General features: G+C 36.2%; 4 protein-coding genes across 6 annotated transcripts in view; 3 read left to right on the top strand and 1 right to left on the bottom strand.

Annotated features, from left to right (window-relative positions):
• Positions 1–4,440: 4,440 nt before the first annotated feature.
• On the bottom strand, positions 4,441–38,882 carry LOC109076644 (RING finger protein 24-like). 2 transcript variants are annotated; one of them, XM_042717155.1, is made up of 7 exons: positions 38,526–38,882; positions 35,595–35,648; positions 21,522–21,671; positions 15,615–15,657; positions 15,380–15,421; positions 9,692–9,771; positions 4,441–7,987 (listed from the first exon to the last, which is right to left on the bottom strand). In XM_042717155.1, exons 2-7 carry the CDS (start codon positions 35,609–35,611, stop codon positions 7,846–7,848), a joined length of 474 nt encoding a protein of 157 aa, XP_042573089.1. In that variant the 5' UTR covers positions 35,612–35,648; positions 38,526–38,882; the 3' UTR covers positions 4,441–7,845. The 2 variants fall into 2 exon arrangements, with proteins under 2 accessions (XP_042573089.1, XP_042573090.1); XM_042717156.1 differs by lacking the exon at positions 35,595–35,648 and having other exon boundaries at positions 38,526–38,878.
• Positions 38,883–54,815: 15,933 nt separating this feature from the next.
• Positions 54,816–71,703, top strand: LOC109077911 (spermine oxidase-like). Of its 2 annotated transcripts, XM_042717153.1 has the most exons (7): positions 54,822–55,012; positions 58,390–58,624; positions 58,728–58,954; positions 59,709–59,882; positions 65,490–66,189; positions 69,448–69,608; positions 71,523–71,703. In XM_042717153.1, the coding sequence occupies exons 2-7, from the start codon at positions 58,417–58,419 to the stop codon at positions 71,673–71,675; spliced, it is 1,623 nt and encodes a 540-aa protein (XP_042573087.1). In that variant the 5' UTR covers positions 54,822–55,012; positions 58,390–58,416; the 3' UTR covers positions 71,676–71,703. The 2 variants fall into 2 exon arrangements, with proteins under 2 accessions (XP_042573088.1, XP_042573087.1); XM_042717154.1 differs by lacking the exons at positions 69,448–69,608; positions 71,523–71,703 and adding an exon at positions 66,471–67,065 and having other exon boundaries at positions 54,816–55,012.
• Positions 71,704–74,469: 2,766 nt separating this feature from the next.
• Positions 74,470–89,180, top strand: LOC109077914 (atrial natriuretic peptide receptor 1-like). Its single transcript, XM_042716009.1, has 27 exons — positions 74,470–74,762; positions 75,012–75,206; positions 75,300–75,421; positions 75,779–75,868; positions 75,972–76,117; positions 76,584–76,705; positions 76,802–76,948; positions 77,045–77,199; positions 77,360–77,495; positions 77,653–77,744; positions 77,857–77,986; positions 78,766–78,844; positions 79,234–79,333; positions 79,600–79,692; positions 79,851–79,928; positions 80,024–80,128; positions 80,714–80,785; positions 80,874–81,009; positions 81,195–81,347; positions 81,466–81,640; positions 83,814–83,957; positions 86,081–86,204; positions 86,826–86,894; positions 86,984–87,158; positions 88,395–88,493; positions 88,612–88,703; positions 89,113–89,180. The coding sequence occupies exons 1-27, from the start codon at positions 74,756–74,758 to the stop codon at positions 89,158–89,160; spliced, it is 3,084 nt and encodes a 1,027-aa protein (XP_042571943.1). The 5' UTR covers positions 74,470–74,755; the 3' UTR covers positions 89,161–89,180.
• Positions 89,181–102,914: 13,734 nt separating this feature from the next.
• The window catches only part of LOC109066000 (5-hydroxytryptamine receptor 4-like), a 5,892-nt gene continuing 580 nt past the window's right edge, over positions 102,915–108,226 (top strand). Inside the window, exons 1-2 of the mRNA XM_042717152.1 lie at positions 102,915–103,033; positions 106,375–108,226. The exon at positions 106,375–108,226 is cut by the window's right edge and continues 580 nt beyond it. Of these exons, the coding sequence (XP_042573086.1) occupies positions 106,385–107,449 (1,065 nt within the window). The 5' untranslated portion in view covers positions 102,915–103,033; positions 106,375–106,384 and the 3' untranslated portion in view covers positions 107,450–108,226. The remainder of the gene's footprint in view (positions 103,034–106,374) is intronic.

Genomic DNA, 108,226 nt, shown 5'->3' with positions numbered 1-108,226 from the left:
ACCGCGCTGACCAGATGACTTTCAGAGTTCAAAGCTATTTGCAGTATGCTGTGTATGATAGATGCTTTATATTGAATGTGTATCAGAGTCCTATAGAGATGGAAATAATTTAAAGACAGAGTACAGTTTATTTCAACTATTTATTTCTATAAAAAGAGATGTCTATGATGATGGCATGTTTGTGCTAAAGCATTATATATATCATGTTGCCTTTTCAACTGTTCTGCTGTAGATGTTATTAGATTATTAGATCTGAGTGCTCTGGATTACTGCTTGCTGCCTTTCATTTTTAGACTGAGCAACCGTTGCACCATTATTATGATAAAAAAGTAACTGCTAATGTTTATAGTATTAAGCCGTTGATGTTAAATTTTGTTTAATGTCGAGCCTTTTTAAAGAATCTGACATATGTAATGCACTTTTCTTTTAGCACTTCCAGTGCTCTGTGGTGGTTGGTTTCATAAAATTCATGTGCAATTCCTTTTTTCCTAAACTTTGCACCGGAAGACTATCAGCTTTCCATTCCTCACGTGATCAGTCCGTTTAATAGTTTTAGTGTTTTTTTTTTGTTTTTTTTATGAAGCCCTCGCAGTGGTCTTATTTAATGCATAGCATTAACCTGCAATATAAAAATAAATAGCAACATAAATATATAAATATAATGGCTTGGTTATGTAAAAACATTTGATCATGTTTTTATTATTATTTTTATGTTTTTTTTTTTTTTTACTTGATTTGCTTTAAAGTAAGTGGTGAAAGTGACAATGTGCCGGGTAATAGTGTGTGGACTGAGCGCTTTGAATATTAAATTTAATTTGACTAAAAATAGATTAAAAGAGTATTTGACCAACCCAAACCTGGAACTGAATTCATCTGAACAGATTATAATAAACTGACACATATTGAAATTGATTGTAATGTGGGAAGGAAGAAAAAAGGGAACAATCACAGAATGCCACTTTAGCAGAAAACCTGAAGCACTCAGAAAGATAAATATAACTTTTACGTAAGCATAACCATTGTTTTTGTACCACTAACCAGAACTTCTTGAAACAATCAGTTATAGTGGTGTTATTGTTAGGTGCCAGATGTTGTGACAATTCATGTGGAGCTGTAATTGTAACCATCAAAGCAATTACTTATTGTTGAAAAGACGAATCTACAAACAGATTATTTATTAATAGTGGAGTATTATCAGCTTTTTTTTTTTCTTTTTTTTCATTACGTTTTGTAGCCTCGACATGGTGTAAGATAGAAACATCATTTACAATCTTAACAGCCATATTCAGACTCCACATCTAAATGCCTTTCAATTTTATTTTATTTATTTCTGCTACTCTGTCCATGAATATGGCATTCAGTCCTTGATATATATTGCTTTTCCAATCTTCAGCTTTGTGCCGTGATGTTATTTAGCCATGATACTTCTTGGCTTGTCATTACCTCTTTGCTCTCATTTGAATGATTGTATTTTATGCCCACCTGTCTGAACTGCTTTCATGCATTACCTCAAACATCTTCTGGCAACAAGTTGAATTGTGTTGCTTTTTTATACCAACAGATTGCATTGACGTTATTTAAAGAATACCCTGCACATTCTCTGCCTTTGCAAAAAAAGGCAATTCATCACTCGAAGTTAGGTCATATTTATTGGAAAATGTTCATGATTAAACTCTTTTCTTGCTTGTGGGAACATCTGCAGACCTTTTTCCCCTCTTCTTTTTTCATTCCTTGTATTGTTGTGGCCTGCTTATTAACATTCCTTATCGTCTGTTTGACCGGTTATCCCAGTTTGCGAAAAGTTGAGTATAAATGTGTGATGGAATCGTTTACATTCCAAAATCTCATGCCATTTTGTTCCAGGCATATTCTATGAGTTATAATAAAAATCTGATATAAATACTCATACTGTGTGAAGAGATCTTTGTATTACATGCACACCTTTAGATTACGAGAATGACAAAAAAAAAAAAAAAAAAAAAAAAGAATTATATATTTATTTATTTTTGTACCAATTTGTTACAAGTTTCAAACACTTTGTAAATTAAGTCACTCCAAATACAGGAAAAACACAACAATACTTTTAACCAAGATGGAAGCAAGATTAACTAAGCAGTAATTAATAGCAAATTTAGGACAAAGGTAGTTCCTTATTAGGTATTCAATACTAAATAAAAATATCCTCATTGAGAACTATGCTAACTATGATCTGAACCAATATGATTTGCACCATTATTTAAAAGTGAAAAACATATTAACAATTTAAACAACTTAACCCCTAACAAATACTCAAGCATTACCTTATCAGTCCGCAGGAACTAGTACTTATCTGGACCATTATTTTAGACATGTTACTGTTGTGATTGGTAATTAATTGGTCATTCTTTAGTGATTGGTCATAGTTAGCAAGTAGTTCTCAGTGAGGATGTTTTTATTTAGTAATTATTGAATACCTAATAAGGAACTACCCTTGTCATATAATTGCAACTACTTACTGCTTAGTTAATTTTGCTTCCATAGTAGTTAGTGCTATTAAGTTCAGTGTTAATGTAGTACTACCTATTACTTCCTGCATAGTTATTTGTTAACAACAGACCATTATTCTAAAATGTTACCAAAAATGGTAAAATGAATTTTCAACCAGTTGCCTCTGTGAGAAGTATAAATATAGGCTAAATAAAATGGAATGGGAGGTGAAGTGCATCCTCAGGCAGCATCATTAGGGTGCTTTTATTATATTTGGACCAAATCATTGTCAACAAATGTTTCTTATTAAAAACACATTGTGTTTTTGCCGAGGGCTGATCATAGTTTATTGTGCATTGTTGTGTTTACACGTCTGTAGTTGTTCAAATGCAAGTAATTTTCACTTTACACTGATATTATTTTTCAATAAGGCCTACCATTAATTTCATAAACACTAAAAAAAAAAAAAAAAGCATGTCCACCAGAGGTCAGTAGAGCAAGCGAAAAATAACGTGGCTTGTGTATTTCAGTGCGTCTTTTCGAATTGCTTTAGTAAATGATTCCAGGTTTTTAGTTACATATACACCTGGTAGGCTATACACAAGTGTTTATGTGTAAACATTAATTTATCACTCACATCAGGTGTAAGTTTAGTGCCTGTGGAAGTTTTTTTGTGTGTGATACAAATACAAGAGTTTTCAGGAGCAATTTTATCTTAGAAAAGAAACGGATAGCTATATTTATTTGTGTACAATACAGACAAGCTCTTTCTCTCCTGTCGCCTTATCAGCAAAGAATTGTGTTGTGTTTGATAAGCACGTGGTAGCAGGCGAAACACATCGAGAGTTAGCTAACAGTTAGTGGGTCAGTAGGCTGGAGGACAGAGTAAATATGTAAAGAGTAAAGGCTTACTGGCCTTTCAGATAAAGAGTGAACTCGATTTGGTAACTAGATGTTTACATTTTCAGATTAAAATGTGAGGGGTGCACAATGCAAAATGTTGGGTAAGGAGTAGGCCTGTTTCGGGGTTGGGAATATGAGAAGTCTACCAAAAATCGAATTTAATTATTTTCTTACCACCCTATTAAACGCACAAGAAAATGAGAAGGTATAGGCTACTGTACATAAAGCTTATATATGCAGAAAATTACCAGATGTTTGCAGAATGTATATCCTTGACCTTCTTTTACATTTGTGCATTGGAGAGCAAATGAAACAGACGATGTGAGAAGTTGCTGAGAATTTTTAAAATAACACTGAAGATGGAAGAAGCACACATTGTTTATACAGTGACAGATCTGAGACCTTATGTGTGGTGAAATTCATCATTACGAAAGGATAGTCTTCAGAGAGTGTATAGAGCTGAAATAAATTGCTACCAAAATACACCACTCCAGTAGGTTCTTCAGAGAAATGAGTCACAATTCAAGTGAGTCATAATTTTAATTAAAAGTCAAAAATTTTAATCAGTCACAAATTAATGTATGCAAATTGTCCAAAGGGGGAAAAACTAGAAGTGGAGTAAGATGTGATGCCTACTTAAAAAGCCCATAAAGCTTCCTGGGATTTAAATAAGTGCAAGAAAAATTATAAACATGGACGTCCCTGATAGCACACATACTGAACATCACAGAGACATCTATTTGACGTATGCATTTACATCAGCAAGACGTTTGTTTTAGTGTGTTTGCTCATCTGCAATACCTCTATAGGACGTTTCCTATAGACAACAAACATTCTTTATTTCAAAATATGATTTAGAATGTATGTAAAACTGACATCTTGCCACTTTTTTTTTTTTTTCTGATCCAAATGCAGGAACTGGTATTAGTTTCAATATTACTTGATTTAATTTCTTGCTTAGAGGACAACTTAAGTAAAAAACTATCCTACTATCCTCCTACATATTTATTGTAAGGCTGCTCTTGAAGGTTTCTTTTTTTTCAGTTTGAAGAATGAAACAAACATTCTTTATTTCAAAAACTTGGCAACTTTATTTACAATTCAAGTCAGTCACATGCAACATATTTTAATGAATATAACACAAAATTAGCAAAAGGAAGAAAAAAAAGCATCTTTGCATTTTTTATTTTCTTCAAAATGTTGATTAAATATACAAAAATATAGTTTACAAATACTGTACAGAAAATATTCTGCTGCAGAATTCTTACTTTTACAAACATGTTTGTGAGATTCACAAACATTAGCAGTGTTAAAACAAGAAGGGAAGGGGTCATGTTTACATCTGTGAGGTCATAATAGTGAGGGGTGGAGCAAGATTAGGTTATCTCAGAGGCAACAGAGTGCTGTGAGGATTTAAAAGAACATGTCCAATTGTCATGGTGATTCATAATGACTTATGAATGGGATAGTTGATACATTGGCAGTTCAGTTTTGACTGAAATACTAAAAAAATGTTTGAATAACATCATGTGCCTTAGTGACTCTTGACCACATTCTATAAAACGACTACTTTACAACAGAATAATACTGCCAATATCTTCCCAACAGCCTTTTTTGTTTCCAACAATGAAATCTTTACCTAGTCTAAAAAGCCTGTTAGGAACAAACAGAAGTTGCAAAGTTGCAACTGAAATCGTAATTTTGCCTTTTCAAAATACAACTGGTCAACCAGATATGGCACTCGCAGTAATGATCAGTAGAAAACATTAGTTTGAATATATTGAGCAAAAATGTAACCTATCACAGTATAAACACGCTAATTTGACCTCCAGTTTTCTAGATATGTTTTCAAACCAATTGTGGATTTTGAAATAGCTTTTAACAATCTCCACAAAGCCTAAATCTGCATTCGCACTAACGTAGAGCTGTTAGTACTACTGAAATGTTATGGGTTTTAAACATAAGCACACAATAAATAACCGTTTTTTTTTTTGTTTTTTTTTGCGCCATTTCAGTTCTGCCTCAATGGAGAGGCACCAAAACGGAAGAATATGAAAAAGTGCAGTAATGTAATTCTTGATTTTAGACACATTCAACTACTTTCACATTATATTGACACAGTTGAACCACAGCTCTCTATATGCATACATTCGTGATCAGAGTGACACTTTAAGACCTGCTGTGTTACAAACGCCACAGAGATGAAGGAGAGATCCTAATTTAGGACTCAACAATATTTGTCCATGATAAGGAATTACAAGTCTAAAGGAAACCCTCAGTGTTTTACATTTTGTTAAGACAGTACCAGAGTAAACCAAAAAAAAAAAAAAAAAAAAAAGCCAAAAGAAATGTCTTTTCATTTCTCCATATGTGAAAAAATTTACAATAAATTAAAATTAAATACGCTCAACTTAATTCACAATCTGAATCTAGGCTTTCAAAAACACGAAGATACATTGCAGAATGTGGTGGGCAGTTTGCTTGGCAATGAATGGGTAGTAATCCATTCAATCAGCACTTTAAACCAAACCAGTGCTGATTTAGTTTAGGTTTAAATAAAACATTACTTGCTTCAGATAATTCTGCTTGGCATCAAAATAAAGTTGTCATATCTGGCATCGTTTGTGGTGTTGTTTTCAGTCCCTATATGTAATATCATACATATTTCCCTTCTAGAGTGGCTTAGCATGGAGGGCTCAGAGACCCAGCCAGACCCTATGGCAGGTTGGTGGAATGACCCTGCAAAATAGCTGTATAATAGAGCAGGAAAGAGCCAGAGCTTCTATTATATTACAGAGAATAAAGAACGGCCTTTCCTGCTGATTGAATCCACCTGCTGGTCATTGATCTGAATGGCTGAGGATTCTGTGTTGTGCTGGACTTATTTATTGAAAGAAGCTGGAATGATACTACTAACTGTAGACTAGATTGTGTACGCAACTTCAGGTCAATCTTAGTTTGTTTCGGTCTAGTTTGATTTGACTCACTAGTGTGGCATTTCATTTATTAATATTTCTTGGAGACAGATCTGGGGTTTTATGCCAAGTATATTTTCAGAAAGCTATGCAGCACAATATGAGAGCTGGTATGAACACACACAGACACACACACACACACACACACACACACATTGGCTGTTTTGCATAGAGCCACAGCTTCATGTGCAATATGTAATAACTATATCAACAGTACCCGGGATATTTACGCAATAATTCATAAAAAGACAAAAAATACTTTGGGACATTTTGTTCAGTTTAAATTTGGTTAAAACCCCTCATTTGATTTGCAACTATTTCCATTAGTTCTATAACACATCTGCAAAACTCTGCAGATGATGAACAAACTGAAAAAAGACTCTCTGTGGATGGGAAAAATTAAGCCAGAAACCGACTAATACTTTAACTATGAAGACTTTGTGAAAACATAAGGGGTTTAGAGTAAGTGTGGGCCGGCATAATAAGATTTTTCTTTTTTAGAATATCTGCTAAAGTTTAAGTGACAACAATGTGTATCAGACCACTGGTGTTTTTTTTTTGTTTTTTTTTGCCTTAGCCTTTTTGGTTATGTTCAAATTCTCATCGAATACGGCCTTGAACTCAAATGTACTGACGTGTGTTTGTGTGTGTTTAACACAGCCCTCAGTTAAAAAGCATTTCAAATATAAAGACATCCACAGATCAAATACTGCTGGGTCACATCCTGGCCTTAATAAGACAAACTCTGCATTCACATTTGTTTTGGCCACCAGCTAAAGGTCATTGCGAACCGTATCTATTGATACAGCCATTCTACTGACCCTCAATACATAAACACTCACACAAACAAACATATACACACTGGAGAGCTGCTATCCCTTTAATATACAGTATAAATGTAACCCTCTCTAATGAAAATAAAACCAATGGTTTGCTCTGTGGCTCTAAAAAAGTTTGAAATCATAAAATATAAAACAAGATCTTGCTACTATCACAAGCAACTAGATTTGAGTTTTGTGTAAAGTGCTTGAAAAAAAAAAAAACTTTATTTAAAAAAGTTTCTGTTTTTTTTTCTTTTTTAATGTATTTTTAATGTTATTTTATTTTTATTTTTTAGTCCTTGTCTTTTATTTGCATGTTATTTTTTAGTCCTTGTCTTCTATTTGCCTCTCACTGGTGTCCTCAAAAGTGCTTTGGTGTGGAACAGTTACTTTAATCATGGCTTTGCCAAGTAAACTCAATTCTTTGTGTCATTATCCCACAGGGAAAAAAAGCTTAACCCAAATAAGATAGATTGAGTAAATCATATATTATTGTAATTTGGAAAAAAAGAAAAAAAAAATTGTAAAGCCACCAAGGCAGGACATGAACATATATAGGTCACAGGTCACCGTGGCTCCGGGCACAAATCCTGTGCTCTGTTCTTGGATATGATCGTGTACCTATACAGGAGGGAGTGTAAAGGTAGTGGTGGTCACATTTTTAGAAGAAACAGGAGGGGCTACACCAGGTTCTCCACTCCAGGCAGAGGATGCTGCGTTGGGGGCACAGATTCAGACATGCTCTGCTGCTGCGCCAGCTGCAAGACGGGCATGTTGCACAGCGGGCATACCTTCCTCACCTCCAGCCATTTAATAAGGCACTTGAGACAGATACAACAAGGGTTTAGAAGATAAAAGGCCAACTAGATAATAATCTTCCCCAAATTTCTCAGATCACAGAAGAGTATCACACTACAAAGAGACTCTGCTAACCCAAACTACCAATATTGCTCCTGATAGCATGTCTAAAGTGATCTCATGTGATGTCTCAGGGCTGGTTGTGTGTCTTCTCCTCACAGGAAGCCCATGTGGAATGTGAGACTGAATCTCAGGTTAGTCTGAGTGAGATGTTGCTATCTCTGCACTGATGAATAACTCACAGTAAGCACCGTTCTATTTTAGGCCGTGTTGATCCCATCAGGTACACAAACAGATCTATGATACAGAAGTCCCCATTTAACCACTTGCACAGTTGGGATGTAGGAGCAATGAGGGTTCTTTTTAGGTATTTGATCTTTTTTATAATTTGTAAATTATTTATATTCATAGTTTTAATAATATTTTTATTTCACAATTTAATCATACTGATTAAAAAAAAAAAAAAAACTCTTAAACTTCCCTGTATTTCAATAACAACCCATTATAATCAATATGCATCCAAACAACAACAATAATATTTTATCCATTTCAGCATTTTTTTAATAATTATTTTGAAATTTAAATAATTATTTATATTTACAGTTTTAATAAATTTTTGTCTCAATTGACAAAATTAAGAAAAAAACCTACTGTATAAGCCGTTTATAATCAATATGCATCCAAACAACAACAATAATAATAATTTATCCAATTTATCATTTTAATTATTATTTTATAATTTTAATAATCATTTATATTCACAGTTTTAATATTTTTATTTTACTGACATGTTTTCTGTCCTTTATGAATAGTTCAAATCTATTTCGTTTAAGTATAATTTATATCCTCTAAGTATCATGGGATGAAAGTGACAGAGGAATTTTAGGGGGATTTTTCATGGGCGTGTCCTGCCGCTCATATATCATAGTAGAGCGTGACATGCAAATGATATGTATCAAGTGATTTAGTGTCACGACTCACATTATATTATATTTCCATGTAGTTTATTTGGGGCCTAATTTTATTGCACACATTGTGGCCATACTGCATTGATTCTAAAATCACAAACATTTTTATATGAATTAAAATAAAAATAAAAATAAAAATGTATTCATTAAATAATTAACTACTATCATTTTACCAGTTTACCATTTAATATTTGACTTCACTTCAGTGACCCATTTAAGATATAAAGATTGGCTGGATTCCCATAGAAGCAAACTACAATGTTGAAATGTTTAAAAAGAACAGAGAGTCTCCCACCCCACTGATAAAGCATTGCTCTGACATTTACTTTGGCATTTACTCTGAAATACAGCCTGAAATACAGCCCAGTGCAAATGCTTCACAAAGTGGTGAAGAAGATGGGCAAGTCAGACACATTTCAGCTAGATTAATGGCAGAAGAACCCATGCGACACTGCAAATTTGCATTTAATTTAAGGTTTAATTTCAGAATCGGGATTTCTAAAACAATCAGTTTTTTTTTAAGTGTCCAGCACTACCTATCTGCCACTGTTCATCAAACAGGTGGTCCAACCTCAAACTCCAGTGTTATTTTTGGCCCAGCTGGGTCGCTCAAATAAACAGACTGCAAAAAGTGTTTGGTGCTGCTAGCGGTGCAGAAATGTTCCTCTTTTTAGAAAACAACATATGCCAGGGTACTCACTTTCTGTGAAAGGCATGTTTACACGGGCAGATCCCCAACTCATCTTTCTGCTTGAATTCCTCCAAACACACCGCACAAATCTAGGGAGAGAAAACAATACATTCCAGTGAACACACAGATTTAAATATAAACATTTTTGCCATCAAAGATGAAAACTGTTCCATTGAATACACTCAGCAAGTTATTCCAAGAAATGGACAATATCACCTTCAAAGATCAGTGAGACTGGAAGATATGTTGTAATGCAGTATTCATGAGAACTTTATGACAGACATAAGATCGATGTGCCTGAGTACATTTCTTTTAAGGCTTTTCCATCTTAAGCCATGAAATGGACTATACTCAAGAAGTTTCCTTTGTAATCTAACAGTGAAGTGTAGCAGTTGGGGGTGCAGATATGACATTTCGTAAAAAAAAAAAAATGTGGACATCAGTGGAAATGCAGCATTTTCTGACTGCTGCTTAACATGTCTAGACCTAGTGCTGTAGGAGGCAAGTCAAACACTCTGATTAACGATCTGTCTCACATCAGAGAGTGGAATTCTGTGAACATTTGGACTTAATTAAATGCTGATGTAATCTGGAGGTTGGCAAAAGAATCCGGTACTGGCTATTCCACAGAAGACTGAGGGCTAACAACAGCTAGTTCCTTTGATAAAGTAGCTAATAAAATTCAGAGGAATGTATAAGAAAAGGAAAAAAAAATCATGAGAGGAAAAGCCAAATGGCAAGACAGGATGTACTGGGGTAAAGATATTTAACCAGATGCAAACAATGCTAAAAAATTATGAATGTTATGTATTTCCAGAAAGAATAATTTATTCTTTTCCTTCCCCCAAAATTTTAACAACATTGTACTATGGTTATAATCAGGTAACAGTGTAGAACATTTTAAATGTAAATTGTATATTTTAATTAATATATATAAAAATACGATCAACATACATTCAGGCCACAGTACCAACAACATGTGGAATGAAGTTTTTTTCTGTTTTGTGCAAAATAATGTCTTTTTTAATAACTACTGTAAAATGACTACATTTTGTCACAGAAAAGAAAATGACTAATTTTCACCAGCTAAAACCCTTGTGGCATAACTACAGCTTTACTGAAAGGTTTCTAAAATGACAAAAAAAAAAATTAACTAATTCATATATAGTGGTTGTCAGTATAAAGGTAAAAACTTATTTGAGTAATTTGGTATATTAACTATTTCATTTAATAAAATACGTTTTTATAAATAATTATTTTCTTGTTTTTTGTTAAGGTAAATCTGTAAAACATAAAAAAAAAAAATTGTCGCTAAATTCTAACAACCACAGCCACTGTTTTTACAGTATATATTTAGAAATTTCAGAATTACTTACACAGCCTTGACACAATTTTAATTCACAATATAAATATAAGTATATACCTATCCGTTATAATAAAGCAATAAAGTTAAAACTGATATGTTCCATAGCTCACGTAATCCAGGACATCTTCCAGAACTGTGTACAAAGTAAATATTTCATTAACCTTGTTGACGGCAAATAATGGGGCAGGGAAATGCACAACTGTACCAGCTGTAAGAGAACAACGGTGGTTTCGGACAAATGTGTCTGTGCACATGTGTGTCTGTCACAACAGTTATTTTCTGTTCTGTGTGTGTATCATAAAACAAGATATAGTTCAGTAAACAGTCCGAGTGCTTTAGGTGTCATTGACCCTGAGCAGGGGGTGGCTGGTGAATTATCGAGACACAATGCTTCTCTGTTTGAAACAAGCTAGACTGCAAGCACACTTCTCGCAAGAGATTGTCTGCTGAATATACACTGTTGGGTTTTGTGAGGAAAGAATGGCATTAACTGGCCAACAACGGACAGAATGTTTCTTCATAACACTAAACATGTAGCTAAATCCTGCACAAAAATAACAGTGCCTTGCCTTCACTATTGTGCTTTATACTCCAACCAAGGCCAGTCTGGTTATAATAAACCATCCAACAGTGTCATTCTCATTATAGTTAAATAAAAACAGAACTAAGACTAAAACAGAAAAAAGTTACTTGAAATAAAATAATCATTAACCAAAATAAAATTATATATATATATATATATATATATATATATATATATATATATATATAAATAAAGCTTATTTCAGCTAGTTGATGAGGCAAAATTTCTAATTTTTGTTTGTGTGTATTAAGTTAAAGTAAAAAAAAAAAAAGAAGAAATGAAATAAAACTAAAAACTGACAGATATAGCTTTTGTCAATTTATTAACACTGATTCCCATCATAATAGAGAGGCCTAAACAGTCTAAGCAGTGATGGTACTGTATGCTACCGTGGATCATCATGCATTTCTGTTTTATTACCATCATGGGCCTCTTTTTCTGCTGTCTGCTGGGCTTCTGAATTGAAAGACCACCTCTGCAGTTCAAACGTGACTCCCCAGGGTCTTTCTTATCATTTTTTATTGCTCATTCCATTTCATACTGCCGCTCTCGTGTGTTTGATCTCTCACCTAGAGAGCTGAAGCAATGCGGAAGTACAATAAAACACAAACCACAGTTTAATTTCTGACTGTTTCACTGCAGTGGAATTACGCACAATCTTACTCACTGATGCTGTGATATCTATGTCCGTGCTGTTCTCACTGGTTGCCATCTGAGGATCCATATCTTGGCAACCGTCTGGCACATATGTTAGATTTCATCCATGCACAAGCTCTACCGTACAAAGTGTCTGTGTATATAATCACCTTAAAGAAAGGGTACGTAATGTTTCGAGAGCTGAGATTATATTCACTCGCCTGGTGCTGTATCTTATGTAAACTCAATGATGAGATGATAAAGCAGTGTGAGGGTGTATAATTCTGCTTATAGCCAGATCACCTTTCTAACTCATGGAGGTTGACCTTAAAAGTTGAGGCTACATGCTGTGGTCGGACACCTCTTAATTCCTGGATCAAGTGGAGAACAATTCATAGCATTACTTCAGCTAAAAATAAAAATTCGGTCCTCATTTGCTCACCTTCAAGAAGATATTTTACAAGTCAGTGGTGGACAACATTGGATTTGTAAGTCATTCAGATTTGGAACGAAGTTGAGAAAATGATGACAGAATGATATTTTTTGGAGAACTATATTTTATGGTAATATCATAATTTATGATATTTCAGAACCATCTATGTTTCTCGGGGGGAAATGGTAGCTTTGCATGGCTGTGCTGAACATTTGTAACCTCTAACTATGCTAGTGAAAGTCTGAGCACACATACAAGTGCAAACCAGACTTACCGGTACAGGCGAGAGGACTACTGACCCATTTATTTTCAATTCCACGAATGCGCTCTAGAAACCTGTTTGTGGGAATGCGTTGTCTAATAAGTATATGCTTTGGCTTGAAGAATCCCCAAACCAAAAAAAACCAAAAAAAAACAAATATATATATATATATATATATATATATATATATATATTATATATATATATTAATAAAATAAAATAAACAAATAAATAAAAAATAAAAACCCTGCAAAACCATTGCAAGTTGTTTGCAAAAACAAACAAAAATTATTAAACAAAAATAACATGAAACAAACCTGAAAAACTAAAATAACATACTTGAACCTGCTTATCAAATACATTTTTAAGATAATAATAAAAATTATATATATATATATATATATAAATTAATAATTTTGAATAATTTTAAATGTATAATAACGATTAATATTTTTTATAATATATATTAGAAATCACAAAAATAGTTATTATTTAGTTTTATGATTTTATTTAGCTTTATTTTATTTAGTTATATAAATGTCAAAAAAAGTTTAATAATTTTTATATTTAGACATGATTTATGTTTGTGTGTGTGTGTGTATATACACACACATACATATACATACATACATACATACATACACTAAACTAGTAAACAAAAACTAACAGTGCATTTAATGTATGACCACTTTTTTTCTGCACAATTTATGCTGTCATTTTGCAGAAAAACCTTTTTTTTTTTTTTTTATTTGTATATGGTGGAATGGATTTAAATATAGTTAAAAATAGCAGAGAGTACTAAAACATTACTGGTCGCTCAAAGCATAATCAAATCAGCCTGGTTGACAGATAATTTTGCCTAACAAAAAAATGGGAGCACCTGCAAATGCTGTTTAAACTATAAAACATCTTTTGAAAAAAAAAATAATAATAATAAAAAAAGAAAAAAAAAAAGTGTCAGGCTCATGAATGAAAGTGTTTCTTCAAAGCTATTTGTGAAAAAGTCAATATCAAATATAAAACCTTGAGTCTGACAAATAAGTGTCAGAAAGTCCAAAAAAAAATAAAAAAATAAAGTGAAGCTGACATTTGCTTGGCACGTTTTCAGCCACCGAAAGATATGACTAATATAAAATCACGGACAGTGCTGTTAATTCTGATGATACCTCTAGCACTTCTAGTACTAGACAAAAATACAGCTGCTGGGAGAACTTTGTGTATGTCTTTCCAAGATAAAATGTTTCTAACTCTTTTGATTGTGTTGCAGTTGAACAAACATGTATCATGCATACAACTTGCAACTGCTCAAATACAAATGAAAAAAGCCAGATGTGACACATGATGCCAAGTTTTCTAACAAAATATAGCCTAACTCAGTTCAGCACAACACATTGCTGTATTTTTTTTTTTTTTTTTTTTTTAAAGATTGCATTGTATTCATGCACATCCACATATACAGTAGCTGCCTCGACAATGAACTGTTACGAGCTACAGGAAAGGAGTGAAGGGCTATGAGAAATTCCAGGATAATTTGAGGATTCAACAAGAGCTCTGGTGTCCTCACACCTCAATATTGTTGCTAACATTTCATTAGCACTCACATATGAAGTCAGGACACTGGCCTATTAACACGGTCATGTACAAACCATATCGGTGAAGGTTAAACACGTCATAGACTCATGCTATTATTAAACATGGAGAGCGTACAGTACAAATCCTGTAAAAGGTCCTTATGTTCAGAGCAAAGGGTAGCTCAGTTTTAACAGTCTGTATTCTGTAACCACTGAAAGGTAGAATGTAACTGATATTCATGACCAAGTGTAATGTCAGCCAGTGATAAACAACAGTGCTTATCTAAACATTTTACTACAAAATACACAAAATACCAGAATTTTAATTATTAATCACTTCTTTTTTAATTGATTAATTTACTATATAAAACACTGTAATAAAACAGTTCTTAAAAATAAATTAGTCTTTCCATATACTGCAATGATTTGCATATAAAGCAAATCAGTTTAGACATGATTTTTTTTATAGAGTATATTACCTTATTTCTTTTTTACATTGCTTTATTAATTTTTATTACTATATTACTTGTATATACTTATTTTTACTTTCATTAATGATTTTTGCTGTAAGATGTCTTAAGTTTCATGTGCTACATCACAGCACACATCAAATAAAAAAAAAAAAAAAAAAAAAAAAAAAAAAATACATCACCAATATACATCATGTAATCATCTCAGAAAATGAGTATGTATGTATGTATGTATCTATCTATCTATGTATCTATCTATCTATCTATCTATCTATCGATCGATCGATAGATCAATAAAAAAACAAACAAAAAAAAACACAGATCAATCAATCAATCAATCAATCAATAAAAATCCTGGATGAAAAGGAAAACTCACCTCATGCAAGTTTAATTCTTTGACCTTTTCCTTCTGAATAACCTGTAAACAAAAAATAACAGTAAATTATTAAATGCATTTACAGTAAGCAAACTCAGTCTATAACCTAAACATTTGAAATTGCATGAGAAACAAACAGAGATATTCCCTTCCACACCCAAGTTAAATCATACAGTAAATAATGTATATTTATATAACACAGTAGAGAGTTTGAATAGATAAGTCAGCGGCTCACCTGCTTGTATGCATAGAGCTCTTTGTGTGCCTGGTGCCGTAACCTAGACAAAAGAAATCTTTGTTTTAATTCAGAGAGTGACATAACATTTTCAAAAACCTGTGCTGGAGAGACATTGATAATCCCAAATTATATATAAACAAAACCAAGATCATCAAGTTGAACCATGATACTAAATTACAGGCCATTTTAAATGGCAATGGTTTTCACAGGGTTTCATGGGTGTGAAGAATTCATTGTATTTGCATCTGGACCTCATCTGGAGTTTATATATTCCAGCTGTATTTGGTCAACACTTGCCTGGATCTTATATTTCAGTCATAATTTGACAAACTGCAGCCTTCACTACCCATAAGGCATTACTCCAGTCATTCTGAACATTCATAGTATACATTATATCCACCACATTTGAGCTTAATCACACATTTCAACTTTTAAACACATTGACATCCACTTCCTCTTGACATTGGCTGCGTCCAGTTCTAGCAGTGCTGTGAGCTGCCTTAGCATTTTAAATCTCTCTTCAGAGTCTTTTTAGAGTAGTTTGGGTCTTGTATTGTCTCCTCAAGCTTGACCACACTTTAACAGCCTGTCTGAACCAGACTGCCCAGGCACTACCTAATCACTCTGCTGCAATGCTTTACGAAGTGTGACTATCAGACTGGAGCCAGACCCTTAAAAAAGCTATATACAGATACTCTTGGCATGAACTCAAGAAATGGAGGCAGCCAAGCAATGGACAGTCTACATTTAACACTATTTTGATCTTGAGCAAGTGTGTGTGTGTCACAGACAGAGAGAGAGGGAAAGTGAGAGAGGAACCCTGATGGAAAATAACTGGAATGCATCAGGCATGATGGAAGAGTCTCTAGTGTAAGAAAAAGGCTATTTAAAGAAAACCAGCAAATGCCTTACACACTATGTTTAGCCTCTAATTTGTGAACACTTAAATGTTAATGTCTGCAGGGCTGTTAGAACATTAGTATTAGTCCAATAGCTTTATCTTGGCCTTTTTTGAATGTTTGTTTGCTGAATCCCTTTTCATTTAGATATGGCATAATACTTTCAACCAATATTACTTGGTTGCAAAGGAAATGAACACTACATACAATACTGCAGTACCTTACAATCACCTCCTTAGCAAAAAATAACATTGCTGATTAAAGACAATACAGTATACATTCAGAAAAGACTTAGCAAGTGAAGAAAGAGCTGGATAGATATGAGAAACATTGAGACATGTATTGTAAAATTTACCTCCATTACAAGTAAGCTTAACCTCTCGCAGCAGAGTGAGAGGGACCTGTAAAACAGGCAGCACAGTCTAGGAGAGAATCTGACATTCTGAAAGAGACCAGCAGGTAAAGATGCAGATACTCCCTTTGGGGGAATTTATGGGTGAGGATGAGGGATTTATGGGTATTTTAGGACATTTTTTTATGTTTAGACTCATTGGCATGCAGAAACAATCAAACCCAGAAAAGCCCTGGCACTAATGTTGACGTCTAAAGGGCCATATAAATGAATGTGTTTTTAAAAACGCACAACGCAGGGCGGTGGTATGAAAAAACTATTTAAAAAAAATAATTAAAAAAAAATAACTTTTTTTTGTTTGTTTTACCTTAAAGTGATAGTTCACCCAAAAATGAAAATTCTGTTGTTAATTACTCACCCTCATGTTGTTCCAAACCCATAAGACCTTAATTCGTCTTCAGAACACAAATTTATATATTTTTGATGAAATCCAATAGCTTTCTGACCCTACATAGACAAAAATGTAACTAAAATGTTCCCAGACCCAAAAAAAGTATAAGGACAATGTTAAAATAGTCCATGTGACATCAGAGGTTCAACCTTAATTTTACAAAGCTACGAGAGTAATTTTTGTACACAAAGAAAACAAAAATAATGACTTTATTTAACAAATCTTCTTCTCCAAATCCCGTCATCCACCTTTAATGAGAGTACCACAACACATGCTTGTGCATTCCTCTGCATGTAAACAAGGCACAGCACATATTCTCGTAACTTCCTAAAATTACAGTTGAACCACTGACGTCATGAACTATATTACCAATGTCCTTACTATGTTTCTGGGTATGGGAACATTTCAGTTACATTGCTGCCTATGGAGGGTCAGAAAGCTCTTGGATTTCATCAGAAATATCTTGATCTGTGTTCCGAAAATGAACGAAGGTCTTATAGGTTTGGAAAAACATGAAGGTGAGTAATTAATGACTTAATTTTTTTTTTTGAGTGAACTATCCCTTTTACGCAACACATTTTTAGAATGCCATGTCATGCGCAAGACACTGAAAAAAGATGCGGGTGCAATGGTCAAACACATCTGCCTACTGCATGTTTACAAAGGAAAACTATGGAAAATGCAAAAATGTGTTTTGTGTGAATAGCACCTGAAGTCTGTGGTGGCTGGGTAAAAGTAATCATGGACTATTCGTTCTTCAAAGCAAAAATACAATCATAATGTGAAGCAAATGCAAAATAACAAGATATTCATAATCATGGCCACAATCGTACAATGTGTTTTGTTCTAGTTTCTGAGGTCAGTTTGGTCAAGAGAAACTGTCATTTGACAAACTACAGGCAGTCATGATTTTTCACGCACTATTAGGGTAGTGTTATAGTTCATCATGTAGAAAAGCACCTTATGACTGTTTCCCTGCATTGTCAAATAAGCAGCACAGCTATTAACATGTCACAGTGAGTGCTCAATCTCAAACGTGTGTGTGAATTTCATTTTTCTTCCCATGAGGACAACCGCGCCAGACAAACACTCCTACACCCGCCTGTTTTCTTCTCCAAGTGTGTTCGCTATTCACGGGGGCATTTCGCATTTGTGTGTCGGAGCTGGTGCATGGCTGTTATGTGCGGCTGTTTGTTTGCTCTGAATCACAACGTTCTTCACAGGTCCACTTGAGCTCACGACTCTCTCGTCTTTCACGTCATGAATGTCCACAAAGTCGCACGACTACAATTTGATGGTCCTTTGTTCAGTCTCTGATTTTCCGGATAAAATAGCAGTTTAACTAAACAGGTCAAGAGACCAGCTCCAGACCTCAATCATTTAATCTTGACTTTAAAAGGAAAGCATCTTTTACATTGAAATCCCTGCTGAAAAGACCAATTTCAAGCTTGTTTAGCTGGTGGACCAGTATATTCATACCTAGTTAGTTAAGTTTTAGGAGGATTAGTTGAATAATTGACAGAATTTGTATTTTTGCATTAACTAGTCCAGGTGAGTACACCAGCACACAGAAATCCCATGCTGGTCACCAGCATTCAAAACACAGCATATGCTGGTCTTCTCATTAGGGACGTCTCCACCCTGTCAAAAGCAGCTGTTAAATGATGTGAAAAGCTGTGAATAAGCACTCTGCGCTCTGCCCTATTGTTTCAGCAATGCTGAAGGTATGTGTGGAGGTGAAAAATAGCATGCTAAAAATGTAGTGGAAAATGCAGCTGGGTAGAATGGGAGCCTACTATTTTGGTACTTGCTGAATTTGCGATTGTTGACATTTCCATTATCACCTGCTGGTGTAATGTACAGTATAAATTTCAGAGCTGCTTTTCAGATGCACAGTGGCCCTACTAACATATTCCGTGAAATGTTGTACGTGAAAAGCATGCTTGTGCAGTCAACTAAAATAAATACCAGCTATTTTCACATTTTGTTAATTAATGCAATTACGGTAATGCATTTTTAAGTGCGCTTGAAGTGTCCAAATACTTTTTCTGGGGCCACATATTGTTTGTGCATGGGGCATGACAAATGTTTGCGGGTTATTTTAATGAGGAAGTCATGAATATTTGTGAAATAATTACATGCAAGGGAGCCTGCATCTTTAGAAGCCTGGAATCTGGACTAAATACAAACTCTTTTTTTTATAAATGACTTGGTAATCTGGCAGTTTTTCATTTAAGAATCCAGTGTTTTTTTTTTTGTTTTTTTTTTTTTTTTTTTACTTATATGACTAATTTAAGACTATAAAAGGCTACCAAAACAGGTAAACATTTGTAAATGCAGTAAGGGGGAGGCAAAATTAAATAAAACAGAACTAGAATATAATAAATGGGAAAGAACTTACCATCTTCCCCACTGGTTAGGGTGAATTTGGATAAGAGCCGCTGGTTCTCACTGTCTTATGAGATGCTACACAATTGCACATTAAAGCTTCAATATCTCTGCTGCCAGGAATGACCACATGGCAACAGTGCTCAGGACAAATCTGACTAAATGACAACTCATTAGCTCAGTAGCTGAAGGACAAAGAGTTTCTAAAGCTTCATGAAGGGCCAAATATTCCCATTTCTATGTGCATGCTGTAAAAGATCAGTATTCAGTTTTTTTTTTCACTGCCAGGTTCATTCTCACTTCAAAAAAAAAAAAAAAAAAAAAAAAAAAAAAAAAACAGTGTCCTTTAAGTTATGAGGCAGCTGCTGCAAAGTTCACTCAGTCCATAAGGGAAGTTGGTGACACAATGTGGGTTCGACCTTAAGGTCGAAGATGCATCGATTTGTGATTGTGCAACTAAGCTGCTTTGGGTTCAGTTAAAATAAGAAGCTTTATATCCAACTACATTGAAACTACAAGCCAAATCCAAGCAGGTAGCTAGTTTGTAATAGTGATTTTTGTTGTCAATTCAGATTATCAAGTCAGTAGTTTTCTTAGCTTCTCCAAACTGTGCCGTTTGACCTTCTCACTCTTCATGAAAAGCTTTGTTAGTGCATCGTGCATGTACAAAAACTATCAAAAGTAACAATTCCATTTCAGGGACAAGTAATCATGACTTTCTATCAAAATGACATACAATTACCTTGTTGTCTTGACCATCACTTATTTTTATTTTAGAAGCTTAGGACTATATTTAAAAGCTGAACACACCGTGCCTGAAAATGCTGCTCAGGTGTGCCATCAAGACATGGTTTATAGACCAGTTGGTTTAAATGTGTATTTTAAAAGTATAAATGAATAAATGCAAATGACATTAAGGTATGACTCTGTAATTTACAGAGAAGTCTATTTAATTAAATTTTAACAACCAACCATAATTTATTAGACTTATTTGATTTAAAATCCAAAACTAAATCCAAAATTTCAGAGGGAACCCATTCTGAAACTGAACAGCTCTATTAGAACCAAACAACTACAAACTGTGTTAATGTGTAGGATTAGCTTCTCTGTACTTAGCAAAAGTATAAATCAATAAAACTTGCTGATTTATCTCTACTTCTGTATTGGACAGCCACTAACAAGTAAGGTATGGCTCTGAAATTCAGAGTTGGTTCAGTCTTCAAAGTAAGCATGATAAAAGCTGCCTCACATGGTATGAACTCGGTTTGAAGATGAAAGTGAACTTCTCCGCTCCATCACCATCTGTCAGCTCTCCTCTATCCTCTCACAGAAGTCTTTTAAACTCACTTCAATTTTCTATTTTACCTTTGAGCATGGTGCATTATGCAGTTGTCTAGATGAACACCAGTCCACACATTTGTGGCATAATATAAGGCAGTTAGGTATCAGCACATGAGGTCCAGAGATAATTATGTTACTTTTATATTTGTGGTGTGATTGTGACTTTAATGACGCACATTGGTCCTGTTGGCAACACTCTACACCACACATTCCAACTACACCCACTTGTTCATACTGAGTGAATTTCCTTTTTCATCAACTTCCAAACAAATCATGAGGCAAATTACACTTAAATGTGTGTTAGCTGTTTAATTACAACAGTTCCATTTTGTAGCCTGTATGTTTAGGGATTAAATCAAGACTTTCAAACTGTATAATTTACTAAAGAGAATAAATAAGCAAATGTATGGCATTTTGAGGCTTGTTCAAACACATTCTGCTGCCGCACACATAGAAGAGCCAGGTGGTCTTACCGAATCAGGTAACAGCAGAAGAGTAGGCTGAGGATGAAGACGAAAATGGCCGTCCCAAAGACCACAATGTAGATATTGAGGGGAAGGTTCTGGAACCCTATATTCGGCATCCTGAAACTGTAATGCTGTAAATCTGAGCTCATGGATAACCTAGAATGAAAGGGAAGCGACAAAGAAACATCAGTGAGTGATTTATTGATCACAACACTAATGCAAATGCTAGCAGACCACATGCCCGTTAGTGTAGTAATCCATTTAGGCTGTGTCAGCTCAATCTCAAAGGAAAATAATCAACCTGTCTGCCGATGCATGTATAAGCAAATGTTCTTGTTCGTATGACTGTGATTTGATATGTGGCTTGGCTTGAATTCTGAACTGTTTCCACAACAACTGCTTATGTACCCAACAGACCAATGAATAAACTCATTAATGCATTAAATTGTGCATTGGGCAGTGCATGTAATATTCTAGTGGAGAGATTTTGAGAACATTGGTCCTGCAGGAGCCATTAAGCAATACCCACACTGTCTGTTTGTGGGAAATTAGTGTTAACTAATCTACTGAGAGTCTGCACAGCTTTGACTTGGTCCCTTATGAGCATGTTTATATATATATATATATATATATATATATATATTTAACCATAAAACTGTTACCAGAAAGATGAATACATTTTCTTGCCAAAACGTAAATTCAGTAATAGAGTACAGTCACCCCAAAAAGTATTTGTGGACATTTTAGAGTTTCAATTTCAGTGTATTAAAATGTAAAAACACTGCCAGAGCCAAATGTTTAAATAATGATAAAACATGAATTTAACTGCATTAATAAAAACACAAAATAATGAAAGAAGACACTACAGGCAAAACCACTGTTTATTCAGGAACTGATCAAATTTGGGCAATTTTGCTTCCATTACTTGTTTTCTTTGAGACTAGTGAAATTTTCGAAATGTTAATTGTTTATTACAATTTATCTACTTAGATTCCAATTACAACATATCTTTAAAGGCTGTTTTGTCAAAATTAGTTGTTTCTCATGCACTAAGCCAGAAATTTCAACATCAGTAGCACTAACACACCAAATATTCCAGTTCTACTGTATATTTGGAGGATTTTTACATTGGGATTTGATCATATTTATATTATATATATATATATATATATATATATATATATACATATATATATATATATATATATTATATATATATATATGTATATATATATATATATATATATATATATATATATATATATATATATGATATATATATATGATATATATATATATATATATATATAACATTTTATTCCTAAAAACATGGTGATTTTTCCTGGATGATTGATAGTATTTTCTGATTAATGGAGTGATAAAAAGAGTTCCAAAATCCAAGATCTAAAATAAACAATTAAAACAAAAAAACAAATAAAACAACAATTATACAATGACCACATTTAATTCAAAGAAAAAAATTAAGTTCTAGAAAAACATGCAATTATTAACATATTTAATTAGATGACTCATTTGCATACTTGTAAAATTTCAGAAAACATACAAAAACTAATATAAAATAATTGTCTTAACTTACTATGATTAATCAGCCTAGGAGAGTATTGTGATTTCTGTGTTAAAGTCTAGTGTCATGCCTTAAAATGGAAAAGGGTTTCTGTGAGGTTTAGGGGTAAAGTTAGGAGATAAATGCCTTCTATAATAGAAAAAAAGAGTTTCTTTAGAAGTAGCAAACCCCTCCAAATGTTGCTTAATAATGTCTTAATTCATATGATAACATTTTTAGGGTTAGTCTAAAGATTTTTAAGAACAGCAGGAGTCAGTGGAACATCCCAAATGTTTGTGTGTAGGTCTTTGTTTATTTACATGTGTGAGAGTGAGAGTTTTCACTGGACATTCTTTAGGATGTAACACCCCCCGGCACGGGCATGTCTAGACATGCCTTTAGTAGACAAGAGACACGTTAGACGATGTGTGTAAACAAAGGGGGAGGTCGAGAAAAACTGTGATGCAACAGCACATGCAGCTGGGTGTTAGCCATCTTACTTTGTTCTCACAGGCCAACTTGTACTGTCCCTATAAACATCTGACATCCTGGACCTGTCTGAATGTGACGGCCTTTGACACATTCTGAAACGCTCCCACTTTCACCCAGATTCCGACTGACCACCAACAGATTGTTTACTTTGCCTCTCCGTCTCTGCCTGTCCTCCTCTGTCTGTGTCCATTACAGCTTTACCCATGTAAAGCTTTCTGACAGATGAGGGTAAATATCCAAACAGAAAATCAATAACCAGCTGCCTTTACACACACACAGTTATATCAATAACAGCATCCCTCATTCTTACCGGTGCAGCATGTACTTGTAAACCGTAGTATTTTTTGAATAATTTAGAGGTGATAATTCAGAACTGAATCTGTCAGGCTCTGCTGTGGCAAAATACAGTTCACTTTTCTTCTCGTTTCTTTATATTGCTGTACAGCCATTAATCGTCTGAGCTCTTGTGGCCTGGTTTTTGTCACAAAGCCAAAACATACATTCACACTGACATTTCAATGCCCTCAAACACAAAGATGCATGTACTTGGGAAAACTCCTCAAGTTCAGAACATGGAAAAGAATCCGGAGGGACTTAGATAATAAAAGAATGAAGGGGTTGGGCATGGTTTGAAGATTGGGAGAGTCTCCATTGGCTGCTGGCAAGTACTTATCCTCCTTTTCCCCTTAGTGTCAGTGATAATATTAATTTTAATGTCATGTCTGTTCAATGATTACTTGCTTGCAAAATTTGCCACTTTTTAATATTTTAAAATTCAAAATATTTGTGTATTTGCAAAGCTTGAGTTTCGGCAGCCTTTACTCCAGATTTCAGTGTCACATGATCTTTGAGAAATCATTCTGTTATGCTGATTTAGTGCTCAAGAAACATTTCTTACTGTTATCAAAGTTGAACAAAAAGACACATTACCCTGAAAAAAAAAAGAAAAAAGATTCTCAGTATCAGCCCAGGTATTTGTTGCTGATAATATGTGAGCAAAAACATCTTAACTACTTATAATTGGTTTGCCTCCAATTAAATGCAGGGTCAATGTCAGGTTACAGTGAGTTGCTCAGAGACAAGAAGACAAAGTGAGAGATGAATGCATTTGTCACAACATCACTTTCACCCCAGTTAACAGTCGCAGCATTCCAACTGAGATTTGTGTTTATCAACCATAATGAGGGCAAACTGAGTGCACAAAAGCAGTTTTGATAGGTTAAAAAAAATCCAACACAATTATAAAATATATATTGATAAGGAAATTCTGGAGTGATATCAATAACAATTAATCAACAGCTTATTCTGGCTGATATAATAACTGGTGCATTAACTTTTAGGAAATATCATAATAATAAACATAAGATGAAGCATCACACAGATATGTCTTGAATCATTGGAAAGATCTCATCACTGAGACACTAAAATAAATCCAGTAAAACTAAACACATGAGTTAAAATGTTGGGCAGTAATTCCATTTTTAGTATCATTATAATAAACTGAATTTAACTAGTAAGTGCAAATAATATAACTGCTGCTATTTCAGTTACATCTTTGCATTGCAAGTTTTATCTTGTAATTAATAAAAAGTTTAATGACTGAAGTGATATTGCTCTGCAAACTCATTTCTGCCAATATTGTCAGCTCAGTGCAAAATTCTGAGTCCAGTTTTGCTTATGAGTCTGGTCCAGAAACTTTCAAATAAAACTGATATACTGAATATTTTTCCACGTAACAGCAACTATCAATTTTATAACCATTTAACAGATCGTAAACGTGAAGAACCGCAGCACTGATTTATAGCAAAACTGATTACAGTTTATGATTTTATTACACTGGTAGGAAAAAATATTTTGCTTACACATGACATAATAGCAAGAATCCACCTTGGGAGTGTTAGGGATTTTCCCCAAATCTGATCCTGTGATTCTGAGAAGATGTTTCTTAAATGAGCAATAGACATCTTTCCTTCCTGTCTCGTTCTCAATGGACTGCAGTACGATAGTTATGCAACTTTCAAGAATCTTCCCTGTAAAGGGAATGGTGTAAAAGCTTTAGAAACACATGTCAACTTCTCAAAAAGGAGAAGAGGGAAAGCTTGCGAAGTCGCAGCAGGGACACTACAAATGAAAACTCCCCGAGTGTGTACCAGAGTGACAGTTTCACGTACCAGCTTCTGCTAAGCAAGTGAGTCGCAGACACCAAATGTATTCTGGAGCCACTGTCCTGCTGTGGAAGACAACCCAAACCACAAAAGGTGTTTTAAAGTGTCAGTCAGGCCATTGCTGCTACCCAAAATGAAGGGAAGTGAAACTAAACAGGTTCTTTTTCTGATCTTCCATACCACAGGGTGCAATATCTAGTTTCTTCTCACCCCTACTTCCCATAATGTCACCGAACTGACCAGACAAGGTCATTCTGCAGTGCTCGGCTTGCTGTAACGACACTGCCAAATGGTATTTTCACCTCCACTGAGGAGGAAAAGCTTTTCAATAGTGCATTGAGTGCAGAGTAACACTGGAGTGGCCCTTGCTTGTTCAAATCTGTTGCATTTTACAATCCTTAATGTGTTCAGATGGGTTATAAAAAGTGCTTTTGGGCTTAAAAGAGGGATCTGACTAAACAAAGATTAATGTACAGTGAGCCATGTGCACTTAAACAGTAGCACTTTTTGATTTTATTAAAACAAAGCAAAGAAACCTACTCTATAGTGCCCTATTCACATCTACTTTATTTCCTTTTTAATTTCAGAGTCTCAATAGCCCAGCTGGTGCACTTGAAATATAATAAAGCACTTAAAGGATTCATTTTAAGGAAAAAAAATCTATTCCTACAAGAAGATTTACTTACAACACTAGTAAATATCTATGATTGGTGCTTGGAAATGAAATTGCACTGGAGTGAAAGCAAGGCTTAACAATAATCTTAAATCTTGAATAACAGAATATTAGTATCATGAACTTAGCATTTGCATTACATGAAATTAATTATTATTATTTTTTATTTTTTTTACAGAATTTACCCTTAGTTAGCATTCATTTATAAATATACTATTGTCGGTAATTAATTAATGATCATTCATAGTTCGTTAACTGATACAACTTGAAATGTTAAAAAAACATTAGTATATGTAAACATTAACAATGATCAAATAAATGTTGTAGAAATATAACCCTCAAAGGAGCACTTGAAACCCATTTGTAACTGAATAGGGCTTTATCTGTTAATGTATACTGTTGCAGTTTTTGTTGTCTTTCTATGCGCTACCTCTCTCTCTCTCTCTCTCTCTCTCTCTCTCTCTCTCTCTCTCTCTCTATATATATATATATCCATATTATTACATAATAAGATCATAGGGCACAATGTCATATTCCAATTTATGAGCATTAGCTAAGCTGTAATTGCAATCCTAGACCTACTGTGCCCTGGTGTGAACAATGCAAACACTGACAGTATGCCAGACAACAGAGGAAATGCCTGATTAACCACCAAACAATCTTTCCAAGGGAGAACAACCCACCAGCACACTGGGAAAAATGAAGTGCGTGCTGTGCATCACATACACCAAATTCTCCCGTAAGTTAATACATACTTGTGTCAAATACTGTATCTATGTGGTCATAATTGACCTTAGCAGATCACAGTGGGTATTTAGCCAATGCTAAATCTGCATGTCGAGGCTTTCAAAGCACCCATGACATTCATCTGGGCAAAGAGGCAGTGGTTTTAAATAAACTAGCGTTAAGCTACAGTCTTCTGACTTCTGTAAAAAGAGACAAGCTGAGGACGCCTCCAACTTGCAATGTGGCACAAGATTTTGAATTTAGATACTAGAATTTTGAGCACAAAGTTTAGAAACATATTGTGCTGTCAACCCAAGAAACTTTCATTTGAAGGCCTGAATACTACATAACTGAGGCAGTACAAAACTTCAGTAAAGGGAAAATTACTTAACTTCAAATGTCTGGGCCTTTAAACAGAACACTATTATTTAAGGCTGCTAACTGTTATTCAGGTAAGTAACTAACTTTAACTAACTTAACCTGAAAGATACCTTTCAAACTATTACTCCACTATGATGGTAGTTAAACTAAAAGAAAACTGACTGTAGAAGACTATAGTTTACACATTTTGTCCACTATAGCACAGCAGAGCAGAGTAAGATCTGTAACCAGTAGGCCACTCCAACCAAAAGCTGTTATTAATTGCCAAATCTTTAATAGATTTAAATCATGTTTGACCACCGTTGTGTTACTGTCTTCTGGAAAAGTCTTCAATATACACAAAGTTCTGACAATAAAAGCTGGAAATGTCCATTTTTGTTATCTGTAAGAGCAAAAAAAAATCCTTCTGAGGTTAAAAAAGCACCCTGGTATTTCTGGAAAAGAAAATAAGATACTTTCTTTTTCTGTCTTTAGGCCACCAGGACAATTAACCATATACTGTACAGTGTACACTAAGGATATGCAACTTACTTTCTAACATTCAACTTCACTTTCACATTTGCTCATGAGTCATGTCTGACTCTGAAACTCAGCACAGACGCAAAAGGAAGTATTTATCACAGGAATGAGAGCTATAATTACACACTCTGTGTGCAACCCTGATTGCTACAGTGTTTGCATAGAGATGTTGTGAAACTCAGTCAAGCAGACCATCAGCACACACCTTTATGATGACTTCTCTTATGTTGTCTGGCAGCTAAAGACCCATTGGCATACGTTAATGCATAGATATTTCACACATCCACTGAGTGGCCCCAAACAAATTAAATATAAATGACATTAAAATGGACATGCAAACATTATTAAAGATGAAATTTTAAGAGAGCATCAACTTTCATGTCACAACATGACTGATTTGGAACACCCAACACAGGACATCAGAAACATAGCATCTTCATCACTCAAACAAATAGCACACATCACATCACTACACTCACAATGGATGGCAATGGAGTTCATGTTACAAAAATACTGGGTCAAATATTGAGTAAAATATTCCATTTTAATCCATCTTTTAGCAGGGGTTGGGCAAAATAATATGATCACAAATCTGCGATTGTCTTCTATTTATCTTTTCATTGTTAACATTCTCTAGTTTGTATATACTGTATGCTTTGTTAAGCAGTGGTTAGTTACCAGCATTCAGTGAAATCAGTGACTTGTGGAACCTCCAAAAAGGACAAATCATGAGAGCCCGTTTAGCAGAAGCGTCTGTAACCTTAGCAGCCAAATTGCCTTTACAACCACAGTCTTTACATTTATGAATGCATTCAGAAATTATGGCAAGACTTCATAAGTGAAGAAGAATATTGGATGAAAACCAATGTCACAATGAAAGTGAATGAAAGGGACCATCAGAACAAACATTGTGTCTAAACAACACAGAACTACTTTGCAGCAAAGGTGATAGCAAACCTCAATATTCACTTTGAACACCCCGTTTCCACAAGAACTGACCATAAGGGACATCACAAAGCCAACATTCATGAAAGACCCACAACTGCTTAAACTTCAGTCACAGAAACCAATGCTAAAATGCTAAAAGATGGTGTCATGATCATGAAACCTGGAGCTGGAAAGCCAAGACGAACTTCAACATCTGCCCTGGCCAGCTCAATCATATATATATATATATATATATATATATATATATATCAGTACTGAATACAGTGTATTAATTATTGACATTTCTCATTACCTATTTTCCAAATTGTATGCATTTTCCCCCCAGTGCATCTTAAACTTGCGTCATTAAGAAGTTATTATATGTCGTCATGCACTCTTTGCCTCAAAACAAGAGTGTAAATATCATTATAAACTGTTGTCTAGATAGGCAGACATTAAATTACTAGGTTTTAGAACAGAGGCAAAATATATATTTTTTTCTATGACTACATAAAGTGTTTATTCAGCTTTTAATCCCAAGACAGTACACTCCATTCAACTAAAGATAAAAATAACTCTACTACTCATACTGACACCACCCTTTGACCTCTCTACAAAACTTGTGTAACTGCCATAAAAATCAACATGACACACTCATGAAGAGACACCTTGTCTGTAAGTTAAAACTCTTATTTATCCATGGGAACACTATCAAACAGAAAGAAGACTCCTTGCGGAGTACTTCTGGTAATCTTCCATCATAGGGAGGGTAGTTGTTACCCCCCACCATCAAGGGAGGAGCTCAATGTCTCCAGGCAAAACCGTGTTTTTACTGTCAACATGCCCCTACTGAGCAACAAACGTTACTCCCCACCTAACATTGCTAGTTGATCATTCGCTTTTAACAGCCGGTTAGACTCCAAACATGATCGATAGGGCTATATTAGGGACATTAGTTTGGGTAATTAGTTTTCCTCATGTCTGAGTAAACAGGGGCACTGGAAGGCAAAGCAATTTTATGCAATGCACAAGATTCTGCGTTTCTATAAAAAAAAAAAAAAAAAGTACAATCTACTAACCGTTAAAGGCTGGAAAAGGTTTGAATTGCTCAATATCCTACTATTCACTGGAGCCCTTTAAAACAGGAACGTGCTTTGCCAGAAGTTGATTTTTGTTTTCTTTTTTTTATTATTGTCAATATAGATTTTTGTTTCTTTTTCTTAATGTCAGGAAAAAACTGTCTGTCTTTCGCAACAGAGTCCCAAGCCAATTTCCAGCAACTTGTGTCGAGCCCTGCAACAGAACAAAGGCTGCTGTCTGAATCTGAAGTGGAAATTTCCACTGAGCCTTGAGCCCTGGCAATCCCAGTTGCACATTTGAAACTTAATATTACAACAAAACTAGAGGGCCTCCAGCTTTGTAAGGGGAGTGGTGTGGGTTCTGGCAGTGTACATGCCAGGTTTGTGAGAATATGTGGTCACCAGTTTATTATTTCATCTTACATATAGTACCTAACAAGATTTGATGGAACCGTATCTAGTTCAGTAGCAGTAATGGAAACAAACAAACAAACAAACAAACAAACTAGAATGCCCTGAAAATTAACTGATATTACAAAGCTTGCTTTCAAGGCTTCAACTCAGCTGAGAGAATAATAGATAGTATCAGACAATGACTCTGCCAACATCTGCATAAATAAACACTTTTCTTATCAGTGAGATGAGTAAATCTGCTCTTTCACTACTTTTCCTCTAGTCAATCTTAAACGATGGCGCTTCTTTGAAAAATTCTAACTTGTAGAGTCCAAATCAACTTACAAGTTACATTGAAATTTTAGACTCTCAAAAATTATGAACACTACATTTATATGCAGATTAATAATCACATTAATGTGAACATTGCTTGGAAAAGAGAATTTTGTCACAACTGTAACAACATATAAGCATATACACTACCATTCAAAAGTCAGAAATCAGTACGATTTTTTTTTTTTTTTAAAGAAATTCATACTTTTATTTTTAGATTTTACTTTTATATCAGCAAGGACACAATCAAAAAAACTGACAGTAAAAAAATAAAAAAAAATAAAAATGAATCGTGGTTTTCACAAATATTATGCAGCCCAACTGTTTTCAACATAGATAAATAATAATAAGAAATGTTTCTTAAGCACCAAATCAGCATATTAGAATGATTTCTGAAGGATCATGTGACACTAAAGACTGGAGTAATAATGCTGAAAATAAACTTTGACATGACAGGAATAAATTATATTTGTACAAAACCATTTAAATTGTAAAAATATTTGACAATATTAGTTTTTACTTTTACTGTTACTCAACCTAGGTCATCAAAATAGACTTATTTCAAAAACATTTCAATAAAATGGGCTTGATGAACAAATAGTTGTAAATACATTTTGGCAGATCCAAAGCCATATTTATTTAATATATAAATGTGGTCATCCTAATGGATTGTTGGGCTTTCCTGAGCAAATGCAAATCTTGTACATCTACCGCATCTCTGACCCCTGTAAAGTGAAACTTTACCACATTAATAACCACATAATAGGTTTGTGCATGATAAGAAATGAACCTTATAGCAATGCAACTGTCATCGAAGTCATCAAAGAATAGCATTAAAAAATAGTCTCAGCTCGGTGTGTGTGGGCAGTGAGATTAATACACTGTTTTATCCAGGGCAATGGTGTTACTCCTACAGCTAATTAATCCACTTTCAGAAGCTGAGCCGCAAGTGAGGGATTAGAGAGGACAGAGAAAAGGAGCCAAACCCTTATGGAATACAAAAGGAGAAATATTGCCTTTTTGTGTTCCACAAAAGCAAGAATGTCATATGGGTTTGGAACAACATGAGGGTGAGCAAACGACAGAACTCTCATTTCTGGGTGAACGGGAATACACACTGCAGACTAAGCACTGGAAGTGAGAAGATATGATTTATAGGCCCGGGGGATGATGAATACTCCGCATGCTATCAAATAGCTTATCTTGCAATAATTCTCTCCATGTGCTGAGAGTACAAGCTGGCTTGATATTCTGATCTGAGAACAGATCTGCCATCGGTTTTATGAGTGGTTTAATGATCCTAAAAGTACGTAAGAGGGCAAGTGTCCTGTCTTGTGAGCTTAAACAGTAACATGAGATGGTACAAACAAGCTGTAGAAATGACACCAGCAGCTGTTGCCCCTAATTTACCCTCTCAGCCGACATTCCCCACAGGGCCCTCATAAACAACTCTCACTCTGTATTTCTTTTTGCCGGTCTTTCTTGTGGTCTTGTTTCTCATCATCTTTTCATCGTGTGGCCATGTATATACTGTACACAAAATATGCATGCAATAATCCTTTGTTTATATTAGTATTAGACAAGTATCCTTCGTACAGAATCAGTGTTTCTAAAACAACAGTGAATGATTTTCTTTCAATGAGTCTATAAAAACACCAGATTCCGGAAATACCAGAGCAACTGTTCATTAAAGAGACTTACAAGCTGTTGATGCAAGACATTATGAAGGTTAGGGAACTCAGCTGAATGATCAGTCACACAAGGGACAGTTTTATTCTTACAGGATATATGGAGAATTTCTATAACCGCATTTTGGTGATAAATTAACTTTAAAGGAACAGTTCACCCCAAAATTAAAATTTGCAGAAAACCGACTCACCATAAGGCCATTCAAGATGTAAATGAGGTTGTTTCCTCATCTGAACAGATTTGGAGAAATGGTAGCATTGCTAAACCTTACTCACAACCAACAGATCCTCTGCAGTGAATGGGTGCCATCAGAATGAGAGTACTGATAAAAACATCACAATATTCCACACAACTCCAGTTTGTCAATTCATGTCTTGTGAAGCGAAAAGCTGTTTGTTTGTAATAAACAAACTCCTAATCAAGACATTTTAAACTCCAAACCGTTGCTTCTGGCTAAAATACAATTCCTCTATCCATAGCAATGCTTCTCTAGCAATAAGGTTGTCCTGTTAGAATCAAGAGAGAACACAAAGATCAAGCACTGTTTACAAGCAAAAATAGTTCTAAACAAATGTGTCAGTGTATTTGGATGTGAGAGGACTTTCCACTGGAGGAGGCCTTATTATGGATTATGAACTGGTATTTTGGCCAGAAGTGACAGTTAAAATTCGCTGGATTGGAAAAACATTGTAATTGTTTCTTACAAACACAGCTTTTCACATCACAAGACGTCTCCTGAAGTTGTGTGAATTGTTATGAATATTTTTTTTTTTTTTAATCAGCTATTTGGACTCATTCTGATGGCACCCAGTCACTGCAAAGGATCCATTGGTAAGCAAGTGATGCTTAATTTCTCAAAATGATCATGCATAGTTTGTTAACTGAGAATGGAGCAGAATGGAGTATAATATAATATATACAGTAGTCAACATTTGAAGTGGATCAAAACCTTTCATCAAAGTTGTCCTAAAACCAAAATGTGTTCTTGTCTCAGGAAAACTTTGATAAACTTTTTTGATCCATTTCAAATGTTGATTATTGTATATATATATATATATATATATATATATATATATATATATCAATCAACATTTGAAGTGGATCAAAAAAGTTTATCAAAGTTGTGTGTGTGTATATATATATATACAGTGCCCTCCATAAGTATTGGAACAGTAAAGACAAAATTGTTATGTTTGCTGTGGAGTCAAGAAATCTGTAAATATGATTAAAAGATGAATATGAGACAAATTACAAAATATGAGACAAAATGTGAGACACATTTTATTATTGGGTGATTCAACACAAAGATGTTTTACCAGCTAAGAAGATCAGCACTTTTAGAGTTTCATCTCCCTATCTGATGTGAGCATAAGTATTGGAACAGTTGCCTCACAGGTCTTTCTAAGTGTTCAGCTGTGTCCTGTTGCATTAATTCTTCACATATTTAAAGCAAGGAATGTGTCTTATCAGTTATATCCATTGCTTCTCTTATAAGAAAAGAGGAAGTCAATTAGAACTATAGGAAAAACAAAGGGCATGGAGCAACCAAGAGTCTGGAAACTACCGGCGACATCAGCAACCAACGATGACCTGATCGGCTGAGAAAAACAACAGTAGTTGATGACAGACAAATCGTAAAAGCTGTAAAAATTAACCCTAAAATACATGTCTGTAAAATCACCAACAACCTCCAGAAAGCTGGGGTGATGCTCTGTCAATCTACAGTCCGCAGGAGAATCTGAAACAGAATTACAGAAGCTACACATCAAGATGCAAACCTCTGATCAGCACCAAAAGGAGAAAGGCAAGATTCTTAACAAATGTGAGCCAGTAGAGTTTTGGAACTGAGTTGATGAATCGATGAGACAAAGATGAACCTTTATCTAAGTGATTGGAAAGCAAAAGTGTGGAGAAAAATGGGAACTGCAAATGATCCTAAGCATACAACCTCATCTGTAAAGCTTGGTGGGTGGTTTAATGGCATGGGCATGCATGGCTGTCTCTAGAACAGGACCTCTTCATTTTAATGATGACTTAATGTATGATGGCAGTTGCAGAATGAATTTGGAAGGATACAAAATCATCTTAACTACCAATGTTCAAGAAAATGCCACCAAACTCATTAGAAAGCACTTTATATTGGATCAGGACAATGACCCAAAACACCCTGCCAGTTCAGTCAAGGACTTTATCAGGGCAAAGAAATGTAAAGTCTTAGATTGCCCAAATCAATCTCCAGATTTAAATCCGATTGAAGATTAATTTCACCAGCTGAAGGGGAGACTAAAGACAGAAACTCCCCAAAATAAGCAACAGTTGGAATGGGCTGCATTAACCCTCTGGAGTCGATTAACGCGTATACGCGTTTTGGGGTATTTTCTCCTGATAACCCCGAAAAGAACTTAAATTACACTTTCAGTTTTTTGATCGTACAGATAAGTGCAATACATCAACATCGAATCTGTAAAAGGTCTACTTTTTTTTGTATACAGACATAATAACAACAAAACTTTGTGCACTTATAAAATAAAGATAACACACAAGGAGTGGGGAAAAGCATTTCAAAGCATAAGACCAAGAGTCTGGTGATGTCTATGGGTTGCAGACTCACTGCTCTGATTGCATGCAAGGGATCTGCAACTAAATACTAGCCTTTAATCTTTTACATCTGCCTTAAATTTAACTGTTCCAATACTTATGCTCACATCAAATAGTGGGATGAACAACTGCTGTCCTTTTTATTTGGTAAAACATGCATGCGTCAAAAGCCCTAATAATAAAATGTGACATTCTATAGTTTTGTTGCATATTCATCTTTTAATCATATTTTTCTTGTCTTGATTCCACAGCAGAGAAAGCAATTTTGTCTTTACTGTTCCAATATTTATGGTAAGCACTGTGTGTGATATAATACCAATGTAAGATATATCATATATATATATATTATATATATATATATATATATATATATATATATATATATATATAAACTCTACATCAAAATTTACATGTTAGATGGTCTGAGGGTAAGTCAATTGACAGCAAATTTTCTTTTTTTGGGGCAAACCAAACTTTAAAGGACCAGACAACTTGAACTCAACTATCAAATATGTTGTAAAGCATTATATTAAGACTTACACTGGCAGATATATCATCTTTGTGGATTTTAGGCAGGATTCAGAATTCAGGAGCCTGTAAAACATGATGACTAATTCACATCTGTGTCTTTGAAACTTACATAATCTTTTTTTAAAATTTTTTTTACAAAAGGGTATTGAGGGGAACAAACATGCAAATCCAGCTGAAGACGAATTTCCAGTCTTATCAAAAGAAAAAATAATTAGGAATAATTGGAATCAACTACACTTACCACAAATGACCCACGTGTCAAATGTGGCATGTGTAAAACTATTCATAAACATTATCCACAACTCAAAGACAGGCTAGGTTCAAAAGCTCATTTGCATGTTAGAAACCTCAAGGTTATATTAGAAAAACCTGAATTTATATCAATCATAAGCATACAGCATCATACAAGCATATTGTACATTGCATTACAAAGCAGAAACATAAGAAATGACCACTTTTGTTTTAAATGTCAGCATGTTGAAATAAACTAAACACTGCTTTTAACAGTGAGCTGTAGGCAAATGTTTATAGTTTTTGAGCAGAGCTCCACATAAGGTCACACAGTTGACCTCTACACCATAGGGGGCTGTTATTTTCATTGTCTAATACCAGCCAGGATGGCATAAGGCAAACTGACATCTCTGGACATTGTGCACAAAAACAAGTTCCTGATTAGTTCTTATTACGTGCCGTACATGTCATTCAGCCAGCTACACTGAAAAACAGCATGCACAAGCTCGGTGTATTACACCAGAGACCAGACCTGCCTGCTTGATGAAGTGAGGGATGCAATTAAAGTAAATGGAATTTCTTGCCCTGACAAATTAAGAAGAATGATGTGGTTTGTATTTCTTTATAATATAAAGTTTACATGTGCACTTTGCATATTTTGTCAGTTAACCTTAAATGTGCTTTATGCACTAACTATATGTAAATCAGTATTTATGGTATTTAACTGGTAGGCCAAGACCAAAAATGGTTTGTTGGTCTGTTCTGATAGCACATCTAAAGTAAAAAAATAAATAAATAAATAAAAAATAGCTAAATGCAAATAATAACCTGTTATAATTCTGCATAACTATGACAGCAAAGCAGTCGGTGTAACTATGTTTTGACATAAATTCATCTTTTACTTTTTTACTAGATGGTCCCCAAATTAGGCAAACAATGAAATGGAAGTGCCCTCATCCCTTACTAAAACTAAGTTTTAAAAAAGTAAGACCCAAAGTACAGGGTTATCACTGGATAAACCTACCAATGAAAGTATGCTTAAGCATTTTGTCATGCAATATCTCAACTTAAGGCAACTTTAAAACAAGTGTCAGTGTACCATAACTAAACATTCCCCAGCGCTGGCGTTTATAATGAAGCGCACAGATTATTACCATTGTGTTTAACAGAAGCACGTGGTAAACAAACAGCAGGGGTCAGGCCAGCACGCGCCTCGAACATTCTACTCTCGCGCCTCCTTTCATTATCATCATGACGTCGAGAAGTTTGACACCACACGTGAATGAATGAGCATTCAGAGAAAAAAACAACAACAACAACAACAACAAAAAAAACCCTGACGCAGTGGCAGACACCGCAAATAAAGGCGTCAATACTGCTCAAATTCAGAGGTAAACCCGTTTGAGTTCCATTCAATCAGTGAAACCACTGCTGAATACATTAGTTATAGCCTATTTGTATCGGGCTGATAGTAGGCGGAGTTTCTGCTGTCTACAAAGAGTAATGAATGCTCTCTGCTTGTAAACGCAGTAGCATATATGTCTAATTGCAATTAACATGAACATTATACGTCTATTAGCGACATTAAACGCCGTGTCTACAACGGACGCGAGCAACAGCTAAAGTCTGTCTACACTTGACGCGACAAAGCGACCGTTGCAAATCATTTAAACTTTGTGTCAGTTAGTCATAAACCTTACGAGGCATCAGTTTATTGTCAGGGATTTGTTGTGCCGCGCCGCTCTCGTCCGGTGTACACACGGTAGCTCACTAGCCGTTCTGCTATCTAAAACATAATAGAGGAATCTGATTCATTTCAGCGAATCGATTCGTTCGAACAGTTAGTTTCAAAGAATCTTTTAAAAAGGATTCAACCTTCTTTTACGTCATGACGTCTTTGCGTCATCCCAGGGTCCCTGACAGTCGCTTAGGAATGTTACATGCTTCAATAAAGTTTTCTTATTTAAGCACATATTGCTGTTTATTACGTTTTCATTGCATTTTATTATTACTAATAATATTATATTACAGTAATACGGTCCAGGACTTCATAGTAACACACATTTTGTTTAGAATTTAAATCTGCATATAGTATATACATTAAACTAATAATTATCTTATCTGAAAAGTGTATTCATGCCCAAATAAAAATATATTTATTAAAGCCTAGGCTTGTTGCTTGTTGATATGGCAGTCAACAATTTTTAAAAAAAAATATTTCCAGTACATTTTACTACAGTTAATATTTAAGTTATTTGGCTATTAGAGTAACTTTCATAGTTTTCGTCCTATCAGTGAAATCATTGGTTCAATCCAAATCCTCGATTCATTATCCAGGTCGGATTATGAATCGGACATTTTCGAAAGAAGCGGTTCTTGAAGTCGGCGAGATGTCGAATCATAAACCTTACGATTCATTACGATTCATAAAGACCGGATTTTGTGAAACGGTTCAACCGAAACATTACAGAGATCCGACTCACATGAACGATTCCCTCACGATTCGGACACATGTAACCAGCGGGCTAACGAAGTCTACAATGTTAAAAGACGGTTAATGTCTTTTAACCTTCGGTTTAAGGGTCGCACTTTAATCGGTGCACTCGAGAAATAAACTCGGTCAAGGAAGAATGTCTGTTTATGATAGTGCAACCACCACATGATGTATGTATTTATTGCTCATGTGGAGGTGTAGTATTATGGACTTACCAGCCGTTTCTTTGCCACTCCTCCCTCCTGCTCGATCACAAACCCAAACAGATTAAAGAGCTCAAATTCTGTGCTTCCGCGATATAACACACCTTTTACCTTCTAATAACCGACAATAAATAAATCAAATCAAGCCTTTAAATGTGCACAAATCCGTACGCATTATTAACAAATCAATAATCGTATAAACACAAGCATCGCAGGCTGTAAGTTCACTGATGCTCGTAAAACAAAATAATTCGCTCTCCAGATGGCTTGAGAATAGTGAGATGTGCGCGCCCCTGATACGTCTTCATGGGATGGTCGATTAAGATATTTGGTGGTAGATGTGAACTCTGCACGTAGCTCACGACAAGAGCAGGTCCCTCCTCCTTCATCACAGAGAGAGAGAGAGAGAGAGAGAGAGAGAAGGGAGTTGAGTTTGGGCGTGTGGGGAGGGATGCGGATTCTTTCACAAAGGAAAGGGCAGATTCATGCATTCATACGTAGCCCCTTACATTATATCTACATTATATCCTCCAGAGATCCAGCTTTTTTTTTTCTTTCAGTGTAATGTACATTATTTTATATGCTTATATAATATAATATGAAGCACCAGAAACCCTACATAGGAGAAGTGGTTTGGAGAATTATAATATAATATAATATAATATAATATAATATAATATAATATAATATAATATAATATAATATAATATAATAAAACACCTGTAACCTTACATGGGATAAGCGCTTTGAAGAATGATTAAATATAATATTATATAACATCTTTTTCCTTATCTATAAATTACAATTAAAATGTTTTGTGTTTATACACTATATAAACGTTCATATCTGATTAATCTAGTCTTAGAAAGTTTGAATCGGTGTCCAGTGCAAACCGTTTTGGATTGAACCGTCTCTGGAAAGCACAGTGAGTGGGCACACTTGGTTGAGACGTAGTCTGTGCGCGTGTGCCAGTGCATGCCAATGAGGTGCCACTGACAGACACATATTGTACCAGAGCCAACTGGGAATAGCTGCCTGGGGGTGGATCGGGAGACCAGGATGGCAGCGCTTACAAAGCCCTATTGAGGTCGGCACACCGGGCGCTAGACTGGCACTGAATCAAGTGACATGTGGGGGATAAAGAGGGCAAGGAGGCAGGAAGCATTATCCTTCATACAAACCAATGAAGCAGAATGGAGTATTACTCTGAACATTGTATATGGACCTGTAGAATGACAGTTAAAGCGATCTCAAGCTTTGTCAACTACCACAAACATCCTTTTGCCCCCATATTCAATGCTTACTCAAAACAGCTATCATGTGATTAGAGTACACATTAGAGAATACTATGGAAGTCAGTAGGGTCCAGAAACTGTTGCCCACATTCTTCAAAATATCTTCTTTTATGTCCAACAGAACAAAAAAACTCAAAAAGTTTGGAACAACTTGAGGGTGAGTAAATGATAGCAGATTTTTTGGGTAAATTATTTCTTTAAATGTCTTTGTGATCCTATTCATTCACCACAAAATTTGACGTTGATCTTGTTTGACACATGATTTAACATGCCTTATTATATGGCTCTGTGGAATACTTGATTCTGATTGGTCATTTGCGACATTCCGAGGTGTGTTATCCCTCGATAACAACCGGAAAAAGCTGATAAAACAGGCTCTTCCGGGTATACTGAAGTCGGCGCTGTACTCTTGCTAGGAACAGTTTTTCTTGGTGGAAGCTTTGAGTTTGTTTAGCTAATAAAATATTAAAACTCGATTCAAAATGGTGTACAATAATTTAATTATGTCATCTTGGTATTGCGGACTCGCTCTCTCGTTTCATACAAACGCAGCTGCTGCCATTTTGCTATGGATTGTTTTTTTATCTTATTTTATTGCTTAAATTAATGTGATTATAAGATAACTTAAATGTCCGTCTAGTTTGAAATTGCAAATTGCTTAAATCTTTCAATTGCCTTAATTATCTTTGTGGCAGTGTTTTCCTAATTAATGTTCTTGACGCAATCTCTTTTTGTTTAAAGCGCTATATAAATAAAGGTGACTTGACTTGACTAGTAAGCGGGATAATGTACATCCAGCCAGTTGTTATCGCAGAATAACCCCCTTCAGGGTGGTACAAGATCACCCTGTCAGGGGTTATTCTGCGATAACAACCGGCTGGATGTACATTATCCCTTACCTACAGTATTGGTACCATATTCAGTGCTCAAAATCACACATTATATGCTTGTCTTTTAATAATAGATTTAAGGCATATGCAAATATTAGGCTTGGTATTTATGGAGCTCTATCATTTTTTTTTTCAGTGTTTTTCTTCCCATTGAGGTTATTAAAATGTTTTAAATCCATCTAGAAGTAGGTGTTAATTTACATATCCATTCAATAATAAAGCCAGATTTCACATAAGTGCTTATATATGCACTAAATCCCACAAAACCAAGCACTTGGCCATTTTTTTTTACACTTGTGATATGCAGTACATCCCACAGAATAGCAGAGATGCCAGTCAATGAAACTTACAGAAAGAGGATCCATTGTCTCTGGTGAATTTTCTGAATTCTGTGAAAAGCTGGTTTCTGCCATAGGCCTATACACTTGAAGCTAAATTTAGTAAAGAAAGCACTGTGATGAAGGCTTCCTCTTGACTTTTTAATAAAATGGATGTGTAGGTAGTTCTATGAATCTTTTTTGAGCAGCTGAAGAGAGAACAGGAAATTGTCAGACAACAGGGGTACTCTATCCATAGTCTATATCCATGGTCGCCACAGAAGCTGAAATCAGAAGTTCAGTCTTAATCTTAATGCAGGCCTACTTCTAATTTGTATGTGAAGGCTTCTCTCGCCCTCTAGTGCTTGCAGATTGATATTACATTTGGGATTTGCATTGCAGCAGAAAAAAAAAAAAAAAAAAATCAGAAGCCACTGTGTTACATAATAGAATATCTGCCACAACAATTTGCATAGCCTTCAGATTCAGAGATAAATGCCCTTGAGAGAAAATCTGCCAGATACAACATTCATTTTATCTGTCCATGTACTCCGTAGGGTTGAATTTTTTTATTGGTCTGTAAGATTTTATTTTTATTTTTGTAAGAATTCTAATTCTGACAAAGACTGCATTTATTTAATTAAAAATACAGAAAAAACTGTAATCTTTTGAAATATTGCTAATTAAAATTGTAATAATTCAAACTGTAATAACTGCAGAATGTTCTGCAGCATTATTCCAGTCTGCAGTGTCACATGATTCTTCAAAAAAGCATTCTAATATGCTGATTTGGTGCTCATGAAACCATTATTATCAATGTTGAAAACAATTGTACTGCCTAATATTTTTGTGGAGACTGTGATACGTTTTCTTCTGGAATCTTTAATGAACAGAAGATGAAAAGAACAACATTTATTTACAATAGAAATGTTTTGTAACATTTTCATTTTCAATAACTTTTCATCAATTTAATGCATCCTTGCTGAATAAAAGTACTATTATATATATAAAAAAGATTTCATCATATTTAAATCATGTTTTGAGAAAAAACACTTACACCAAATGAAATGCACCAAATCTAAATAAATACAAATCTAGTGTGCTACTGTATATATACACACTTTCTTTGTTTGCTACATATGATTCTCTAAAGATAAGTTGACACAACAAACACACTCTATAGTGCAGTGTAGAGGTTTTTGTTGTTGTTTTGTAATGTGATTAGAGCATCAGCTGTTCTAACAGTTATTGGGAATGTTATTTACTACACTCTTGAAGGCAACAACTGACCTTTACCCAAAATAGAGAGAGACTTGACAAGAGGTCATAGCTGGCAGGGAGTAGAGCTCTGTCATGTGAAGATGAAGCTTGTGGGTGAACATTCAGTTTGATTTAACAGAGTAATATAGAAATCATAATACCAGGAATTGTTAGAATATTAGCTGTAAGAAAATGTGTTATAAGTAGTTAGATAATGAGAAAATGATTTATCTGATCATTTCCAATCAATTGTATATTCTATTGATTTGGTGAGTAGCAGTGTAGTAAGTTGACTAATGTGGCCCTTTAGGATACAATAAACCCCTTCATTGTGAAAAAAAAAACTGCATCCAACATAAAATAAACCATCAATTAATATAATATTATAATAACAACATCATCCTCCACAAAAAAAATAGAATATATTTCAGTAAAAACTGTTTCAATAACAGACGTTTTCTCTTTTCTGATCTACATCTATGTATCCTCTAGGTGGCAGCAAATTAACATTCATGGCCTGATTAAGGTTAAGCATCTTATGAAGATGGATGCACATGAAGCCTTATTTAATATACGTGGCTAGTGTTTCACTGTACCTCTTTTAATGTCTCCACAGTGCTAGAAATTATACACCCCGCTTGACATTTTACCCCCTCATTTGGAGCTGCACTAATGGTTATGATACATCAGAGGATGTGTGAATCACAGATCACCCATTTCAGTAGCTGAAGATGATGTATGAAGTTTCCATGGTTTCTGTAGAACATAAAAAAAACAGAGATTCATGTTCTGGCACAAGCAGTCACATACAGCAGATGTCTTCATGTTTAAATGATTAGAAGAGATTTACTCTTTCAACAGTGTCAAGGATACTTTCTAACCAATTATATCTTAGAGAATTCTTCTCAGCACTTTTTGTAGAACACCATGGTAATAAATGGACAAGAGATGTCCAGAATTTTCAGAATGATAAAAGCCAGAACTGATCATTTAATTGTTTATTTCTATAGAATTTATGCATTTCTATTCTAGATTTTGACTTTAAAAATCTGTATGATTGACTAGATTTTGACTTTAAAAATCTGTATGATTGATGTTTGTTTGTTTTAAATCAACAGTGTATGGTTCTACCTGCAAAAAAGCAATTCTTAAGAACAGATATGAATGAGAAAGTAGTAATTGTGGTTAAACAGGTGCAACGACAACTGTCATTTTCACATCACTTAGTAGAAAAAGATAATCCCAGGCAATGCTATGTGGCAGTCTGTACAATGTCTGCAAAGGTGGTGTCCTTTTGAAGGCACTGTTAACAGACAATACCATTTTAATGCCCCTCAAATAATTGGTTATTTGCTAGCCGATAGAGGACACTTCACTCCAGACATTTCACAGTTGAGCCTGTGGCATTACTTACAGCTAGGGAACAGTTGTATAACACATCTTCATGGCCTCTTTTACTAATGAAATGTGAACACTGAACCCTGTGACTTTCTTTCAGTAGTGTTAACTGCTATCAGTCTCTTTCTTCAATTCAAAGAATTTTGTATTCACATGCACGTACATTGTATTACAGTCAGGTCATTTAGTACAGTAGCTCTAGATGTTCAAGAGCTGCTTCAGAACAATTTAAGGGTGACACTTCACAGTGCAGTTTTCCTATTAGTCACATTTTTGACATCTATACACTATGGGGTAAAAGTTGGAATAATTAGGTTTAGTTAAAGTTTTTGAAAGAATTCTTCTTTGTAAATATATATTTTAAATATAATATATTCCTGGGATGGCAAATCTGAATTTTCAGCAGCCATTACTTCAGTCTTCAGTGTCACATGATCCTTCAGAAATCATTATAATATGCACAGTTATTACCAGTAATTATCGGTATTTAATTATTAATAACTCCACCGAAGACTGGAGTAATGGATGCTGAAAATTTGGCTTTGCTATCACAGTAATAAATGACATTTTTAAATATATTCAAATAGAAAACAATTATTTGAAATTGTAATAATATTTCACAATATTACTCTATTTATTCTATTTTTGATCTAAAAAAAAATGCAGCCTTGGTGAGCATGAGAGACTTAAAAAATCAGAACTATTCCAAACTTGTACATTGTTTTTTATCATTATGCCGCACTCAGTTTTTTTGAAAAATGTGATCGTCTCTGCAGTTCGGGTTGGTAGTTCATTCCACCGGAAAGAAACAGAAACAATTAACTTTTTTCACTTTTCCTTACCGTGAAGAGGCTTAAGTCGTGCTTGTGGTTAGAAGTTCTGGCAATAGAGCATTGCAGTAGTCTAGTCTTCAAATTACAAGAACTGTGCTACGGATTCATTTACAAGTAGCATGCACAGTTAATAAAGAACTTCTTCAACACTGCCAAAAGACAGGATGCATCTGGAGGTTTTAACTAGACCTCATCTGCTCTTTTTGTGGGTTATAAAACATACGTTTTATATTGTGCAAGATACCACTCTAAATGGTTTGTAGTGTCATTTTTCCTCTCTGTAAAGAGGCTTAGTCGCAGTGTTAGAGAACTGGCTGCTGGTGGTTGCCAGACATCAGCAGTCAGAGAAAAAGGTGTAGGGAGACAGTGAATGTACTTTCTGTGGTTTTTAATCTTGCTGTAGTTCCTCTCAGCATCTCTGTGCTTGGTTTGATGGTCATTTGATGGTCATGGAGCCAGGGGCTGGGAGGTGTCACAAGTACTGGCCTCTAACCTTATTAGGTTAATGTTTGCGTACTGCATGAGAATATATATATATATATATATATATATATATATATATATATATATATATATATATATAATATATATATTATAATATATACTAATTAAACTTAAATTATTCCACTGCATAAGCATGTATAACCTTATCTGGGACAGTTGAAAATTAGCTCAGTAGCATTCATATTGCTTGTAGATGTTACTACACTTCGATTGAAATTAACCTGTTGTAAATTCAAATGAATGGGTATGATTTTTGAAAGGCACATGTCTTAATAAAAGATCTAACAGCTGATAATGCATATCAGAGCAAAAACCGAGCACTGAGGTCAAAAGAACTGCCTGTAGAGCTCAGAAACAGGTTTGTGTCAAGCCACACATATGGAGAAGAGTTCAGAAAAATGCTGTGTATGCTCTTCTGTATAATCCACGCCACAATGATGCACTTTTTTCTTTCAAATCAAAGCTAAATAGACGTAGAAACAGTGCATCCTTGTGGCATGGCTGACACAGAAGAGCATACACAGCATACGGTGATATGGAGAGACACAGAGGAGACTGCTGACAAAGGAATTATTGAATAAAGTTGTTATTTTTGTTTTCTTCGCTTACAAAAAGTGTTTCCGTCGCTTCATATAACCCAGATTGCATGTCTGATGGCAGATGGAGCATTCTGACGACGACTTTCATACCTTTTATGGACCTCAACACTGTTATTTACTTGGCAGTCTATGGGACAGTCTCAAGGCCTCCCGATTTTCATCCAAAATATCTTAAATTGTGTTCTGAAGACGAACAGAGTTTTTATGGGTTTGGAACGACATGGGGGTAAGTGATTAATGACAAAATTTTAATTTTAGGGTGGAGTATCCCTTTAAGTAAGTGGAATTTATTCAAAGTCGCAAAATAACACAAAACTACATACTCTTGCTTTAACCTACTGTACAAGCTAAAAATACTTTGCATAAATGTCATATTCTTGTAACTATTTTTTGTTTTGTTTTGTTTTTTTTTAATTCACTTGAACTTTGAGACTGAAAATATGATCTACTGAATCCTAACCTGTACAACTGCAGTGTGCTTTCTTCTGTCATCTGAGACTGTTTGGAAGTCTTGGCGGGCTGGAGAATAACAGCACGCTATCTCTGAGACACACAGCTGTTGGCCCATATGCTGCGTGACAGACAGGACTGTTAGGAAAATATGAATGGCAATGTAAAGTCATTAGTTCTGGGTGAGTGTGGTTAATATGCACTGATCTGAGACCAGCCCCACCAAAACCAAACCCCCTGGCTGTACAAAGAACCAGCAGGTTTTGTCTTAGGTTAGTGCAACTGCAGGGGGTTCAACTGACAATTCTGAAACAATATGGTCAGACTGATATTTAACAAAGACACTGATTAAAATGTTTTCTATTAGGCTATTTTATGTGGATACATCACAGCTCCATTTTAAGGATAATACCATGAGGTAAAAAAAAATATATATATTTTGTTGTTTTGGTTGTTTTTTGTTTGTTTGTTTTTTTAATTCAGAATGTCTCCTTTCTTCTTTAAAACACTGAAAAAAAAGAAAAAAAAACTTGTAAAGTTATTGTAAGCTTTTACATAAAATGTAAACTGAATGAGTGAAATCTCCCAAAGCAAATGTTCTTTGAACATAAATCTACTAAATCCTGACTGTTGTCCAGGGTGTCTGTGTGTGTCCTTTATGGCTTAAATGGATAGTTCACATATTCTGTCATCATTTACTCACCCTCATGTCTTTTCAAATCTGAATGACTTGTGTATATTTGTCCACACTGTGGAAATCAGCATGTGTATGCATTATATTAACATTACAAATTACACGAATTACCTTTAACTGATCACTAGCTTCAGACTTGTTACGTTGAGTATGTTTGTGTATAACATGATCCTTGTCTCTCAGGCAGATTCTGACTGTCTGGCGGTGAAGCTATGCTGACTAACCCAGCTGACAGACTGTTTACAGTATCATTTTACAGCATGCTATAGAGGCAGAGGGCAAGAACAGTTTGAACCTGCAGCCTCTGACGCTAATAACCATCTACCATGCTTGTTTTACCCTTGCCTGGTTCTTTTTGTTTTCGATTAAAGATAATTTTTAAAGAACTAATGGTGATCTTTTTATCAAATGTTTATTTAGCGATACATCTTTGGTATCACTGAGTAATTCAGCTGTACTTGTGCTAGGTTGGAAGGAGCGTCAGTTTGTTGTTTTGAAGGTGATTTAACAAACTGTGGCTGTAAGGAACCAGGAAGGGAACCATCTCTGCTATTGCAGCACTCTGCTGATTTGTATTGTCACCATGTTTCCATATTGGCGATAAATCACATTGCTAATAGATATCCTAAATACACAGACTGTAAAATACAGACTTCACTGTACTATGATAATGGCCAGTATGGCCATACTAAATTGAGCTAGGTGTCATGGAACCATTTAATATTCTGAAATGGTCTGCCATCTTCTTGATCAAAATAACAAGTCTAGTTTAGCCATTTGCCAAAGGCTAAACAAAAACAAACAATCTCTGGACTGTATTTACTCCACAGTGAAATTTATATTGTATTTAACAGCATTCTGTGATGATGAAATTGACAATTGAAACATTTCGGGGATAATTTAATTGCTAGAATTTTGTGTATCTTAAAAAGACACAATGCAACAAAATTAAGAATAATAAAGATTTTTAGAACAATCATATTAGAATGATTTCTGATGGAAACATGCGACACTGAAGACTGAAGTAATGGTTGTTAAATTTTCACAAAATTACTGTCTTTACTGTATTTTTGATCAAACAAATCCAGCCTTGGTAAGCATAAGAGACTTATTTTAATAACAATTTAATATAAATCTATAATGTAAAAACTATAAGGGTATCTGAAAATTCTCATAAATAAAGGCTGTGAAACGTAATGATATGTATAACACAACACAGTATTGCTGGGTGATATACCGGTTCGAACGGTAAACCAGTTTGAATTATACGCACACGGTATGAATTTATATTTAAAAATCAGCATACGGGTACAAGTGGCTTAGCAACGTAGACAGCGTTGTGAATTATAGAGGTCCTGTTATGCTTTTTCACTTTTTCAACTTGTCTGTAATGTTGCTGTTTGAGCATAAAAAAGATCTGCAAAGTTACAAAGCTCAAAGTCCAATTCAAAAGGAGATATTTTATTTAACAGAAATCACTTTTCAAAAACTACAACGGACGACTTGTTTGGAATACAATGCAAATTTTCCGGGATTTGTGATATCACAAATACCAATGAATGGGACGAGACCTGGTTGAGCTTAGTCTTGTGTAGCCCGCCCATGACATGTCAAACAACCAATCACAGTTCGTTTCGTTTCTGCGTCACGTTCCGGGGCGTAGAAATGTCGCCACAATAACAGACCTGTGTGTAAAACTCTCTGACGTATTTTAAAGATTCTGTGCTGAAACCTTTAGATGTTTCACATACTTTAGAATATGATGTTATGATGAGTGCTTGTTGTCACAGTTGTAATCACGACGGCTTTCTTCAATAACAAGACACACACATCTCAACCAATCCTTGTTTCCAGGCAGAACGTTATAGAACACGTCTCCCGGAAATCCTGTATAATTCAACCAATCTGATGACGACTTCGAAACTCCTGAAGTGTTTCCACTTTTGAGTGCCATATGCATCAGATGTTTAGCCAACGGTCCGTGGGCGTAACGTCTGAGGCTAAGACTAGGATGAGCTGAACTAGAGAAGGCAACGAGTGTTATCACTATGTTGGAGACATGCTAGCTTTCCCAAAGCAGACGAACTTAGATTGGTTACAATCATCCGGGTTTAAATTGTGCTCAAATTGATTTGAAATTAACGCAATATTTACAATGAAGCTCGCATTTCCCGACCAGGCGCTGAGTACTGCCAGTCACAACACACACTGGCCCAGCTAACCAATCACAGCACATTTCGTATTTCAGAAGGCGGGTCTTCAACAGGAACTATTCAAACCATTCATACCAGACTGGGGAGAGAGGTGTTGTAATAATGTAAAATATGTGAAAAATAATGTTTTTTTTTTTTTTTTTTTTTTCTCGAAAAACCTAGTATGAGAGCCTGTTTTAGCACACCCCCAAAACAAAATCAAGACTTTATAAAAAAAAAAAGCATAATAGGACCCCTTTAAGAGGAAACCCTGTTAATGCATACACTTCTGACTAATGGTTAGAAAAGTATTAATAACACACATGTTAATTAATTGGGCAAACAAATCATCTGTAAACAGCTGTTAAAAGAAGCCAGAGATGCTAGAGAGTAACACAGACTCGTCTGACAGGCATTTTCTTTTCATCTTACCTTCACATAATGCATGTATTTAAAAGCGCAGTGCTGCTCTGCTCTGTTTACAGCAATAGCTAAGGAAACGATGTATTCCTGCTATTATATAAGCGCCACCTGCTGGCAGAGAATGAATCTGCGTTCTCATTCAGCCCGTCTGTTTTTTCGGTTTCCTGCAGATGTGTTTTATGTAGACATGTGCACGTATTCGGTAATGTGATATATCAAGGCTATAAATATGCACGGTATTGTTATCGTGGGCACTTCAAAATACAGCCAATAATTCTTTATTACAAATTATTCAGATTTTTTGAATGCATTTTAAGAATATGTTCCCTACAAACTGGTCACAATCCATAACACTGCTGTGTGCGGCGTGAAAGACGCGTGTCCACTCCGCTGTAAACAAGCATGGATTAGAAGCGCTTGGTGGAGCACGTGAGAGACACTCTGCATGAAAGCACACATTCACTCTCTGACAGCAGATGGCGCTAAACTGCATGAATGCAGCCGTTACCCCGGAAACCCCATAAACAAAGCAGCTGCACTACTTTCTAAAAAACGCATTTAAATGGTTTAACAATAGATACATATCTATGGTTTAAACAGCCATTCAGATATTTGTATTAGCAGTACAGCACAAAATACTTAAATATTTAGACTTAATAGGCTATTTATTTTCAAACGTTTTTTAAATTTGTTTTTTATTTATTTTTTACATTTTAATCTGGATTACAGCATGCACTTGATATTGTTTGAAAATCGTTTATCGTTTTGTCACACTTTAGGCTACATCAATGCTCTATTAATTAACATTAGTTAATTCATTAGTTAACATAAACTACCAATGAAAAATTATTCTAAACATTCATTAATCTTAATTAATCGTAATTTCAATAGCCTATTTAATAACACATTGTTAAAATCAAAAGGTGCAAGTGTTATTTAATGAACTAACAGTTGCATTTTTTAAACAAAGATTGGGTCTATTAACTTCAGTATCAAATATAGCCTATCTATTGCTCATTATTAATTGTTAATGCATTAAAGGTTAACTAATGAGATCATATTGTAAAGTGTTACTTATTTTTTCTTTATAATTCTTTTGCACTTTTTTTTTTACTGTATACATATTTGTGTGTATTACTTTATTGTATGTAAATGTTCAGTTCTTTCTGTTATAAGAAAAAAGTTATTAAACCTGTCTAGTTTTATGTAGCATAATTTCACAAAGCTAAGGTCACACCATTCTGTTTTTGCTTTCAATTCTGAAATTATACCACCTGTTTTACATCATAAACTGGTCATGCTAAATGTAACATGTTATTTTGCATGTCCAATAAGTTCATTTCCATATAATTCAATTAAAAAAATACAAATTTGATGGAACCTAAAATTTCCCAGACCAACAACAGCAACAACAAAAGTATTATTTATGAAAAACCTACACCAGATTCCTGATGTGCAGAGGGTCTTTGAACTCATCCCAGGACACATTTGCAAATAACCTGTGTTCTGTTCCCCACAGAGAGTCTATCCCGCCCTTTCCGGATGTGTCTTTCCCATTCAGAGGAAATACCTGAGAGGAGGATGGAGATGAATTGTTTGATTCCATCACCGTCACATGCTTCCTTCCTGTGATTCAGAGATGAGGATATGGGCCATGTTATTACAGACACACCTAAAGTGAGACAGGACAGAAGGACAGCTGCCCGATGTCACCTCACCCAGACTACCACAGCCTAAGAATAGCAGGGCGGAAGGTACAAGGAACATAACAGCTGTTGGAAGAAGAGGATGCAGACTCCCAGCATTCATCGTAACCCTTTATTATTATAGTTTGGATATAACATGAGATATATTTTTACATTTTACAAAATGTGGTTTCATGTTCCTAAATAGCATATTTGTTCTTTTATTGCTAAGTCTTAATGTAAGCACCTTAAAATGGAAGGGTGTGCTGCCCTGAAGAGCTATAGCACACTGGAAAATGAGATTTACTCGTAGTGCATGGTAATAGAGCACTGTGTCACATAACCACAATGAAAAGAAAGCCAGCTCGCTATAGCAAAGAGTGTTGCGCAACCAGAGCTGTGAGGAAAAGCATACAAAAGAGCTGGTGAGATAGTGAACGAGTGCAGGGCAGCGATGTGACTGTCTTGGCTTGCCTGGTCAGTTTGGAACTCATTTATTTTGGTTGCAAAGAACAGAGTCTTTATATGCAGTCAATTAAAATTCTTCTCACATAAGGTACAGCATGTTACAGCTGGCTGTGTTTGCATCATTCTTTACATGTAATACTTTTTATCACAAACAAAAAATAAAATAAAATTATAATAATAATAAAAATGAATAAAAATAAATTATATGGTTAATCCACACCAGTATGTGTAAGCTCTTTAGTCACAGTAGTGTTTCTGTTGCAAAAATATAATTATTGTCAGAATTTAATGGCTTCTAAGATAGACTGCACAGATTTGAATCCAAAGCTAGTCTTTGGGAACAGCTAGAAACTAGAAGTCAATAACAATAGCAACTGTGGAAAACAATGTCTTTTGTATTATTATTATTATAAATATTATCTGGTTGTTTCAGTTTGTTATTTGCCTAATAAATAACAATAACATTTTTAGTTTTAAAGATTCCTAATACATTTTATTTAAAAGTTTAATTTTTTTTAGTGGACACATTTGTCAATACAATACAAAGTGTCTTCATAATTGCTGGAATTATGAATTACTATGAGCTTGTTACATGGAGGAACTATTGATCTGATCGGACCATTTTAAATTACTTTTAGATTAATTTGTGTAACCCACATGTAGTCAGGTTGTGATGGTCTTGAATAAACTTAAATAAATCAAGTTCTTTTTTTTTTCAAATAGATTTTTTTTTTGTAACAATGTCTTCACTTTTGATCAATTTAATGGAAAGTGAAAAAAGTGAAAAACATGTAGTCAATGCATCTTTGCTTATTAATGATAGTTGTGTGGTAATTCGATAACAATTCCACCCAGTTCCTGTGCTTGCTTTCTCCCCCCATTCATGAAAAGATACTTTCTTCCTTCTCATTTGTACTGTTGAGGCACATGGCCAATGCCAATTGGACTTCTAGAGAAAACGGAGACTAGGCAGAATTCACAGTGTGCAGGCTATGCACTGAAGTCACCAACAGAAAGGCCATTCTAGTAGACCAGTCCACTGGTGATGGCCTGTTACCACATTCCACTTTTTCAAGAGGCTCGTGTCCATTCACATGCTGGCCACATAACAGCAGCCTTTCTGTGTGGCCAAGCTTGCTTTTAAATCATCCAGATAACACATACAAAGTGGAGCACACGTGTTACTGAAAGCAGTGACAGTGCGGTTTGCCTCTGACTTCATGTATTAAACTTGTTTTAAAGTGGTTAACCGCACTGTTAGCAAGTAAAGTGGGTGATTTCTCAAAGATTAGAAAGACTCATTGTGTTTACTGGTAATTATGCCCGCACACATGCATGTTTGTGTGTAATTAAATCAACTCAGTCAACAGATCATTTCTATCAGCAGCTACAGCATTTTCCATAATTTGGAGAATTTACAAAACAGCACAACAAGCATATCTTAATCTGTGTATGAGTGTGAAATACTTCATGCCAGTGTCAAAATTACATTTTAAAACCAAATAAAGGATGTTAATGAGGTATATGCAGTGTTTCCAAAACAGAGGAATCTGACCGGCCTTTAAATTTGAAAGAAGATTATACTGTCAACAGGCAACTCTGCTCCACCCGGCACTTCTCTCTGTGTTTTTTTTGTTTGTTTTTTTCTCCACCCTGAGTAAAGTCGCTTAGATGTAATAACATCCAAAATATAGCTTAAAAACACAAAAAATACACCTATATATAAAAAACACCACAAAAAACACTCTACACTTCTAAAAATACACCTGATAACAAAAATTTTTTATTTATTTATTTATTATAATTTTTTTTCTTCCAATTTTCAAATGGAACGCTTCAAATCCTCAGTGTTTTCATTTTAATGAGCTGTGCTTTGGCATCCGTTCATGAATGGGATTTAACTGTTTTTTTTTTTTTTTTTTTTTTTTTTTTAACTAAAGCCTGTAGAATTCAGGCCTTTAATCGCATGGCATTGGAATATTCCAGGCCTTTATTAAATTGTTTCCTAATATAAGTTTTCTTTAATAGCAAATAGTCATATTCTATTAATTGAGAGAAAACATGATGTAGGGCAGACTACACAGTATAAAAATGATTAGATAAATGTGTAAACCAACGCACCCAGACCTAAATCACTATCAAGTTTTATTTGCATTTCTAAGAAAAATTATCTATTTAGGATTAATCATATCAGAACACGAACAGTACAGACGTGACAAAGCGAGTAACCAACAATGTGCCACAAGAACAACGTGTTCTATTGAACCTAAAAAAAGGGAGGTTGTGAATCTGCTGAACTGGGTTTATATTAGAACAACTAACAAGAGATGAAAGCTAGAAAAAAAAATGAATGCAAGTCTGATGGGATTAATCCCTTTTAAGATTCGAATACACACTAAAATCAGATTGCCACTCTCAAAGGTTGCATTTAATCTTTGTAAGTGAGTAATATGGCAATGCCATATTACAGTGTTCAGTGAATTACATAACGGTTAGGTCAGAAATAATCTTTAGGCAAATTAAAGATCAAAAATATCCCCACATGTATTAAAACATGGATAAAGAACCAAAATAATAGAACCTTACTTTTAGTGAATTTTCTTTTGTTTTGTATCAATCACTGAGTATTGTTATGAGTTTGTATCATTTTGTAATAAATAAATGTTGGAATAAATAGTGATACAACCAAACATAAAATAAAAAAATACAAAATAAAAAAATAAAAAAATAAAAAATAAAATAAAATAAAATAAACAAACAAACCTTGCACCTTGAAAAAAATATTATTTTACAAATGTGCTAAAGCTTAGAGTTATGAATACCTATATATATATATATATATATATCTATATATATATATATATTATATATATATATATATATTTTGTTGTATTCTAGATATACAAATATATATATAAGCATAACCAAAAACACAGTTAGTTACTATATATTCTATATATTGCATATATTTTTTTTTTTTACTCCTGAATAAAGAGCGTCCTGTCATTAATTAATGTAGACATGAACTAATCTGCTATGGATGCAGGTTAATATGCAGCATATCCTATTGCTATAACGACTTGAAAGTAATTGTACAACCTGTGTAGACACTTGAAATATTGATTGATACATTCATTCAACCAACATTTATTTGTTTGTTTGCTTAGATAGGCTTTTGCTGTAATCTAAAAAGACTTAACAAAACAAGCTCTACTCTCTCATTACTAGGCTATAAGAGGGGTGGGCTTTGCGTTTAGTTCAGACGCCCCTGTGACAAACAGTGAGTCACGCCAAGACTCGCTCGAGCCGCTGTGTTGGTTTCTTGGCGCAACGTCACGGTTCCTCATATTTATTAAGCGAGGAGGCAGCGGCATCGACTAAACTGGCTGCTTCTGGTTTCAAGACACATAAACACAAAGCAATACGCTGCCTGCGAATATACAAAGAACGGTGGATCGCACTCCGCTTTACGCTGAAGACGACAAAGTCAGGTAAAGGCCATACTACATAGATGAATACTAAAAGCTTATTTGTGTGTGTTTTCACTGCTACAGCACTGCGCGTTTTAATGATATAGGTTGTTAACGGAGAAACGGTAAATCCAAACAAAATCGTAAACAAAACTGACTCTCAGGACTGATCAGTGTTTTTATATCGGACAGAAGATGTTTCTCCGTCTTTTTCGTTTTTTCCGTTATTTTTCTCGAAAGCACAGTGTCTGATACAATTCAGTTTTCATTGAGGTACATCTAATAATGCGCTGACACATCAATTATGACTTAAATGTTCAGTCACCTGAAAAAGGTACAGTAAACGGTGACGGTTAATTTCATGAAAAGGATATTTGGTAAATATTATAGGTTGACGTGTATTTCTTATCACTGGAGGGCACTCGCCCGTGACAGTGTAACGTTAGTTACGTGGCAGCGCTGATTCCACTGAACGCACTTTGTGCTGCTACTTTATCAGCAGCCAAACTTCGCTTATCTCAACTCAAGGACCCAGTGCTTCTTGTTTTTATGCACACACAGTTACTTTTTAAAATCATGTTTGGATTTTAAAATGAGTGTAATAACAATAGGCTAATATAGATTAATTTGTATAGATCAAATCCTTTCCTGTAGCTACAAGATTGTATCCTACCAGGAAAAAGTTTCCTCTGCCAGCTTTGTGAAGGTTATCTTCTCTAAATATACAGTTCCTGTCCTGTTTTGGTTCTATATAACAGAATCGAAGAAGAGAACACGCTGATAATACGGAAAGGGATGAGAGGAAATCTGCACAGTGCTTAGATACATCCTTTGTCCTACAGTGTGAGTGGAAGGAGGTTGGGGGGGGGGGGGGGGGGGGGGGCATTATAGACAATGTTGGTTGTGAAGTGTGTATGCATCCCCCAAAGCCCACCCATAATCTGTGGTGATGTGCCGGGACCTTGTTTTGTTATTATCCTGCTACACCCATAAAGTCCACTGAAATAAAAAAATAATAATATTTGAGCCACAGCGATGTAAGAGAAGTGCTATTTGAAATCGCTCAAATAGGAGAATTTCAAAATACACAAGTTACTTCTCTTTTTATGTTAAGCAATGTCTCTGGATCAGTCTAGTTTAATTATGTGTCAGTTTTGCCAGATTTGCTGTTGTTTTGAAAACTTCAGTAGTACCTTGTTCACCAACCCCATCACCAACCCCATAAAAAAGTTACAAAAAAACCTAAAAAACAAAACCAAAATTAAAACCTAAAAAAAATAATAATAAAAATAATAAAAAAAAATAACACAAAAAAAATACACACTGCATCTTATTTTCCATTAAGGCTTCATCCTAACTTCACAGTATTTGACCTTCTGCTTCTGCCTTGAAACCAGATGTACCACAAGGCAAGGATTTTTCATGCATACAATGTTTCATACACAAACCCTCTCAACCAAAACCACTGTGTTGAAAAAAGGCGAATGACTGTAGTTATGTTTTATTTGGTACAGCTGTTTGTAATGCCTTCAGCAACTTCTGATGTGTTCCACGATCTAGAGATGTGGGTCCGTTAAACACTGCACATACACTCTGGTTCACCTTAAACTGCATGAGATTGAACGGGGAAGTTAGGACCTGTAGTTGCAGTTGAGTTTATCCAGGCCTCTCCATTTCAGGACCCCATCAAAGAAACTCTCCACCTCACTGTAGAGTGTCCTTTCCATAGGAGTTTCTGGTCGTGAGTCACTGATAAACTGCTTCTCTCAGTTCAACAGGAGGCCAATGCAGATCAGTGAGAGAACACACATTCACAAGCTTAGTTTGCTAAAGGGACCCTTTCATTAAACAAGCATTAATCCAAAAATCAGGCACTTCTCATATTATCACTGTTGGCACTAACCAAATTGACAAAAAAATGATAAAATTGGTCTAACTTTTCAGAATCTGGAAAAGCTGTCTTCACTGTAATTTTGGATATACAGCTGCAAAGCTTGTCTATAGTTGGGTTGTTTTTCTAGCTGTAGGCCACACATAGATATTTCTAGTATGATTCATGCTTCCAGCAGTTCAGTGTAACAAAATATTATGTGTTTACCTAATCCTTATTACATACATATTACTTCACGTTATAGCTATAGGATAAGTTTTCATGTTTTGCTATTTTGCCCTGACACTGGTTGTTTTTGCACGGTGAATCGATTATCTTTGGAAAATGGTTGTTCAGGAAATCAATTTAACAAATGTAACAAACCATCTAAAGTTTTTAGTTCATCCATATTTAATCTTGTGTGGGTAAAGTCAGTTGAAGTCACATGCTGAGAATTCTCAAGATGGAAACAACCCATGCATGCCTTAACAGATACAATGCAGCCACCAAGCTAGCTCCTTTTAGTGTTTATAATAAAAGTTCTAATTATCACTGTGCATCAGAGAAGCCGCAGGCAGCCCTTCCTGTCCTTTCCACAGTCTGATAACAAACTGTGTTAATGAATTTGGCCTGTGCAAACTCCCAACAGGAGGTTATTGTGGTTTGTACTGAGAGCATAGTAGCCACAACCTCGTTCATTTAAATCATATTCATTCACAGTTGTCCATCTCCTCCTCATTGCACGTGTGTGGGTATGCCTGCGGGGTACAATAACAATGTTGACAGATACAGAGTGTGTGCATAAAGAAGAGAACATTGTTCTTTCACTTTGATGAAAGGAGAAATTCTGTTTAGTCCACCATAACATCCTGTATCCATAACAATATTCCCCTTTCAGGTCCTTGATAAAATTATTTTACGAGGTCTGTCCAACATCAGGTGCATCTTTTCCTTGTGGCTGTCACACACATAAGCTGGTGTGTTTATGTGAAGACCTTGCCTGAAAAGGCTCAATGGGAATGTGAAGAGCACATTCATTTCCTTGTGGCTATCACAGTATAATTATTTTCATAGCCACATACAGACCTTTTCCATTCGCTAGTGTAATGGACTCTGTATGATGACATTTTACATTCTCCATTATGTTGTTGCAAGTGTGTTGCCCTGTTCGACGCTGATTCTAATTTTAAAACTTTACCCATCTGAGGACACAAATTCACATTTCACCTGCCTTTTTGCTTTCTCTTTATTCTTGTTCAGCACTGCAGTTGTGAAATAAACACTCTCAACATGAGGTTAAAGATAAGAAGCCTTATTTTGATATTGGTGTTATTTAAGGTTATGGCTTGAAAAGGGACTGTGTTGCAGTCATTCCTTCAAACCACATGGTGAAAGATGTAAAGTATAAAAATGTTCTGTATCTTTGATGTGTTCTTTTCCTCCTTTCTGTGAATAATCTCTATTATTTGTCTTGCTGGAGGGCTTGGTGTTTACTCAAATAGCTTCTCCCCATCTCACCTCTCCCTAGATTCCTTAGAAGAAGAGTTTGGACGGCATGCAAAGTTGTGAAATATCTTCAGACAGCACTGATGATCCTCTTAGTAGTGCCTTACACAGACATCGACAACCGCGAATAGCAGTAATTGGCGCGGGCTTGGCCGGCCTTGCCACCACCAAAACCCTTTTGGAGAACGGCTTTACCAATGTTACGGTGCTAGAAGCCTCAGACCATATCGGAGGCAGAGTGCAAAGCATTCAGCACGGTAAGACAACTGTCTCCTCATGATAGCATCTTTTTTATTACTTCATCCTTAACCTTCAAAAAATTTGCCTTTTTCAAGGAGCCTCATCTCCCTTTCTCTACAGGTAAAACCACTTTGGAACTTGGAGCAACCTGGATCCATGGGGCAAATGGGAACCCTATCTACCACCTGGCTGAGGACAATGGGCTGCTGGAACACACCACAGAGGAGGAGAGGAGTGTGGGCCGCATTAGCCTCTATGCCAAGAATGGTGTGGCCCACTACCAGACCAACAACGGCAAGCGGATCCCAAAGGATCTGGTGGAGGAGTTCAGTGACCTGTACAATGAGGTGATGGAAGAAAGCTGAGGGTCTGGTTTTATGCAAGAACCTTTTGGTGTAGCCTCTTGTGGATTATAAGGCATGAATAAATCAATGCAGTACGGCTGTGTTTTCACCTGGTATTATAAAGTGCTTTTGGTGATCCAATCATGAATGGTCAGCCGAGATGCATTTCTGTTTCCATCTGTATTAGGCAGCTAACATGAAGAGCAGGTGGAGCTTCACTGCAGTCAGGATCCCTTACAGATAGCATTTCCACTACAAATCTGATGTGGTCAAATGCGTTTTTGACCACCTCCATGTGTGGTTTCCATAAAAAACACATCTTAATGCCAGGTGGAAACAGGGCCTATGCCATTTGTATTCCCACTTGGAAATTCTGTTGTATGGGCTTTGTTCATTAATGGCCTCACTCTACCTGAAACAGTCAAGAGAATCCTAGTAGTAATTTATTTATTTATTTTTACAGTAGCTTAATATACCCACTCAACATTTTGTTCGTTAACTATACCTGCTCCTAATTGTCAATTTGCTACTTTCTGCTGAAACTGCAAAGTGTTGACTTATGTGAAGTATTTTTTATTTTTATTTTTTGTCAGAGAAAGCATTTTTCACTTCAAGCTCACAGCTGCCAGAGTAAAAGTTGTTTGTTTTGTGGTTGTTACCTCATCCTGAGCTGCTGTTCTCACAGTGAGCCTTTCCCCTCTACCTCAGTAATGAACGATCTCTCTTTTAACCTTGTTGAACAACCTCCTTTGTGCAGGTGTATGAGCTGACTCAGGAGTTCTTCCAGAATGGAAAGCCTGTGGGAGCCGAGAGTCAAAACAGTGTTGGGATCTTCACACGAGATGTGGTGCGCAAGAAGATCATGTTAGATCCCTATGACTCAGAAGGCACCAAGAAACTCAAGTTATCTATGCTACAACAGTACCTCAAGGTGGGTGGGGCTCTAATGTTTTAAAAAGATTTTTCATAAGCAAATCATGGTTTGTATAGCCACAGAATAGTTAAAAAATCAAGATATATCTCTATAGACCTGATTTTGAAATGATAGGTGTGGCATCATGTTTGTCATCTCTGTAACAAGCCACAACCGGAAATAGCTGAGTTCCTGTCGTGAGCAGATTTACTGCAACTCTATGACAACATCAAACATGTGTCCTCACCTTTGTAAGAAAACAGTGACGTCAAGCTCACTGCCATACATGCTTCCCACTTTGTTGCAGCTGAGTTTCTCTTGTGAAATACAAAACTGTAGACTTCCGCACACAGAGGTGTGGATTAAAGACAGAACTGTTTTAATCATTTCCCACACTTTGACCTAGACTCACAATAGGCTTGTATTTACAAATCATGGAATAATTAAACTTCTTTGTAAACATCACACAGTACTGTTTGTCACTCAGGCTATTCACTGAAATTCTGATAGTAATAAAATCTCTGGATTACTGAGGTAAAAGTAGGACAGACATTGAATGTCATCCTGTAATGCTAGAGATTATGGGAGGAAGGGGCAGGACCAGAAAAAGCACTGAGCTGGCTATATGTCTGGTAGACTGCCTGTGCTTGTGTAACGGAAGCCAGCGAGTAGTTGCTGTGCAGGTAAAACCTCACTCCCCTGATCTCAAGAGACGCACTAGCGACTCACGCTAGTGGCTGCAGTCATTTAGCCTCCTTGTTAGTGGAGTTTTAAGTGATAGCTCTCTCAATCCACCAGACAGAAACGGCTCGAAGGGCGGAAGGGCCACCGCCCCCAGAGCCAGATCCCAGGATGGCATAGTGGGTGGACGAGATGCTCTCAGCTGTCTCGCACCTCTCAAAAATCTGATCACCAGATTGTGTCTGCCCACTGAGCGCGCGTTGATAGTGGTGTGAAAGGCTGAGATGCCTGCAAAATAAACTTTAAGAGTGGAAGACATACTGCCGCCGTTCAGCCGCTGTTGTAAAAAAACCCCAGAATGTGAGACATGGGACAGCTCTCCGTGTCACGACCATTCGATTCACACTATTTCACAAACACTTCCCATTTAGAAGCATACAGGAGTCTCGTAGAAGGGGCTCACGTCTTCGTAATCATGTCTATCACGCGGCAAGACAATGAGCCCAAATTTACCGGTTCCTGCACACCATCCACACATGAAGTTTCCACCATTCATGGTTGGGGTGCCATATCGAGCCGCCCACCTGCGATAAGAGGTCCCATCTCAGTGGAATCAGCCATGGAGGAGCCATTAATATCTCCAGCAGATCGGGAACCAAGGCCGATTCAGCCAATTCAGAGCCACTGACAACACTGACGCTCTCTCCTCTCTGATTTTGTGCAGCACCTGTGACAAAATCTTCAATGGGGGAAAGCGTACAGACGGGCCTTTGGCCCAGCATTGTGAGTGACAGAGAGAAGAACAGAGGGCAGTGCGTGTTCTCCTCTGTCATGAATAAATCCACCTTCACCTTCCCGAACCGTTCCCAGATCAGACTTACTGTCCCGTGGTTCAGTCTCCATTCTCCTTGAGGAATCCCATCGATCGATAGCATATCTGTGCTGCTGTTCAGGCAGCCTGGGCATGCACAGCCCGAATGGAGAATGTTCGTAAAGGTCTTTCGAGTGTACCCCGCCCTGCTGGTTTATTTACGATACCACCGACATGTTGTCCATGCGAATCAACACATGATGCCCCCGGACTTGTATGAGGAAACTCCGAAGAGCCAGAAAGACCACTCTCAGATCAAGGCAAAATTATGTGCCGCTTTTTCTCCAGTAGCCCAATGCTGGTACGCCATCGCAATGAGCTCCCCAGCTCATTGTCGACGCGTCCATGGTGACCAATTTCTGCTGTGTGACTAGACCCAGCTGGGCACCACATTGGTACAGGTCGGGGTTCCGCCATGGTTTCAGCGCATTCAAGCATCTGCGAGTGACCGCAACGCGGGCATGGCCCATTTTCCAAGCTCTTCACGGTACTGTGTTTTCAGCTAAATCTGGAGTGGGCACACATAGAGCAGACTGAGGTGGCGCCGCTGCCGCCATCCATCCCAGGAGCCTCTGATTCCTTCAGTGCCATGGGCGGACATTAAATCTCGTATTCACTCCTGGCCAAGATGTGCTCTTATCGAGACCGAGTCCAACTGCACCCCCAGATATGTGATTGACTGACTGGGGCATAACATGCTCTTTTCTATGTTAATGCAGAGACCTAAACTCTCCAGATGAAGTAACAGAGCGCATTTGTTGCCGTTGATCAAATCCTCCGAATAGTCCGCTTGCTCTTAGAAGGCAAAGTGCTGCATCCACACATTTCACAAATGTGTGCAGCACAAGGACTAGCATGAACAGCATCAACGTGAACTGATACGCTGTGCCTTCAAATGCAAATCTCAGAAAGTGCCTGTGTCAAGGGGCGATCTGGATATGAATATATGCATCCTTCAGGTCCAATGAAATAAACCAATCTTCAGGCCAAATCTGCGCAAGGATCTGTTTCAGCATTGTCATTTTGAAAGCGCATTTTTATAATGCATGGTTGAGGTTGATGGGTCTCAGGTCTAGGATCCAATGGAGACCACCATCTTTCTTTGGAACGACAAAGTAGTGGCTGTAAAACCCGCTCGCTCTCACTCGCTCGGCAGGATGACTTCTATCGCAAGTTTCCCGAGGTGATTGAGAACCTCTTGCCTCAGCACCGACTCATTGTGTGCCGGTTCTGTTGACAAGACCACGTCATTGAACCGGGGTGGTCTGTGCCAAAACTGAAACGTGTAGCCATCCTCTATAACATTCCGCAATGCCCAGAATGGACCGCCATGCATTTGCAAAATGGCACAATGGACAGAGCGCCCTGCCCTCTGTATTCTGAGCAACGCCGTTGTATGCCGGGGTCACATTCAGAAAACTTACAGACGAATGTGAGCAATGTATGGCCGCGAAGGTCGTGCATTGCCTATTAACGGGAAGCTTGAGCCCTCTTCTGAATGTGTGAGTGACACAGACATGTGTATGTGCGAAGTGTCGAAAGCAAGCTGTGGTGGCGAAGGTGACTTTATTACATTTTGAACAGTCACAACACAGACATTCTCATAATTTCCTGCAACTGCAAAGGGGGCCTCGTGAGAGCAATTCAGACACTTCGCGGCGGGCTAACCACTCTGGGAACTCCTCCTCCTTACCCTCCCATCAGGAACAAGGCTTTTGCTCCAATGAAGAAGCGCCCCTGGGACGGCCGCCTTTCTTGAAGCCGTGCCACGCCTTCGGTGTCCTCTGCCACAGAGTTTTGGTGCGAGCAGCAGGCTCTGGATCCTGCGCCGATGAGGAAGAAGCAGAAGGAGCCTGCTTTGATGGAAGGTTGGAAGCAGAAGACGATTTACTCTGTGCTGGGGGCTGTGCTGCATGGTTCATTACTTTGGAGCTTTTCTGTGCTTCAGAGATGCACTCCGTGATAGCCTCCATGGCGTCTCCAAAGAGGCCGGAGGGAGATAAAGGAGCATTGAGCAGTGCCTTCCTGTCCGCATCTTTCAGCCACAGATGAAGATGTAGCCCATGCTCTGTCCGACCGTCTGGGCCGTTTTCTTTGTGTCCTTTAGCACAAAATCTGTCGCTGCATGAAGATACTTAAAGGCCTCACCCTCCACCCTCGTCCAGGGATTTCAGGAGCTGTGCCTGAAAAAACTTGGAGCACTGCCATTGTGTGAAGCACTGAGATTGCTTCCCATGATACGGCATACGCCTTGTCCATGATGTGAGTGGTCAGAAAGCAGGGCCTCGACGGCAGCGAAGCACCCGCCTTCAGGGAGGCAGACGAGGGAAAGAGGTGTGTGGCAATGGATTCCTCGATGGGCAGAATGCGTGTATATGCATGGGCTTCCGCCCCATTGACTTCTGACCCGCTGGCATGGGTGCGAGCCGACTGGGACTCAGCAAACCACTTAGAAATGGTGCTTGCTTCTTTGGAGTGACAGCCAAATCAACCATGAATCCAGCAAACTCAAAGAACCATTAACGAGGCTTCCTCTTAGTTGGTTTGTCGGGGGATTCCCACTCTAGACCGAAGTCGCTTATGGCCCTGGTGAGATTTCAGATGAGCTTGTCTTGAAACGCGGCATGTCCCTCCACTTCGGAGCGTTCCTCTTGAGTGTGTGCCAAGTCCTTCTCGGAGGCAGTGAGAGACACAGCCTCAAAAGCACCAGTCTTCAAAAAAAACCTCTCTCCTGAAAAAAAAACCGGGTGCTGGAGGGGGGATTAAAATCCCCCTCCAACAATGCCACCCATAGCAGCTACAGAAACACGCCACCCCGCACCCACACCCACGCACAGCTGAAGCAGCAGCTTGCTGTGTGATCGAGGGCGATGCTCCTCTGGGCCCTAAGCACCCGCACTGAGAATTCCTTGCAGTGCGGGCAGCCCGACTCAGACTCAGGCACCGGATGCAGAATTCATGGGTCCCGAACACAGCATGCAAACTTTGGACATGCTGGATCGCCGAGAGGGAAATCCATCTTCTTGCGTGTTCTCCACAGCTGTCTTGAGTAGGAATTTAAGTGAAAGAGGAAGATTCTGAGCTTATGCCGCCAAGACGGCGCATTATATAGCAGCGGGGCTCCACCCCTATTTGCCATCTTGGCTTGCATTGGGCAGTGAGAGTTGCAACTTAACTGGCGTTGTTCAATAAGATTTCAGGTAGGTTTAGGAAGGAAGGGAGTCCCCAAAGTCTCAGCTTCTGATGCCATGTTGAGAGACCATTCTCGAGAAGGAACTACTGCAATGCAATGTGACGTGATTTGCAGTCGCACATTTCGTAATGTCAGCATTTTATTTTAAAAATGGATTGGTTCCTTGTGGCAAGAAGACCTGCCTTCGACTAAAAATTTTTCTAGTCAACTAGTCGCACATTTATATTAAATTGATTAGTAAAATAACCTAGTAAACTGTCCTTTAATATTGCCATTTAGGAGTATTATAATTGCCACATAGCACCAGCTAAAGTAATGATTATGAATGCATCAGGGGGAAAGAAGACATTTATTTTTTTTGTTAATAAACTAGTGCTTTCTCAGTCAGTGTCAGCTGCAAAGATGAATTTGTCGAATGTCGGCGCTGACTCACCAACTCCACATTAGGCTAATGGTTTTGCCTTTAATAGAAAAATTTTCCTAAGGACTACATAATTACAGAAGATAGTTAATAGTAGGCTAGACATTTCAAGATTTCTGCAGATTTATTTCTGTGAGCCGGTACATTGTTGTGACATGCTCCATTCATGGAGACAGCATGAGACGACAGAACACACATCCAAAAAAGAACTTAAAATGTATTTTAAAATGTAAAATTCACATTTTAGGGGCTAAATATCACATTATTTGGGTCGCTTAAACCTGAGGACATGAAAAACAACCCATGTCAACAGTGTTAAAGTAGCCCAATTCTGGCAGACTTGGCAACACTGGACTCAGTAGACTTCAGTTTTAATGCCAAGAAGCACCTTAACAACTCAAAATGCTGGTAGGTTTATGCATAATTTCTTCTTTTCTTAACATCTTTTTTGTGCCTCAGGTGGAGAGCTGTGAAAGCAGTTCCCCCAGCATGGATGAAGTGTCTCTAAGTGAGTTTGGTGAGTGGACTGAAATTCCCGGCGCTCACCATGTCATTCCCGCTGGTTTCATTAAAGTCGTTGAGATCCTGGCTCAGGACATCCCAAGTCATGTCCTCCACTTCAGCAAGCCTGTCCGCCGTATCCACTGGAACTGCAGCTCCCATGATACAGAGGAAATTGTAGACCAGGCTGACCATAACCAGGACCAACGACCCAGCCCTTCTCCGGTCTGTGTGGAGTGTGAAGATGGCGAGTGTCTGCTGGCAGACCATGTGATCATAACGGCCTCTCTTGGGGTCCTGAAGAAAGCTCACGAGACTCTCTTCTCCCCAGGACTGCCACTAGACAAGGCACAGGCCATCCAGAAACTGGGCATTAGTACTACAGACAAGATCTTTCTGGAGTTTGCAGAGCCCTTCTGGAGCCCCGAGTGCAACAGCATTCAGTTTGTGTGGGAGGATGAGGCACAACTCGAGAGCCAGGCATACCCAGAAGAGCTATGGTACCGAAAGATCTGCAGCTTTGATGTGCTGTATCCGCCAGAACGCTATGGCCACATGCTGAGTGGCTGGATCTGCGGAGAAGAGGCCCTGTGCATGGAAAAGTGTGATGACGAGACTGTAGCGGAGATATGCACAGAACTACTGCGTCAGTTTACAGGTCAGTACATGCACCAAGAGTAACACTGTATCCTGTTTAAACTGCACTATTATCAGGGTGTGACAAAACAAAAAATTACACCTCTCTTAATTCTCAGTAGTACTGTATGTCATTGAATTGCAGTTCATTTCCCACTGCCACTAAGACTTCAGAGTGTTGTTGACAGTTTTTGGTGTTTGTCATTAGCAGAAAGAGCATTGTTAATGCATCATCTGCATAATGATTTTAGCTTCTCAGTACCATTCCCTGATTCATATAATCCCCCATTTTGACCCTCTTAGGCCCTGTGTACACTTGGTATAAAGATGCGTTTTGGTCGATTGGATCACAAGTGGACAATGAAGACACATACCGTTTACACCTGGTGTTTTAATCCATCTCTTCTTTCCACTTTCGACCACTTCTGAACAGATTACCCCCCGTGGTACTGATTACATCAAGAGGATGGGTGGATCCCTCTGTCGGTGTCAAAACACGAGCGGGAGGGCTAAAGTTATCGCACACTAATATTATGTCGCTTGTACTAACTGCTGTTGTTTCTTTTCGTGTTATTAAAAAAAAAATACTTCTGATTCGGCCTGTCAAAGTTTAAATCCCATCTGATAAGCATCCTTCCTTGTACATCTCGCAATGATTACACATGTATTAGGTCATTAGGCGGTCTTTTGTGGCTGCTTGAATGCATTCGACCACATCAGCGCCTACACCATGAAAGCAATCCGGTCGAATGCATTTTCCACTGCCTCTGGAAATGGACGAGCTCAAAATGTTTCACACCCCGTTTACACCTGTATGTAGTGTTGGCCACTTGTGATCTGATTGACCAAAACACATCTTAATACCAAGTGTAAACAGGGCCTTAGAGAGCTCCATTTACACTAGGGCTGCAACTAACGATTATTTTGATAATCGATTAATCGGTCGATTATTTTTACGATTAATCGATTAATCGGTTTATGTACTTATATTTTAGTTTTGCCCATTTCTTCCCCAAGTAAATTATTAACAAAGGGTCTTTATCATTCAACATAGACTTTTTAGAGATTTTAACCATTTTGCATTGTTCATATCCTCATCAAAAACATACCTGGAGTTGTGTTTTATTATGTGTTAGTTATCCTTTGTCGAACTCTTCTGCAATCAAAACACTGACCCATACATACTCTAGCAAATTTCACAAGGAGATTTCAAATAATGTTTTCACCATGGCAGTCCTTAGGGCTCCTAAAGTAGTTTAACATCCCGAACAAAGCTTATTAAGGAATCTTTCAGAACATATTTTCACGAAGAATAAGAATAAAACAGAATAAAATTGCAGTAAATTGCATTTTATTGTTTTTTTCCTGTAAAACACACAGCTTATACTTGGGAAAACAGCTTCATAGCTTATGCTGTGAAATTGTAAACAATCCTTCGAATAAAGTGCCAATGGCATGAAACCTGAATGGAACTCACATTTTAAAGTAAAATTTTAAGTAAAATCCATCAGAAGGTTGTCCAGAAAAAAAATTGGACACACACAAAAAACCTGCTGTGTGAAAAAGGGCAGTGAATACTTAGAAAAAAAGTGCATTTTAAATACATTTAAACATTAACCTCTCTCAGTCAGTCATAATTAGGCTGCAAGACTGAATTACGAACTGGTAAACGACAAAGCTTTAAATGTTAATTGTTAAAAAAGCAATGTTATCAGCTTTTACGACTAAACATTTGCAAAAACATTGTACTGCAGAATCTGCACCAAATAAAAGTCTTTGCACACTGTGATTTTCATCGGATTTAAATATGTAGTGGTCCTTATAACAGTGCAAAATTCAAAAATGTAATAAAGCGATAAAATGTTAACAAAACAGCTTATGCCTGAACTGACAGGAATTCGACTACCTGTGGGAAATGAGGCAGAACACTATTCACTCATTATTTGAGAAAAACTTTGCATTGCAGTGCAAAAAGGTCAACATGTTCAAAATTTTCAGGGCTTAAAAGTTTGGCTTGCTCTCTTTTTAGAGGATATGTTTCCTGCCGCAGTTTACAGGTTACTCTTCTTTTTTGAAGGCTCAAAGTAAAGTGCTCCCACATTTTGGATGACTTCGTCCGATTAGTTTTATCTTCCGCTTTTTTGTTTTTCTTTCTCGAGCTTACTCCACTGCCGCCTGCCTCACCCATCACGCTGAATGCTGCAGAGGGAAGCACGTGACATAAAACGAGGCCAGCTATTGGCTAGTCGCTACTTCTCCTGCTGCACTGGCTGAGTAAAACCTCCGGTGGCTCATTACTGCCACACTTTGGTGCAGATTTAAAATATGCACGAAATTGAGCCGCTTACGGCAAATAAAAAATTATTTAGCAACGAATCGATTACTAAATTAGTTGACAACTATTTTAATAATCGATTTTAATCGATTAAATCGATTAGTTGTTTCAGCTCTAATTTACACATCAATCACGGTAGATAATTTCCAGCTGACAGGAGATTTGTGTAGGGGTTCATGAATTAAATGCAATCAAGTTTGTCAGCCAAAAAAGGAGTTTGTTTTGTCACATACACATTTAACTGGTTATATTAATGCTACCTGCTTGTCATGCTTTTAAATTATATTTCTCTGTGACAAGAAGGCATATGTACCTATTAAATCAGGGAAGAACAAGGACCTCTGACCCGTTCAGGCCTCTAGTGTAAACGTTCCGACAATCACTCTAAAGTTTCCAGGGTTGTGTGAAAGATTGTACTGTAAACAACTCTGGTTTCTCTTCCTGTGTAACCCTTTCATGACAGAACACAAGTCAGATATAAAGGTCAATGCGCACATTCTCAGTAGTTGATGTCAACAGACTGGCATGCCTCTTAACTAGGTCAGTCTGTTTTAATCCAGATCCACAGCAGGTTCCCCTCCCATCTGCCCCAGTCCTATATACAGTAATTAGTGAGCTGAAATTGGATTTGATCACACCTTGCCACTGATAATTGAAAGGTACCCTAATTTCTGTCAGTATTTGACAGTAGGCTTAAGATTAACTTCCCTTGTCCAACAAGTGTCCACTTAACCCACAACACCAAAACAAACATAAATCAGCATAAAAGAACAACACTTCAAATTACACTTAAAGAAAGGATTTGTGTATTGGTGTATTCTCTTGATTAGCTGGGTTTAAAATTGTAGCAACAATACAATTTATGATAAATTTAAATCTTTTTTTAATCAATTAGTAGCGTTTGGCAAATAGTCAATTTATTTTCAAGTTTGATGTTTCTAACAGGGAACCAGAATATTCCAAAACCAAGGCGGATCCTGCGCTCCTCGTGGGGCAGTAATCCCTATATCCGGGGTTCTTACTCCTTCACTCGAGTGGGCTCCAGCGGCAGGGATGTGGAGAAGCTAGCTGAGCCCCTGCCTTATATCAAGAACACTAAGGCTCCAGTAAGTTGAAATTTCCACTGAGTTGTATAAATTATTTAAGCAAAATTCGCAAATTAATTGGCATTTGCACTTAACATAATTTAGGTATCAGAATTTATGCAGTATCTTTTTGGAACTGCAAAGTATATTTGAGTATTGCTGCTCTTTATAGGTGCATGTTCATGTAGTGGGCAAAAAAGTGAATAGTGGGCAAAATATGATTTTTGTTTTACCTGAACTTATCTGCCAGTTAAACCAAAAACAACAGGTGTCCTTTCCATGGCATTATACTTGTTTCTGATTATTTTAATCAAAGACCTTTGAATCCTGTTTAGAACCACTTACATGGCTTTTCACCTCGGGTCATTGTTCAAATTTTCCATGACTGCTCTAATGTCAGGCTGGAGGCTTGCTTGCACAATTTTAAATTTTTGTTTTTTTAAATGTGTCATGTTGAGCTGTGCAGCACTGAGACTGAAATTTGAGTCAGATGAGAAGGGCCAGACAAACACACACATACACACACACACACACACACACACACACACACACACACACACACACACACACACACACACAAACATGCTCTGGCCAAATACGGGTCTGAAAGGAACAGTCTGACCCCTCAAGAGCACTCTGCACAAAAAGAACAAGAGGCTTGAGACTGTTAAATCACTTTTCTATAGCAGAAAGATAGAAACTCATGCTTAAAATAGCTTACACAACTGGCCCCAGGGCAGTAATGTGGTAGAGTATTCCTTACAAAAAAAAAAAAAAAAAAAAAAAAAGACAAAGTTTATTCAAGTGTGCTATTAGTATACTTCTTTCAAACTAAAAATAGGAAAGTATACTTTGTTTACTCATAGAAATGCTCTTTATGTACTTCTCAGAAATATACTTAAAATGACATTTAATTATACTTGACTTATACTTAGAAAAAGTCTAAATTTATTTGAGCTATAGCCTACTTGTGCTCCGAGAATGTTTTCATTGTTATACGGTAGGGGACGCTGTTACACATCTTCTGTACAGAATTTCCAAAACACAGAAACAGCGAAGAAGAAACCGAAACACAACAGATGCTTTCACAAGTAATCTTACATGATCATCAGACATAAAACAGCATCAAAATTGTGTAATGTTGTGGAATAAAATGTTGACCCATGAAGAGGTTATAATGCTTGTCAAGCTTTTGGACTCCATCTACGTTCTGATTATCATTCTGAATCCAATTCATAGTCTTTTTTCATCTTTTTTTTTTTAAAATGTTCTTTATTTCTTTATTTTTTATTTATGAAACTTACCCACATTCAAATGTTTATAAAAAAAATGCATAAAGCTAGAACAAAATGTTTTTGTTTACAAGCAGATACCCTGTTCTTGATGTTTTGTATGTTCAGATATTCATATAACTAAATATATACACATTCTTCAAAAGGGACATAGTAGTATACCTAAAGTGTTATGTAAAGTTCACTTAAAGAACTTAAGAGTATACTTGCAGTATAAAACTACTAAACTATTCGTTTACTAAGACTATACTTTAAAGTGCACTAAAACTGCTATAAGTATCTAATTAGTAAACTGTCAGTATACCTTTAAGTTCACTTTTAGTATAGTTGCAGGACAAACTAAAACATAGAGGTAAACTAGTTGTGTACTAAAAGTTTACAACTGTTATACTTAAAGTATACTTAAAAGTATACTTTTATATACTAGAAAGTGGGCCAATTTAGTCCCAAGGTGTATTGAAATCTTGTACACTTACAAGTATACTACTAGTACAATGATGTTTGTATACTTACTACATAAAGTATACTTAAAAATATACTTTAACTTAACTTAAGTATACTTAAAAAAAAACTTAAAATAAAAGGGATATGTTTGGTCAAGCTAACTTTTTGTTGTTCTTTTCTTTTCTTCTTTTCTATCCTGCCTCTACAGGTATTGTTTGCTGGGGAGGCCACCCATAGAAAATACTATTCCACTACCCATGGTGCTTTGTTGTCAGGGCAGAGGGAGGCAAACCGCTTGATCGAGCTGTACCAGTACTCCTTCGGTGCAGAAACCACAAAGCCTAACATTTAAAATAAACCGCAACAAATACAAGAACCACTTACTAGTGACAAAAACAATTGTATTATGTGCTATCTGTATTTCAAATGATGAAATTATGTATAAAAAACCTAGTAGGGGCATTAAACTAATAACAATAAATCCTCTTTATACTGTACTTAGATTAGCGCTCTGTAGATTTTACTTGAGATGTACTGTACAAGGCACAGTGCCATGTGGCGCTATCTCCAGTCCTTATTTTTTTTCAGATTATTTTTAATCCATGTTAATATGTTTTTATAATTTAACAATTGTTGTAAGTGCCTTCTGTATTTAATGTTGTCTTTAAAAATTAAAAACAAACAAAAACAAATACTTGATATGAATAAAGGGTATGTTAATGTGAAGAAAATTGTTTTCTTTCTTTCCAATTCTGTGTCTGCTTATTATTCAAATGTTTTTTTTTTTTTTTTTTTTTTTTTTTAATTCTTTAAAAGTACATATCTTTGAAATACATAGATTTAACTAACTTACCAGGCTTCCAAGATTTAGGCCATTTTTTTAATATAGGGCTTTTCAGTGGATCTTCTAGTGCAACTACAGATGTTATTTATTTATGTATGTATTTATTGTTTTGGCTTGACTATAAAATTGCAGACTCTTAGGGCTCTGCTCTATTTTAAAAAACAATCGCAAATCACAAATGAAAGCAATTCTGAAGGACCACAAGAGGGCAGTGTTGATCTTGAAAATTAAGATTTTTAAAAATTACAAAAAAAACAAAATAAAAGAAAAAATTAAAAAAGTAAAATCAAAAAAGCTTTGAAATCAAGATACTGGGTGAAAGAACAGTGAAAATGATGGCCCAACCACCCCTAGTGGTCAGGAGCATTGTGTTGTGGTTCAATTTTGTTTTTGTATGCTTTGAATTGTAGATGCGATATGCACCTATGGGCCATGCTGTCAAGGTTTAAGAGTGAATATTGTAGCTTCACATTATTTATTTAGGCCATTTTACATAAATCACTAACATACTAATTTTGATATAACTATCTTGGTTTCATGTTACATTAAATGTGTGTCAATCCTGAGCTAAGATATTCATTATTATTATCATTATTAGCTAGTTAGGTAGTTAGTAGAAATGGTTTTCATAGCAATAGATTGTTTTTTTTTTTTTCTCAATTGTTATTCTTATAAGTAATTTAAGTCTCCTGTCTGCTCTTTGAGTTCCATATGAGTCCTGGTTATGGAGTTCCATAATGCCGCCAGTGATTCTGAGCTTTATGTATTGACTGCCATCTTCTGGTCGGGAAGAAAATCACTAGACGGGGCTTGTTGAATTATTAGCTAGTTCAAGTCTTATCGACATCCCCAAGAAGGGTTTTCCTTTCTTTTCAATGCATCCCCTTCTTATCTCCTATATTTGTAAAACCTCTGAGGCATGATTACAATAATCAAATATACACTGCGTAGGTACACGTTTAAATCAGCTATATTAAAAAAGGAGATTGTTGCTTACCCTAACCCTTTAGTTAGATGAGAGGGTCATGGCCACACTGAGACTAGAATTGCGGTTTTAATCGTTTTTACTACATTAAGCCTTAAATTTGTCGAGTGACAAGGTGTGAACTAACAGAGGTTAATTAACTGTCACGTAGAGCCAGTGGGCGGAGCAATTTGACGACGTCTTTTCTCATCACGTGATAAAAGGCTGTGATCATTAAAGCTTATGCTTGCAATGCAAATTTATTCGTCACTTAGGCCTACTTGTATTACATCAAACACTCTGTCAAACAAGTAAAATGAATATGACACTAGTTTTGCCTTTACAAATATCTCTCGCCAGGAGTGGTTACTCTATAATCACTATTTGTGAACAATAACTTTAAAATAAAGTTTACATAAATAAATATAAAATATTTATTTGATGTTTCTCTTATATGAAAATATTGCACAGAAACACATGTTAGCTTAATACAAAGTAAATAATATTAGGATAATACTGTAATAAGTTTTAAGCAATGCTAGAAAAAAAAAACTGTTTAAAAAAATCTATTAAATTAAAATACAAATCAAATCAAATTTAATCATATCAAAATACATATTGGGCCCATATTTTTATGTAAATTAAAATGGTTGTTTAATATTGTATATAGTTTATATTTTTTCAAATGCAAATTGATCTTAACTATAAAATCCCAGATCATGAAAGCTTTTGAAGCAGAAAACTCTCTCCACTATTCCTGTACTATTTTTATTCCTCTGTGTATTCGTGCAGTGACACAAACTAAACCCAATACAGATTTTGTTGTTTTTATAGACAGACATATTTTGGGGTGGGAAATGACCACAACATTTATCTTTCTCTCATGGTGTTCGGCTTTTTGCACTGAGAAAGGTTTCAAATGTTTTCTGGCTTGTGAAACTGACAGACACACTAGAGGGCATTCCCACGATATAGAAGCCTCCAGTGCCAGTGTAGGGGGATGACACAATCTTATTTTTACTTTAACCTTTTGATCTCTTGTTCCTGACCTGGCTGATTCTTGTGCTATGATTCTTAATTAATGTGCATATTCTTCTTTCTATTCTTCATTAAAACAAAGAAAGTTGGCAAACATTAGAAAATACCAGTTTATTTTAGAAGCTTACATCCATGTCATCATATAATATGAATAAATCCTTGTTTCTTCTTACATGCACTTTTGAAAAGAGCCCTTATGCATGTAAACAGAAACACATGTTACAGTATCACTCAAAGCATTGAAAGACGAACATGTTTTTTCAAACCTCATGGACATGAAAATTCCCAACTACATCTGTAGACCAGTGTTTACTCATATGTTTGTTTAGTTATAAACAAATGTCAGAGGAACACCAAAGCTTGAGATACAGAGCAGTATTAATGTGAGACCCTTAATTCACAGTCACTCTGGGGAGATCACTGACGTGGATGGCTGGATTCAGAGCAAAACCATATGGCCACAGTTCGCCACTGGATATTTTGCCCATCCGTGCTAAAGGTAGTTTCTGATGCAAGGTCCCTTTTTTACTTGTTTCTTACTCATTTTGTTCAAACTCTGTGTTGAAGCTGAAATTATTCTTTCGGAATGAGTGGTAAGTAATTTCATTTAATAATTTTACAGGCTTGTTTAGTGTGCAGAGCACATGAGATTTTAATATTGACTACGCTACAATGAGAAGCTATTCAAACACATATTTATACACAGTTTGATTACATGGGCAATAATGTGTGTGTATGTATATATATATATATATATATATATATATATATATATATATATATATATATATTTGTGTGTATTGTAAAATCTGAATAAAAATTTGGACTAATATGCCATCTAGAGGTAATGAAGCACTTCGAGAGACTTCCTGGCTCACTGCTCTTTTTGATGACCCTGGTTCCTCTCAGTCTGGGTGATAGATTCACCTTGTTGATCTCCATGCCCAACACCTCCATTTCTTTCAGTATTGGTCGGATTGGGGCTGGAGCTCTTATCGCTATCAGTTCTGTAAACAGCAGTCCGGACCTTTTGCAAGGTCAGTGAGCTATTTGTACCAAGTAGAAAATGAAGATGCACGATATTTATATATCATCCTTAATGTAATATGTTGCTGAATTATTCATGGCAGGTCATCATCTGGATTACCATTATGTGGATGATGAATGCAATGATCTACGTGGCCCTGGGAAAATTGTGGAGCTTTACCATAAACACAAATACAGTGCTTTCATCGGGCCTTCTTGCTCAAATGTATGTGGTTGTATTAGCTTCATTTCCAAGACAATTGAACGCAGAACAAATAAATAATAAAAATACAGCGGAACATTTTTTTTTAAACGGAATGTGTCAAAAATAACAAGCACTCACTCATTATATCATTACTCAGACAATAGACTTTCAAATTAAGGTATCTGTCTTCTACAAGCACACAGTTCCAATTAAAGCTTAAAATTGACTTTTAACGCATGAAGGGCTATCAAAAAGTAATTACAAAAATCGTTATAATCTCATTTGTCACAAGATATCATCATTACAAGACGAAGGACTATCAAATGTTCGTTGAGTAGGAAATGGAGTGTTATTATCTGTTGCTAATTCTTATTTAAGGTCTGCGCAGTGACTGCTAAACTCGCAGCTTATTGGAACATTGCTGTCATCAGTCCCGTATGTGCAGATCAACAGTTTCTAGATAAGGAGGTCTGTTTTATTGTGTATATTACAATGAACACACTTATATCTTAAAATGCACTTTGCTTTTCAGTTGCTAATTGTCTTTTTCTCTTGGCCCTTTGAAATTCAGGCCTATCCGACCTTAACAAGAGTGTTTGGACCTTTTACTAAACTAGGGGCTTTCTTTGTGGAAATCTGTAAGCAGTTTGGTTGGCAGCGCATCGGTATTATCTATGACAGTAAACAGTCCTGGGCTATTCCCGTCGAGGGGATCAGGTATGTGATATACCTTGAATCTGAGAGTTGAAAAATCTATGTGCATTTACATTTATTATAAACTGCATGTACGTTGTAAAAATAAATAAATAACTAAATAAATAGTCGTTTTAATGGTAAAAGTGATTTTTAAGTATATATTAGTATATAGTATAAAAGTATATATGTAAGTGTATATAAGTATATATTAAGTACAAAAAATATTGCATCAAGTAGAAAGTAAACTGCACTGGTTTATGTACAGGTTGCATATAAACGTACAGTTTTTTAGATGTGAAAAAGAACAAGTAATCTAACAATTTACTGTCAAAACTGTGTAAATTGGCATTACCAGAATTCCTTTTGTGACAGTTCATATTTTATGTAAGTATATAGCAGTTAAATATCTTGTTGATTAAAAGTGTTGTTTGCTATTATGAAGGCAGGAAGTTCATATTATAATTATTTAAACACATTTTCTTGAAAGGTATCAAGCAGAGCACAATAACATCACAGTGGCCAAGTATCAAGAAATCCATGGCTCTCTTTCTCAAGGGTCTTTGACGACCTGGTCCTTGGTATTAACTGAGGTGGCACAAGTCTCTCGCAGTAAGAAAAAAAACCCTTTTGATGCAGATTTGTTCTCCCAAAAGCTGTGAGGAACTGAACAATGAAGCTTTTGTTTGTGTCCTTTTGCCTATACAGTTATTGTGATATCAGCACATGGCAAGGTGGTTCGCAGTTTGCTAATTGAAGCTCACAAGAAAGGCCTCACCAACGGAGATTTTGTTTTCTTTTGTTTCGAGCCATACAAACAAAAGGTGTTATTTGGCAGTTTTGACTGGAAACAAGGTGTGAATTACATAACCACAAAATCAATGACTTTGCTCATAAAATGAGACATGATGTAATTTTCTATTTATAGTACATGGTTTTCTTCTTTCTCAGGTGATGGATATGACTCAGTAGCCAAGCAAGCTTATCAGGCTCTGTTTTTCCTGTCTCTGTATAAACCCAGTGATAAACGGTATCAGGCCTTCTCAGAGAATGTCATCAAAAGGTCCAAAATAGACTTTGGCTACACATATGCTTTTAATGAAAAGGTTTGCTTTTATTATGCACATCAACATAGATAGAGTTTATTGTCAATGATCCCACATCTGAATTTTGGTGCGAGGGCATGTGGTTGAATGGATGGAAAGCCATGTGATAGCACAACTTTAAGGTTATTTCATTATGAGTTCAACTGTTTTAATTCCACAGGTGTCATTCCTAGCAGCCATAGCCCATGATAGTGTCTGGCTCTATGCCCAGACATTAAACGAAACTTTGGCAAAAAAAGAAAACCCATATGATGGCTTAGCCATCACTAGACGAATGTGGAACAGAACCATTACAGGTTTGTAGCGCTTAAAATATATCCAGTGATTCCCAACTGGATTTAAAATTACATGTGCTTATGCAATGCTGTATTATTTAGTATAATATGAGTTAAAAGGAGCATATTTCTGCTTTTGGTTTGTTTTCTGGTTACATGCTTTATGACTGTTAAACAGGTATTCAAGGAGATGTAACTATTGATGCGAGTGGGGACCGTGAGTTAAATTACATGATGAAACAATTCCAAGGTGGTAATAACCAGTGTCAGGTGAGCCACTAACATATGCTTATTATCTAGACCGAACCAGTGCAAGCCATCTGAAAATGCTCTGCTATTCTGAATTACATTTGTCAAATGAGTCATAGGGTTCTCCGCACAGGTCATTGCAAACTATTTTGGGACTTTTAAGGCAGTACAAGGGGTTCAAATCAAGTGGCCTGGAGGACGGTCAACTCCTCCCAAAGACTCTCCAGACTGTGGCTTTAATGGAGAACTCTGCATCAATCTAGGTATTGGGCAACCCAGACTCACTGGAAAAATGTGACTGTGGCAACAAATCTGCAAAATTATATCATATAACATCTTGCACATTTCGTGACCCTTGTGAAATGTCAAGTCCATGGCAGAGGCATGTTTTTCAATGATGGGTTGGTATTTAGACTTTCATGGCCTCTAGGTTTAATGTATTTTACTGCCCATCATTCATTAATTTTGAAGGTGTGCTAAAAACACAGGAGCATGATATGAGGATTGGAAGCATGTTCATGCACTTCTGCTTATCAGCTCTTTCAAGGGGCCAGTTAAAGGCCATAGTACAGTAACTTTGCTTCCAGTAGGGGGCACCCAATACCCAACATTCACACCCCACCACTTAGCCCTTGGTTTCTCACCCCTTTATTTTCATATTTTTTGGCATTGCCCCATACACTATCTTTGATTAAAAAATGGGGGGTGGGGGGATCTTGAATAATGTACCAATGCCTGCAAGATCCAAATGTCCAACTCAGTGGCAATATAGATTTCTCAGCTATTCACTGAGTGAATCTCCCTCAAGCTAACAGGTTGAAGTAATAAAGTCTGGACAGACTTATGCAACCAGTTATAATACTTTTATCAAAGGTGACTGGATGTGACTGTTTCATATTGCATTCCTACAAAATTACCCTTGGTGGCTTCCAGTTTTGCTGTGTCATAATTCTATAAATGGACATAGTTACATTTTGACACCAAGTGAGTGCTAATCACCCAGCAGACCTGCAGATAGCAAAAGTGTGTGTTTTATTTTCAGAGAGAAAATTCTTGATTGCTTTGGGGATTATTGCTGGCTTGGTGGCCGCAGGGACCGTTGCAACCTGTGCATTATACAGGTAATAGTTCAAGTGTGTATTTTTAACTGCTCTTAAACATTAGCGATACCGAATCAAGTGTAGAAATGTGGTAATTTGCATAAGTGCAATGCTTAAACTTTTTTTTCTTCCCAAGAGATTTGTTTTAGCTAGTTACACCGTTTTCATTTATTTTGGATGTAAGATTTGCATGTTGTACTGCAATTATGTTGAAACATTCTGTTGATTTTATAGTTCATGAATGCCAGACTAAATTCAGCTGAAACGTCAGAGCTGATGGCCAAAAATGCTAGCTTTATTCAATAAGCTCCATTGCTGTTCTTCAGTTTTTCTCAGTATTTCATTGGCTTTGTAGAAATACGGTCTTAGATTTTCTACAGTCTTCAGATTAAACTGATATTTATTACCAGGAAGTTCAAACTCCAGGAGGAACCTTCCAAGATGCTGTGGACAGTTGATGCTGATGAAGTCCTAATGATGGAGCATCACTCCTCAACCTTGCCAGCAAAGGTTTTAAAAGGATTTAATGCATTATAAGCTGATTAAGTAATTCTTCTGGCTCACAATTTACTTTATTTTGTAATGCAAGAACATAATAGCAATTGTGAGGCAGAAATATTACATATAATTAGCAATGTAATAGACACTGTCATCTAAAGAGATAACCACTTCTACCTCTTAATCATTGCTGTTTTCATTGTGGTTTGTTTGGATGAAATTGCTACATGCACTATGAATGAATCTATTACATCTAGATTCTCCTCTTTGTGGTTCAGCCCCACAGATCCAAACCCATTCAGGCTTCTTTGGAGTCTATAATTTTTAGCATGCAAGACAAGCCATCAGCACACAGAACTGCAGTCTACAAGGTGAAGTATTTGGGATCTTAGTGTTTACATTTACACATTTACGTCACTGCATTCCGACATAATGTAGAAGACAATTTATGCTACAAGACACTGGGCATGATTTAGTAGCCCAATAAAACGATTCATAGTTAATTAAATTCATTTTTTCTCACCTTCAGGGGACAATTTGTTCTGTTTGCTTTCTGAATTTAAGAAGCACTCATCTGAGCAGCGAGCTGCTGGCGGAACTCAAACATGTAAACGTTGCTTAAAACATTGACAAATGTATTTCATTTTTTATACAATATGTCAGTGATATGATGTACTTCAATCAGTACCTCTGTGTCTTCAGTGCAGAGATTTGACCCACTATAACCTTTGTAAATTTATTGGAGCTGCCCTGGAGACCCTTCAGCCCTTCATTCTTACAGAGTACTGCCCTAAAGGAAGCCTGCAGGTGCTATTACACAGATAATTGTTTCTTTTCTATCAGCATTTTCAAACTATGTATTTCTTCAGGATTTTCTTATGGGTTTTTAATAATGGCTTTTTAATAGGTGGTTTTAGGAACAAATAGGTGTAACTATTGGGACAGTGGTTGTAATCCTTATACAGGAAATATATTGCAACATATATTTGAAAGAAAAAAAAAGCAAGCTTCAGAATTAATGTTTGAAATCTAAATTATGTTGTAGAACATAACATCAATGTATCTTTAAGTAAAGTTTACCACATACCTTATTTTTTGTAAAAATTCATTCAAAATTCAGCATTCAGTAGATTAGCTTTTGAATTCTCATAGCTGAACAGCTCTACTGATAGACAGTTAAGACACAATTATGCCCCATAATGTCAATTCTGGTATTATTTACTCTTTTTATGGAAAGAGCTGTTTATATTCTTGAAACAAAATTGTAGATTTACAGTTTTGGAACAATGTGAAATAATAACTGAATTTTTGGGTGAGCTGGAAAATTGCTATGTTCTTATTATTTTAAGAATGGCCATTGTAACTAAAGTTTTTTGTACCCAAAATTTGCAGGACATTTTGAAGAATGAGTCTATCAAGCTGGACTGGACTTTCAAGTATTCCCTCATGCTAGACATTGTAAAGGTCAAAGTGTCTGTGTTTTATAGTCTACACTGTTTCCGCTGACAGTAGAATATAAAACAGTGACGGATAAATTTTGACTTTGATGTAGGGCATGGATTATTTGCACCACAGTCCCTTGCACTGTCACGGTCGTCTCTCGTCATCAAGCTGTGTCGTGGACAGCCGCTTTGTCCTGAAGGTCACATATATAACATATGTTGCACACATAAATGTAAATGTAGATGGTTTTGTGTAGATTTTAAAATATGGCTGGTAAACGTAGAACCTTAGAAGAAGAATTAATTGTAAGCTGGAAATGTAGAACTTATGTTTCACACAAAAATTTAAAATAAGATTTCACTTATGTTGCACACATAAATGTAAATGTAGATGGTTTTGTGTAGATTTTAAAATATGTTTTCATTTTAAGCTCTGCTATGGAGGGCACCAGAGCTGCTGAGGGAGTCCATTTCAGCTAATGGAACTCAAAAAGGGGACATCTACAGTTTTGCCATTATCGCTCAAGAGGTAGTATATCGTAGAGGGCCTTTCTACATCCCCAACTGTCACTTCAGTGCTAGAGGTATGATAAAACACTCCTCTCCCTCTCTCTATAAAGCCTCTTTCATAACATAAGGAAACCATTTCAGATGGATAACTGTACAGGACTGTGGGTGTCTCTCTCCCTGTATGTTTTTCAGAGATTGTGGAGAGGGTCATGGCGATAGCCTGTAGCCCACTGAGGCCTCACATAGACCCATCAGAGGGTGTAGAGGAACTGGAGGGAATCATAGTCAGCTGCTGGACAGAGAAACCTGCAGAGAGACCAGACTTCTCTTCTCTCAGGACTGCCATCAAGAAACTCTGTCCTAATGGGTCAGTAATGAAGCAAGACACAGAGCAATAATATGTCTACATCTTTACATTTCTTTTACTTAATTTTAGATGGAGTAGGTCACCTCATCAGGGCTTATTTTTAGTTGATTTAGGTGGTTTTAGTTAGTTTTAGCTTGGGTAAACATGCTACATTATTTTACACCAAGAAACAATAAACTTTTTACAGTGTGCAGTTGACTGATTCACAAATACTTTGAAAATTGGTTTAATTGAATCAAGCCTTATAAATTAGATATCTGAACTTATGTTTGTATTTATCTATGGATATCAGTTTGTTATTAGTGCTGGGCAACGATTAATCGTGATCAATCGCATCCAAAATAGATTTTTGTGTACATAATAAATTTGTGTGTACTGTGTATATTTATTATGTATATATAAATACACACATATTTAAGAAAAATATATGATATGTTGATATATTAAATATATTTATATATAATATGAATTTATATGAATATAAATATATACATGTAAATACATGTAAATAGGATCTAAATATATACTGTATGTGTGTGTATTAAAAAAAACATAATAAATAAACACAAAACTCACACATATAGCATTTTATATATAAATAAACTTTAATCCAATCGTGATTAATCGTTGCCCGGCAGTGTTTGTTTTTTTATTGTCATTAAACCTATTAAAAATAATTTCCAGTAAAACAAATTAAGCTAAATTAAATTAAGATATAAAAAACTTAAATCTTGAATCATAAAATATTTAAGACTTTAATTTAAACTTAGAAAATTGGAAATGTTGCTATTGCAACTAACTAAAATATAATGCATTTAAGTTAAAGTACTCACTTAAAAAAACAACAACAACAACAACAAAAAACAAACAAACAAACAAAAAAACATTTAAGATAAACAGAAATACTACTACTATAACAACTACTACTACTACTACTAACAACAACAACAAAAGCACATAACAAAATAAAAAAACATAAATCTTAAAATATTTAAGACTTAAACTTGGAAAATTGGAAATGTTCCTATTGCAACTAATGGAAATAGAATGCATTGAAGTTAAAGTAATCATTAAAACCAAAATAAAAAATACATTTAAGATAAACAGAAATAATAATTACAACAACAACAACAACAACAACAACAACAACAACAACAACACAAGCACATAACAAAATTACTAAAGCTTAAATTAGAATTAATAAAAAAATATATATATTTAATATTAATAATAAATAAAAGCACGTTTAAAATATTAATATATACTATTGTAGTATATAAATAACTCTACAATTAAAAAATATAAAGTTTATAATATTATTTATTTCATAAAACAAGTATGTTCACTCATTTATTTATCTCAGTCAGCTAATAAACCTTATAATCTGCATTTTAATTCTACATCATATACAATACACTATAAAACAGTGACATGCTGGCAGTTGGCACTTGAATACCTCAGACCAAAACAAACAGAACCACAAACACTCTGACTTTTATGGTCCTCTCCGGACTCCACTTTTATTAGACTTTCTGCTGATACGATCTTCCCCACTTGCAGAGTAAGATTCCCAAGTGAAGTCAGTGTTAACATTGAGATAAGTTTGATTAAAGGCACTTTAATCAAGCAGTGCTGAGGCATCATTAGTGTACATCTACAGTATCTCTCCTTCCCAATCTAATGCGGTCTTGACACTGCAACAGTTGCACGTTCTTCCTCTTTGTGCTTGTTTCAGCTGTAAATGAGGGTAGTTGTGACTAATGAGTGCTTCTGAGGTAATAAAGAAGAACAGGGCAGGGACACAGAGGATCATTAATTACACTTACAAATGACAGTGCTTAATCAGGTAGACAAACAAACAGGATATGGCCACTCTGGGGACCAGTGACACAACCCAGCGATCATAGAGTCCCATGAGAACAACCCTGTCACAACGTATCACGTTAAACATTTATACTGGCCTTGGAGGATGAAGGGAGAGAGCTTAAAAACAGAAAAAAGAAAAAAGCAATGGTGTTGTGTGTACTGTGTGCTGATAAATGTTTCTTTTGCAGCAAATGGCCCTTGAAGGGACAATAAAGAATTACTGCTTCTTTAAAGTGATAGTGCTAAAGCTAGTTAGTAGTAATAATAAGGAATGCTTTTTTTGCTGAGCATTTGTGTGTGTGCACAGGGGTTCTGAGAATATTCTGGATAACCTGCTGTCCCGTATGGAGCAGTATGCGTGTAATTTGGAGGAGATAGTCAGTGAACGTACCGCTGAACTCCAGGAAGAGAAGAAACGAGCAGAGGGACTGCTCACGCAGATGTTGCCACGGTAACGCTCCAGATTATAATAAAAAAATAAATAAAAATGCTGATCCAAAGCTACATAGAACTAATTTATTCCTTTTAAACTCTTTTTCCTTTTTACATTCTTTGATTTACAAAGTAAATATGCATATAGGCTATGACACATCAAGCTGAAGGTTTGCCGTCAACCAATGTCAGGCTGTCTTTGAGCATCTGTTGGCGTAGTTTTTGCAGTATGTTCCACTTGTTGGACCATCTCTTGGTGAGAGAGCCTACTCTGATTGGCTGTTCAGGCAAAACAGTGCACGCAAAGTCAAGAGGACACACACAAAATCCTCTTTTGGCTCTTCCAGTTTGTCTTTTTGTGTAATGAATACAGACTACTGCCTCCCAGGGGTATGGAGAGTTATTTCCTCTCACACAGGTGCAAGGTGTGCCAGCTGGCTGTTGGCTTTAGTCTTTAGTCAAGCTCATTTTGACCATTGTCAGCTTTGTTTAAGCTATTTGTCTATGCTGGTTTGTTGTGTCTTGGCCTTAAAGGGATAGTTCTGGCAGAACTGTAAATTTTACATTTGCGATCCGTATAAAACTTTGAACATGTTAAGCATTAAAGGTATAATTCACCCAAAAATTTCAAAACATTCTGTCATTAATTACTCACCCTCATGTCATTCCAAATCCGTAAGACCTCCATTCATCTTTGGAACAATTAAGATATTTTTGATGCAATCTGAGAGGTTTCTGACCCTGCATAGACAGCAATGGAACTACCACATTCAAGGCCCAGAAAGGTAGTAAGGATATCATTAAAATAGTCCATGTGACATCAGTGGTTCAACCGTAATGTTATGAAGCTACGATAATACTTTTTGTGTGCAAAGAAAACAAAAATATTGACTTTATTCAACAACTTCTTCTCTGGACTATTTTAACAATGTCCTTACTACCTTTCTGGGGCTTCAGTGTAGTAGTTGCTTTGCTGTCTATGCAGGGTTGGATAGTGCTTGGATTTCATTAAAAAAAATCTTAATTTGTGTTCCGAAGATGAACGAAGGTCTTACGGGTTTGGAACAACATGAAAGTGAGTAATTAATGGCATAATTTTCATTTTTGAGTGAACTATCCCTTTGATTCTTAACATGTTCAAAGTTTTTATATTGATCGCAAATGTAAAATTTACAATTCTGCAAGACTGGAAATATACTTGGGTTAAAATGCACTTGACTGTATTTGCAATGCATTTGATGAATTATTGCTGCAATGAAAATATACACAAACATCTTGTTTAATAAAATTATGTTTACCATCTCATTATATTAGCACAAAATCTACATTAACACCCGATTTATATATAACAGAGGTATGTTTGCACTAAAAATAATGAAAATGACTTAATTTACATATGTACTGTACTGTTTCAGCACATTAAAAATGGTTAGCTGACCCAAAAATGAAAATGAAAATCTGTTACTCACCCTCATGTTGATATAAATCCACATGACTTTTGTTCATCTTCGAAACAGAAATCAAGATATTTAATTTTCATCCCTCCACTTATCCACTCTGAACTTTGACTCTTCAAATACTTCATAAAGACATAGTAAATGTCAACCATATAAATCGAGCTGTTTACTCCAAGTTTCCTGAAGATATACAATCACTTTTTATGATGAACAGATTTAAGTTTTTATTTACATTTAAAAATCGATCATACATAGAGCACATACATAGAGTAAATCAAATTTAAATAATTTTGAAGCTCAAATTGAAGTTTGTTCTTGCGCCAAATTCGGTGAGCTTCTGTTAACCATATTTTAATAGAGAGACAGAAATCATCTTAATTTGTGTTTTGAATGAAATACTTGGGTAATGAAGGTAATGATGTAAATAATGACAGAATTTAATTTTTGGGTGAATGATCCCTTTTACACCTGGTTAAATTGGATGCATAGTGAATATGATGTTGGTTTTCTTGTTGATATAGTTCTGGCAAAAGTGTTCACTGAATTCGAGCACAACACTTCAGTTACTAAAAACTTGCTTGCACCTGGCCTAACAAGCCTACGTGACGAGACCAGTGATCATCACCAAGCCCTCCACTTGAAACCTGCCATTGAAAAGTGCCTGTCTTTTTTCTTGTATTTTTAGATGTGTAGCTGCTCAGCTAATAGCGGGAAAGACAGTGAAAGCAGAGACCTACGACTGCGTCACCATTTATTTCAGTGACATTGAAGGCTTCACAGCCATGTCAGCATCCCTCACGCCAATGCAGGTGATAAAAGACGCAGAGACTCAAACAGCATCTCAGAGAGTTTCTGCCCGGTACTTTCTGAGTAGGTCTTGCAGGCATTTCGAAAAAACAATTCGCAGTGTTTTTTTAAAAAATGTAGGTCCTATGTGGGGTCATTAGTTCAGATTTTGATTGTTTTTTTAAAAATACATATATCCTGAGCTATTTGGGGAGGTTTGAGGAGTCGCTGTCCTCTGCTGTCTAAGACTTTGAAATACCCTACACTTGTTAAATTATGTGTGTGTTTGTTTGCGTAGGGGTCTGTTGTAAGATCAAATATCCACATAATATGTTCTGGAATGGGTTTCATATGTCACATAAGAGCTCCTGACATTACTAGGTGACATAGCACAAGCGCCAAAAACTATACTCTGTCACGAATATCAGGCTACTGTTAGCATAGCTGCTGGCTTGCTAGCTCGTCTGAGCCTTAAAGTGGAAATAATACATTCACATGCTGTTATTTTTGGACCATACTGAAGCCCACAGCTGAACCACTACGGAAAACTATTGTCACCTTACAGAAACTTTGATCTCTGTATCTGTATCTGTATCCTTAAGCTGACTGCTATAAACTGACCACACTTGTTTCCTTTTCTGTAGGTAGTGAACGTGCTGAATGACCTGTACACATACTTCGACAATATCATTGACAACCACAATGTTTATAAGGTACATAATTTGAACGCATCACCATCATGCGAGATGATTTTATCCATTGTAGGAAATGGGTTGCTTCATGTGTCCTTTGCTGTATCCAGGTAGAAACCATTGGCGATGCCTACATGGTAGTGTCGGGCCTGCCTACAAGTAATGGAGTCGACCATGCAAAAGAAATAGCAAGAATGTCATTAGCTGTAGTGCAGGGCATGAAGAGCTTCTACAGTCCACACGTACCAGAGCAGCAGCTGAGGGTCCGCATTGGAGTTCATTCAGGTAATAACTGGATGGTGACAGCTCTTTGGCTGTGCTATTCTTGTATATTCTCTGGCCTGCACTGACCCTGATCAATCACAAAAAGAAATGTGCTCAGGATATGAGTGTATTGTGTTGTAATTTATGAAATGTAAGCAACATTTTCCAACCTTAGCAGTAGTTCAAGAGCTAGGTTGGCAAATTTCTTTTATTTACATTTTTTTTCTCATTCTCCACCAAAGCTTTATACATGGTAAAACATTCAAGTTGCCTCTTCACTTTGAGTGTCCGGTACGCCTCTCATATTTCCACTTGATTTTCCAGCCTGAATATTCACAAAATTTACACTATAATTAAAAATTAAGGTTTTAAAATCATCATCATAATAATAAAACTAATAATAAATATATTACTGTAACATAAAATAATAATGATAGTAATGAAATTTATTTCAAATAAATGCTGTTCTTTTGAACTTTCTGTTCATCAAAGAAAATAATGCATTCCACTCAAAAAAAATAAAAAAAAATAAAAAATCTTTCACACCAAATTAGCATATTAGAATGATTTATGAAGGATCGTGTAACACTGAAGACTGGAGTGATGATGCTGAAAGTTCACCTTTGCCAACACAAAAATAAATAGCATTTAAAAAAAAATCAAAACAGAAAGCAAAATAAAAATAAAATAAAATGAATCGTCCTCTCTATGTATAAAAATCCAAAATAAAAATAAAGCAAATGAAAGAATTTATCGGTATGCTTAAAAATATGTGCAATATACTGTTAGAAACAGATGAAACATGCATTATAAAGATTTGGGGGACTACTTCTCATATCTGATTATGACTGGTTGTTTATACAGAAGGTTTATACAGTACATTTAATTTCTTCTCTCCCTTGCCTTTTTCAGATGTGTTTTCATTAGAAAACCAATGATGCATTTGTATATTCCTTCTGATTTGGTCAATTTATGCATCAGAGGAGTGTTTATGCTGCTCAGGCATTCGTGCAGTGATTTCAACTTGCCAACTTGGCTTATGACACAAATAAGAAAAATTCAAACGAAATACATCATTATACATTATGTTACATAACGTCACCATTAAAGAGCTGCTTTAGGCACACAAAACATATGCTGAGTAGTGGAGAAGGAGAAACTCTATTTAAAATGTGTTTGTTAAAACTACTAAAGGTTGTGGAAAAAAACAGAATCAAAAAAAAAAAATAATAATAATAATAATTTTGCTTGTTACAGGGCCTTGTGTCGCAGGGGTTGTGGGTCTGAAAATGCCACGCTACTGTTTATTTGGAGACACTGTGAACACTGCCTCCAGGATGGAGACATATGGATTACGTAAGATCAATCATAAAGGATGTGCTGACAGCAGATTAGGAAGATATGTCAGAGAAGCATTTTAAATGAAACCCATGTGACTGATCTGACATCATATCATTTTATTTTCCCCTCTCAGCACTGAGGATCCATGTGAGCAGTTCCACCAAGTCTCTCCTTGACACTTTCAGGACTTTCCTCTGTGAACTGCGAGGTGACATCCACATAAAGGTACAGAGTTTCTGTCACTGTGACATTCACCTCAGAAAGCATCATATTGCTTTCATCTCACCTGTCTTACCACATCACAACAATCCGATTCGCTCAGCTGATTCTTTTCACACATATTTATTTTAGGATTGGTGCTTCAAAAATTACTAGCACTAACAGTGACGCATCCACTGTGTTACAAAACCATAGTTTAATAAAATGACATCATAACTGCAATCACCGCTGTAAACATTCATATCCGAAAAGTTGTGTATACATGGCAACATAATTTCAAAAGGAGTGGAAATATTTATTCGGTAACGAGTTACAACTGGTAAGGATCTATAAATAGAGCTCAATAGCCTCCTCTTAACATCAAGTTTTCAAAGCTTCGGAAGTGCTCTCACCTCCCTGTTCTCTTCCATTTCAGGGAAAGGGTTGGGTGAGGACATACTGGCTTTTGGGAGAGGACTACTAAACCTGAACCACACACACACAAAAAAAAAAAAAAAATGCCTTGCGAAAGTATTCATACCCCTTCATTTTTTCGTGTTTTGTTATGTTGCTGCCTTATGTTAAACTGCTTTAAAACTTTGTTTCCACATCAATCTACACTCCATAGACCATAATGGTAGAGCAAAAAACAGGTTTTTAACCTCTTTGCAAATTTATTCAAAATAAAAAACTTAAATGATTCCATTGCATAAGCATTCATACCCTTATCTGGGACAGCTGAAATTTAGCTCAGGAGCATTCATATTGCTTGTTGATGTTACTACACTTCAAATGAAGTTAACCTGTGGCAGATTCAATTGAATGGGTATGATTTGGAAAGGCACACGTCTTAATAATAGGCCTAGCAGCTAATAATGCATATCAGAGCAAAAACCAAGCCCTGAGGTCAAAAGAACTGTCTGTAGAGCTCAGAAACAGGTTTGCATCAAGCCACACATCTGGAGAAGAGTTCAGAAAAGCATTCTGCTTCATTGAAGGTTCACAGAAGCATGTAGTCTCTGTTACCCTTAACGGAAGAAGTTTGAAACAACCAGTACTCTTCATAGAGCTGGCCTCCTGTCCAAACTGAGCAATTGATGGAGAAGGGCTTTGGTTTGAGTGGTGGCCAAGAACCTGATGGTCACTCTAGTTGAGCTCCATGATCATATGTGGAGATAGGAGAAACCTACAGAAGGACAAACATCACTGCAACACTCCACGGATCTGGGCTTTATGTCGGTGTGGCAAGACTCAATTCTCTCTTCTGTGATGACACATGAAAACAAACAGAATCTGAAAAAAAAAAAAAAAAAGCACCTAAAAGACCCCCAGGCTGTGAGGAACAAGATTCTCTGGTCTGATGAACCTCAATTCCAAGCATCGTGTTTGAAGGAAACCAGCTCTGCTCATCACCTGTAGAGTACCATCCCAAAAGTAAAGTGTGCTGGTAGCAGCCTCATGCTCTGGGGCTGTTTTTCAGAGGCAGGGACTGAGGGACTCATCAGAGTAGAAGAAAAGCTCAATGCACCAAAATATTGAGATAGTCTTAATGAAAACCTAGTCCAGAGCATTCAGAACCTTCTGCCAGACTGGGCAGAAGATTTACCTTCAAACAGGACAATGAACCTATAAGCTTCAAACATGTTTGAGCTTGAACCCAATTAAACATTTCTGAAAAAACCTGCATGAGCTTGAACCCAATTAAACATTTCTGAAAAAACCTGCAAATGTGTGTCTGCCCCATCCAACCCGACAGAGCTTGAGAGGTGAAGAGATGAGGAGAAGAATGGCAGATAATTGCCAAATGCTGATGAGCAATGCTTGTCGCATCAAACAAAAAAGACTTGAGGCTGTAAAGGTGCTTCAGCTAAATATTTAGCTAAGGGTATGAATACTTATGCAATGTACTTATTTCAGGTTTTTTTTTTTTTTTTTTTATACATTTACGAAGTTGTGACAATTTTGTTTTTGCTTTGTCAATATGGTATTTGGAGTGTATATTGATGTGGGAAAAAAGTAATTTAAAGCAGTTTAACAAAAGGCAGCAACATAACAAAACGTGAAAAAATTAAGGGTTATGAATACTTTCGCAAGGCACTGTGTATACATACATACATACATACATACATGTAACTATATAACATTTTCCTTTTTAATATATAAACTCCATTCTTCAGTATAATCATACAGAAATAATGTTTCTTGAACACCAAATCATTATTATTATCAAATTTGTGCTGCTTGATATTTGTGTGAAAACCAAGATTTGTGGATTTTTTTTTTGGTGAAAAGAAAATTCAAAACATGATTTTACTGTTTTTTTGATCAAAATTAATGTATCCTTGCAGAATAAAAGTAACCATTTTTTACTTAACAACTTAAAAGTAGTGTAAACAGTAGTGCATATCAAAACCAAAGTGAAAGTGAAAGTCTTGACATTTACCAAGTATGGTAACCCATACTCAGAATTGATGCTCTGCATTTAACCCATCCAAGTGCACACACACAGCAGTGGGAAGTGAACACACCGTGAACACACACCCGGAGCAGTGAGCAGGTATATATCCAGCGCCCGGGGAGCAACTGGGGGTTCAGTGCCTTGCTCAAGGGCACATCAGCCATGGGTGATGAGGGTGGAAGAGAGCGCTGTTCATTCACTCCCTCCCACCTACAACTCCTGCCGGCACCGAGACTCAAACCTGCGACTTTCGGTTACAAGTCCAACTCTCTAACCATTAGGCCACAGCTGCCCCAAATTGTCGTCATATATAACCTTATACACCAATTCACAATTTACAATCTTCTTAGCATGGTCTCTGGGATTAGTATTACCTGGTGACCTCCAGTAATTTGTAGTAATTGCGGAGGTTGTCTGTGATCTTAATCACGTGCAAATAGTCCATGTCTGTAATTTGTAAAGGAAAAATTCCCCCGCAAATGACCTACTATTTTTCACCAAACACTGAGGTCCTGTGATAATATTAGTCCCGTGTGAATCAGCATCTCTGTGATTTGGCCAGGATTTGCGAGTCATATCATTTTCCGAAGTTTTTGTTTCCTGTGTGCCTTTTTATCCATCTTTTGCAAAAAACGAAGCTGCGTTGGATTGTTTGACAGTATTTTGGGTGCTGTCATATTGCTACACAATTTGCAGAAAGCAAAGCTGAAAAGGTTTTGAGGTTAGTGTGTTACAAATAAATTGTAATTTCAAAATCACACAAGGTCCCCAGATAATACTAATCCCGTGCGAATAGGGCTTTAGTTGTTCCCAAAACACGGTTGCGATCCAGGGGTGACAGGGCCTTTTCAAGGTATGCTCCAAAACTGTGGAATTCTTTCCCAATTGACATTGGGATGCTAATTCTTTAACTGTTTTTAAAACTTTTCCCAAAACATTCTTTTTCAAGAATGCTTTTATTTTTTTATTGTATTGTTTTGTGATTTATTTTTTGTTGAATTTAAAGTATATTGTCTTATATTGTTGTGTTTTCCTTTATGTAAGCTTTCATGTTATGCGCCTTGAGAAAGCAACTTTTAAAGGCGCTATATAAAATAAAATGTATTTTATTATTATCTTTATATTAATCACAAATTTGATTGGACACCATAATGAAATGGAAAATAACAGGCAAAAAGATCTGATATTTCCCTTTTCAATTATTCAGATATTTGTTAGTGTTTATTTGCATTTCAACACTCATTCCACTAATAATAATGCTAATAAATCATTTCTACCACAGGGCATTTTTGTTGGACTGTATTTTGTAATCTGTCACCTATATGAACACTGCTGAGAGCAGATCATTACATTAATAGCACTCCCATTCCACAGTTGACCCTCGGTGATTCATTCCCCTTCTGGCTTTTAACCAGTCATCTCTATCTTGCATTGCCACTGAATAAAAGCACTAAAATCATTTAACATATTTACAAAACAAACATCAAAAAACCCAAAAACACCATAAACAGTCTTAAAAATCTACAAAATCCACATCGGCATTACTCCTTCCTTGCTTTCTGGTAACCTTTGCCCCCTTATCACAGGGGTCATAAACGCAATTTTCAGACAAGACATTGGCATTGCTGTGTAGAATTGAAAGGGACTGTCTGTCCTTCCTGCTTTCTGGTAACCTTTGCACCCTTTTAAGAATTGACAGGACATTGGTAAAACTTCTGTGCTTTTTTTCAAAAAATTTTTTTCAGGAAACGTAAAACATTGGCATTGCTGTGTTAATTGCTCTGCATTTTTTTTCTTTTCTTTCTGAAATAAAAAGGGTTGTTTTTTAACGTTGTTTTTGAATGGAACTTTTCTTTCCACATTTTTGGTACAAACACATTCAACAGAAAAAGATTCCAAATTGTCAAACTATTTTGACTCTAATCACGTCATTAATAATCAAAAAACAATAATTAATAAAAATAACACACACACACAGGTTTTGGTACAAACACATTCAGTTATAAAAAGATTCCAAAATCAAGTATTTTGACTCTAATCACTCATGAATACTTAATTAAATTCAAATCCCTCATGAATACTTTATTTTATATCTCTAACAGGTACACTGCAAGCTCCTGTTCAGAATTCAAAGCTAATCATGTTTGTTTTGTAATTCATTTCTTGCTCAGGTTGCTGCCTGCTTCCTGTAATATAGTATATGATGTATCCCTTAAGTAGCAACGGCACTCATCCAAGAACACTTTTTACAATTTCCCTCCGGTTAAGATTCTTGTCAGGGAAGCAGGATCAGTGTCCTCTGAGAGGCACTTTCTTACAATGATCCAAGACCCCAAATGGGTGATTTGTTTTACGCAATGAAAGTGCTGACAGGGTTACTTCCTCCTCGTGATCACCCTGTTGTGTTGGTGTTGTTATAAGCTACATACAGGTCATGTTTACAGTAGAAACGGTTTGTGCAGTATGTTTTTTTTTGGCTTTATGCCTTGTTGGCACTGGTGTGCTGTGGACAGTCATTGGTTGGATGAGTAATTATGGGCGGGGCTAGCTCATATTGTACGAGCGAGGCAGTGTTGTGTGAGAAGGGTCTTTGGGAGATGTGCCTGGATGGACCTGGGCTTTCCTCACTGACCTGTGACCGGCTCCGCAAATGTCCCATCAATCTCCAGAGCCTGTCAATGTCTCCCTGCTGACCACTCCACAACTGTGGGCTGTTTTCTTTTGTGATGACCTGATAAGCGGCTGCCATGTGTGGTTTTAAATACTTGATGCAGATCATTGTTCTTGTTACACAGATGCAACAGAACAGGAGAGTTTTAACCCAAACATCCTGGAGCACATTGAAGGATATCCTGCTTTCTTCAGCCAGTAAAAGGCAAAGACTGATAAAGTTTTTGTTAACTAAATATATATATATATATATATATATATATATATATAATGCAGAATATGAATTTTATGTAACACTTTTTATGAAGCTATGAATAAGCACTGTAGCTCCAAGATACGGTACTAGAGCCCTGCATTTCAGCCCTGGCCCGACGGGCCACAACTTTTTTACGCCCCTAGCGCCAGGCTTCAGGCCAATTTTCACATCATAGTTCAGACGCGGGTTGGGCCTCGGGCCTGTTTTAGGCTTCTCCTTATTCTTACATTTTAGACATCCATCAATTAGTGATGAAAAAAATAATTGCCGCGCTGGTGAAAACAACATGAGACTACTGGGCATGTCAAGAGAGACTCAACGGATTTGGTGCGTGCCATGCAGTTCTGCGTTCAAATACACGCAATAGGCTTAGGCCGCAAAGCACCAGCAAAAGTAATTACCATAAATGTGATAGGGGGAAATAGTAAAGAGATATTTGAATTATTTACTAAAAAACTAGTGTTTTCTGAGTCTGTGTCGCAAGGATGAAGTTGCCGATCCTGACTCGCCATCTCCTCATTAGATGTTCCTTTAGAAACAAGTGCATCTTTACAGATTATGATTATAATGAAAGAGTTTTTGTTTTAGATTTGTTTTATTTCGTCAAGTAATCATTTAAAGCTTTCTATAGATATATTTATCATGTCTGTGAGGCATGTTTTCACTGAGTTTTGATTAATTTTTGTTCTGCTGTTAAAGACGAGATGGCAGAAAGCGCATTATTTTATAATAGCACAAAGTTTTGTTGATATTGTGAGTGCACACAAATAAAAGTAGCCCCTTTGCAGTTACGAATGATTGCTCTTACCTTTATGAGCAAAAATGACGGCGTATCCACTGAAAAAAATGCAAATGATCGCACTGACGCCTCCATGTCCTGCAAAGCGTCTCCGCACAAACTATTGGATATTGCGCACATTTATCTAGGTTTAACATTTTAAACATTGTTATATACTTTAACTGTTTTATATCTATAGATTTTATTTTAGGCAAGTCGTGATGATTTAAGAAGGCTACATTGATCAAACATAGGCTCACTTAATAAAAAAAGCATAATATTAACTAAATAAAAAAAAGCTAAAACCTATATTTAACGAACAAAAAATGCTTCAAATGTTTTTTTTAAATTAACTTAAAAAACGAAACAAAATTTAATCACTTTTCTATTACATACAAAACAGAACTATTTTAATAGCTGAAACATTGTTATATAACATACTGTATAAGCTGTTTAGGGAGAAGGGGAAAAAGATGGGCTCATGTCAGGCTCGGGCCGGTAATTTTGATAAGATGTCAGACACGGGCCGTGCTAGGGCCTGAGCGTCTCGGGCTAGGGCCAGGCTCGGGCCTAAATTTGAAGCCGGTGCAGGGCTCTATACAGTTCATCATTCATTTAGGAAAAGCATAATAATACAGGTTTTAAAAATGCAACCAGGCTGGTTTCAGAAGTGGACATTCAACCGAGACTGCCTTGCTGTTAGTTGTTGAAGCCCTAAGACTTATCTTGCTGGATCTGTCCGCTCCTTTTGGCATGATTAACCACCAGATCCTCCTGTCAACCCTATTGGCAAAGGGCATCTCAGGAACCACACTCAAGTGATTTCACCATCATCACAATTTCACCATCCAGTTAGGCACATCAACCATAACTCCTTATGGTTGAGCTGTTTTTCTCAGACCACATTGCTAAAACTGCCCAGTCCAGTAGATTTGCTTTATTCAACATCAAGAAGATCAGGCCTTTCTTTCAGAACAAACTTCATAACTCCTTGTTCAAGCTCTTGTTATGTCCAGGCTGGACTATTGCAATGCCCTCTTGGGAGGTCTTCCAGACACTTCTATCAAACCTTTACAATTAATCCAGAATGCGGCAGCAAGATTCATTTTTAATGAGCAAAAACAATGCATGTCACACCTCTGTTTATCAGTTTGCACTGGCTACCAATAGCTGCTTGCATAAAATTCAAGGCAATAATGTTTGCCTACAAAACCACCACTGGCTCTGCACTGCTTTACCTATATTCATTACTTCAGACTTATGTGCCCTCTAGAAGCTTGCATTCTGCAAGTGAACGTTGCTTTATTGTGCCATCCCAAAGAGGCACAAAACTACTTTCACAGACTTTTAAATTAAATGTTCCCTTCTGGTGGGATGACCTGCCCAACTCAATCCAAGCAGCTGAGTCCTTAGCCATCTTCAAGAATTGGCTAAAAACACATCTCTTTCATCTTTAAATGACCCTCTAACTCTAGCAGTCTCTATTCTAATTCTATTCTTAAAAAAAAAAAAAACAAAAAAAAAAAACAACAACAACAACAACAAAAAACTTGTCCCTTTTAGACTTGTACTCTATTCATTTACTGCCTGTTTTCTAAAAAAAAAAAAATACATAAAGAAAAAAAAAATAAAGAAAAAAAATAACACTAGGTTTTCTAATCTTTTTGTATTCTATATATTTGTTTTCTTTTTTATTTATTATACAAGTAACAAAAACAAAAAAGCCTCCAACACTAGATTGCTCTATTCTTTTTCTGTTCTATCTGTTTTCTTTTTATGTATTATATAAAAAAAAACCAATAATAATAATAATAAAAAAAACCTTGCTACATGCACTGCTTTAAGCTAACTGAGATATATATATATACAAATATATACACTTGCATATAATGGCTCTTTTGTTGATTTTGATTGCTTCCATTGTCCTCATTTGTAAGTCACTTTGTATAAAAGTGTCTGCTAAATGACTAAATCTTAATATATATATACATATCTAATACACTTGCATAAATGGGTCTTTTTAGCTTTCATTGTGATTGCTTCCATTGTGTCCTCATTTGTAAGTCACTTTGTATAAAAGTGTCTGCTAAATGACATGAGAAATTCTCCCAGAGCAGATAAATGTAAAAAAATGCAAAGACCAAAACGATTTATAAGCCTCTTTGTCTCATTTTGTGGTCTTTTTAAATAACTAGCTGTTTCATTTTAACACATAATATTAATTGTAATATTTAGCAAAATACATTCTCAAACTAACACTAAATTTTAATTTTTATAATTTCTATCCTTTTACAATCCAATACAAACACTTAATCTTAAACCACATAATTAGCTTTAACACGGATGAGACCCTTTCTCATTTAAAACTTAATTTAAGAGTGTGGTTAATTTTCCGATTGTGTTATAATGCAGTACATTCTTAGCACGTGTTTAAACCACTATGATTTCAGCATTACAATTGGGTGTCACTTTTCAGCGACAACAAAGGATTGTCTTAAACATGTAACATATTGCAGTGGGCATGGATGGTTATGTAGGTGGTAAACCTGGGATAGTGGGATGGTTAATAGGACAGGTGGATGGATGGTTAATTGGGTGGATGATGGATTTCATTGCATTAGTTAATGATGTGAATGGTAGGTGGTGGGATGGAGGAATGGTGGATGGATAGTTATGGATTAATGAGCATTTATTTGGATGGGTGGAATTGTTAAGGGAAACTGGATGAACTGGATAATTATAGGAATTGGATGGATGGTTAATTGATGGTGTGATTCTGTTCAAATTCCCTTTAAAATCTAAATGTTTGAGCTTAAATTGGCATGTATATTTTAAACAAATTATGTGGATTGAAAATTAGATTTTTCATGGAAGGTGGAATTGATGTGATTGCATGATATATGTTTAAAGATGGACAAGATGAATGGATGGAGGATGGTAATGGATGGATGGATGGATGGATGGATGGTGGAGTGAGTGGATTGATGGTAGTTATTTAATGGACGATGGGTGGATGGATGGTGGAATGGATGAGTGGTTGGATGGCTGAGGCGTGAGTGCGTATAGTTATTTGTATATATGGTTAATCAAATTATGAGATTGCAAAGATGGTTAGTAAAAATTATTAGTTATAGTTATTTGGATGGATGGATGGATGGATGGGTGAATAGATGTGTTGGGTGGATGGAGATGGGTGATGGTGGCGTGGAATGGGAGGTTAATTGGATGGCAATGGGGATGGGTGAATATAAATTTTATGTATAATTATGTAAATATAATTATATATATAATTATGGATGGATGGAAGGTTAATTGGATGTATAATTAGGTGGATAGATTGATGGATGGATGGACGGATGGATGGGTGGTTAGTTATTTGAATGGATGGATGGATGGATACATGGATGGTTAGTTATTTAAATGGATGGATAGGCCAATGCAACCAGCGTGTGCAACAATGTAATGTAGTCTGTGATTACCTCCAGTGAATTCTGCTGCTTTATAGTCATACAGTATCCTTGATCATATTCATAATTAACAAAACTCTCATTATACATGATTCACTGTGACACATCCCTGCCTGTTGGTCTCAGCCTGCTTTTTCAATAGCGCAGATGCGCTGTGCCTCTCCTGACAAACACTCACATTACATATGAATGACTGTGCTGGAGACACCGCTGGCCAAGGAGGGAGTGTGCCTTTTATCTAGGAGCAATTGAAAACCCCACATGTTTAATTAAAGCTCATCCTACACACTTGACAGACTTGAGCACAGACAGACGTTCCAGCCAGGTATCTGGAGCGCAGTTTCACCTGCCAGATGTAGCACAGCAGGGGTTTCCAGAGGGGAGAAGGATGTGTATAGTGGGCTTGGAAAGATGATAAGCAGGGTTATATTTGGTCTTGTGCATAAGTTAACAGATATAAATACAGTATGTGTCAAGTAAAATTTATTTGTATAGTGCTTAGTACCGTATGTATATGGATATGTATATTATTCCATAGAATGCCTTGAAAACAGTGGAATACACCACCCTATTATTATTATTATTATTATTATTATTATTTTATAAAGCAAGAATTTGTTCACACTTTTTCTTCAGGCAATGATTAGATTATGAATTTGATCTAGTCTATTAAAATTTAAGTCACTAGTTTAATTGTAGAGTTCAGATGTATTCAAATTGTAAAATGTGGCATCATTTTTATTAAGTGTTAATTTTTAGTTACAGCAAGCAAATTGTTTTGTGGTCATCTACATAATGTTTTACAATTAATTTAATAATTTAGTAATAATTATTTGTATCTTTTGTAATGCATTAGCAAGCAAGCTGCTTACAATTAGTTAAACCATTCAGGCATCTTTATTTTCACAAAGTTAACAAAATCATATAATTTGAAACAAAAAAAAAGAAATGGAAAAACAGAATGAGAATTAGGTTTGAGTGGGCTGTGAATTTATTCATCAGTCTTGTGCGGAGTGTGTAGCTTTTATTCTTGCCAAAATAATCGAGGAGTGGCAATTAACCTTTCCAGTTACGATGCCTTCCATGTTATGTGATGTGCAGTGTTGGGTGTAACTAGTTACTAAGTAATTAGTTACTGTAATTTAATTACTTTTCCCTTGAAAAAGTAAAGTAAAGGATTACTCTTATTTTTTCTGTAATTTAATTACAGTTACTTCTTATGTAATTGAACTTAATACTATGTATAGACTGTAGAACATTTATATACAATACAATAGTTGATTTAACATCAAAATGTAAAGTCTAACCTTAAAATGCATGCTTTTTATGTACCCATTTCACTTTAAATACTTTGGTGAGTTAATAAGAATATTGGTAACACTTAAGTGTCCAATTCTCACTATTAAAGGGATCATATGATGCGATTTTAAGTTTTCCTTTCTCTTTGGAGTGTTACAAGCTCTTGGTGCATAAAAAAGATCTGTAAAGTTGCAAAGACTAAAATCTCAAATCCAAAGAAATATTCTATATAAAAGTTAAGACTCATCCACGCCCTTCTAAAACGCCTCTTTCTAACACACCCCCACATGTCTACGTAACGATGTGGGAAAATTTGCATAATGCCGTCCAAATGTTCACGCAAAGAAAGAAGATGCCATGTCGTGGAGACGCTGTTTCATTGTAAAAGCGAAAATACTTTTCGCACACAGCTAGAAATCAGTGGTTATTTACAACACTGTTCCAGAACAGTTTAACCCAAACATTCAGATGTGTGCAGCACATTTTATGGAGGACTGTTTACTGATCCTGGGAGAGAAGACTACAGTGCCGGTTGTTCTGACTCACATTCTGTAAGTACATTTACATATGTAAAGGATTTGCCACTGATGATTCAAAGCCAAGTTTTGAGCAGTGTAGAGCAGCGGTTCTCAATTCCAGTCCTCCCGCCCCCCTGCTCTGCACATTTTGTATGTTTCTCTTATGGCTTCAGACGTTTGTTCTATTCAAACATAAGTGCCCTGCGAAGTGGACAACACAGGATATTCCACCATGATTCCAGTTCGAAGCGAACGTATATGTTCCATTCAAAGTGCATTGAAGTGTGGGAGACGTGAATTTTAATTGTATTTATATACAGAGGTATATGATGCCACACTTGTCCGTTTGTGAAGATGTTGCACAGCGCAAATCCGTGAATGAATGTTCCGAAGTGAGGTAAACTTCAAAAGATTTCCCCTGCTCAGAGAGTAGGGAGCAATGAACACTGTGTAGGGACCATGTCAATGGGAACACAGTTCATGCACGGAGCTCACTTCTAACGAGCTGATTATCTGAATTAGCATGTCTCGCCCAAAGAGAGATATGCAAAAAATGCAGAGCTGGGGGGCGCGAGGACTGGAATTGAGAACCGCTGGTGCAGAGTAGAGCTTGTTGTTTGTCGTTTCTCCGATCAAAAATGCAGACATGGTTTTATGTTTACGCGGCGCGATGCAACGCGTAAAAACACAGTATAAGTCATTATAATCCATAATTATGTCCCCACTGGATGCAACAAATGCCTCATTTGTAATGGGTTTTATTGTTTTTGTCTTGTGGCTCCGGTGGCTGACAGGGACACGCATCACAGTATGGCAATGGGTGTAACATTTCCATCAAACGCTTGAGGCATTCAGCCAATCACAACGCACTGGATAGCAGGCCAATCAGAGCACACCTCGCTTTTCAGACCAATGAGCTTTTTAAAAAAAATGACGCATTTCAGAAAGGCAGGGCATAGAGGAGAAACAATAATGTACAGTATGTGGATTTTTTTTTTTAACCTTAAACCGCATAAACACATTTCATAACACCAAATACACAAAATAATGTTATTTATAGCAACATCATATGACCCCTTTCACTTGTTGGTTATTAGAAGGAATATTACTGGGATATCGGCTGTTTATTATTACTTAAAAAGCACATATTAATGTCTTATTAATTAATATTAATGTCTTATTCTGCGAGAGCTTAAATCCTTAATCCTTCCCAATACTTAAACTTAACAACTACTTTACTAAGTATTAATAAGCAGTAATTAGGAATATTTTGAGGCAAAAGTAATAGTTAATAGTTAGTTAATAGTGAGAACTGGACCCTAATCTAAAGTGTGACCAGAATAATTTATGTAGTTACTTGAAATAATTAAAATAACCGTTTCATGTCTATCCTTGTATCATTTACTTGTCGAGGTTGACGATTTAGAAAGTAATTAGTAAAAAATAATCAAATACCTTTTGGAGAGAGTAATTTGTACAGTAATCTAATTACACTGTTGAAGATGTAATTAGTAACTAGTAATTAGTTACTTTTTTAGAGTAACTTACCCACCCTTGGTGATGTGTCAGGTATAGTGAGTTACTGAATGCTTTTACATGCATAATCGCACACCATTATGCGTAATAACCTGTCAAAGTCGTGTAACCACCTTGAACTGTGTTCTTTCCCAGCGATCTGGCACTTTATTTAATAACAGCACATCTTGTTCTCATGACTGTTCATGTTTTGACACAAAAAGCAGACATTTTATATAATGAACTGATTTCTGTGTTGTATATTTAAACACTCTCATTGTTTGAAAGTGGTTTGTTTTAAGTGCCTGACATTTTCGTTGTGGAAAAAAGGAAAGGGGTATTATGGACTCTTTCCTTTTTGACATTTTAATGGATAATGCATAAAAAGCAACACTGGAGCTCTTCTCATCTACTGCAAATGTTCTCTGCTAGGGTAACTCAGGCAGCAATATACCCCCCCTGATTTTATCACTGATTGGTATAGATTCTTTCTTTCTTTCGTTCTTTTTTTATTTAAGCCCCACAAAAATGTTGAGTTTCAATATGCAGATAGCCACAACATTTTACTGTCTTTGTGTTTTAGGCTGTGTACCATTATTATCACCATTTTTGGTTTGTTTGTTGTTTGGTTTGTATCTCATCTGACTGATACGTTCTTTTTTTATTTAAGCCCCACAAAAATGTCACTGATTGGTATAGATTCTTTCTTTCTTTCGTTCTTTTTTTATTTAAGCCCCACAAAAATGTTGAAAATGAATTTTAATGTGTGTATTCATCTCTACTGAAAAACCCAATAGATTCAGCCAAAAATCTGCTGAGATTTCTGTGGAGTTTGTGGGCACAGATTCCCTGTGTGCGTGGCCAAAGCCTAGCAGAGCTAAACTCATTCTGAGATCAGAACGGAATGCAGTGTGTTTACTGATGTTATCTGTAAAATCCAGACTTTTAGTATCTTTCTACTGCCTGTTTATGAAAAGCAATTATTTCATCTGATTCACACATCAAGCACAATTTAAAAAAACATGTAACCTCTCTGTTATTACACAGTCTTGCTGACTTTCATGTCTGCATTACCCATACTGCGAAATAGCGAACAGTGCAGGAAATCTGTTGGATGTGAAGATTATTTGCATAACAATGCCCAGCTCTTAATAGCCAACACGCAGGCACCCACACACACACACACACACACACTACACTCCTACAAATATGACCAATATAAATCTTATAAATCTTACAAATTCAAAACAAAACAAAAACAAAAAAAAAAAACACACACACAAGCAATTTACCATCCTCACCTCACCAATGGAGCTGCCATTCAGTAGAAATGGAGGAAACAAGGAAAGTCAGTTAAACATGGCATCGTAAAGAAAGACGAAACACTGTCATTTAGGTGAGTAGATCTCTAATGTGACCTGTAAAACTGTGATAGTGACTGTAACATGCTTAAATATAATAATGATAATAATAATATAATAATAATAAAAACAATATGGTTTTATTTATTACTGTTGTTGTTGTTGTAGCTCTTCCATAAGTCCAGTACTTGTATGGCATATGTAGTTGTAGTAGTAGTAATAATAATAATAATAATAATAATAATAATAATAATAATAATAATAAATACTAATATTTTACTATTCTTATTCTTATTTACTTTACATTAAATTTTTACATTTTGTTTTTACCTTTTTACATGTATATTTTTTAAGTATATTTTTAGTCTTTAAGTATTAAAATCTGGTATGTGTAGATAAACTCCAGCATTGTTATTTTTAACTTTTTTAGTTTACATTAACGTGAACCCTGAATGTCCCCTCAGTGTTCCCCTTTATGACTGACAGGTCTGTTCGTCTCCTCGTTACTGTGGGAAGGTGAGTTTTATGCAGCCTGCTTTTGGTACATTATTAATATGTCTGACTCAAATGGACGCTGCTGCCCTGTCCAGTCTCTCCATCCAATTCCTTGAAAGTAAAGTAAATACATATTTTAAGTGAATTGGCAGAATGCAGCGATTTGCTTTGGGTCAACTGTTTTGCTTGGAATGCATCAGAGATGGGTTTTGTTCAAGAATAACAAACAAAGCAAGCGATAGCACAATCATGTTGGATTTCTAGTGGCTTTGGTTTAAATGTAAGATTTAGGGATGAATGGCAAGTCATTTGTTTTACCTCCAGTAGTGGTTAGTTAAGCTGAAGTACAAAAAGTGCTTACTGTAGGTATTGTCCTACATTTTATCCTGGAGAGAGATTTTGTTATGGAACAGCTGAGTGCTTTGTTATGGTCTGCCTGTCCTTATGAACTGGATCAAAAATGGCCTCATATCTTTATTATGCACTTAGAATTAGTCAGTGTTTACTTTTGTGAAGTGTGGGGTAGAGTTTAATTTGTCGTGTTTAAGATAGGGAACGACCACACACGCAGACACATGTACAATATGTTTCTTTACAAGTATCTTTAAGCTGCTCTCAGAACATTGTCTTGATGGTCACATCCACAGGTGCAGGATGTTTTTAAAGCTCACCTGCTGTGTCTGAGCAGTCAGAGGGATCACAGTGTGTGTTTGTGAGCGTGTCTAAGCAGTGTCTGCAATCCTGACCTTCCAGATCGGTCATTTTGTAACACTGCAAATGGCTCAGAGGAACAGGAAGAACTGTATAATTTTCATTAAGCAGCCGAGTGTTTCTTCTACAGTTCCCCTTATTATTGAGTGCAAATTGCAATATAACATGCAATAACATGTACATAAGGCCATTTGCCATTTCTCTACTTTTAGGTTCAATCTTTAGACCCAATAATTTTTAAATAAACATTTTGTCATAGGGACACTGTGTAGATGATTTACAATATATTACATAGCACAGTTTTTATTATTGTCAGTATTTGCTCACTTATTGTGAACCAATGCATGCTATTATATATTCTGTGGATCACATATTATGATTTTTGCTTTTCAAAACTATTGTTATGCAGGTTTTCATATAAGCTGACCTTTGTCAAGATGGATCAAAAACAAGAAAAATAACAGTAATAATAAAAACTTGTGCGCTCACATTCAAAATGTCAAGGGACAATCATAATTGAAACCACAACAGTACTGATTCTCATGGATGGTTTAAAAGATCCATGTGGGACAGGTTTTTAATACTTTTATGGTGTTTAATGTGCTTTTTCGAGATGGACAGATGTGGCCACTATGAACTGCCATTGTATATGGAAAGAGCTGCATAACAGATTTTTGTTTCACTGAAATAAATAAATAAATAAAGACTGAATGTTGATTTTGGGTGAACATTTCTTATCATGCTGTTGCAATAAAACTTAAACTGAATTGCCCTTGTAGTGAACATCAGCAAGATGGCAACCCAACATTGAAAATCACTACACCCTGAACGATGGTATTGTTTTCTGAAGAGTTGTTTTATAGCTGAATTTAAATTAGTTTCATAATTGACCATTTTTGCTACATCAATCAATAAATTATTATTACTGTTATCTGCAGTAGAGCTTCTTATAGCCGAATAGGACTTATTTTATAATTAAATAACTTTAAATAGTTGAACCAAACTGAAGCTGCTTTGAAACAATCAGTATTGTATAAAGCAGAATACAAATAAAAGTGACTTGACTTGATTGCAAACACCAACTGTGTCATAAAAAAAACAAAAAAAAAAACAAGTGTCATAATTGCTGATATCCACACAGGAGCGATTATATAGATCCATAATCAGTCATTAAATAGTTAAGAAATAGCAAAGAAAATTAAATTATAATTAGAATATAGAATGATAAAATGATTTTTTAAATGATAGTGTAAGTAAGAGCAAAATGTTAAGCATTGCCTTTCCCTGTCACTGGGTCCCATTGGTGGTAATTAAATTTTTATTATTACTGAACTAAAACCATTTTTTCCCCCACTATCCTTCCTTTTTCCTCTCCATCAAACATCCCCAGATGTTGTTTTCAGGTTCTGTCACGGGCTGAGAAACATGCCTGTCAGTCACAGGGAAATGACACTCTTCCGCATGACTGGATCTGAGAGAATTCATTGGTGGTTTTTATTTAAATAGACTTACATTTTACATGAAGAATGTGCAATGGAAGTTTTCTTCATTACATCTCAAATATGCTATTTCTAGAAATTCTTTAATTATGCAACACATTACAGCATCCCTTTGAATTGTTTCCAATAGCGAAAATAAATGTGTCAGATTGCATGCTTTCAAACTCGTGTTTTTGCTCACATCCCAATAGGGACTGAGTTAAACTTTAACAATGCTGATGACATAGGCATAGGTATGCACGTTACGTGTAATCCCAAAGGTCACAATGGGGTTTGCTGCAGGGATACAATTCCTGAGACATGGTCGAGTTGAGGGGCTTTTTATGATTCTTGGCCAATATCCAGAAGTAAAGGATTCAAAATATTGTTTTCATTGCAGATTTGGCTTTGGTTTCCCAGTCTGTTCTGCTTTCCCAGCCTTACAGGAGCTTCAGGGACAGTTGTCACTTAGCAAAAATATTAATGGTGAAATAGAGTGATTATTATGGTGTGGTGAAACGACACAGACATTTTTGTTCTCATATATCAGTATGGCAATTTATTCGCAACACTTGACAATATCTCGAACAAGCATTTTTCTTCTTGGTTACAGCATGTTGTGAGATCAAACAAAGCATTTATCAATGATCATGGGAATAAATCTTGAATGCATGTGTCTCGTTTATCACCAGGTTGAACAGCATGGAAAACTCCTCGGAATGGAGCAACATTTCACTCGACTCTGATTTCGAGCCCTGTGCCACGTTGAGGAGCTCCGGTTCACGAGTTGCCCTCTATGTCTTCATCATCGCAGGGATCGTCTGCACAGTTGTTGGCAACTTCCTGGTGGTTCTGGCAATTGCTTACTTCAAACAGCTGCAGTGCCCTACAAACTCTTTCGTCATGTCTCTGGCTGTTGCTGACTTCCTGGTGGGGCTGGTAGTTATGCCATACAGTATGGTCAGAACAGTGGAAGGATGTTGGTATTTCGGCCCAACCTTCTGCCATCTTCACTCCAGCTTGGACGTTATGCTCTGCACAGCCTCCATCTTCCATCTGAGCTGCATTGCTTTTGACCGCTATTATGCCGTCTGCAACCCTTTGGTGTATTCGTTTAAGATGTCCCGTAAACGTGTAGGTCTGCTGATTGTGGTTTGCTGGGCCATTCCTTTCCTCATCTCCTTCGGCCCAATCCTCCTCGGGCTGCACAAGCTTGGCATGGACGTTCCTTTGACTGAGAACATGTGCATCTTCTTGGTGAACCGCGTTTATGCAGTTATGGCATCCCTTGTTGCGTTTTACCTGCCTATGGTGACCATGTTGGTGGCCTACTGGAAGATATACAAAGCGGCAAAGCGGCAGGCCATGCAGATAAGCGCGATGGAGGCGCAGATGGCGGCAGGGGTGGGCAAGGACTCGAGCAAGAAACAAAAACATCGCAACTCTATAAGGAGGGAAAGAAAAGCGGCCAAAACTCTAGGCATCATCATGGGGGTTTTCCTTCTTTTCTGGTTGCCGTTCTTTACTGTTAATATCGTCGACCCGTTCATTGAGTATGGGACTGCTGCTGTGATATGGGATGTGTTCCTGTGGTTGGGGTATGTCAACTCCTCCCTAAACCCTTTCCTCTATGGTTTCTTTAACCGATCCTTCCGAAGGGCTTTCCTCATGATCATGGGCTGCAGAATATGTCTGCATGGCACAGCTCAAGGAATGGACCTCTCTCACTCGAAAAGAGATGCCAATGAGCGCACTGACAACCAGTAGACTGTTTATCTGTTTGAATCAAATATCCCAAACTTGTTCCTGTCCAGCCCATATGGCAAAATGTGTTTTTTACCAAAATATTGTTCAAATATAGACTTTAGTGTCTTTGTTAGTGCGCCTGCCTACCATGCCAGAAATGTTGGTTTGAATCCTGCTGAGGGGCGTATTTCCCAAAAGCATCATTAGCTAACTGTGATTGCAAGTTTTATTGAACTTTATGTTATGGTAACGACGGAACTTGCACCCATAGTTGCTTTTGGGAAATGCACCTCATGACAAGTGAGGTGAGGAGAACCAGAAGGGTGACACTGGTGCCGTGACCCAGATGGGAGTGAGGTTTAGGGATATGAGTTTAACGGAGGCCAGCTAACAAGAGCTGTGCAGGTAAACCTCACTACCCTGATCTTAAAAGGGTGCACTAGCGTCTGAAACTAGAGGCTGTGGTCTTTAGCATCCTTGTTAACGCACATATAAATTTCTTGCCCCCAAAATATATTTTGGTAAATGAGGGTTAAAACAAAATATATTTTCTATTTCATAAATATATTTGGAATATATCATGAGCTTTACTCTTTACAACATATTTTTTGCCATATGGGTTATTGAAAATATATTTATGTAAATATATTTTAAAATCTTTATTAGAATAGGCCATTTTTGTATATTTCAAAACATATTTAAAATAGCTATGAATGTATTACTGCTCTATGGGTGACCATAGGTATTATTCGTTGTAAGACTGTAAAAGTTTTTAAGGATTAACACATTATGGAATCT

This window comes from Cyprinus carpio, chromosome B1, assembly GCF_018340385.1.
Source record: "Cyprinus carpio isolate SPL01 chromosome B1, ASM1834038v1, whole genome shotgun sequence".
NCBI classification, from domain to species: Eukaryota; Metazoa; Chordata; class Actinopteri; order Cypriniformes; family Cyprinidae; genus Cyprinus; species Cyprinus carpio.
Note: the sequence above shows the minus strand (reverse complement) of the source record. Positions and strands in the feature narration are given on the sequence as shown.

Excerpts from the sequence above, each read along its gene's own strand:
- LOC109077911 (XM_042717153.1), top strand. The coding sequence starts at position 58,417 with ATGCAAAGTTGTGAAATATCTTCAGACAGCACTGATGATCCTCTTAGT. Across the intron at positions 58,955-59,708 it reads TCAGTGACCTGTACAATGAG|GTGTATGAGCTGACTCAGGA; the intron begins GTGATGGAAGAA and ends TCCTTTGTGCAG. Across the intron at positions 66,190-69,447 it reads ACTACTGCGTCAGTTTACAG|GGAACCAGAATATTCCAAAA; the intron begins GTCAGTACATGC and ends TGTTTCTAACAG.
- LOC109077914 (XM_042716009.1), top strand. Across the intron at positions 76,949-77,044 it reads CAGTTTTGACTGGAAACAAG|GTGATGGATATGACTCAGTA; the intron begins GTGTGAATTACA and ends CTTCTTTCTCAG. Across the intron at positions 83,958-86,080 it reads CTCACGCAGATGTTGCCACG|ATGTGTAGCTGCTCAGCTAA; the intron begins GTAACGCTCCAG and ends TTGTATTTTTAG.
- LOC109076644 (XM_042717155.1), bottom strand. Across the intron at positions 15,422-15,614 it reads AGCTCTATGCATACAAGCAG|GTTATTCAGAAGGAAAAGGT; the intron begins GTGAGCCGCTGA and ends TTTTGTTTACAG. Across the intron at positions 9,772-15,379 it reads AAGAATTAAACTTGCATGAG|ATTTGTGCGGTGTGTTTGGA; the intron begins GTGAGTTTTCCT and ends TTCTCTCCCTAG.